This window comes from Oryctolagus cuniculus, chromosome 5 (assembly GCF_964237555.1).
Source record: "Oryctolagus cuniculus chromosome 5, mOryCun1.1, whole genome shotgun sequence".
NCBI lineage: Eukaryota > Metazoa > Chordata > Mammalia > Lagomorpha > Leporidae > Oryctolagus > Oryctolagus cuniculus.
The window spans coordinates 71,114,246-71,258,424 of NC_091436.1; the positions used below are offsets into that span (position 1 = coordinate 71,114,246).

At 41.9% G+C, this 144,179-nt stretch overlaps 1 protein-coding gene across 3 annotated transcripts; it reads left to right on the top strand.

Annotated features, from left to right (window-relative positions):
- Positions 1-22,512: 22,512 nt before the first annotated feature.
- Positions 22,513-121,084, top strand: SIM1 (SIM bHLH transcription factor 1). 3 transcript variants are annotated; one of them, XM_070074625.1, is made up of 12 exons: positions 22,513-22,710; positions 41,294-41,925; positions 51,198-51,280; positions 54,665-54,754; positions 55,648-55,756; positions 55,909-55,994; positions 57,052-57,251; positions 57,464-57,570; positions 58,169-58,316; positions 86,983-87,151; positions 112,597-112,999; positions 114,882-121,084. In XM_070074625.1, exons 2-12 carry the CDS (start codon positions 41,751-41,753, stop codon positions 115,610-115,612), a joined length of 2,301 nt encoding a protein of 766 aa, XP_069930726.1. In that variant the 5' UTR covers positions 22,513-22,710; positions 41,294-41,750; the 3' UTR covers positions 115,613-121,084. The 3 variants fall into 3 exon arrangements, with proteins under 3 accessions (XP_069930726.1, XP_069930727.1, XP_008261537.2); XM_070074626.1 differs by lacking the exon at positions 22,513-22,710 and adding an exon at positions 40,256-40,313; XM_008263315.4 differs by lacking the exon at positions 22,513-22,710 and adding an exon at positions 40,290-40,618.
- Positions 121,085-144,179: the final 23,095 nt, after the last annotated feature.

The window sequence follows — 144,179 nt, forward strand, 5'->3', positions numbered from 1 at the left end:
GCTTCGGATCAACATGGTACGCCAGCCACAGCGGTCATTGAGAGGTGAACCAATGGCAAAGGAAGACCTTTCTCTCTCTCTCTCTCTCTCTCACTGTCCACTCTGCCTGTCCAAAAAAAAAAAAAAAAATCAGAAATTCTGGGCTACAGATGGTACAGCAGATTAAGCTATCCTCATATAGTACCAGTTCAAGTCCTGACTGCTACACTTGTGATCAAGCTCCCTACTAATGTGCCTGGTAAAGCATTGGAAGATGGCTCAACTAATTGGGTCCCTGCCACCCTGTATGGAGTTCCAGGCTCCTGGCCTTTACCATTACATCCATTTGGGGAGTAAACCAGTAATGGAAGATATCTCTCTCTCTCTCTAACTCTGCCTTTAAAATAAATAAATATTTTTTAAAAATCAGGAAGCCCATACATTGTGTGACACAAGTTAAACTACCACTTGCAATGCTGGCCTCCCATCAAAGAGTGCCATTTCAAGTACTAGCAGCTCTGCTTCTGATCTGACTTCCTGTTAACGCACCTAGAGAGGCAGTGGAAGATTACCCAAGTCCTTGGATTCTTGCCATCCACATGGGAGACCCTGATAGAGCTCCTGGTTCAGCCTGGCCCAGCCCTGGATGTTGTGGCCATTTGGGGAGTCAGCCAGCAGATGGAAGATCTCTCTGTCTCTCCCTCTCTCTGTGTCTCTGTCTCTCTCTGTGTCACCCTGCCTTTCAAAAATAAATGTCTTTTTAAAAATCATAAAGGCTAATCTTCCACCTAGCGGCGCCGGCACACCGGGTTCTAGTCCCGGTCGGGGCGCCGGATTCTGTCCTGGTTGCCTCTCTTCCAGGCCAGCTCTCTGCCGTGGCCAGGGAGTGCAGTGGAGGATGGCCCAAGTACTTGAGCCCTGCACCCCATGGGAGACCAGGAGAAGCACCTGGCTCCTGCCATCAGATCAGCGCGGTGCGCAGGCCGCAGCGGCCATTGGAGGGTGAACCAACGGCAAAGGAAGACCTTTCTCTCTGTCTCTCTTTCTCACTGTCCACTCTGCCTGTCAAAAAATAAATAAATAAATAAATAAAATAGAAATCATAAAGGGACATTTGGCTAAGGGTTTTTTATTTTTTTCTTTATTTTAACAGGCACAGTTTTTAAGATAGTTAGAATGATGAAAGGCAACATTCCAGATAGAACAGAATTAGCAAGGCTCTAGGAGATGTCCATTTGGGGTGTGCTTTCAGAGATATGAAAGGGATCAACAGGTGAGAAGAATGGAAAAGTCTCTGAAGAGAACTTGAATTACAGAATAAGGAGTGGGGCAAGCATTTGGAACAATGCTTAAGTCACCATTTAGGTACCACATACCCCATATCAGAGCAGCTGGTTCAAGTTCTAGCTCCCCTGGTTCCAATCCAACTTTCTGCTGACAGAGATTACGGGAGACAGAAGATTATGCCTCAAGTACTTGGGTCCCAGCCACCCACCGAGGAGACATATTGAGTTCCAGGCTCCTGCCTTCATTCTGGCCAGCCCTAGCTGTTGAGGGCATTTGGAGAATGAACAAATGGATGGAAAATCTCTTTCTCTCTCTCTCTGTCTCTGCCTTTCAAATAAAATACATTACAAAAGTTTTTTTAATTAAGAACCATGAATCCTTATGTAGGCAGTGAAATTTCTTCACACGTCACAAGAGGTCAAGGTTTGGCTATATGGGAGTTTTATTTAGGCATGGAAAGGATATGACCAAGAAAGGAAGTGTTCCAAAAAAGGTTCAGGGGAAAAAACAACCCCAGCAAGAAGTCAAGAGGAACCAGAGGTTATGACTAGGAAAGCTAACAGCTGAGTAGAGTGGTGGATAATGAGCACTAAACCTCGAGGCAGAGAAAGAACAAAGTCAAGGGTCCTGATGTTGGGGATACTGGGTCCTTGATGATCATTAACAGAGATTTCAGTAACAAAGGAAAGGAGAAAGTAGATTGTCAGGAGGTAGGGACTTGAGTGGACAATAAATGAAGAAGTAATTCTACAGGCTTCACCCAGCAAAGAGCCAATGCTAGTGGATTCCTGTCCCCTTACACATAGGCATCCTCTTTCTTGTTACATTTAGGGCCAACTGGAATTCAACTGTCAGAAACAAAACAACTTCAACACCCCTAAAACTGCAATACAAAGCCATGGGGAACTTAGCTGTGGGGATCCTTCAAACCCAATAATAAAACTGGCAGCATTTAAAGAGAAACATAGCTATTTCATCAGCATGAATGAGTAGCCCTTGTCTTCCTGCGCTTTGATATCTCACCGGGGGCCAGCATTGTGGCACAGTGAGTTAAGCTGCCACCTGCAACACCAACACTGGCATCCTATATGGGCACCTGTTTGAATCCCAGTTGCTGCACTTCCAATGCAGCTCCCTGCTAAAGTGCCTAAGAAAGCAGCAGAAGATGGCCCAAATACTTGGGGCCCTGGATCTATGTGGAGACCCACATGAAGCTCTTGGCTTGGACCTGACCCAGTCTGAGCCACTGGGGCCATTTACAGAGGGAGCCAGTGGATAGAAAATTTCCTCTCTCTCTCTCTCTCTCTCTTTCTCTTCTCTTCTTTCTCTCTCTCTCTCTCTCTCTCTCTCTCTGTGTGTGTGTATGTATGTGTGTATCTCCCTAATCTGTAACTCTGCCTTTCAAATAAATTTTTTAAATTCCACTGGTAACTGTTGGGAAGAAGACAGAGTGACATGGAATATATAGTCACCAATAGTCATTTGGGAGATGTTTGGCTCGGTGGTTAATACATCATTTGGGACTCTCAAGTCCCATGGCAAAGTGCCTAGGTTTGAGTCCCAACTCCACTCCTGACTTATTGTTATCACCAAATGGAAGGTAGAGACCCAAATACTTGACCCATCACCACTGCCTTTCAGGATTTGTATTATCAGGAAGTTGGAGTGAGGAACCAGAGCTGAGTATCAAATCTAGGTACTCTGATGTGAGACATGGGCGTGTTAACCATGGCATCAAACACCAAACACCTGTCCCTATTCCCAAAATGTAATCATCAGTCCTTCGACTTGTTGTCATGGAGCATTCTGTACTGTTTCTGAAAAATAAGGTTGTTTGAATCTAAGATCTTAGAATGAAGTAGAATTTTATCTTGCTTGAGTCTTTTTCTCAACACTTTGTGTGCTAATGTGACAAAGATGTTGGAGCACAGTTCACATGTTATTCAGGCAGACCTAAAGTCAAGCTTTTGGCCCAAGCAATCAAATCTAAATGGCTGAAATTTTTATTATTACTCCAATTTCTCTGATATTTAGAGAACATTTAAAATGCATTTGATTTAAGTTTTGTAAGTGATATTGTACCTCTAAATAGATGTTAGCCATTCCCTGGAGACTTGCTGGAGGACATGATGAAATGTAGACCAATCCATGGTTAGCTGAGCAGAATCCACAGCACCTCCTTCTCATTAAAAGTTCTGTGAATCCCACAACCCTTTGTTTCCTTACTTGTTATGTTTATTAGTCGTGTGTCCTTATATTATCTGGACTTGTTTAACCACCTACACGCAGCTCCTGGTCATTGAAAGCAAGTCTAGCCACCTCTAAGGATTGTACCCTTTGGTTCCAAGCAATTTTTATTTATTTGAAGATTGCAGGATGGTCTAAGATGAGTTTTATTCCTGAGCTTTCAACTCAAATACAGTTGGCTCTTGGCCCCTGAATAGTGCACTTTGCAGAACTGGAGGATTGCCCTAGCCAGTTCTGGAACACCCTGTAGCTGATGACCTGTTTTTCCAAGTAGTTTCAAAGAGGCCAAATATATTCCTTTGAGAGACGAATGAAGCTTCTGAAATAACCAAATAATTCATGAGAATAAGATGGCTGTCAACACGCAGAAAGACTGAATTTCTAAATGTAAAACTTATTTTCTAATGACTTGTAAGTCAGTATTAAAGACAATCAGAAAAGAGAGGTTCCAAAAATAACATGGCAATGCATCAGTATTGGTGGAAGTTCTCCAAATGTGGTGTGACAGCCCAAATAAAAGAGCACAGATTCTTTTGATATATATATAAGTTCTAGATTTTGGACTGCTTTTTAGTAAAATTATGTAAATGCATGGGTCATTTTTTTAAAAGTCTAATCATAGTGGACAAGCGAAACATTAAGTGAATTTAAGTTACAAAAGAGAGAGGTTGAATCAGAATGAGAGGAAGAAAATGAAACTTCACTGTTATAAAATACTGAACAGAAAGGCTACCAGCAGAGATCTTCATTAATCAGATATTGTCTGCCTTGACATACCTGTCTCCACCAAACTCCAGGACTCAGTGGAAACGAGTCCTGGCATACATCTTAAAATACCTGAAATTGATACTGCATGAAGCTATCTACTAGACATTCTACAAAGAATGCCAATAACTTAAAGAGTGCTTTCAAACAAGCTCTGCTAGTTACAATACCAACATGGCCTAATTCTGGGCAGTTTCTCAGGAATGTAAATCTTTGCCTGTGTTATTACTGGAAATTATGATCTATTGCCTGTTAGAATGCTATTTCACTAGGGATCTAGAAGAAATAGGTAAAGATTAGAAAGAAATTCTTAGTCTGTGTATCAAGATACACAGTTTTTGTGTTTCTTGTTTCTTTTCTAATGAGTTTCTTTAATGCTACCTCAATCCTGTGTTGTATTTGGTGGCCCAATCACATATTGGAAGATTTAGAACAATGTATTTGATCAATTCCCTCTGTTACCATTTCCTCTTCTTTAAGAGTAGAAGTCATCCTTGTTCAGCTTCTTCTCCCAAAAGTCTGCTGTTTTGTGATAGAAAGAACAGTGAACTCCGTTGCTATACCATAGTGCCTAACACAGGGCAAATGTTTAATCACTTTGTTATAATGAATCATTTCTGTAAAAAAATGCTTAGGAAAGGATAAAATGCTGCAAAAAGTCAAATGCAAATGATTGTCTAAGGTGACAAATTGTAAAGTCATCATCTTCTGGACTAGTTCTACTCATATATACCAATTGGAATATTGGTAAGTAAAGAAATATTGGCAGTAAAGGAATAATTCACTTCACCATCCATATATACCCTCACATACACACACACACACACAAAAATTTGTGCCCATTGAGGGATTCATTTGTGTTGTGTTCCTTTGTGCTACAGGATTTGCATCTCTCAAAATGCAAATGCACTTACACTTTGCACTGCGGTTCAGCACACACGCAGGAATGTGCATTACTTCATTGGAACTTTTCTGAGTGCGCCTCCTAGGAACATATTTTAACAGAATAGTGAAGGACACCCAGAAGGCCCACACTGTGCATGGGAGGTTTGAGCGCCTTATTTCTGCCCTTCTAGATTCTGAAGACAAACTTCAACATTTCACAGTTTTATCAAGGGCTGTTTTTTTTTTTTTTTTTTTTTTTTTTTTTATTTTATTTTTGACAGGCAGAGTGGACAGTGAGAGAGAGAGACAGAGAGAGAAAGGTCTTCCTTTGCCGTTGGTTCACTCTCCAATGGCCGCCGCTGCAGCCGGCGCACCGCGCTGATCCGATGGCAGGAGCCAGGAGCCAGGTGCTTTTCCTGGTCTCCCATGGGGTGCAGGGCCCAAGCACCTGGGCCATCCTCCACTGCACTCCCTGGCCATAGCAGAGAGCTGGCCTGGAAGAGGGGCAACCGGGACAGAATCCGGTGCCCCGACCGGGACTAGAACCCGGTGTCCCGGCGCCGCAAGGTGGAGGATTAGCCTATTGAGCCACGGCGCCGGCTTGTTTTTTTTTTTTTAATTCCTTCCTTCTTTCCTTCCCTTCTCTTCCTTTCATTCTCTCTTTTTCTTGCTTTGAAAGATCAACAGAGAGTGAGAGAGAGAGAGAGAGAGAGAGAGAGAGAGAGAGACAGAGACTCTTCCATCCACTCATTCACTTTCCAAATGCCCACAACAGCCAGAGTTCGGACAGACCAAAGCCAGAAATCAGAAACTCCATCAAGGTCTCCCACCTGTATGGCAGGGACTCAAGCACTTAGGCCATCATCTGATGCCTTCCCGGGTGCATCAACAAGAAACTGGCTAGGAATCCCAGAGCAGCCAGGACTCAAACTAGCACTATAGGACAGACATCCAAATCTCAGACAGCAGCTTAAGTCCCTGTGCCACAATGCTGAGCCCACAGGGACATTCCTGATGTCCAAATCAGCAAGAGCAAGGTACACTATGGAAGCAGAAAAGAAGAGAGCAAGAGTGTGGGGCACCTCACATTTTCACCAAGTGTTTAAAGCAAGTTCGTTAATGTCCTTAAAAACATTTATATACTTTCCTTAAAATGTCAAGCAATACCCACTCTTCTCAGTCTTCCTAGGAGTCATGTTGCTCCCATGCTTGTACAAGCATGGAAATCAATTTAACTATATTCAGTAGAAGCCTAAACCCTTTCCTTTTAGAAGGAAATATTTGATTTTTGTTTCAAAAGCAACTATTTTCACACTATTTTATCCATCTTCTGAAACCTAATTCTAACCAAAGCTAAGGAGGAACAAGTTATGCCACTGGCTTCTAATATAGTGTTGTTGTTAGCAGAAGCAATGAGAATAATATAGACATCTTAGAAAAACCTCAGTCTTATTTTCTGATCCTTCAGAAAAATGCATTCCTCTAAAACACATTACCCTACAAGTGGCCTTTGGAGAAACTGAAACATTGAAGAAATCCTTGCGTTGCAGCAAAGAACATTCTCTGTGGACAATTCTAATCAATTATAGAAACATAACTATACCAAGATCATGTAATAGAACACAGTGATGATCCTGGCTTCTGTCCATCTTATAAAATGCTACAACTCATAAAAATGAGACCTGCTGCTGTTTGTAGCAATCCAACTCAGAAAGGTTTATTCTCAATTGATTGTCATTTTTCATGTTGAAAATGATTACACATCTGCATCTTCTCTCAGTTTTGTCATTTTGCTATCTTTGCCCACTGTGCTGTATTTTTGGATGCTTCATCCCATCCCCAAACAATATATTTGAAACACTCATGAGAATACATTGCATAAATATTGAATGTGTTAAAGACAGAGTCTGAGGTAATTCAGAATGAATTTAAGTAAATTGATTGGAATCAGCTTTTATTTAGGAAATCTTCTAGGGACAATCCTGACATATTTAAAATAACTAACTGTTCACAGAGATGTAATCTGAATGTGCATTCCAACAAATCCATGAATCGGCAATCAGAACAGAAATACATGCCTTTAAGGTGCTGAAAACAGCTACAAGGGTGATCAGAAAGATGTTAGCAATGATAGTAATAAAAAACCTGGAAAATTTTTCACCTCAAAAATGTTTGCATAAAAATCAGATTAAATGCAATGTAACAATGATGTGATGTTAAAATTGAAAAAGGGAAATGTAAAATGCACCCAAGCTATAATTATGAATGTGTTTTATGGATTCATTGCACAGGAAGATGAGATCTATTCCACCCTGGCCAACAGAAGAAGAGAAGTGGCAACTGTAATTAATAGTCAAATGTCTTGCATTATATGTGGAATGAATTCTTTTATATGACACCAAAGGCACAGGCAATAAAATAAAAAAATAGACAATTAGATTTCATGAAAATTGAAAACCTTTGTGCATAAAAAGATACTATTAACAGAGAAAATAAGATATTTACAAATCATGTATCTTATGAGAATATTATCCAGAATACATAGAGAACTCCTAAAACTCAACAACAAACAACCCAATTCAAGAATGGGCAAAGGACTTGAACAGACATTTCTCCAAAAACATATACAAATGTCCAATACACATATAAAAACATGCTTAGCCTCCTAATAGCATCACTAATAATTTTAAAAATGCAAATCAAGCCCACAGTAAGATACCATTTCACTCCCATTGGCATAGCCGTTATGGAAGAAAGAAGGAAGGAAGGAAGGAAGGAAGGAAGGAAGGAAGGAAGGAAGGAAGGGAGGGAGGGAAGGAGAGAAAGGGAAAGGGGAGAGGGAAAGGGAAAGGGGAGAGGGAAAGGGACAAGTGTTAACAGGGTTGGAACCTTATGCACTATTTGTAGGTATGCACTATCATAGGCATGTAAAATAGTATAGCCACTGTAGAAAACAGTATAGCAGTTCCTGAAAAAAAAATAATACTAGAATTACCATATGATCTGGCAATTCTACTTCTGGGCATATGCAAAAAAAAAATAGAAAGCAGTTCTTGAAGCAATATTTACATACCTATATTCATAGCAACATTGTTTACAATTGCTAAAACTTAGAGGCAGCCCAAATATCTATTGAAAGATGAGTAGATAAGCAAAATATTTATATATATATATATATTTATACATACATATAAGGGAATAGTACTCAACCTTAAAAAGAAGGAAATTATGAGATATGCTATAACATGGATGAAACTTCAGGATATTATGCTTTATGAACTAAGCCAGTCACAAAAGAGAAAAACACTGGGGCCAGCACTGTGGCTCAGCAGCTTAAGCTGCCACCTGCAGCACCAACATCCCATGTGGGTGCCAGTTCAAATCCCAACTGCTCCACTTCCAATCTAGCTCCCTGCTAATATGCCTGGGAAAGTGCAGAGAATGGCCCAAGTACTTGGGCCCCTGCAAGACCTGGAAGAAACTCCTGGCTCCTGGCTTCAGCCTGGCCCAGCTCTGGCCTTTACAGCCATTTTGGGAGTAAATCAGCAGATGGAAGATCTCTCTCTCTCTCTCTGTCTCTCTCTCTCTGTCTCAATTCTAACATGAATAAATAAAATAAATCTTTTTTAAAACAGAAAAATACTGCATGATTTCACTGATATGAGGTACCTAACATTATTAAATGTAAGAAACAAAATAAAATGGTGGTGCCAGGGCTTGGGGGTAGGGAAAAAGGGAGTCAGTGTTTACTGAGAACAAAGCTTCATTTTTGTGAAGTGTAAAGAGTTCAGGGTAAGGATGGTGGTGACAGCTGCTGAAAACAAAATAATGTCAATGCACTGGATGCCACTGAACTGCAATTTAAAATGGTCAAGATGTCATATTTTATGTTATGTTCATTCACCTTAATACAAAAAAAAAACCCTATCATTTAAAAAGAGTGAAATATCTTGAATAAAAAACAATAAATTATGAGAAAAAATCTAACATTTAAACATTTATTAAAAGGTTCAATTCAGGGCCTGGCACTGCAGTGTTGGCATTCCATGTGGCCACAGTTCAAGTCCCAGCTGCTCCACTTCCGATCCAGCTCTCTGCTATGATTTGGGAAAGCTGTACAAGATGGCCCAAGTCCTTGGGCCCCTGCACCCATGTGGGAGACCCAGAAGAAGCTCCTGGCTCCTGGCTCCAGATCAGCGGAGCTCCAGCCATTGTGGCCAATTGGGGAGTGAACCATTGGATGGAAGACCTCTCTCTCTCTATCTCTCTCTCCCCCTCTCTCTGCCTCTCCTCTCTCTGTGTAACTCTACTTTCAAATAAATAAAAATAAATCTTTAAAAATATATATATTCAATAATCTATGAGGGATGTTCAAATAGTTTATGGGAACTGTGAATGTGTTTCAAAACTTTTTGCACCAAAATATGTGCATCCTTTTTTTAAAAAGATTTATTTATTTATTTATTTATTTATTTATTTATTTATTTATTTAAACAGTGTGGTGGAATGAGAAGGCCATGCCAAGATGGCCACTGGCAAGCAAGCCGTCAGTTACTCAGGAATGGCTTCGAAACCCACCTGGCAATGGCGCCTGCCTGGCAACAGGCTATGATTGGTTAAGGCATAAACTGCCCCTTGACCAGATTGGCTGCCTTGGCTATTTAAGCTGCTGTACCAACTGAAATAAACGAGTCTGCCGGCTGCTCGCCTCTGGGCTGCTTTCACCCGACTCCCGGGGTCTGTGTGGTGACTCCATGCCTCTTGCTCCCACCATGCTTCTCCTCTCAGAACAAATCCATAGCAACAGAACGGCAATTGCAGAAAGAGAGAGGGAGAGAGAGACAGAGAGATCTTCCATCTGCTGGTTCACTCTCCATCCGCTGGTTCACTCCCCAAATGACTGCAAAGGCCAGAGCTGGACTGATCTGAAGCCAGGAGCCATAAACTTCCTCCAGGTCTTCCACATGGGTGCAGAGACCCAAGTCTGTGAGCCATCTCCCCTGTTCTCCCAGGCTCATCAGCAGGGAATTGGATCAAAAATGGAGCAGCTGGGACTGGAACCTTTGTGCATATGGCATGCCAACACTGCAAATGGCAGCTTTACCCTCTAAGCCACAGCACCAATAAATGTATCTTTTTTTAGACATTTTTAAAAATATTTATTTATCTATTTGAAGGCAGAGTTACAGAGAGGCAGAGGCAGAGGTAGAGAAAGAGAGAGAGAGGGAGAGAGAGGTTTTCCATCTGCCTGTTCACTTCCCAGATGGCCACAATGGCCAGAGCTGCACCCATCTGAAGCCAGGAGCTTCTTCCAGGTCTCCCACAGGGGTGCAGGGGCCCAAGGACTTCAGCCATCTTCCATTGCTTTCCCAGGCCATAGCAGAGAGCTGATTCAGAAGTGGAGCAGCTGGGACTTGAACCGGTGCCCATATGGGATGCTGGCGCTGCAGGCAGCAGCTTTACCAGCTACACCACAGTGCTGGCCCCAATACATCTATCTTTTAATTTCATTTTCCACTGGCTGTTTGAAGTACCTTCATATTAAATGCTTCATATTAAATGCTAGAATCATTGTTTCTAGATTATGGAGCAATTAATTCCCACTCACGTATCATCCTGACTATTCATTTTCCTGCGAGAATCTATACCCTAAATTAGAGTGAGGTCTCGAGGGTATGAGAATGAGTCAGCATCCCCAGCACCCAGGACAAGACTATCACTGACACGCTTATAAAGCTATTGGCTAGTTGAAGAGTGGTCCCATTGTGACTCCCAAACTTTCAACAGAGTGAAACCCAAGTGCAGCTGATAACCAAAGAGTCAGGGCTTCTCTTTCCTTCATATCCCACACTGCTATTTACCAAATACTTGAACCCAAACCCTTGAGCCCACAGGAAATGGAATGAAATGGTGGTTCTTTTTTTTCATCATGAAATATCTCAAACCTATCAAAAATGCAAAAATGAACAAAATTACCATCTTTGTGCTATCTTCCAAATTTGTTGAATTATAACTTTTTCATACTTTTTAAAAGATAACTAGAGGCCGGCGCCGTGGCTCAATAGGCTAATCCTCCACCTAGCGGCGCCGGCATACTGGGTTCTAGTCCCGGTCGGGGCGCCGGATTCTGTCCCGGTTGCCCCCCTTCCAGGCCAGCTCTCTGCTGTGGCCAGGGAGTGCAGTGGAGGATGGCCCAAGTGCTTGGGCCCTGCACCCGCATGGGAGACCAGGAGAAGCACCTGGCTCCTGCCTTCGGATCAGGGCGGTGCACCAGCCGCAGCGCGCTGGCTGCGGCAACCATTGGAGGGTGAACCAACAGCAAAAAGGAAGACCTTTCTCTCTGTCTCTCTCTCTCTCACTGTCCACTCTGCCTGTAAACAAAACAAACAAAAAAGATAACTAGAATACTAGACATGCCATTGGCGTCTGAACACCCCTTCCCAATCCTGTTCTTGTATTCCAAGAGCTTAGTCCTTAGTCTGATTATTATCTTTCATGTGCATGCGTCTGTACTATCATTTATATTAATATACAATTTTGTTACATGGTTTTATATTATTTTCATATATATCCAAAAATAACAATACAGCAGTTCTGGTAGGCAGCCTCCAAGATGGGCCTTGATGATCCCTGTGGTCCCTGCCTCCTGTTATCCACACCACTGAGAAATTCCCTCCCCTCGATTGTTAACTGGATTTAGAGAGTCAGTTCTAATGAAGAGAATACGTAATGTGATATAATTTAAAAGGTTAGGTTATAAATGACCATAACTTCCATCTTGGGTACTTTCCCATTCTGTTTTAGATCAGTTGCTTATGGGGGAAGCCAGGTGCTTTGTCACACTATGTCATGAGGCAGCCCTGTGGAAAAACCCACTTAAGCAAACTTGGAAGCAAATGTACAGAGGTCACAGATAACCATGGAAGAGAGTTTAGAAGCTACCTCACCAGAGACCCTGAACCAGAATCACCCAGCTAAACCACTTCTAGATCCCTGACTCACAGAAACTATGAGATCGTAAATGTGTATTGGTTTGAAGCCAGTACATTGGGGAGTTCTGTTACACAATAATATGTTGATAATAATATATTGATGTTGGCCATGGCTAACATGTTTTTAAACTTTTTTCACAAAATGGTATCCTTGAGGTTTATGAACACTGAAACATGCAGCTTTAGCCTATTACATTGTATGACTATACCACAATTTATTCATTTTTGAGTTGAGGTGCTTTCCATTAGTTTCTGATATGACTACTACAAATTATTGCTGCAACAAATATTCCTACTTCATATCTAATCACTTTGAATTTCATGAAAATGCACATAACTAAATATTCAAGTTCAGATTTTAGTTCTGAAATTAAAAGAAGTTAGACATAAAGAATTTATGATTTGCCTAGACTATTATGTCGAGTTAATATTTTTAAGGCAAGACTTAATCTACCAAGGTGCAACCATGGATTTCTCCACAAAAACAGGTACAGCAAGTACTACTGAAATTTTAGAATAAAAGCAGCCAGAGAACCATCATCAAGACTACACCTAAGGCACACAGGGAGCAGTTTCTCATGATTAACCCTGACTGGGTCAAAATCAGCCTCGTTAGCATACTTTTTCCTTTCATGTTGTTCTAAGCTCACATTTCACAGCAAAATTTCACAGTAGCTGCCTCTTCTGTGACTCAGTAGGAAGTTTCCTCACTGGTGGGTTCCCTGAGAATCACCTGAGGAAATACCAGGAAGCAGAGCCCCTCTTTTCCTCTCTCTCCTATGCCAGGATCCCACAAGTTCTGCCCCGAGGCTGCACCGTGCAGTTGCTGCTGAGCTGCCTGCAACCCTGTAAACCTGCTAAGAAATGGAACTATGCCCCGCGTTATCACTCCTGGCAAAGCAGGACTGGTGAAAATGTCATCGTGAATTATCAAGCGTGCCTGCATGCTTCATGGCATGACCAAGGTCTTAAAAGGTTCTCTTCTATTTTTGATTTACAGACTTCTGAAGCTGACATTAAAAATTATTTCTCCCATAGAGTATATTTGGTAAAATGGCATTACTTTTTTAAGCAAGCTTGGTTCTTCACACTAAATGTGTTTCTTTATGTTTTTATATTTCCTGTCATATATTGATAAGGAAAAATCCAGAAAATCATTACCTCCCAGTTTTAGCTCTAGTCATAGAAACAAAGCATCCCCAATACCACCACCACCCCCATTAAACATAAAAGTGCTAAACAAATGAAAGCTGGCTTTGTTTTTTTCCAGTTTTATTTTTTTAACTTTTATTTAGTAAATATAAATTTCCAAAGTACAGTTTATGGATTACAATGGCTTCCCCCCCATAACTTCCCTCCCATTCGCACCCCTCCCATCTCCCACTCCCTCTCCCATTCCATTCACATCAAGATTCATTTTCAATTATCTTTATATACAGAAGATCAATTCAGTATATATTAAGTAAAGATTTCATCAGTTTGCACCCACACAGAAACACAAAGTGTAAAATACTGTTTCAGTACTAGTTATAGCATTACTTCACATTGGACAACACATTAAGGACAGATCCCACACGAGGAGTAAGTACACAGTGACTCCTGTTGTTGACTTAACAATTTGACACTCTTGTTTATGGTGTCAGTAATCTCCCTAGGCTCTAGTCATGAGTTGCCAAGGCTATGGAAGCCTTTTGAGTTCGCCAACTTCTATCTTATTCCGACAGGATCATAGTCAAAGTGGAAGTTCTCTCCTCCCTTCAGAGAAAGGTACCTCCTTCTTTGATGGCCCCATTCTTTCCACTGGGATCTCATTCGCAGAGATCTTTCATTTAGGTTTTGTGTTTTTGTTTTTGTTTTTGTTTGCCAGAGTGTCTTGGCTTTCCATGCCTAAAATACTCTCATGGGCTCTTCAGCCAGATCGGAATGCCTTAAGGGCTGATTCTGAGGCCTGAGTGCTGTTTAGGAAAGCTGGCTTTGATGAGATACACAAACAGTAACACCCCAGGTGAATCACCCTTAATGGCTGTCATTCTGATGCACACCCAAATGGGTGATCTATTTAAAGGGATATCAGACTTGTCAAAATACCTCAGTAACCTCTTCCCCACAACTTGGGTTTTATTCAAGAAGAAACAAAAAGATCATATATAAAATTCTTTCATTATTTGAATCATTTGCATAAGCAATCCTTGTCTCTCTGAGAATAAAGACATGTCACCTCACATGCACCTAGGGGAAGAAACACACACTAAGCACAACCTGCAATCAAAACTGAGTGAGGCAGAGGTTCAGAACAGAATAGGCACGGAACATCTGCCATGGAGGATCTCCCTGTCCCTCTTGTCCTGCCCTGCTTCCACCCACCTGTCCCAGCTTCCCCCAGCCCAACAGGCTGCCTCCTCCCCGAGCCCTCCCAGGGCATAAGTTTGCCTTGTTCCCTCACCTGCACAGCACACAGCCTCTCACTTAAGAAGTGCTCAGGAGAGATCCGTGGGACAAATACAAATTTCAAATGATAGACCTAAGGATTAAAATAGACTCTCAAATGAATGGAGGACAATGAACCCAACAGAGGTTTCTGGAGCACCCATTAGGCTCCTTGCTCCATCCTCTCTTAAAATGCTCCACTGGGGCATCTCCGGTGAAGGTCAACAGAACAAAGTGAGGTTACAGAATATCCTTCCTGCTGGCAGGTCATTAGGCAGACAAATGCCTTCCTGTGGTGGGAAAGCTGATACGAAGGAGAGTGAAGGAGAAACAGAATGTAGGAAATTAAAGGTATTTTTCAGACACTGAGTTCGGTGGTAAAAGGCCCTGACGTCTAACAGACCCTGCTAGCCAGTATTTTACAGCTTCCACCCAAACTGCAGTCATTTGACAACATGCTCCCTCCTCAATGTGCATTGTCTAAAGAACCCAATGCTCTCTGTAGAATAATTCTGGAAGGCTACATAAGGAATTTATGAGCAGTGGCTTCTAAGGAGGTGCCTGGAGGGAGACACTTAATGTTTAATGTTTTGCACCATTTGTTGTTGTTGTTGTTGTTGTTTTAACCTTGTGCTTAGACAGTATTTTTCCACTGAAAATAGTTGCTTTAAAATGTTTGATAAAAGGAAGTAAATGGGGTGGGCTTTTGGTACAGTGGTTAAGATGTCACTTGTGACAATCGCATCCCATACCAGAGTGCCTGGGTTTGAGGACCGGCTCCAACTCCAGCTTCCTGCTAATGCATACCCTAGGAGGCAGCAGCTGGTGGCACGATGCTGAGGTGACTGACAATTTGGATGATGCCAATAAATTCCCGGCTCCTGTCTTCGGCCCAGTCTAGCAACAGCTGCTGTAGGCATTGGGGAGTGATTCAGTGGAGGTAAGCTTGCGTGTGTGTGTGTGTGTGTGTGTGTGTGTGTGTGTCTGTGCCTCACAAATAAATAATTCTTAAACTTTTTTAAGAAAAAATGCTAAAAATCACAAGCAACTTCAAACAAATCAAAACCAGAAGATTGTACTTTATGTTTCCTTTACAAATTGGTTCACTAGCTGATCATTTGAGCAAATGGGGCGTTCACAGAGAGTTAAGGAAAAAGCCTTAATTTTCTACTGAGGATAACTTTGATATAAAGAGGGTGATTTCCTGTTCACAGTTTTGAAGGGACCATCTTCTCAGTAAGCAGGCACTTCCAGGATGTGGGAGTGGTACATCCCGTGCCCAAAAGTAAAAAAAATAAAATAAAAAAGCTGAAATCTTATACAAAGTACCACAAGCCTCAGTTGGGAGTCCCAGGTGTGATTCTGCATTAAAGGATGATTAAAACAAGAACAGAGTCAGTGTTGTGCTTTAGGGAGAAATGTTGAAGATTTTTCTGGGAAAATGGTTTTATTTTTGCACTTCAAAAAAACTCAAGATGCTTTCTCTCTTTCATCCCTATGATGGGTTGCATTATGTCCCACTCCAAAGAAAGTGTTGTTGGGGTCCTAACCCCAGTATCTCAGAATGCGATCTTACTCAGAAAAGGCGACAGAGACTGGAGTTATGCTGCCACAAGTCAAAGAACTCAAGGGGCTACAAGAAGCTAGAGGCAAAGGAGATTCCTTCCCCTATAGGTTTCAGAGGGCATGTAGCCCCGTGCTGACACCTTAATTCCAAGCTTCTGAACTCTAGAACTGTTGAGACAACAAGCTTCTCTCATTCTAGAGCCTAAGAAGCTCTAGGCAACTAACAGCGCCCTTCAGAATCTTCTGGGATTTTGCAGGCCCTCAGAGACTCCCTCTTCATCTCAGTGCATGCAGCCTTTTGCCTCACATTTGCTGTCTCACATTTTGCCTTGTAGTTCAAAGTTCCCTATGTGGTCCATACCTCTAGGCCCTATCCCATTGACCCCTCATGGCTATAGACTTCATACTCATCCTCAAATCTCTGTCCAGAGACATCCTCCTGGGCTGGCTAAGTGGCCATTCCCTGTTCTCCCCATGCCTGGTCCATTGCTACCCCTGCCCATGACACAGAAGGCATCAGTGGGCCTACCTGGCCCAGTGGACGGGAGTCCCTGCTAGGGCAGGTGCCAGGTCTTCTTCATTTTCAACTCTCAAGACCTGGCACATAAATGCCCAATGAATCATTCCTGAGCAGAACTTCCTTCTTACTACTGTTGGTAGATCACCATCAAGGAGAAGCACATCATTTCTAACCCCCTCCAAATTAAGAGCTGAGGCTAAGCAGCCTGTGGTGAACTAGAAAGGAGAACTATGAGGACTGGAGAAACTAGGGCATCTGGTCTGTTTCTAGCACTTCTGTAACTATTGCTCTTCCCTGCTTGGAAGCCCCATGAGATAAAAGAGCCCAGAGCAGCAAATGAGACCCCAGGAGTGACATCAGACATAGGCTGTAAATCTGTACTCTCCCTGCAGTATTTTTAGCCCCATTATTCCTCACTTGTCTACATGTGCATCTGCCTTGATTTCATATGGTCCTAAGTTTCTTTGGGACTGTAGCCTCCACTCCAGAGACTCATTCAATGCCCCCTGGCAATTGAATAATGATTGCTGAATTGAAACTGCAAAACCACAAAGATTTCACAAATCAGTAGATGTGAAAGAAGACTCAGAAAGAAGTAGGTGGTCTCATTCCTCCCTCCTTTATTAGAGGACCAAAAGAACACATCTAAAGCACGAATGATTTTGAAGAAATGAAAAAAAGGAAAGTTCAACATAAAAGCTCTATTTTTCTAATGAAAGAACATTTTCTCTTGATCATCCACAAATTATAAGACTACATATATTAACATGCTATTTCATTAACAAATTATAGCCTATTCTCCACAGTGAAGGAATAAAGAAAAAGTTCACCTAATAAAAGAGGTTAGCTCCTAATTAGGATCAGGCTGCAGAATTTGCCGGGTGTAATTTTCCACTGCAAATTGTTCTCAGATTGACCTTGGTTGGTATTAAGGACATGGGTTTGAAAACATATCTTTCCTTTGGCAGCGTGTCCCATAAAGCACCAGTGCCTTTCACAGACCATTCTGTGTCTGGCTCCTCCCCTTGTCTCCTGCTCCCACATGGCTCTGCCATTGTCTCTAGGTTTAAGGAAACATCTTAAAGATAAATTAACACTTGCTGATATGCTTAGGATAGCAGAAAAAGCACAGGGCTTGGAGTCCAGCTGGGCCAGGAGGTGAATTATATCTCTACCACTTCCTACCTATGTGGCTCAGTCCTCTAAATCTGGGTTCCCGGCTGTACAATGAAACTATAACAGCTGCTTTCACGGGGGTTACACTTGAGGTTGGCATAATGGTATAAGGTGACTGCAAGCAATAGTATTTCCCTTCTGTCTTGAGTCCTGTTGGCAACCCTGTAAGACTGGCATTCCTCTTCATTTTTCACCAAGGCACCAGAGAAGCTAAGTCACTCCCTGGCCATCATGCATCTAATATGAGGAGTCTTCAGAAAGTTCATGGAAAATGGAAATTTACCCAAAAGAAATCTGCATATAGTACCCCATATTTATAGCAGCTCAATTCACAATAGCTAAGATACAGATTCAACCACAATGTCTATCAACTGATGACTGGATATAGAAATTGTGGTATATATACATGATGAAATAATAGTCATAAAAAAGAATGACTTCTGCAACAAAATGGATTTAATTGGAAACCATTATGCTTGGTGAAATAAGACAGTCCCAAGAAGACAAATATCATGTTTTTTCCCTGACTTATGGTTAATGAATATACCGTCTAGAAAAAATTGTAATGTATATGAGCAAAGTTGACGTTTTGAGATTTGATTGGTGTTTATAGCCTTTGTCTACACTCCTGAGGAACAGTGATTTTTCTACTTACGACTTATTGAATTACTTATTTAATGGAGGGTTAAGCTTGTGATTTTTAAGTAAATTGAAAGTCTGCCATTGTAAAAATTAAAAGAAAAATCAGAAAGGAAGGAGAGAGGGTAGGAGAAAGGAAGGGAGGGAGGCTAGGGTAGGAAGAATCATTATGCTCATAAAACTGTATATAGGAAATATACAAAATCTGTCCCCTTTATATAAATTTGAAAATTCTTTAAAAGGAAAAATCGCATGGTTTTCAAATGTAGGGAACCAAAATAACCTTATCTTTTAATTGCATTTTCCATGAACTTTTTTGAAGTACCCTTGCATAAGACAAAGGAAAGCTTGGAAACGTTGAAAGCATTCAATTCAGCCAGGCTGTCTAGCCCAGCACATTGGCCTTAAAGATTGACTCTTTCTTTCTTTCTTTCTTTCTTTCTTTCTTTCTTTCTTTCTTTCTTTCTTTCTTTCTTTCTTTCTTTCTTTCTTTCTTTCTTTCTTCCTTCCTTCCTTCCTTCCTTCCTTCCTTCCTTCCTTCCTTCCTTCCTTTCTTTCTTTCTTTCTTTCTTTTTTTTTTTTTTTTTTTTTGACAGGCAGAGTGGACAGTGAGAGAGAGAGAGACAGAGAGAAAGGCCTTCCTTTTTGCCGTTGGTTCACCCTCCAATGGCCGCCGTGGCCGGCGCGCTGCGGCCAACACACCGCGCTGATCCAAAGGCAGGAGCCAGGTGCTTCTCCTGGTCCCCCATGGGGTGCAGGGCCCAAGCACTTGGGCCATCCTCCACTGCACTCCCTGGCCACAGCAGAGAGCTGGCCTGGAAGAGGGGCAACCGGGACAGAATCCGGCGCCCCGACCGGGACTAGAATCCGGTGTGCCGGCGCCGCTAGGCAGAGGATTAGCCAAGTGAGCCGCGGCACCGGCTCTAAGATTGACTATTTCAAACTCCCATGTGGAAACATCATATACCTGGAAACTGGAGGTGCTAATCACAGTGATTGTCCACGCTTTCTACCCTTTGGTTCTAAAACAAGTAAATTTGGAGTCGACGATGGAGCAGCTGAGGCTGCCCTCAGTATATATCCCCTCCCTGCCTGCAACCTTCTCCCCTTCGCTTCTCTGTTTGCCTGCGTATCCCTACCCTAGTGGCTCCTAAGGAGACCTGCCATCATTTCCCAGAAACTTCCACCACCTGCCTTCCCATGGCATCCTACCTCCTCTCTCCAAAGTTGCGTGGCTGAAGGGGTCATTTCACAACGAGGCAAATTCAGAGCTTTATACAATCACTTCGTAGCGATTGTTTCACTGCTGGACCGGTAAACCCGTGGAAAAGTTCTATAAATGCACACAGAGTAATCCGGCTCCCTAAGTCAGCACTTTGGAAAACTTTAGGGCTTTGAAAACTTTCCAACAGTTCCAGAGATGTCAGCGTGACTTTCAGAGACAGCACAATGGTGGCTGGGTTGAGGATGGGGGAAAAGGAAAGAGAATGAAACTTGAGGTCAGTCATGCTCCATATCACTACAATTGATATCTGGGAAAGTCTATGAGAAAAGTTCTTGAAAATAAAATTAATAGAATCTTACAGGACTTTACATGGTTTTTGGTTCTTTTTAGTGCTTCTTACCTACATATACTCCAAATTGGCCCCATCATCCCAGCCGCTGAAAAATTATCATGAGGCAATGATTCCAAAGAAACAAACAAACAAAAAAATCGGTTATAAATCTCCAGAACTGGGCAGAGCTGTGGCATAGCAGGTAAAGCTGATGCCTGCAGTGGCAGCATCCCATATGGGTGCTGGTTCAAGATTCAGCTGCTCTATTTCCAATCCAGCTCTCTGCTATGGTCTGGGAAATTAGTAGAGGATGGCACAAGTGCTTGAGCCCCTGCACCTGTGTGGGAGGCCCACAGAAACTCCTAGCTCCTTGCTTTGGATTGGCACAGCACTGGCAGTTGCGGCCATTTGGGGAGTGAACCAGCAGATAGAAGATACCTCTCTTGCTCTCTCTCTCTCTCTCTCTCTCTCTCTCTGCTTTTCAAATAAATAAAGAGGGGGCAGCACTGTGGTGTAGTGGGTAAACCCGCTGCCTGTAGTGCTGGCATCCAATATGGGCGCCGGTTCAAGTCTTGGATGCTCCACTTCTGATCCAGCTCTCTTCTATGGCCTGAGAAAGTAATAGAAGATGCCCCAAGTCCTTGGGCCCCTGCACCACTGTGGGAGACCTGGAGGAAGCTCCTGGCTCCTGGCTTCAGATCGGCCCAGTTCCAGCTTTGCGGCCATCTGGGGAATGAACAAGTGGATGGAAGACTTCTCTCTCCGCCTTTCTGCAACTCTCTGCCTTTCAAATAAATAAATCTTTTAAAAAATGACTTTCATGAGTTTGCATATATATATATACATATATACATATGATATATACTCAAATTTACAAAGGGCGATTGTAAAGAAATCTCTTTTAGCAGATTTAAAAAATACTATTTGAATAGTACCTCCTTCAAAGCCATCATCCATGAAGTCTATTTTTATTTAAACAATGCAATTATTGCCCACATGTTTTTGAAACCTGTGAGCCATATCCCATTTCTGGATTCCTCTCAGCCCCCGAGGAGTGCTTCTCCTAAGTGAGGGAACTCATTCTTTCAGTGATAACTTAATTTTTGGGAATGGTTCCAAACTAGGTTAAAAACAGCTATAGTTAAAACCAAGATGAGACTGAAATGCTGTAGTAACTGATTTTAAACCCCACTGGAATTTTGAATCTGTCTTTTCCACAAGAACAGACGTGTTGGAATAAGAGCTCGCTTTCTGAAGATGGATGATAGTCACTTAGTTGTGCGAAGTCATTTTCTTCTCTGTTTGAGCCTAAATCAGAGTATTCTATTTTTTGCTAGGTGCTTTTCTCAGTTTTTAATTAGTTGCTTATGATTTGATGCTACTATTTCCCCTTTCACCTGGGATCATTTATTTCTTTTCTAGTGTATGAAATTAGTTCTCCTTGGGCTTACAGAGCTAATTATCTAATAGAGGGGGCATTGTGGATTTGCTCAACAGACTTATCCTTTAGTTTACAACATTTTCTGGAATCCCTAAGCTGTGAAGATTAGTACTAACTGGTAGCTTTGCCATGTTACTGATGCCAATAGCATGTGGAGGCTTGCTGGGTCTCCTTTTTAAGATAGGAGCTCATTAGGAGATTTAATTTACTTCAAAAGTGTGTTACCATCAAGGTTGTCAAGTGCAATTATTTTTTTTAAAGATTTATTTATTTATTTGAAAGAATTTACAGATACAAGGTGGGAGGAGAGAGAGAGAGAGAGAGAGAGAGAGAGAGAGAGAGAGAGAGAATCTTCTGTCTGTTGATTTACTTCCCAAGTGACTGCAATGGCTGAGGCTTGGCCAGGCTGAAACCAGAAGCCTAGAACTCCATATGGGTCTCTCACATGGATGGCAGGGCCCCAAGCACTTGGGCAATTTTCTGGTAATTTCCCAGGCAAATTTGTAAGGAGCCATATCAGAAGCAGAGCAATCAGTGGCTTAACCCACTGTCACAATGCCGGCTCCTATCAGGTGTAATTCTACCATGCCACCATAAGGGATAAGGATTAAAATATTTTGACACCCACAGTGTTTGCACAGGCTTTTGACTTGAATCTTGTAGTAATTTCTCCATATTCTGGGGAAAGATTAAGACTGTCTCACATGGGGAAAAAAGATTAAATTTGTTTCTAAATGATGTTCTCTTTCAACTCACTTGAGGTACCTATATACTTCCTGTGGTCAAGCCTGCCCCTTTTCTCCAACCAAGAAGACAGCAGGTGGACATCTTCCCTCTCTACACTGTGGCTTTTGCCACAGCAGGCTGAGATGTTTAGGAACACAGTGGAGTTACCCAGGCTACCAGGGGTTCCTGTTGTACAGTGGTCAGCTGTCATAAGCCCATCTGAAGTCAGCATCAGGCTTAAACAGAGTGTGTGTGTGTGTATGCGTGTGTGTCCCTCAGGCTATATCAGAGAAGAGAGCTTGGAGGTGGAGCCTCAGGCATCTTAGAAAACTCCAAGTTGAGACCTGCTTGCACTGAGCCTTTGGGACTTCGACTCCTAAGAGTGGGCCTAATGACCCCAGTAGAGCCTACTGACCCCACCCAATATTCTGGGACTGGGGAATGAGGTTTTCCACTCTTTGGAAAGAAGGAGGATGAAGCATTCCATGCTGGCCCACTGATACTGTGAGTGTCTACCTTTGTCATTTCTGCTAATCTAGAGATGTTTATTTGATTCATATACTTTCTTATTAATGATGTATGTAAGTTGAGTTCAAATTTTGTTTCCTTTATTTACACAAAGTTTTGTGCCTCTAGATTAGAAAATAATGTCATAGTCTTTCTTGTGGTTACTTGAAATTACTAAACATCCAGGACTGCTTTCCAAAATTCAGTTATGATTCTAAGCTAGAATCATTAATCACTTGCTCCATAAGTTGAAGAACATAAACTTAGATTCTGAGCTGAATCTGTAAATTCTCCATAATATTGCTGTGTGGTCCATTCTAATGAAAATTTTGCTGCAACTTTGAAACCTTAAAGAGTCTTCTTTGGAGAATGTTTTTTTTTTTTTTCTGGAGTGATATTTTCCTGTCAGATCATGTGACCCACAACTAGTGGTTAGCTCCCCGAGAAGTAAAGAAAGGGAAAGAACCAAGAAAAGTTAAACCTCAAAGATGGTACCCTGTGGCCCTTCCTTCCTCTGCTTCCCTGTTGTGTGGTTTCTCAATCTTTGCTTGAGGTAGTAACTTAAATATATATTTTTTATACTGTGAACTCTAATAATTTGTCACAGTGTTGTCAGCACAGAGAAAATTTTACCGAGAGAAATCTACTTGCAAAATGCCTCTCTTCTCACTCCACTCACACAGCAAAATACCCTGTGTTTTTGACACGTGTGTGCCTTTACTAAGGGAATAAAATATAGACTCACTAAGCATTCCAATTCCATTCCCTTTTCTGTGGTCCCTCAGTTTCTCTCTTTCGCCCTCTTCACTTTTTATTTTTGAGTTTCCAGATTTGTCAGGAAGGAGAAAGGGTGGCTAGGTCCTGTGTAGGGACAGCAGAGATGAAAATCCCTTACTCATGAGAGACACAGGTCAAATTTCTTTGATGCTGGCAAAGAAGCACATGGTCACTGCCAAAACCACAGAGTAAAGTCTTCTAAAACCCCCTCAGACACTGATGTTTTAGAGTTAAGCCTTTTCATTTATATTTGGACAACCACCTGTTGACTTCTACTGGTGCTTGTCAAGGGCGGATAGATGGTGGGAACCTGGAGCAGACTTAGCCCATTCAGAGGGCTTGGTATTCCCCTTTGAAGAGGTTGCCATTGTTTTTAATTGGGCCTAGTCAAGGCTCATAAGATCAAACATGAAAAACAAAAAGGAAAGTGTCTACTTGGGACACAGTCTCACTCTTCTCTTGAGATTATCACAGCATTCTCAGGCCATCCCTTTAAATCCAGCAATCGATTAGAACAGTCTTTACAATGCACTTCCTAGTCCTAAAATGCAGTGTGTGAGAGCCAGGGGGAAGACAAAGGAGAAAAATCTATGCTGGTTGTGGAGTACACAGTGGTGGGTCCTGCCAATGGCTCCTACTGGGAGCACACATTTCCCTAGGCAGGTGCTGCTTCTGCTGCAAAGTTAGAGGGATGGGATGAGGCATATATGGTCAAAAGAAAGAACAGGTGCAAAGTGAGCTTCATCTAAGAAAGTCTCATCTAAAGCAAATCTCTAATTTTTGTTGTGACATTAGGTGACATCATTGGTGAGCTGCAGACACTTGTGAGTACTGTCCAAGTTACTAGTTCATCAAGTTGGCCTAGATTATACCATTTCACCCATGTCTCAGGGCATATAATGAGCTCCTACATCTCAGGTGAATGGATCTGGGGTTAGGTGTTTAAAAGATTGAATAAAAGATGCAGATGCTCTATTGATGGTGATAGGAAACAGGAAAGAAGTCCAAGAACTAAATGAACAACTATAAATAAGTCTTTGATGGGACAAATATGCTTGAAGCCCTATGGAAATACAACAACAAATCCATCATGTATCCTGTCCAATTAAAAGTGTATCTTGTCAGTTATCCTTAAAAATTCTTCAAAGAGGTAAGAAGACAAAATTTCATACTGTATAAATATATTTCCAGAATAAACTATTATATTATCTCTCCTTTGGAAACAATCCTTGGCCAATTCAGCTGCATGAACAGTGTATGGTGTCCTTTCTTTTCCAACATCATATTTGCTACACACCTCTGCAGAGTCTGAATTATGCTAAGCACTAAGAGGCATAGAGAAAACTTGGGTGAGAAATCCAATCTTCCTCCTCCCCTGTGCACTGCAACATCTTTACAAAGGTGAACATTCAGCTCTCCTAAGTTTCTCCTGCAGCCCCCCTTCCCTCTCCGCATGCCTTTAACTTCAGAGCCATTTCTGACTCCACCTACTATGGATGCAGCTTTGCCAAAGCTTGGGATTCACTGTCCTTCCTTCTTTTTTTAAGATTTATTTATTTATTTGATAATAAGAGTTACACAGAGAGAGAAGGAAAGGCAGAGAGAGACAGAAAGAGAGAGAGAGAGAGAGAATCTTCCATCCACTGGTTAATCCCCAGTTGACCGCAACACAACTGGAGCTGCGCAAATTCGGAGCCAGGAGCCAGGATCTTCCTCTGGGTCTTCTCACACAGGTACAGGGGCCCAAGAACTTGACCATCTTCTACTGCTTTCCCAGGCCATAGCAGAGAAATGGATAGAAAGCGGAGCAGCTGGGACCTTAACCGGAACCCACATGGGATGCTGGCACTACAGGCAGCAGTTTTACCCAGCACGCCACAGCGCCAACCCACTGCCCTTTTTTCTGATCCATCCTGACTCTAGATAGTCCCTCAACCTTGACATCCAGCTGGAAATGAGGCCATAGTTAATACCTTTAGGGTAAAGGATGTCCCCAAAGGAGCTGGTCAGGAAAAGTTGAGGCCTTAAGCAGGCCCATGCAAGACCCTAGCACTGAGCGGTTCCTCATACAAAGGGAATTTTGTAAATTTTGTACTGCTAAGCCTGGCACACAAGTTCCCCCTCCTCTGGGCCCCATATACTCATATACTTTCTCACTGATTCCAGAGATAAACCTACTGTCCAATTAGACCTACCTGCCCTTCCCTGGCTCTCCTTCACTCCCCACACACCATGCCTTGACTGCCTATGCTCCACTCCTCTTCAAATACTTTGTCTTGGGTGGTGGCTCCCTTTAACTCTCAGTTCTCACATCTCCACCACACAGCACTGCTGTCTTATAGATTCTGTGTCTTTTATTCCCACCTCTTTGGAGAACTAGGTTTTCCATATGTGTCGTATATAGATAGATCAAAACTCACAAGTTGGTTCAATCACTTATTCTGAAGGTAGCCAAATGTAAGAACAACTTTTGTGTTTGATATATCTAAGAACCCACCAGTTTGGGCTAGTTTATTATATCTAAAACAGTGCTCCAAAATAGCAGTTGCAGCATTATCAGAATATGTGGGTACCTTTCAAAAGGGGCTATATGAAAAAGGACAGCACTTAGTAGGATGTACATTATATGTCTAAAGGCATAGTAGGTTTGATATTCAAATTCTGGCTCTAGTGCTTACATCCTTGTAGTTTGGGCAAGTTTCCAAAACTCTGGTTCAGTTTTCTTTTTTCCTTTTTTAAGATTTATTTATTTATTTGAATGCACAAGTTACAGAGAGAGAGGGAGAGACAGAGAGAGATAATTCATCAGCTGGTTCACGCCCCAGATGGCTGCAACAGCCAGAGTTGAGCCAGGCCAAAGCCAGGAGTTTCATCCTGGTCTCCCACATGGATGGCAGGGGCCCAAATACTCAGGCCATCCTTCACAGCTTTTTCCAGGCCATTAACAAGGAGCTGTATCAGAAGTGGAACAGCTGGGACATGAACCAGCACACATATGGGATGCCGGTGTTTTGAGAGGCGGCTTTACCTGCTGTGCCACAATGTTCGATCCTCAGTTTTCTTATGATAGTGAAATCTACATCATAGGTTTGTCAGTCAGATCAAATGTGATAGTGTTTAACCCAGGGCCCGGCAGACAATAATACCTTAGTAAATACCATTGCGATTGTAATTACCTTTAGCTCAGAGAGTCTGGCTTATAAGAGCTCGACGGAACTGCATAGAAAATTCAGCCCAGTCACTTTATTCAAAGATGAGGAACTGAATGCTCAGAGGTCAGGCCATGATCAGGTGGAGCTCTGACAGAAGACAATCCTGTGTTCTCCACTCCATTGTCCGGCATTCTTCAGTCGTGTGTATGAGAGTTTGTACCATTACAGGCCCATGCTCTCACTTGCATGATAAGCAGTAAGGCAGAATGATATACATCTGTTTTATAATCATCTGAATAAATAAATGACTTATATTGGAAAAGCCAAACTACCTTGATGAAACAGGATGATGTAATAAAATGTTTAAGGTAGATTTTCATATATCAAAAGTTTGGTTTGCAGTCACAGAAATCATTGCTGGTGATTCTATTTAATATAAATGTCTATAAGAATAATAAAGGCAAATATGTGGAGAGTAATATTGGAATAGAAACCAAAAATGTGCTTTGTGCGTGACTGGTTTTTCTGTTATTTATGCCACTCTATGTCACAAGAAAATACTTGTAATGAAAATGTCCACCTATAGGTGGCACACTTGTACTGCTGGCATTCTGTCCTTGGGCGTCCTTGCCAACAAATGTCACTGTGAAGAAGATGAGAGTGAAATTTGAAGAAGGAAAACAAGAAACCTAAATGGATACAGGAGTAATCTCTTACACAAACTCAAAATTAAAAAATATATAATAATCTCACAATATGGTCTGATTCATCTCTACAAATACCTTGCAGAATTGCACCAAATACATTTATTCAGAATATATTTACATAGTCTCCACAACTTAGTAGCCCCTGGCTTGGAGTGGGAAAGACAAATCCTGGCCTGGAGAGCCCTGACAGTCTGGGGCCCTGCATCGGCAGTAGCTGGACAATTGTTGTGGTCCCTGATGTCACAGATGAAGGAACAGTAACTCAGAGACACCAGAGGACAACTGACTGGAGCCCAGCTGTTTGGATTCTAAGTCCTGTTTCTGTCACTCCATGCTGCTCCCACATAAGGCAGAAAGTGCCAAAGTGACCCAGGAGCTGGGTGTAGGACTAATTCTTTCGGGATTTTATCACTTACAAAGAAGTCCCAGAGGTTCTCCCAGAGCTTTTTCTGTAGAACGGCCTTGTAGAACCTCTAGGGAAGATAGGAAAGAGTGTATTAACAGAAAAATTCTATCCTACTTTAAAAATATTTACATAAAGCTTTTTAAAAGATCTATTTATTTTATTTGAAAGGCAGACTTAGCTAAAGGAAGACACACACACACACACACACACAGAGGAATCTTTCATCTGCTGCTTCATTCACCAAATGACTGCACACATGGGTGGCAGGGGTTCAAGCACTTGAGCCATCTCCCATGGCTTTCCCAGGCACATTAGCAGGAAGCTGAATGGGAAGCAGAGCAGCCAGAACTCCAACAAGCGCCCTCTTCCCAGGCTGCAACTTAACCTGCTGCAGCACAATGCCAGTCCCTATAATATAATCTTTTAAAATGTTTAATTAAACAAATATTAAATGCCAGTTTGAACGTAAAAAGCAGAGAAATGACTTTATTTACCCACCCTTTGCTCCTCAGATAAGGTTTCCTATAAATCATTCCAGACCTATCTCTATATGTTTACATACATATGAATGTGCAAATGTGCACATAGAGTTTTCTTCACCCACTTCACATATTCCTGCACCGCTTGCTTTTTTTTTAAACTTAATGTACCTTGGAGAACCATATATAGATACATGTCATTCAGTTTAATGTGACATGATGGACTTACAGTTTGGATGTGTTGTATATATGTATATATGTATATATATATGTATATATGTGTATATATATATATATATGTATATAGTACATAAACCATTCCCCTTTTGCTGGATGTCTTGGTTGTTTCTGCTTCTCGATGCTGCAAACAGTTCTGTAGAGAAGTCTTTTTATATGTAACTATGCATACACTCTGAAGGAGTAATTCCTATAAAAGAAACGTTATTGGATCAAAGCATACATACATTTTAATTTAACAAATACTGTAAAATTGCTTGTCACCCTCTCACAAAGGGCAGATTATTGGTTGTCAGGGGTTAGAGGTGAGGATGGAAGGAAAAGGCCAGATGTGGCTGGAAGGAGGACTTGTGAGAGCACAGCTCTAGGCCGTAACCATGGTGGTGGTGCGCTAAACTGCACAGTATGTAGATAGACTGTGTACACACGTGTGTACAGTTAGGCACACATACACAAATACACACATGCAAGTGCAAGTGTGACTGAAGAAAGTTGAATAAGCTCTGTGCATTGTACCATCACCAATTTCCTGGCACTTACATGTACTCTAGTTATGCAAAATGTTAACATTGAGGCAGGTTGGATGTAGGGTACAGCATAACTCCATGTACATTTCTTTGCAGCTTCCTGTAAGCCTATATTTATTTTAAAATAAAAATGTAAAGGATTCAAGAAGAAAGGCCCATTAGTAAGGTCCTCTTCTTTCAGCCCAGAGATATTTCTGCTTCCTTTACTTCAGTTGGAATGATTCCCTCTTGAGGTCCTCTCTTTATTTTTAATACAACAACTTGTTCTTACTTGGTCTTTTTACTTAAAAAAAGATAACTTATCCAGTCATTTATATATTGGAAAGGGGGCATTGCAAAGAGACAGGTAGAGACACAGAGAGATCTCTCATCCGTTCACTCAGCAATTTGCATCAATAGCCAGCTCTAGGCCAAGCTGAATCCAAGAGCCTGGAACTCCACCCTGGTGTCACACATGAGTGGCAGCAGCCCAAGGACCTGGGCCATCCATCCACCACTGCTTTCCTAGGCACATTATCAGGGAGCTGGATCAGAAGTGGAGCAGCCAGGGCTTAAAACAGCACCCACGTGGGAAGCCAGGTTCCAAGGCTGCAGTTTAACCCACGGCACCACAATGCTGGCACCGCTCTTTTCATTTTTCCAGGGAAAGTTTGTGAATACTTACTTGGGTGAACGTTATTCCTATGTGATTCAGGGAAAGTCACTCAGCTCTCTTTTTTCTTCAGACTTTCCTTGGAAACTTGGGGAAGTGTCTCCTGTCCCCTTCCTTACAGGAATGTGGGGGATTACAACTTCACAGAAGCTCCAAGTAACTCCTTCCACACTGAAATCATGGAGCAAGTGGAAACTGGGGTGAGCACTCTCCTCCACTGAGCACCCCCAGAGTTCTGGTCACTGAATGGGTACTTCAAATACACAGCCTCACTGTCCAGGTTGTAGTTCATTCTACAAAGATGTTATACCCCTATACAGACCACTGCACTGCTGAGCAGAGAAGAATTTATAGCTAACAACATCATTAAATAGTATGGATCTACACTGGTTTATACTTTCCCTTGAATCTCAAATTAGTCAAAGCAAGAATAATTTTTTTAGGGGTCGGTGCTGTGGTATAGTGGGTAAAGCCACGGCCTGCAGTGCTGGCATCCCACATGGGCGCTAGTTCAGGTCCTGGCTACTCAACTTCTGTTCTAGCTCTCTGCTTTGGCCTGGGAAAACAGTAGAATATGACCCAAGTCCTTAGGCCCCTGAGCCCATGTGGGAGACCCAAAGGAAACTCCTCACTCCTGGTTTCGGACTGGCCCAGCTCCAGCTGTTGAGGCCACTTGGGGAGCGAATCAACAGATGAAAGACCTCTCACTCTCTCTCTCTGCCTTGCCTTTCTGTATTTCAGCCCTTCAAATAAATAAAGAATAAACATTAAAAAAAAGACCTGACAAACCATTTTTTAAAAAAATAATTTTTTAAAGTTACTTTTTAAAAATGGATAATGTAATCTCAAAACATCTTCAGTTATGTCTGAAGCATTTTCCCCTGAATCTAGCCAGTTGATTTTTATGCTATTATATGCAAGTGGATGTCAGCCTTTTTGTAAAACTCTCTTTAATGTTTCCCACCTCCATATGTTCATTTCTTGTTTTCATCACAGAAATATTCCTTTTTCATTCTCTTACTTTCCCCTGGAATATGCCTTCACTAAACATATTTGCTACTATTTATTATAATTATTATTTTTAAAGTCAGAATTACAGAGAGAGAGAGAGAGAATCTTCCATCTGCTGGTTCACTTCCCAGATGGCAGCATCAGCCAGTGCTGGGCCCGACTGAAGCCAGGACACAGGAACTTCTTCCTGATCTTCCACATGAGTGCAGGGGCCCAGGTACTTGGGGCATCGTCCACTGCTTTCCCAGGCCATTAGCAGGGAATTGGATCAGAAGTGGAGCAGCCAGGTCATGAATTGGTGCCCATATGTGATGCCAAGGTCACCAGGCAGTGGCCTTAACTGCTATGCCACAATGCCGAGCCCCAAACCTATTCTTACACTCAACTGGAATAAAAAGCTATTTGTTGGTCACCCATTAACTCCTGAAACTCTTACATCATTATTTATGATGCATCATAATAACCATTCCTTGATGTGTGTCATACAAGCCTTGATCAGAAAGGAGGGTAGAGTGGCAGAGCTGGCCCTAAACAATGCAGTGCCTTTGTGCAAATAGACGAAGATATCCCTTCTGAGCAGGACTGTCCTATACAAGGCTGAATTGTAGTTACCTGTGCAAATGAGGAACATTGCCAACTAGTCCCAAAAGCTGTGGAAGTAACACAATCACAGCTCACTGTCACCTTTGGACCTGACCCTAGAATTGACTTCCAAGCCTTCCAACGGCAATCACTTGACTCTGGCGACACAATTTTTTCCTGGTCATAGCAAAGAATAATAAAATACTTAGACATGAAGTTTTACAAATCTGGTACTTTTTTTTTTATAACTGTGACAGATCACTCAGCTCTGGGACAAAATCAGACAGCTTTTGGTTTTCTTTAATAAGAAAGAGGAGCACTGGCTAATTTTGTCCTTACTTAGTTTTCCCTTGGCAGGGCAGTGGTCTGAGACTCCCAAACCAGCATTCATGATCTACTCTCAGGGACCTCATGGTCTCAGTTGAGTGAGAACCTTTGATTGTTTCTGTTAGTTTACAGTGGAACACACCTCCCAGATTTTCTGCACTATGTGGCGCTAGCTCGGGACATTTGTCATTCAGTGTTCGTCCTGTCAGATAGTCTGAAAATTGGAACCAGAAATACTTGACAAATCACTGGCCACATCATGGTTACAGGTGGTGACATATCGCTGCTGCTGCTGCTTATTCATGAAACTGGAGGTTAAGACTCCGTTTGTGAGATGTAAACTAGGGAAAACCCCACATAAAGCACCAGCGTTGGGCAGAATATCAGACAGACAATTTTCAACTGAAATGCCAGTTATTAGAAGTCATGTGGAGTCAGGTGTTGCCATGGAATCCATTTGTTTCTAAACCAGCTCCTCCTGCTGGAATAGTTTCTCATTATCAGGTCTTTCTTAAGGTGGGGTAGGGGGGAATGGAGTGGAAGAAAGAAAGAAAAAGAGTGCTGTCTGATATAGAACCATATTATAATTCCAATGCACTCAGGCCCTAAAATAAATGAGAAATTAAAATTTTCAAAGGAAGTTAATATAAAAATTTAATACCCGGTTATATTGCTATCTGGATTGGAGTAAAACAATCACATTCCCACCAAGATTTCTTCTCTGTGACTTCTGATTATTTAGGGAGAGTAAACGATGGCTTGTAGTACGGCATTTACCTTTGCAAACAAGTTAGTGGGTCTCCAGGAATGAAAATAATATCAAAGCAGATCTAAACCTCGATAGGCTGCACATTTGCAGAGCACTTGTTTTCCTCTGTTTTCTCCTATATTTCATTTTTATTTAGATCCTTAACCAGACCGTTATGGCTTTTCCTCCTGTGAAACTGCTGCTAGAATAAATCTATCCCCTTGTTTCCTCCAAGTTATTTGTTCAAATCATGAGAAGTGATTGGCTGGCATATGTTAATGCTTGAGTGGTTTTTGCAGTAAAGTCCCCATGTGTTTGTAGGTAAAATACAGAAACAGGTTGATCAAATATCAACTTGGGACAACTGAATTTCCAAACATACAGAATCCAGAAATTAACCACTAGTTTAAAAGTATGTGTAGTATAATTGATTTTAATTAGTCAGGAGGTCTGTTGGATAAAGACATATTGGAAGTATATTTACATATTTATCTTATTTTATGTTCTGTATTCAAGAGTATTAAATGTTTCATATGAGAAAAAAAAGTGTTGGTACATGACACCTGCACCTTGATCCTCAGTTTATGTTTTCACTTCTGTTAGCCCTATCCCAGTGCTTCAAGAAACCTTTTTATCTATGAAAAACAGGGCCCCATCCCTTCCTTCCACTCAGAGGACATTCACCCACCTGAGAGTCAAGAGACCCCCACCCTTAAATGTTTCTGGAGTTCACAGTTCACACAAGAGGAATTCAAATGATTTGTAGCCTGAGTCTTGTTGATAAAAGAAAAACAAATCAAAAGTAGACGAATGTTTTCATCTTGCAGACCAGGGTAAAAAAAAAAAAAGGCTATAATGTGCTTAATTTTAAGGCTGTGGGCAAAGTCACCCTCTCACATTGTTGGTGGCATTGTCAATTGTCACAGCTCTTGTGGAGGGCAATTTAGCAATGTCTATTAGGAGTACAAATTCATGGACCCTTTGACCTACCAACTCTACTTTTGGGAATTTGCTATGTGGATACTTTGAACACAAGCAAAGGATAAGTGTACAGTGTTATTCGTTGCAGCATTGTTTGTGATACCAATAATGGGAAATTAACCTAAACGCCTTCAGCAATGACAAGTTAAATAAATTATACTGTTATATCCTTAAAATAGCCTGCTATGCAGATGTTTAGAAAAGAAAGGATGAGGGGCCGGCGCTGCGGCTCAATAGGCTAATCCTCCGCCTCCGGCGCTGGCACACAAGGTTCTAGTCCCGGTCTGGGCGCTGGTTTTTGTCCCGGTTACCCCTCTTCTAGGCCAGCCCTCTGCTGTGGCCCGGGAGTGCAGTAGAGGATGGCCGAAGTCCTTGGGCCCTGCACCTGCATGGGAGACCAGGAGAAGCACCTGGCTCCTGGCTTCGGATCAGCGCGGTGCGCTGGCTGCAGCGGCCGTCGGAGGATGAACCAACAGCAAAAAAGGAAGACCTTTCTCTCTGTCTCTCTCTCTCACTGTTCACTCTGCCTGTCAAAAAAAAAAAGAAAGAAAGAAAAGAAAGGATGAGGAAGATCATTGCGTACTGTCATGGAAAATGAAAAAGTCAAGCTGCAAAGTGTGTAAAATATCAATCTGATGGTTGCTTGTTCATACATAAAGAAATTCCAGAAGGACAATAAGAAGTTAAGTGTTATTAGAGCAGCAGACAATAAAGTGGCAGCCCAGAGATATATTTGCTTGGTTTGCATAGTGTTTTAAAATTGGATTTCACTTAATCAACTGAATTTCCAGGTAAGGAAAATAAAGCAACATGGGCCAGGTGTTAAAAGAAATGGTGCTGGCAACCTAATCTGTGTGGATTTTCTACCCAGCTTTGAGGAAGAGCCTCTGCAGTGGGAACACTGAGGATCTGATTGGTTTCATACCAGAAGTGGAGTTTGACTCATGGATAGGTGGCCTCACTCCAAACCTCTCCTCAGTTTTCCAAAAGAGACTTAGGTGCCATAGTTTGGAAAAGGCCTGCCCAGCACCCTCATCCTTCCACACATGCCCACACAATGCAGGACCAACATTTGGTACAACAGGCACAGTGCCTAGGGCCCATATGAAATGTTTTAAGTCTAATGTACTTTATAACCACGAGGAGAATAAATTTGAATAATGAATGAATGAATTGTATTCTTCCTCATACCAACCCAGCTGCAAAATATAGTTTTAAAATATTTTCTTCAGAAGGAAGAGGCCTACAAAATCATAACAAAAGTGCCTGTGGGCTAACAAATTATGTCATAGCTTGGTCCTGCACAGGAGGGACACTCACCTCTTGAGGGGAGGCCTAGACTTCACTGGTCTAAATGCACTCAGGTAGGGTCTCTTCCTCCAGTATCCACTCCCCTACACCAACACACACCTGTACGCTTTGATTTGAGGCCAAAAGGAGACCTAATGCCTATGTGCCACCTTTTCATCATGACAGATGCAAACTCTCTGGACTTCCTGCAGCAGAATTGAGAACATGGAAGCCTGAAGCATTCAGAGGGCACCCTGTGCACTTCTCTGCCCTTCTGAGGTTAAACTTCCCACAGAAAAGTGGTCTGCCTGGGGACCTGGATTTGTCTTTCTTATCCCGAGGTCATCCCCTCTTTTCTCAGGAGGTAGAAATGAACCATCTTCAGTGTAGAGTCTCATTTCTGGCCTCAGCTAGATAGCATCATCATCAAAGGCCCTATGCCCAATTCCTAAAGTTGCAGGCCCATCAATTCCAATCAACTCCTCCACATAATGACTGAATAAAAATCAGACTAAGGCGATGGTTCTCAAAGTGCGGTTCCCTCACCAGCGGAGGTGGCAGCAGCAGCAGCAACAGCAGCATTAGCAGTAGCATCACCTGGAAACTTGTTAGGAATCCAAACTATTGGGTTTTCCCCCCAGCTCTACTGAATTGTAAAGCCCGGGCAAGGTGCCCAGCCATCTGTTTTTAACCAGCCCTCCAGGCAATACCAGGCACATTCAAGTTCAAAACTACTCTGCACAGATGTTCAAGGTCATATAACCATGTCCTGCACCCAGAAGTGATAAGTTCAGTCTGGGATCCAGGTATGTACTCCAGAAGTCAGGCACTTGGCCTCAGGCCCACCAGAGCATGGGGGCACTTCCCAGGTCCTGCTGTGTCTCTGTGAAGACCAGCTTCTTCAAAGCTCTGGACATAGAGACCCAGTGCCATCAACTAGGTGGCATCCCCAGTGGGCTTAACCTAGGCTGCCCCAGGGTCTTGAGGCCTGTCTAATCCCCTCACTGTGCTGCTCTGGGTGGCACTTGTGCCTTTGGCTCTGAGCTCCTTCTCACTCTTTCCTCACTCAGGATTCGGAATTGCTCTAGGGTCAGGTTCTGTCCTGGCTCCCACACCTTGAGGAATGTGTATTTTCCAGTCCCACAGGGATTTCAGGGTCCTAAATCAGGGTCCATATTTAAAGGCCACCCTTCTCCTCCCCACTTAAGCCCCAGGTGACCCTGAGGCCGGCCGGATTTGGATACTGATTAAGTTTACACGTTGGAGGGACCCACTTCACCAGTATGCACAGCTGGGCAACAGCCGGCCTCAGCGTCATTGTAGCTCAGGCGTCACTGTAGCTCAGGGGTATACCGGTGTCAGAGGAGGGAGGGGACACACAGTTCATGCCCTCCAGTACCAGCCCATTGCGATGCCATTCATCCTTTTCCTTTCCACAGACCCCTCCCTTGCCTCCAGCATCCTCCACCCCACCCCCAACACCATACCAGCTTCAGCCCTCAGTTGCGCCTTTTCCTGCAGTGTGGCCAGAAACTGGGGAAACCCATTTAGGAAGCATTTTCTTTCAATCCGAAGTCGCAAATTCATGTTCATCTCCAGTTTTGGAACACCTCGGTTGTGTTCTTGAGCCCAGCTTTCCTGCATTTCATGGGTTCATCGTCCTGGGTTCCACTTATGGAACATATGCCAAGTGTCTGCTCTCACTCCCATCCACAGAAGGCAGGGATCAAAGAGCTCTTTACAGCTACCACTAATTTTTTAAAAAATAAGTATTCTTTTAAAGCTTAAACAATGATGTGCACTTTAAGAAGCACTCCTATCTCAGCGACCAATTCAAGGTTACATTTGAGACAACAATTTCAAAATCCAGCTGAAGAAACATAGTTAGAGAAACTCTCCCCAAAAATCCTTGTTTGTATTCTCCATTTTCGTTTTTCAACTTGCTGTATGTTCATTGTATGTATGTGTCAGTGTCATCCCACTGAAACGAATTGTTTTTGGGTATTTTAAGGATCAGTTTAGGCAGACAGATGCATGAAAAATAACTCTTCAGAAATGTCCCTTTTTTGCATAAAACATATTTTCCAAAACATCATGATCAGTGAAGCGATATTTACAATAACTTCTAAAATATTAAGCAAAGCCCCCCTTTTTTAAGGGGAGATTCCTCTTGTCCTTTGTTTTTAGCAGGCTCACCCCACAAGGTCAAAATTGCAAGGGGGCATCAACATTACAAGTACTTCACAGAGATGTCAACGTCCACATGTAATAAAGTGGGTCTAGAACAGAATTAACATGGACTTGCATACAGAAGAGAAGAAAACCTTAGTATTTCTTATGACATTACTATTCCCCTAGATAAATCGTCTTTCTCAGTGGTAGAAAGTGAACATCTTGTGGTAACGTGCTAAGTTTTGGGCCATCTTCAAGACTTTTGCATCTTGATAGTAAATATATACTTCATCCTGACCTTGGCCACCGAGTAAAATCAGAGTCTGTGTGCTTGTGCATGGCTGATGTGCCAGCACGTGAAAGTATGCATCTTAAGCAGGCTGTGACAGAAGGGGGAGGGGCAGAAGTCACTCTAGTTTTAATGAGACGCTCAAACACCCAGGGTCAATGAGGAGTTATTGGAAAGCAGGGTGGAGGTCTCCGCTGGAGCAGGGGTGGGCGCCTCAGTGCACCGGGTCCCCGCCACCGCGAAATCCGGCTCAACGATTTGCACCAGGATTCCATCTGTGCTTCACTCAGCGTTCAGCTTCTAGTTTGGACTTTGCTTATTGCCAGGAGGGGTCATATGGCCCTGGAAGGCCCCCTCCCCTTCTTTCCGGGCGCGGGCGGGGCGCAGGAATTCGCGCGCACAGGCGCGTTGGTTCCCGAATCCTCAGTTCGCAGCGCCCACAAGGATGGAGTCTTCGGCACTTGCAAGTCCCAGCGTCCGGGCTACCGAAGCATCCCAGGTCGCCCAGAGGTGGAAGAGCCTCTCAAGGGAGCCGTATCTCAATCACTCTAGGCTGTTTGCCGTCCTCGGTCGGGAAGGCGGAAGATGTGTGTAGATCAGCAAGCATCGCTTTCCTCCTGCAATAGGATCGCGTTCCAGGGCTGCAGAGAGAGTGGCTGAGGGCCAGCGGGCTAGATTTTAAGGCATCCGCTAATGGAGGCGGCGGCCTGGATGCGATAAGCACCCCATTGTGGTGTTGGTGGGTCGCGCGGGCCGATGCCCGGGTCTCTCCTCTCTGGGGCTTTTCTTCGTGTGCTGGCAGAGAGGTGGGTGGGATCAGCCCCTGGGCCCCAAGAAACTTACTGAAAATTCCCCGTGCTTGAGACTATAGCAGAGCCTCAGGGCACAAGGGAGGCACCTGAGTTTCCAGTTCACGGTTCACGCCCCTGGCTGGCAGGGGCGTTAGCGGGGCTAGCGGGCGGGGGCTCCGCCCGGGGTAAAACCTCGTCCCTGCGCCCGGGCGGGGCGCGTGAGGGAGCGCGTTCGGGCTCCAACCTGGGTTCAAAGATTAGAAAAACAGGTGTTAGATCGCCATACTAATTCACTCTCTCGGTAAACGCGGCTCCGACGGTTGTGTGCCCAGGACTTAGCGAGAGGCTGTCACCTCATGGCCTTGCGTTCACTGTGTTTGTTAAAGAGCTTCTACTGGGTTCATTGGCAACGGAGCTTCACCGGGAGCAGCCCGCCAGGTCCCCCAGGACGTTGGCCTGCAGGGTGAAGACTTCCCGTACTCACTTTGTCCATCTGCTTCTGACGACAAAAGACCATTTTTCTCCCCCGCATGCAAAGCCCCCTGCGAGGGAAGCATGGCACCGCCCGACACCCGTGCCGTCAGAGTCCCCGCGGGGGTTACAAGTTTCAGACCCTGGAAAAGGCACTTCCACACCTGCATATTGTTCGAAGTAGAGAGAGGATTTAGAGTCACCGCAGACTGGACTGGAATCTGCTCTCCGTCTCAGTCGGACTAGAAAACCGTTTCTTAACCCTGAGGTGTCCTTGCGTCGCCTGGAGGCTCCATCTCAGCCCTCCGATCTGTCCAGGTCGGCGGGGAGAGGAGGCTCAGGGAAGGTTCTCCCCCACTCCCCACACGGACCCGTGCCGTCTCTTTCCACGTAGCTGATGATTCTATGTGGTCTTTCTTGTTCGAAGTCTCTCTTGTTAAAAGTCCACTACTGTTGGCCAAAATCTACCCAGAGCCGGCTAAGTGGCCAGATCCCATTAGCAGGATGCCAGATTTGAAACACCTACACAATCTCTGTTTAGTTCCCCTCTCCTTTCCTCTCTATTCGAAATGCTCATCTCCTTCTCATCAGGTGTTGCCCAGATGGGTGAATACCCACCTCCCTTCACCCCAGAAAGCTCCCGCAGTCCTACGCGCTTACTGCACCGGGCGGTGAGGATGTGGCGATGTATGAATTTTTTTTTTTTTGAAAAAAAAAAAAAACAACAAAACTCTGAAAAGTTGTTCTGAATATCCGCAGAACGACACACACCCTTCCTCAGAGTACTTATTTTCTCGTAGGCAGTCAGTGCCGCAAGCGAGGGGACCCGGGAGCAGCCTGGCGGTGTGGTCACCGACTTGTACCTCAGAGAAACCCCCGCCTCCCAGCACACCCCGAGGAGCGGAGTCGCGGTCCCCCGCAGCACCGAAACCAGGCTGCTGTAAGGGAGGCTCCTGACCGGCGACAGTTATCCAGGGGCACCTCAACTTTTCCTGGTTGCTGCTGCCTGCTTTAGGAAGAGAAGGCGCTTCTTGTTAGAGGCGCTCTCTTTCGGCTATAGTTTGTCGGCAGTGGCACCTGAGGACGTTTGTTGTGCCAGCCCCTGCTGGGAAACCGTGAACGTCCCAAGTCCACGCGTGCACATGTGTCCTTTCCGCAAGGAGCATCCTATGCGCTGGGCTAGTGTTCCCCTCAACAAACCCAGCCAAGCGTTGGCTGACGTCTAAGATAACGGATCCACCATTCTCACGCTACTGTGGCCTGTAATGCCACCTCTTTCGCTGCTTCCCATAGGAAAACTCCCTCCTGCAAAGCTCTCCACAGCGAACAAAATCAGCTCCCAACCCATCTGGAGATACATCGAAAGACAGGTGTTGTGACTACTTCTTCTGGTGATCAGTTCGCTGTCATTACGGTTTCTGGGGGACGTGAAAGGGAGAAGATAAACCCAAGCCGGCCCTGCGCACGCCGTCGGCTCCGCAACTAGCGCGGGAGAGGGGCGCGGCCGCGAGGTCGGCGCTGGGGCTAACGCGCCGCGCTCTGGGTGACTGCCACCTCGCCTGCCCGACCTCTGCCGCCCGGGCCGCCGGCCGCCGCCTCCCGGGGCCTCTGGCACGGCTGGGCCCCCGCGCTGGGGTGAGTGAGAGAACGGTCAGCCTCCGACCCCACGGAGCGGGAGGAGCGCAGGTAGCGCACGGCGCCCAGAAGGCCCCAAAATCCCAGAGCAGCTGTGGCGGCGGCGGCGGCGGCAGCGGGGCATCGCCGACCCCCGCGCCCGGGGCTCATTAGGAGCGCGGCGGCCACGCTGGTGCAGGACTGCTAGGCGCAAGCTGGGGCGCGCGGTGGGCGGTGCGGGGCGTACTCGCGTCACTCAGCCCGCGAGGCCAATGAGCGCTGCGCCCCGGGGCGCGGCGGGCCAATAGGAGGCGAGCGAAGCTTGTGAGTGGCATTGAGGGAGGGCGGGAGAGAGGGAGCCCTGGAGTGAAGTTGAAGCTAAATCCCGTAAGCTATAAAGAAGTTACGGGGGGGCTCTTTCGGCTTCCAATTAGGAATAATACTGGCTTCGTAGCGACTACCGAGGAGGAAGATTCTAAAACCCCCTCACCCGTCCCAAAACCCGCATCCTCCTCCTCCTGCCACACACCCCTCCCCCGATTTTTGACCAAGAAAAAGGAGTCGAGGGGTATTCCGCTCCTCTGTGCTGGTGGGAAACCGAGAGGCCAGCAGGGTTGCTTAGTTGGACCATAGGCCTGAGTGCAATTAGGAGGCGGGCGCCTCGCACCCGTTGCCGCCCGCGGGGACTGAAGGTAGGTGAAGCTGGACCCAGCACCAGCCCGGCGGCGCCCGCAGCTGTGCGGCCGAGGGGCGAGGCTGGACACGTCCGGTGCAGCCTCCCCGTGCCCGCGAGGGGCTGTCGCGAGGGTTGCCACCTGTTAACCTGGCACTGCTGGGCCCAGCGCGTGGCCGCCCCCGCTGGACAGTGAGAGCGGCGGGTCGCCTGGGGCGTCCCGAGGGACTTGATGTGTAAGCTCTACTTTTGGAGGAATCCCTCAGACTCGAGACCCAAGTGGGAGTGGAGAGGGATCCGGCTGCAGGTCTGCCCAGGTCCGGGGGTGCGCGAAGGTGTGGAGGAGGAAGCCGGGGTTGCTGCGGAAACCCGCTGTCCTGGGCCTTGCGCCGGGCCTGGGTCTCCTGAGGGTCTCCGCAGCTTGTGCTTTGTCGCTGGGGCAACTTCCCAAGGGGCTGGACAGTGTGGCTGACAAGGGAGAGGGCATGCGAGCACTATTCTCACGGGGCTCAGTCTCACTGCTGGTGTTGTGTTTTCCTAACGTGTCTTAAAAATAAGAGCAACCCAAGCAAGAAATCGTGGAGCCGGGCGAGGAAGCTGAGGCCTTTCGCAGCCGGTTTTCAGATCTGGGGCGAGTGTGGGAGCGGTTGTGGGGCCGCACACGTCTTACGCTCCGATGCTGTTGTCTTCGCAGTGGCCTGAAAGAGCTGCCCCGGATTCCTGTCCTTCCCAGAGGGGCTCGGAGCCGCCTCGAATGCCGCGGGACTGAAGAGCACACGTCGGGTGGGTTTATCATGTCGACCTTCCGAGCGCCGCGGTTCGCAGCTCAGAATGGAAGGAAAGGCTGGCTCCTGAGGGGTCCCGCTGGTATCTGATGCCCGGAGACCCACGGGGCTGCTCGAATTGCCCTGGATCCGCAACTCCAACTTCCCCGAAGGCACATCCACATTTTCCAAGAAAATATTTTCTGTTCGCCGCATTGGCCGTGTAAGTGCCCTCCACACGCTCTCCCCGGTGCAGAGACTCAGCCTCCTTCGTTCGGTGTATGCTCTATGTTTTTGTCAAATATGATCTCCAGTTGAAAGTTTATTTATGGTTTTGGATGAATCTGTGGAGCTTACATTGTAAAAAGAAAGGGGGAACAAGACACCATGAAAGAAAAGTCCAAAAATGCTGCCCGGACTAGGAGGGAGAAGGAAAACAGTGAATTTTATGAACTGGCTAAATTACTGCCTTTGCCCTCGGCTATCACCTCGCAGCTGGACAAGGCATCCATAATCAGACTCACGACCAGCTATCTCAAAATGAGAGTGGTGTTCCCAGAAGGTAAGTGACTTTGCCCACATGGAATTTCAAAGGCAATGGGGCAGGGGGTTTTCAGGGTACAGAGCCCTTGCCAGCCAGCAGAGAAGTGCCTACATATATTTACATACACTCTCCCTGCAAAGGGTAGTTGAGCCTGGCGGCTTGACTGAGGTGCTCCACGAATTCCTGTTGCTTTCTCCAGACTCCTACTTCCCCATTAATACTTTTCTCTTCAGTCCATCAGATATGTTTGGTTGGGAGGCAGCCCAACACTGCTTTTGTCAACACTTCAGATACTGGGCTCAATTGAAAGCACTACTAATCCAAACATGACTTTCTTTTTTACTGCTCTTGTTGGAATTGCATCCAGTAGATAGAAAGGATCAACAGTGCTAAATGCTGTATTTTGGGTAGGGTATAAATAGGCCCCATATACACTGAACTAACTAAATCAGATAATAATTTCTCTATGTCTGGGGGTCTGCAAATGAGGAGCAGATATATTTGTAAACAAATATGTCTTGAATTTACATAGTCTCTTGACTCTTTATAGCGTATTTATTCTGAGTTTTCAAGATGTTTACAGATTCTGAAAGGAACGCTGGGCCTGATGATTTGCAACTCTGGCTTTGATATTATCTGTAAGATAATAGGCTGGGCTCAAAATACATAAGATTGAATTAACATAGCTAGCCTGTTCAGAAAATATCTTCTGGGAAGCAGGTTGGCAAGTGGATCCTGGGGAAAACTGTCTTATAAGGTCTAGAAATTAGAATAGCTGAGCTGTTGACATGATTTAAAACTTGTATCTAGATTATCGAGATGCACTGTGTGAGGGCAGAGCAGATGTCACAGGACATTGTTCTATATAAAAACATCTCTACCTACTAGGGAAAGGGCACTTCCCTCTTCCATTTATCCATTCTTTCACTTTATTTGCACCCAAATAGCATATACACAGATTTTCAAAAAATATCTTAGACCTGTCGAGTAGGAGGAGAGGATTTGAAAATGTAACAGGAAGGATTACTAAAAGAACAAGCAAACAAAAATTCCATAGAAAGAGCCCTGTTTATTTACACACAAGAACTTATTAGTTGACCCGTACAGGTTTGTGGTGTTGTTGATTTTGGTTGTTTGGGGTTGGTTGTTTCTTTAAAGGAAAAGGGGGAGGGAAGGAGAGTCATTAATAGGGTTGGAGTTTCACTTTGCTTGATCTTCACGTAAAAGCCTGCAAAACGCGCTCCAAATTAGTCAAGGACACTAAAAGGAAAGCTCCCAAATTATTATTCAATTCTACCTCAAAAACTGTAAGTTCGGTTAAGGTCGTTTCCTGTGAAAGTGGTTCCTCAGTTCCCGTCCTCTGACCCCGGAAGCCAGGAGAGCCGAGGAATCAAGTCCTAAAATTACCTGAAAAGTTTTTAAAAGGGGGAAAAACTGTTGAAGGGCAGACCTATACACTAAAAACCACATTTCCCATTCAAACTGTGCTGGGAATTGCTGGTGGGAAATTACCATTATGCCACACTGCCTTGTGTTTAAAAAAGAGATCTCCGTTGTCTTTTATTCTGTCAGCGCCTACTTTATAAAAATAAAGCTATTGCGAACTCCGCTGGCCGCGCTGTTCCTAACAGGATTATTAGCAGTGATTTGTCAGCCCCTGCGGTCTCAGTGGGCTCCCTTTCTGCGTGATTTCTAGCCGGTCTCGTCAATTATCGGTGCCGATGTCGCTCGCTGTTTGATCAGAAGCAGCATATGGCGCTGCTTGCGCGGCTGCGAGTAATCGCGGGGAGGAACTGCGGGTCTGCGTTCCCGGGCGGGCCCCGAGCGGGACGCGAGAGCCGGGGGAGTCGCCGGGCCGGGGACGCTGGTCGGCGTGGTGCAGACCCGGGGCAGGCGCGCCCGGGAGGCAGCGGGCTGGTTTTTGTTGTTGTTTTGTTTTTGTTTTTAGGAGAGCAAGCTTTCTTGTTTAATTAAAAGTGCCAACTTCACACATTGTAAATTGCGTTATAAATAAATAGAAGCAACAAAAAGTAAACTTTCGTGGCCAACTGGCCGTTTTTGAAGATAGCACCGGTGAAGACTCCGGCTGGAGTTCCCTTGGTGGCCAGGCCGGTCCCCTCTGGCTTACTGTAACTGGGACTGTGCTTCCTCACGAGCCCCGGCCCCTCCCTCACCTCCCTTCTTCTGTGGGTAAGTGTGAGTTTATGGGAAGGAGGGGATGGGCGATGTGTGAACTCCGGGCACATCATTTATTTCTCCAGCTACTGTTGAGCTCATAACTCAAGCGCAGCCTTCATCCGATGACTTAGATAGGGTCATTCCAACAGCTGATTCCTAGGAATGAGGTTCTAATTTTGACCTTGTAGAACTTCAAAGGCCCAAAACCCAAACACTTAACTTCATAATGTTAAAGAATAACAACAAACAACAACAACAACAAAAACAACAACAAACAGCTTTCAAAGGAGTGCAATAGTTACATGCTGCAACACCAGGCATAACCTGCAGGGGGTGCCAAATTTGGGTTCAGAGGTGACTGAAGGCAGAGGGTGGACCAGAGGGGGTTCCTAGGCAGTGGGGCAAAGGGAGAGCTTTATTTGGGTGTCATCTTTTTTAGTGCTGATAAATGGAATTTCAAGATGAAATTTAACTTTACATCTTGAATCCATCCTAGCACATAATAGGTCCTCAAATTCAAAAAGTGGAATAAAGGTGGCTGTTAGATTGTGATCAACATCCTATCATATGCATCATATGAACTTTGCAAGATATATAGTTTCAAGTAATTATAAATCTGCTGACATAGCTGTAGACATATAGGCTATATAAAACTTCACTGCTATTGTCGGAATTTCACCTGTGATACCCTGTTAATGTCAAAAGGTTGTAAATTAAAGGAGCAAGCAAATATATTTCCACATTATTTTGGAAAAGGAAAAAAGTTTTTAAAATATAAGTATCCTCCCACCCTCCTTTGCTATATAGTTTTCTTTCCAGGGTCTAGTAGCTTTTGTTTGCTGTTGCTGGCAAGTTTCAGTTTTTATTTAACTGAGTAGATAATATTAAAGAGTTGGATGAATGACACGATGACCCTCCCCTTACACACACACATGGGTGGGGGAGAAAGAGGGAGGGAAGGAAGGGGGGTGGAGAGAGAGATGGGCTATAGATACCTGGAATAATTAAAGCATTCAATCAGAGATTTCACAGTAAAAAAAAAAAATCAGGGAAGGGTATTGTGAAATCATTAAAACTTCCTTCTCCCAGTTGGTAACGTATCCAATTTTAAAATAGCTTTTCAAAGGAAAAATTGAAATATGTAGAAATGTATGGATCCTTGGTGTTATCAAAGCCAGAAAGGCAGGGTAAAAACAAAAGTGGCATGATTTGTGTGTGTGTGTGCAAATAAGACAAATTCAACTGCAAAGAAATTCATGTATGTTATCCAACTATAATGCAGTTTTGGCTGAGAGTGTAGTAGTTTGCAGAATGAACTTTGAAAGGATCAGACATGTTTCTAAATCTGTAGCAATTCAGAATCTTAGTAACATCACCCCACCAGCCCATTGTCAAGATGCCTTCTGAAAATAAAAATAATCACAGAGTTGAAATTAATAACTGCTCAGAAAGAGAGTCTCTACAAAAGACAAGAATGATTGGAAAAAACAAAAAAACAAAAAACCTTGCACCATGGATCCTTGCTATCATGTGCATCTCAAGACTGAAATCTGTAATCGTGGTTTTTTTTTTTTTTTTTTTTTTTTTTTTTTTTTTTTTTTTTTTGAGGCTGAGAACTGAAAAAGAAAAAGAGGCCCCATTTCCCACGTGGATCGGTGATTTAAGGCTGTTTTCCTCGCTGCTCAGGGAAATGATTGAGCATTAGGTTTCCATGTTTATTTTCTTACAGAAGTTTTTCTCATTTAAAAGCCTTCAAGCGCAGTTTACGCTCCACGCTGGTTTTCTCTGTTTAATTCCAGTTTTGATGTTGACTTAAAATGTGGAGTGCAGAACTAAACTCCATGCAGAGCGTTTGCAAGGCAGATTTATGTGCTAGAAATTGTAGATCAGATCAATGAAAACAAATACTTTTTTCTTTAAAGGAAGGGATCATGAATAAAAACAATAACAATAATAACAACAAGGTATCATGAACTATGGTGGGATTATTTCAAGTATGGTCACCCACCTGAAGCTAAAACCAGGCTAAATCTGCAGAAGGCAACCATAATTTCTAGGGGAATTATTTTTCATTTCTGGGACATCTAGGCAGCCTTAAGCTTTTAGAGACACAAATGTGGGTACAAAATGTGAGCTCAGGGGTTTCGGATGCTTTTCTCGGTTGGGCCAGGTATTTCTCAAGAAAAAAAGTTTGGACCTAACGATTTGAGTGAGCCACCCATTGCCAGTCTTTGATCCATGGATTTTTAAATGCTGTGTAGAACCCCAAGTATTCAGGAATGGCTAAAACAGTGTCTGTAGTGGAGCAAATTTTCTCTGCAGGTAGTTCTACACTGGGTGGCTTCCTCCCGGAGTTGCCCGACCCTGGTGGCTCCGGCAAGACCCGGGAGACTCAGGGCCTTCACCGCCCCTTCTGCACCGCCTGAAGCAGGCGGCCGGCTAGGTCGGCTCCCCGTGTCCCCTCCTCTCTCCGTGGCGACCGAGGTCTCCGCGTGGCCTCCTCCACTCCTCAAGCTGGGGGAGTCTGCCCTGCAGTATGGGAGAGTCTGCCCTCCAGAAGGGAGGTCAGGGACAACTCTGACCCCAGCCCGGAGCAAAGGCCGCGCCGGTCGCCGGCCGCCATTCGCGCTGCCCCAAGGACAGGCGGTTGGCTAAACCGTAAGCCCAGATCCGTGTCGATTTGGGCTTTCCCGGGGAGCAGACTTCGCGCCAAGGGCTCTCGAAGCTGGATCCCCAGCTCCTAGGCTGACCTGGCCAGCGCGGGCCTGTGGGGAGTTGGCCTTGCCAAGTCCTGGCCGTGCTCGAATGCCTGAAGTCCTAGGGAGACACCGCTTGAGGCTTTTCAGTCGCCGCGTGGGACACTCTCCTGCGCATTTTCGTCCCCACTTGTGGCCCTGATTCTGCCTTCCCATCGCTTCTGCAGTTCTAGTTCATCAACGTAGGCGGGCCTGGGGACTTGCGGCCACTTTGGCCGGTGGGACCGCTCCGGGCGGGGCCGGAAGCCTAAACTCTGCGCACGGCGAGCGAGCACAGAGAAAGGGTCTGCGCTGTGACCACCGATCTGCACCCCGGATTTACACCGATATTAGAGGATTCTTTGGTCGCGGCTGCGGAGTCTCTGGCTTTCGAGCTGCAGGCCGGGGAAGGCAGTGTAGACACGCACTGCAGAGGGCGGGCGCACGCCATGGGGTCCTGGCTGCGTGGCCCCGCACTGCCCCTGACGCGTTCGGGAGCTCAGCCACACCCGCCCCGTGGCCTGAGAGCGCCGCGGGCGGGGCTGGCCCCAGCGCCGGAGGTGGGAGCGGGTGTGGTCGGTGCAGGAAGCAACCTCCTGCCCAGTTACTGCTCCGAGTTTTTGGGAGCGCCCATTCTCCGTCCCTGTCTTCCCCAGAGAGCCCAGCTGCGGGAGTTCCCGGAGCTCTAACACCAAGAAGACTTGAACTACTCAGGCATCAAGAACCCGTAGGCCCTGCAGGATGCAAGGGACTGGGGGCTTTCAAGCTGGCAGCCCGAGCGGCCAGGACAAGCAGCTCTGGGACCTGAACTGAGAAGTTCCACCTCGGAGGGCTTTCCCAGCCTCAGTCGCCACGGTCAGGTCATGGGACAGCTCCTAGTGGTTGCCTAAAAGGCAATATAAGGCAATCCTTCGCGGACGACACGTTTCTATTGAGATGTAGTGTGTTTATTTATTAAGAGAAAGGAAGAAAAACAGAACAGTAGAACAAGCTCTTGTCTTCCTCCTCTTCCTGAGTGAAGGGGGTGATGATGCCGGGTCTGTAATCTGTATTTTGTCAAGGGTATGAAATTCATTCCGAAGGAATGGCTCGATCAATTTATTTTTGCTGCCTGCAATAACACAGCTGGATGATGCTTTGAGCTCACGCTAGACTGGGGCTCATCATTCATTCGCCAAGAACGGGCCTAAATGGTGCCTGTGGGATTAGGTCAATTTTAGTGGATCTACTTCGCCTCATTTGGTTACTAATTGGTTTCTTGTTTTATAAATCGAAATCTCATTTTCAGGAAATTACAAAACCCGTGCAGTCAGTCCATTGAGGTAATCCTTGGGTCAGGGGGTATTTAAATGGAAATGGCTCAACCGAGCACCAAGGGTAACGCAACAGTCAGAGTTGCCGGGGTTTTCACATGAAATGTGAGCTAGCCCCTTAGATCCATAATAGATACATCCCTTCTAATGCTACTTATGTAAATATGATAAAACAGACTTTAAGGGAAGGGGGGAGGATTCTAGGAGAAGCAAAATTTATCTGCTAAGGTTAATATGGCATATCTTGGAAATCTTCCAAAATAGATTATGTTTTCCTTTGTCTTCGGCCACTTTAGCTGGGGGAAAATCCTTTTGTCTAAAACCCGATTTAGTTATCGCCTCCCTCACAGAGCTGCTTTTCTCCTTTGCAAAAACCCCATTCCCTCGGCCTCACCGAATTACAAGAGAATCTTTAGATCTTGTTCCCACTGTAATCCTGCCGCAAAGGGAGCTGGTTTCCTCCTCATTTTAAACAGACAATCAAAGGATTTGCGAATTTTCTGCGGTAGGTCAAGTGCAGAAACGAAATCTCAGCTTACCCCCCGCGCCAACCGAAATTGGGTGCCTGAGCGCGTCAGATGAGGCAAGCGGAGAGGGGGTCCTGGGGGAAGGCAGGAGGGGAGAAGGGTCTCCCGCCCACCTGAAGACTTTCGGGAACAGGGGGACCTCTGGCCCTGTCTTGGGGGAATTGTCCGCGGCACCTCAAAGGGCGAGCTCAGCCCCGGCATTCAATCAGGACAGGTAGACGAGGGCAACCAGCCCCTTATAAAACATTAACCCAGACCCAACCGTGTGACGGGGATTTCGATGGGGGACACAAGGAGAAGGCAACGCTCCGTGAAAGGAAAATGTCCCGTAAAGCGGTGTGCGCAAGAGAGGTCGAGGGAGGCCCCTGTTAACTTGCGCCGCAGGGACGGGCTGTTTATTAACCAGTGGGGAAGTCTTATGTTCCTTCGTAGGCCCACACTAATGAGCCGCAACCCCCAGAAGACGCACAGGCTCACAGTGGAGGCTGGCGCTGCCGGTTTGGAACCAGTACTTAACCCCGAGTCCAGCCCCGGGGCTTTCTCGGACCCCTGCGATCGGGAGGCCGCCTCCGGGCGTCTTCTAGGTGCTCGAAGAGTCCCTCAAAATTGTGCATGAAGGGTATTTGTTTGTCCCACGCATCCTTTCGGGAGACGCGTCGGCGGTGGCCGATTCCGGCCGGGGGCCGGCGCTCTGCCCTTAGCTCCAGGGAAGTCTTGGGGTTTCAGGACTCCTCTGGGCGCCAGGGCCGGCGCCACCCGCTTGCTTGGCACTCCTGAGAGGTTCCTTTCCCCTTTCCCAGGGCGGTCTCTGCAGTCGATCCCTCCTGCTGCTCTTTCTGGGTTGGGTATGTCTGAACCGGGCTTATAAAAATGAACCTGTAGTGGCGGAAAACTAGCGGGATAAGTTGGCTGAGACTGGAGCAGCGACGGATAGGTGACCCGGCGCGAAGGGGTGTGTACAGGTGGTTGTGACGGGGCCCAGAGGACAGCTGGGACTTGGGCCCGAGAGTCACTCGGGCGAGGGAGGTTGGGGCGGGGAAAAGAGTCAGGTGGGGTTGACCTGGCGCGAGGGAGGGAGAGGAGTCCTGGCGCAGGCGGGGAGCACCAGTGTTTGCAGAGCGGTGGGGAAATCGTTAGATTTATTTAGATGTGCAAACACCCAGAAAGACCCGATTGGAGCTTAAGGGGCACTGCCTGTTAGTCGTTGCTGGGGGTGGGGGTGGGGGTTGTGTTTCTTTGCTTGCTTAGGAAGCAGCTCCTCGCCAATACCGTTAAAATGTCCAATTCGGTGTTTTATTCTAAAAGATCCATTATAACCCCATGTTACAATGCGAGTGTGTTTCTCGTTGTGTACTTCATGATGACTTATCCCTGAACAATAAATCGCCTTAAAAAAAAAAAAGGTCGATTTAAACCGTGTTGAACGGTGTGAGAACGAAAGGATTTAAATACCTAGTGAAAATAATTTTGGCAGCAGCACTGCTTGTTAGAAGATATTGCCCATAAATACTTTCACATAGGTCCAGACAGATTTCTTTTGATTGGTCTTTCTTTTTATAAAAAGGTACTAGAGAAGACTTCATGTTAATTTTTAAAAAATCAGCAGGAGGGTCCTGAGCCTGTTGTTTTGGGGACGTCCCCAGATAAATGGTTTGTGGCAAAATCTCTAAAGATCTTAACGTGGTAGCATCCAGGAAAAGAAGAAACCAGCTTTGTTCATAGAAGATGGTGCCTGGAAAGCAGAGATATGGAATGATTCTTTATGTCCAAAAATGGACTGAAAATATTGCTAAAAAGTCGGTAGCATCGCAAAGTAGTAGCTGCCTTCGAAAGAGCATGAGCGTGTTTTTTTTTCCCCCAATTGATTTTTTTCTTTATTTTTCCGGGGTGCGAAAAAGCAGGAAGAGATGAGATGCAAGTGCTGCCGAAGCCAGGAAAGGAAAAAAAGAGGAGAAAGGTTGTGAAGGGAATGCTAGTGAGCCTCTAGCTGGAAGTCATCCGCACGGAAACGGATTTTTCCGAGGGGGATTGAAGTCGCGGGCTGAGGGAGGAGACTGACGGGGGAAACCCCGCAGCCAATCAGAAAGCCAGCCCCGGACCGGATGGCCCTGGCCGGCCACCTCGGGTCGCTCCGGGGGATGGCGGCTTTCGTTGGGTAAGGGAACGTCCTCGGGCTATGCAGAAGGACGGTGAGGAGAGCTCTGGGCAGAAACGTGTTTCTCAACTCCATAAACACACCCAGTGTTACCGTTAGAGTGCGTTGCAAGGGGCTCCTCCAGGAACCCTCGGGCCACTTGAGGTCCTGCCAGCGGGGTGCTTTGGCGAGGTCGCTGCAGCCCCAGATAAACTGGTCCGCGGGAGGGTGTCTGATGACGGCTTAGAGACCCGTGTGTGTGGAGGGGGAGCATCGCGAACAGAATTTACATGCTTCAGTCTTAGGCTGTACGCGTGTCAGTGCAGGGAATGGGGTGGGGAAGCCCGGGGATATTCGGTCTCTTCGTGTTCCGTCCCCAAAGGATGTGTCTGTGTCTCCGCAGGGCTCGGCGAGGCATGGGGCCACTCGAGTCGGACCAGCCCCCTGGACAATGTTGGCCGAGAACTGGGCTCCCATCTGCTCCAGGTACAGGCATTGGTCTCCCCGCGGCGCATTCACTGGCCCGGAGGCGGGCTTCTAGTTTCTGAGTTGAAAAGAGAGAAAGAGAGAAAAGGGTGGTGGTGGGGGGGGGGTGTGGAGGAGGGAGAGAGAAATGCAACCTGGACATGGCCCTCTCTGAACCCAGCAGCTTCTCCCAAGTCAGAACTCAAGCTCTCAAGTTTGCTGGGTGCCTACAGCATGAGAGGCTGACAGGGAGACAAGGTGGCAAAGGAGACTTCGTACTAGGAATGCAGCCCCAGGGACCCACCAGGACCTCCAGACCAGGGGAGGGGTGCTATTTGTCACCACTGGGCTGAGGGAACTGGAGCGGCCCAGGCGAGTGTCCGAGGCTGTGTGGCAGAGCAGTCCGAAATGAAGGGTTTACGGAGGAAATAACGAGTCTGGTAGAAATGTCCGATGGTGCTCCAAGCCCCCCACATTCTGGATCCAGCTGTGTGTGCAGCTCACATCCTCTGATCCCCATAGCGCCCCCCTCTTCCTGCTTCACCCCAGGGCACCCTGGTCACCTACTGACCCCAGAGTCCATCCTCCCCCAGTAATGAGATCATCAATGTGAGGTGCCCAGTACTTTGTTTACAGTGCTTACCATTTGAAATTGACCGTCACCTGCTTATATCGAAGAACAAATATTTTAAATACAAAACTCACAGTGCCATTTTTAGGTTTGACTGTCGTCCCACACCCTACACCATTTTTATTATTAAACACTACTGGGGCTTCTTGCATAGGAGTCTTGAACATGGGAGAATCCCAGCCAGTTGTCCCTCCTGGTTGGGTGTGAGTGGCATCTCTTGGCAGGAGGCCACAGCTTTTCTTGTCCAATTGCTACCCAGTTCCTTTCTCCCTCCTAGAGATCAAAGAAACATAAGTTTCACAGAACAAAGAAAGGGCTTGAGCAAGCATTCGGTCACTGACCTGGCCTCCACGCCTCTGAGTTTATCTAGTAGGGCAACTGTAACTCTATAACTCCCTTGTCTGACACACTGTTCATCAGAAGTCCCAGGGCCACCACATCTGTCCATATTCCCAAATAATTTCTCTTAGCAATATAAACAAGAAAATAAAATTCATATAATCCCTCACCCCTTCTAGCTCTTGCCCAGTCTCCTTCCTCTTCTTTAACCCAAACTTCTGGTGCGACTTACACCTCCAATTTCCTTGGTTCATCTTCCCACTCTTCACTTCCACACCCTGGCAATTGGGTGTCTCTCTCCCCCCCCCCACTGTGCTCTGCACAGACTCCACCACACATTGACAATGAGGATTAGATACTCATCTCTTCTACCTGAACTCCTTCCACAAACAGAGGAGGCTCAACTGCATGCCAGAAGGAGAGCCCTGCCTTGTGGAGTACATATTCTAAGGAGAGTAGCCTTACAAACCCACACAGGTCTCCTGCATTAGTATATCAGGTGGTGTAGGTGGTATGGGGAAAAATAAGGAGAAGGAGGAGGGCTGTGTTTGAGTCATGTTTGCTATGTAAAATACAGATGGTTTCAGAGGATCTGAGCATAAATGCCACTGAGAAGGCGACATTTGAGTAAAGACATGAATGAGAAGACATGGATGACTTGACATTCTCTCCTTTCTTCTATTTCTAAAGGATATTTCCTTGTTTATTTTCTCTTCGTGTCTCCTCCTTTGATTTTCCCACAATTGACTGGTATGCAAGTTCGGTAATTTCTGAAAGATTCAGTCTCTATTTTCCCTCTCATGGCTTCAAGGCCTCTGGGATAATCTCAGCAATACCACCACCTCAATTCCTTTCTCCGCATGACCTCAGCCTATATCTGTAGTGCAGACACCCTATCCTGAGCTCCACAACTTTATTTCCTATTGCCAACTGCATGCATACATCTAAGGGAAGTCTTCATGCACCTGAAGTTTAGTATCTCCAAGAGAAGAATCTAATATCTCCCTCCTCCAGACTTCCATTCATACAGGATCTCACTATGTTCCCATAAATATTCAATCTTGCTCAATACCCTTAGAACAACCTTGCAGTCAACCTCAACTCCTCTGTGGTACTAGTCAGCAGGAATTAGATGCTTTCCCTTCTTTACCCTGTGACCACCTAGTTTCAGGGTTGACTATCTGTGCTACAGCTTGCCATTCTGTTCCCATCCTCCCTCTATTCTCCTGTAGGTCACTGTCCACAATCTGCCAGAAAAAAAAATTTTTAAAAGCACATCTAGGTTTGTTATTCTCCCCCTTTGAAACCTCTGTTGGAACCCAAATATATAGGGACAACTTTGGATACCTCATATTGACATTGAAACTCTAAAAATTCTCTAAAAATTAGTCCATTGCAGGTGTACTTTCTTAGCTTCACCTCCAGTACACAAAACTCATCACTTCAGAATACACCAGATCTGTCCTCCCCCCAGGTCCCTGTGCTTGCCACATCATTCCTTCCACTTACCACATCTTTTCTCCAGTCCAAGCTTCCTTGTCAAGGTTCTGCTCCTCCAAGGCCTCTTTGATTCTCCCCTTTGCCTCTAGGCAATGAGACCCTGTGCCCCCTGCCTACTTAAACTCTTTCTATTCAGTGTTGTTGTTATTATCACTATCTTCAGGCCAGTCACCCCTGCTGGACTCCTAGAGCAGGGTCTGACTCATCCCCTGTCTCCACTGCCTGGAATGAGGCCTCATTCACAGAGATAAAGGAACAGTGAAAGTCGAAGACTTTCCTTCATTGAGAGCCTGTCAGTTTGATGCCTCAATGTAAACACCCACACATACACACTATAGCACTGCTCTATGGACTTGCTGCTTGTAGAGCCTCTCATCTCCTAAATCCCCCTCTCCTGGACTCTTTCCAGAGCCACTGGCCAGCTTCCTTCTGTCTACAAACTTCAGACTGCCAGCCCTTCCATGTCAACTAGTGACTCCTGCAGCCAATCTTTCCCAACCCTGCACTTACTCTTTCACTGCTCACTCTCACACCGCCTTACCGAGCCTTTCAGCTCTGTTGCAGGAACCTCTCATTCTTGCAGTGACAATCATCCCAAGACCTTAACCAATGTTTATCATAGGCTGTGATTCCCTGCCACTCCAGAACTTCCCTCTGTGTTACAGAGGTGTGTCTTTGTCCATTTGGATGGATCCTCAGTCTGTGAGGTGTTAGCCTTGTTCACCACATTCTCGGGTTATCTCTGCCAGTGTACTGCATGCCCCCACTACTTACACCTTTGGAATGGACGAAAGAGGGGGGCTCTTATGGCTGGTTTCATGTCCCTCTCTGAGTCCCTGCACTTCTGGCTGAATGTCTCCAAGCTCTGTCCTTCCTGCTTCCATTTCTCCAGATAGCCTAGAGGACTCTCTATTTACTCTATTTTTCCTCCCCAGACCCTGGATGGCTTCATCTTCGTGGTGGCCCCAGATGGGAAGATCATGTACATTTCAGAGACAGCCTCAGTCCACTTGGGTCTTTCTCAGGTAGGTGAGTGGTCCACACTTCCAGCCTGCAGTGTTTACAGCCAGAGCTGGAAGCAGGTGGGAGGGGCTTCCTCCAAACCTTTTATATCTGTATTTCTGGAAAGCAGTCAGCTGACAGAAGGACTCTTTCAACAGTCTCCATCTCACTATTCTTCTTTTTCCTTTAGCTTCTGCCTTAGGCCCCAAAATGGTTACTTTTTTGAGTTCCTACCATAAACCAGACACCCTGGGAAGGAGTTGCACACTTACCTGATGATGTATTCACCAGAACATTGCTAAGGAGCTACTATGCTACTATTATCACTACAACTATTATTATCATTATTTTTAAAAATGATTTATTTGAAAAGCAGAGTTACACACACACACACACACACACACAGAGAGAGAGAGAAAGAGAGAGAGAGAGAGAGAGAGAGAGAGAGAGAGAGAGAGAGAGAGATCACACTTCTATCTTCTGGTTCACTTCCCAAATAGCAGCAATGGTTGTGTCTGAGCCAGGAGCCTCTTCCAAGTCTCCCACATAGGTTCAGCAGCCCAAGCACTTGGGCCATCTTCTGCTGCTTTCCCAGGTACATTAGCAGGGTGCTGGATTGGAAATGGAGCAGCCAGGATTCGAACTGGCACCCATATGGGATCCTGACAGTGCAGTTGGCAGCTTTACCCTGCTATGCCACAGCTCCAGCTCCAACTATAATTATCTCAAGAGAAAGAATCTGAGGCTTAGGTAGACTGCAATAGGTAGCTAGCAGTGGAGATGGCATTAGAACTCGGGACTGACTCCAGAGTTTCTGTCCTGTCTCCATGCTCCTGCAGGCCTCCTTGAGCAGTCTTTCAGGCCCTTCGCAGGGCATTCTACCAGCATGGAGATGGTGATACTCTCCTCTTTACAGGTAGAGCTGACTGGAAACAGCATTTACGAGTACATCCATCCAGCTGACCACGACGAAATGACTGCGGTGCTTACCGCCCACCAGCCCTACCACTCTCACTTCGTGCAGGGTAAGGTGGACATGTGTCTGCGACACTCGGGCCCATCCTCCCATCCTTCGCAGACTGCTTGTGGTTTGCTTTCCATATTAGTCGTGGCAGGGACTGGCGCCAGCCTGCCTGCCTGCCTCCCGTCCTGAGCACCCCTCCGCTCCTCTCTCCAGAGTACGAGATCGAGCGCTCCTTCTTCCTGAGGATGAAGTGCGTCTTGGCCAAGCGGAACGCCGGCCTCACCTGCGGCGGCTACAAGGTGCATGGCTTTGAGCTGAAAGATGGACACCGGACACCGCCTGGTGGCCTGGTGTAGGCGGATGAGGCAGGACACTGGCGTGTCCAGTGTGCGAGGGACGTCCCTAAAGCAGGACCGCCCCGCGTGCACCCACAGCATGCGTCAGAGTGCAGCGCTCCACCAAGGGTCTCAGACCTTTACCAACTCCCGGGGGCTATGCTTAAAGATTAAGCCTGACTGGGTCCAGATGCTGCACAGCCGCGGGATGGGGGTGGGCCAGAGTGGGAATTGTCACCTGTGTTCCATAGAGAAGGGCCCCAAGGGTCCGTAGGTTTTTGAAGTGGGGGTGGGGGGTGGGTGGAACTATGGCTTCGCGTTAGGACTCCTGAAGAGGTTAAGGACCAGAGCTTTAGCTCGGAAATTGTAGTTCTCAGGTTGAATGAACTGAACGTCAGGGGAAAGCGGGGTCCAGGGACCCAGTTCGCGATTTGGAAGTGTTAGGGTCAGTGGTGGCCTGGGCTTGTGCAGCTTTTACTAGTTCCCAGGTGAGTTCAGGGTGGCGGAGAAGTTACTTTTTCTTTTTTTGTTTTTAAAGATTTATTTATTTGAAGGGCAGAGTTAGAGAGAGAGAGAGAGAGAGAGAGGTATCTTCCAATTGCTGGTTCACTTCTCAAATGGCTGCAATGGTCATGGCTGACACAGGTCCAAGCCAGGAGCCTGGAGCTTCTTCTGGGTCTCCCATGTGGGTTCAGGGGCTCAAGCACTTGGGCTGTCTGCCGTTTTCCTAGGCCATTAGCTGGGAGCTGGATCTGAAGAGTTGCAGCCCTGCAGCCAGGACTCCAACCGGTGCCCATGTGGGATCTGGAGTGGTAGGCAGAGGTTTTAGCTGTTGCAGCTCAGCCAGCCCGTCACTCTGAGACATCTTAGAGCACCCATACATCTGGACCCCTTAGTGTAAGGGCGTGGCCCACACCTCGTTTGTGGCTGAATAGAGCCTCCAGGTGTTTTAACTCCTGGCTTATCTTTTTGAGGCTCTTCCTGGCTGTAGCGGAATCTCGCCCCTCCCCCTGTGCTGCAGGTCATTCACTGCAGCGGCTACCTGAAGATCCGCCAGTACAGCCTGGACATGTCCCCCTTTGACGGTTGCTACCAGAACGTAGGCCTGGTGGCGGTGGGCCACTCGCTGCCTCCCAGCGCCGTCACGGAAATCAAGCTGCACAGCAACATGTTCATGTTCCGCGCCAGCCTGGACATGAAGCTCATTTTCCTGGACTCCAGGTGGGTGGGCAGGGCCGAAACCCGCGTCCCCAAGCGTGAGGGCGGCTGAGCTTTCTGCCCAAACTGTGAGCCCATTTTGTAGATGAGGCAACTAACCCCGGCCCTGCAAAATGAGGGCGGACATCCAGATTTGAGACTGCTGTCCCGGATGTGTATGTGAGGGGATGTACCCTGCATGTGCATACTCATCTCGCCGGGACTGTTCTCCGCAGGGTGGCGGAGCTGACGGGCTACGAACCTCAGGACCTGATCGAGAAGACGCTATACCATCACGTGCACGGCTGCGATACCTTCCACCTGCGCTGCGCGCACCACCTGCGTAAGACACCACCCTACCCATCTCCCTCTCTCAGGGGCTGGCGGGGAGCGCGATTTAAGCCCCCGCAAGCGGACAGATGGGAGCCCTAGTCGCCTGGCGATGGTGGTGGGTGAATCTCACGCTGTGCCTTGCCACAGCATGTTCGGACGTTGGGCCCTACCTGGTTTTTTTGACGTCCACGGGCCGCTCACACAGGTGGAGGGGGTTGTTTCTGGGCGAAATCCTTCCCTTCCCGGAGGAGTTGTCTCATTCTCCTATTGACGTGCTCCCGGACCCGCAGCCTCGCTACAGACGCTTTGCGGTGAGCTTTGTCTCCCGGAACTGGGAACCTGCGCGTCAGAGTTCAGTCGCCCCCACCCTTCCTTCAGCTGCTCCTGCTTTTGTTAATAGCGGCCACCCCTTATAAGGGAGACCGGAAGGCTCAATGCAATTTAACAGGACAATCAATTCAATTGGGAATTTGACTGCTGCCTCTCCCTCCTGCCTGGCACAGTTATTGAGGCCCACAGGGGGTCCGCACTCCCTCCACTTGGGGTTGCATTTGGGACCAGTCGGGGGCAGGCTGGTTCAGCGCCGTGTGCGTCTGTCTCTCCATCAGTGCTGGTGAAGGGGCAGGTGACCACCAAGTACTACCGGTTCCTGGCGAAGCACGGCGGCTGGGTGTGGGTGCAGAGCTACGCGACCATCGTACACAACAGTCGCTCTTCCAGGCCACACTGCATAGTCAGCGTCAACTACGTCCTCACGTGAGTGCCAGTCCGGGGGCCCCTTCGCCCGCGGCCGGCGACCTTGCACTCCGCCGCTTCTGCCCTCGCTAGGGTGCTGGCTGAGCTGGCAGGAGGCAGATGGAGCGCTTTCATGTTTTGGAAGAGGCTTCCTGGGCTGTTTTCTGAAGAAAGATTTAGGACTTCCCCCGGCACATTCCATTTCTCTCAAACTTTTAAGCGAATTCTGCATTAAATAAAACTTAATGCGGCAGAAAGAAGAGGGAAGGAGGGAAGAGAGTGAGAGGGAAAGAGGAGAGGGAGAGAGAGAGAGAAGAAGAGGAAGGGATCTGACGTACGGAGCCATTTATGGGTAACAAACAGGACATCTGTTTCACTTTTTCAGATCTGGGGTTTGAAGTTCTTAATTTTAACCAGAGTCTCCAATCAAAGTTAAGAGTTCTGAGGCGGTGATTCTTGCCCTGAACCTCAAAGAAGGTTTAAGGGACCAGGAGCCTCTGACTTTAGCCCCAGAAAGCAAAGGGACCCGAGCTAATGTTGGAAATCCTGGCCGGCGCCCAGACCCCGCAAAGCATAACTGCTTCTCTGGGAGGAGGACTGAGCTCCGGGTGCCACCCGCGGGCGCAACTCCCTGGGCGGCTGCAAGGGCCGCATCGGAGCCTTATTCTTTGATCATTACTAGTTGCCCGCGTGGTCCTGGACGCCGATCACGTGGCCTGGTCTGTGACTGGTGCAGAAGACACGTTCTGTATCATGTTTGTGAAAGTTGCTTAGGGTTGAAGCTTTTATGAAGAACCCTTTTGTGTGCGTAGACGCTGTGTTTTGGGGAGTTGAAATGCTTGTGATTTCAGGGTACCTCAGGAATTATTTACTTTGTAAGCGTTGACACATGAAGCACTTAGTAGAAATACTGCTTTGACATTAGGAAATTGGTTAAGGGGTGCTCTTTGGGATAGATTACATTATAGGCAGTAGGAGTAGATGCATTCCACATTGTTTTAAATTATCAAATTAAAAATGTAGTAGTTGGAAATATTATGCTTGGCAATAAGACTATTTGCACTGCGCACTGTTTAATAAGAAAATTTAATTCAATAGACTTAGAAAATGAATTTAGTTTAGATGAGGATTCAGTATTCAGGACTACTAGCTGGTTATTAAGAATCATTTAATTTCCTTCATTTTAATAGAGTGTTAAAATAAACACTATCAGATTTTAGTTAAAGCAAGAAAATCATGTATTTTAGTACAGAATAGAAAATATACCAATATTTTATCATAAAATGAAACCGTCTATTTTATGAATGCAGTTTTTTATATTGTTAAAATAAACATAAGAAAAAATGGCAAAGGCATAATTCATAAAATAAGTCACTTTGTGAAGCAGAAGTATTAAAGGGTGAAAAATTATGTCTGCTCACCATGGAAAGGAAGCGGAATTCTTTAAGAAGGTGCTTTGTATGTCTGACACATCACAGGCAGTTGTACCTACACTCTGTTGTCTGGTGGGTGCCTGTGGTTAGTAATCATTTTTTATCAAACAGCAGGGTACATAGTCACACAGACCCATATAAATGATCTGAATGAAGTTAGACCTCCCAATGGGCAAAGTTAATTTATGTTTGGAGTCATTTTGAAATATTCTGTTTTGTTTTCCAGTGGTTAAGTACACTTTTTTCTTCTGTTGACTATGTCATTCTTCACTCTATATACTTCTTCAGAGCTGCAGAATTAGATGATCAACTTTACATCAGATTAAAAAGATGTAATGAGGATGAATATATGATTTACAGAAGGAAAGATAGCATGGCACAGTTTTTTGAACATTTTACACCTCTGAATGAAAGTAGAAGTAAACAGAGAGAAGCACAAAACACAAGTACACAGATGAAAAGCTGTAATTGATTACCTTTTTATGAGTCTCAGTTCCAATTCCTTGTATAAAAATTCTTAGAGAAATTTTTATAGCTGCAAATGTGGAAACTGCTTTAAATAAAATGTCATTAAGTGGCTCTGTGAGTGTTGACAGGATTTTCATAATGAACAGGTTGCAGTTTATTTGATGTGTATATCACACATCTGGCTGGAAGTTACTAATTTACATTGTCTTAGCAAATTAAATAGATGGCTATTGATTCTCTGTGGTAGCTGTGAACTACCACATACGTTTGTTTTTAGGGCTGCTTCTCTATGGAGTCTGAGAATGATAAGTGAATTCTTTCCAAATGCACCACCTTAAGCATTAAAACCACAAACTACCAAATAATTTGACTTGCCAGGTGATTTCCAAATTTAGACATTTGAACAGCAAACATTTTGAAGGGATTTTCACACCATGAAAGTAGAGGGGATTTTAAAGAAGCACTGATCAAATGAAGAAGGTGTGAAGTTTTGTGACAGCTATGTTCATGAACAGCTGATTGTTCTCATTTCCTGATTTTAAGTTCATTGTTGAAGTTAAAATGTACTTAAAAATTAGTTATCAGCTAAAAAAAAGCAGTGATTAGTAGAAATATTCAGTAATTTTGTTCAAGTAAGTAGTTACAACAAAACATATAGGAAAACTGTATTATTTTAGAGGCAGATGTTGTTATGGCCTGTTTTTTACTGGCTTTTGTATGACCACTATTTGTTCTGAAAATCTGGAGGAGGGAATAAGGAGTTGTTTGAGTTAATTAAAATTGTCTTAGTTTCTGTGCTTCAGTGAAACTTTTATCTCTTCATTAACTTCCCCAACAAAACAAAACAAAAACCTGATCAGTTTATGTTCTCCTATAATATATACATACTCTGGTAGCTTTGCCTTGTACATTAAACATTTTTTTTTTTTTTTTTTTTGACAGGCAGAGTGGATAGTGAGAGAGAGAGACAGAGAGAAAGGTCTTCCTTTTGCCGTTGGTTCACCCTCCAATGGCCGCCGCGGCTGGTGCGCTGCAGCCAGTGCATCACGCTGATCCAAAGGCAGGAGCCAGGTGCTTCTCCTGGTCTCCTATGGGGTGCAGGGCCCAAGCACTTGGGCCATCCTCCACTGCCTTCCCGGGCCACAGCAGAGAGCTGGCCTGGAAGAGGGGCAACCGGGACAGAATCCGGCACCCCGACCGGGACTAGAACCCAGTGTGCCGGCGCCGCTAGGCAGAAGATTAGCCTAGGGAGCTGCGGCGCCGGCCCATTAAATATTATTTATAAATTATGAGGGCTCATGGCTTTGAATTGAGCATTAAGTGGAATAGGCCTTGCTCTCTGATTAGTTTCAAGAAGATATGTGAATGGAGATAGTGCCTAGAAACAGTGAATGTTGGGGAAAGTCAAGAAAGTGTGGAGAGTAAAAGGAAACTATCCTATGTAAAGGCCAAAGTGATTTCCTTGATTTCACATTTGCTTGAGTTTGTTTAATTGGTAGTGTTAATTATTTATAGTCAATTCAGAAGGAAAACATTAGTACTTAATGTGAAAAAAAATTGAGGCTTTGGAACATCTAATAAATCAGGGAAAATAATTTCTAGGGCATTGGAAAGTCTTGGTTCCTTTTATCTTTTTAAAACATTGTATATTTTAAAAATAAGATACATTCTGTCATGTGTACAGATACAACAATGAAGTATAAAACACCTAGATTTCCAAAAAATTTATTTCTTTATTTGAAAGACAGAGCTATAGAAAGACAGGAAGAGAGATCTTCCACCTGTTAGTTCACTCCCCAAATGGCAACATTAGCCAGGACTGGACCAGGCCAATGCCAGGAGCCGGGAGCTCCATCCAGGTCTTCCAGATGTGTGGCAGAGACCCAAGTATTTAGTCTATCTGTTGCTTTCCCATGCACATTAGCAGGAAGCTAGATCAGAAGCAGAGAAGCTGGAACTCAAACCAGCAGTTTGATATGGGATGTTGGCATCTCAAATAGCCACTTAACCCATTGTACAATGACACTGGCCCTTAGAATCCCTTAAAATTTAAATTTATATATATACACATATATATATAAATTTAAGATTTATTTTATTTATTAGAAAGGCAGAGAGACAGGGAGAGAGAGGTCTTTCATCTGCTGCTTCACTCCCCAAATGGCCTCAATGATCAGGGCTGAAGCCAGGAACCAGGACCTTCTTCTGGATCTCCTATTTGGGTGGCTGGGGCCCAAGCACCTGACACATTTTCTGTTTCCCAGGCACTTTAGCAGGGAGCCGGATCGGAAGTGGAGTAGCCAGGACTTGAAATGGGGCCCATTTGGGATGTCAGCATTGCAGGTGGCAATTTTATCCACTGTGCCACAATGCTGGCCCCCTATTTTAAAATATTTACAAAACTAACTTTCAAATAAAAATTTGAGATTAGTACAATGAATATCCATATACACATCATTTAGATTCAACAGCTGTTAATGTTTTCTTCATTTGCTTTATATATATCTCTCTCTCTTTGTGTAGTTTTCCCTACTAAATAACTTCAACATAAGTTACAGACATCATGATACTTCATTCTAAAGTAGCATTCTCCTACCTAGCCATGGTACCATTCATGGTGACACATTTAAAGTATTCAAAATTACTATATGCTTGCAAAAATATTGATAGTGCTAGTGTACTGATGCCATTTAAAACAATCTGCTGCTCATATTCATTAAATACTCATTGGTATATAACCTCAGTCCAATTGACAGATGATATTTTTATGAGAGGATTTCTATAGGGTACAGTTCTAAATGTTGCTGAATTCCCAACTAGATTTCTAAGGAAAATTGTAAGCTAATGTAGTTCTGCTATTGTTCTAAGTAAAAGAAATTGGAGTGAGTGAATGATTTGGTAATTTTGGAATCAGATTTAATATTTTCAACCATTTTTTTTTTGTGTGTGGTTGGTAAAGAGGATTTCTTGGCTTATTTCATTCCTAAGTTTGGGATGGAACACTGCTTTAGTGGAAAATCTCACATAGGGTTTTAACGTTATTCAATGCGCATATAGGAGGAAGTAGTATTCTGTGTTAAAATTTTTATTGTTGTGTTACTAAAATAACAAATGAGAGACCATTCACATTGGTGGTATGTATAACATTTGCTATCTACAAAATAACCCTTTCAAGTTTGTAGAAAAGTTGGGACAAATATTAAAAGAGGGGGCCAGTGCCTTGGCGCACTAGGTTAATCCTTCGCCTGCAGCACTGGCATCCCATATGGCTGCTCCTTTTCCAGTCCAGTTCTCTGCTGTGGCCGGGGAAGGCAGTGGAGGATGGCCCAAGTCTTTGGGCTCCTGCACCCACATGGGAGACCAGGAGGAGGAGGCACCTGGCTCCTGGCTTCAGATTGGTGTAGCTCCTGCCGTTGTGGCCATTTGGGGAGTGAACCAATGGACAGAAGACCTTTCTCTCTGTCTCTCCCTCTCACTGTCTGTAACTCTACCTGTCAAATAAATAAATAAGAATCTTAAAAAAACCCCAAATATCAAAAGAGACATATTTCCTTTGTGTAAAAGAAAAGATAAAAACTGTCTGCATGCTAATTTTACAGGCTTAGTGCTTTTTGTTTGTTTGCATATCATTGTATGCTCTCACAATTAACCATTGTAAGAACTATTGCAGTTTTCATAATTAAAAGAGATTTTTAATTGTTAATGACTTTTGTGAATGTAAAATCTTATTTTGACCATAAAGTAGCAAATGTTAAAATATGATAATATTGGTTTGCTCTTTCAAGTATAATAATGGTGCTGAGTTAATTTAGGTGTTGAAGATAAAAAAAGTTTTTATTTAAATAAATACCAGGGATATTACTCATATTATTATTTGGAAATTTTTGAAAATGAATTTTAAAGACTTGATCAATAAAATGTTCAGTTATCAAAATAGATTTTATTGCCAGGTTAGCAAAATCATTCTTTTATATTATAAATAATGTCAAATGAAAGCACCTTTTGACTTAAGTTACAGCAAATATAAAATAATTTGTTCTAGTGCTTCATTTCTGTTGGAACACTTGTATAAATTTAATCTATTTGAAGTAATCATTATGCATGAATGTATACCCATACATTAGATAAGATCCTTAATTGTATTTATTTATAAAATTTATAAAATTTATTTACTTGTGTAGATTTAATCTATTTGAAGTAATCATTTATTTATTTATAAAATTTATTTATTTGTATAGATTTAATCTATTTGAAGTAATCATTATGCATGAATATATACCCATACATTAGATAAGATCCTTAATGGTATTTATTTCTTTATAAAATTTATTTATAAAAATGTATTTATTATTATTATATGGAACATCAAAGTCCCAGTTGTCTTTTTCAGGTGATATTTTATGTAATTTAATGATTGTAAAAACAAATTGAAGACACATTTCTATTAATAGTAATTTATAACTACCAAAACATTTCTTTTTTTGACAGGCAGAGTTAGTGAGAGAGAGAGACAGAGAGAAAGGTCTTCCTTCCGTTGGTTCACTGCCCCCAAATGGCCACTGCGGCCAGCGCACTGCACTGATCCAAAGCCAGGAGCCAGGTGCTACCTTCTGGTCTGCCATGCGGGTGCAGGGACCCAAGCACTTGGGCCATCCTCCACTGACTCCCGGGCCACAGCAGAGAGCTGGATTGGAAGAGGAGCAACCAGGACAGAATCCGGTGCCCCATCTGGGACTAGAACCGCGGGGTGCTGGCGTTGCAGGCAGAGGATTAGCCTAGTGAGCCATGGTGCCGGCCAACATTTTATTAAAAGGAAGAGCTGGGTGACTTAGTCTCCTTTGAAATAAATAAAAGTACTCACTTAAATAATCTTATAGTTCATACACTGTTTAATTTTATTTTTATCAAAATATTCTGTAGTTATAGATTCATGTTTTATGAACTTATAAACTTTATATTTCTTACACAAATGCTGAGTGTAATATTTCTTTCTTTTTTTTAAGATTTATTTATTTATTTGAAAGTCAGAGTTACACAGAAAAAGAGGAAAGGCAGAGAGAGAGAGAGAGAGAAAGAGAGAGGTCTTTCATCTGCTGGTTCACCCTCCCAATTGGCCACAACGACCGGAGCTGTGCTGATCTGAAGCCAGGAGCCAGTTAGGTCTCCTATGCGGGTGCAGGGGCCCAAAGACTTGGGCCATCTTCTGTTGCTTTCCCAGGCCATAGCAAAGAGCTGGATCGGAAGTGGAGCAGCCAGGACTCGAACCAGCACCCACATGGGATGCTGGCACTGCAGGCAGCAGCTTTACCTGCTATGCCACAGTGCCGGCCCCTGAATGCAATATTTCTTAAAGTGTTATCACTTTAGTCACCTGTTTGACATCTTTTCAAGGTGATTGGGCCAGAGACTGCACTTTCCGTTTTCCAGGTAGGGAGACAGAGGCTCAGATCAGTGGAGTAGGGAGTACAGCCAGGAGTTTAGGGGTTGCTATGTTGACTCCTACTGCATCTGCTGCTCTCTGTGTATTGGGGTGGGAGTTGGCATTGTTTTGAAGAAGAAAATGTCTAAGAGAAGGGGATTTAAATGAGTGAGGCCTGTAGTATTCAGCCTACCCAACTTGAAGATAGGTTTTTTTTTTTTAATTTAATGAATGCATTTTTACATAGATACAACTTTAGGAGATAGGTTTTGATTTGGGCCATCTTCCACTGCTTTTTCAGGCCATAACAGAGAGCTGGATTGGAAGTGGAGCAGTTGGGACTTGAACTGGTGCCCTTACAGGATGCTGGCCCTGTAGGTGACAGCTTTATGCACTATGCCACAGCGCTGGCCCCAGATACTGAGATTAGCCGTGCTCGTTTCTCAGTGACATCAATTAATATATAATTTTTTTTCCTGTGAGTCTCATGAAGGACCTTTGCATTTTATAATAAAAAATGTGGCCCGCAGACATTTAGTTTTTTACTGAATTGCTTGTTTTTAGATAACACAGATAACATTACTGCCATCACTAATTTCTACATTTCTGTAATTCTACAGCCTTAGCATTTTATGTTCTTGTTAAAAAAAAACATTAAACTAAATGTCAGCCAAGTAATCCTTTTTATCAGACTTGACACAAATTGCCTCTTGTGGCCATGGTGTACTCCTTAGATGGTGTGTGTGCCCTTATATATGTGTGTGAGGGGAGAATGGAGGAGATCTGAATGCAGCAGCAGATGTCCCCTGGGGTTCTGTCAGAGACTGCGATGGGAACTTCCCAGCATGCTTTGGGCTGCTGTGCCATCCACTGGCCCCTTGGCACTGCTGCTGCCCATCTGCTTCTCCCCTAACCAGGACTCCGTGGCTTTCATCCCTTCTCTTGTTATTGCTCTGACCTGAAGGGCGCTGACTCACAGAACCTTTCCTTTAGTTCCTAAGTAGAGGCCACTTGGTGTGTGCTAAGTGATCAACCAGGCTGATAACTTTCCTTTGGCTTTCTCTTAGTCTGGCTATTGAGAGGGAAGGGTTCTGAGTAACATCATGGAAAAAACATGAATCATTGCCTTATTTGTAGCTGGGGACAAGGGATCTTGAAAAATTTCATGGAAAATACATGTTATAAAAAAACTGCATGGATTTAAAAATGTTTTTGCATCAAAGTAAATGACTCTTTTAGTTTATTTTTTAAACAAGTAGCCTAAGATTTAGCTCACTTCACCTCAGTTGTTTTATTTTTATTTTATTTTTTAAAGATTTTATATTTTATTTGAGAGTTAGAGTTACAGACAGTGAGAGGGAGAGACAGAGAAAAAAGTCTTCTTTCCATTGGCTCACTCCCCAAATGGCCCCAATGGCCAGAGCTGCTGTGGCAATCCGAAGCCAGGAGCCAGGTGCTTCCTCCTGGTCTCCCACGTGGGTGCAGGGGCCCAAGGACTTGAGCCATCTTCTATTGCTTTCCCAGGCCATAGCAGAGAGGTTGATTGGAAGAGGAGCAGCCAGGATTAGAACTGGCGCCCATATGGGATGCTGGTGCCGCAGACAGAGGATTAACCTACTGTGCCACGGCACCGGCCCAACTGTTTTATTTTAAAAAAATTATTTTTAAAGATTTATTTTATTTATTTGAAAGGAAGATTTACAGAGATGGAAGGAGGTGGGGGGAAGATATCTTCCATCTGCTGGTTCACTCCCCTAATGGCTGCAGTGGCCAAGGCTGGGCCAGACCAAAGGCAGGAGTTAAGAGCTTCATCTGAATCTCCCATATGGATGCAGGGGCCCAAGGAGTTGGACTATCTTCTACTGCTTTCCCAGGTGTATTAGCAGGTAACTGGATTGGAAGTCGAGCAGCTGAGACTTGAACCACCACTCATATGGGATGCTGGCATTGCAAGCAGTGGTTTACCTCATTATGCCACAACACCAGCTCCTCAATTCTTTTATTTATTTTTTTAATATATTTTATTTATTTATTTGAAAGTTAGAGTTACAGACAGTGAGAGGGAGAGACAGAGAGAAAGGTCTTCTGTCTTTTGGTTCACTCCCCAAATGGCCACAACGGCTGGAGCTGTGCTGATCTGAAGCCAGGAGCCAGGAGCTTCTTCCAGGTCTCCCACATGGGTGCAGGGGCCCAAGGACTTGAGCCATCTTCTACTGCTTTCCCAGGCCATAGCAGAGAGCTTAATTGGAAGAGGAGCAGCCGGGACTAGAACTGACGCCCATATGGGATGCTGGTGCTGCAGGTGGAGGATTAACCTACTGTGCCACTACGCTGGCCCCTCCTCAATTCTTTTAAAAGATTTATTTTATTTATTTGAAAAGCAGAGTGACAGAGAGTGAGGGAGAGACACAAACCTTCCATCATCTGGTTCACTCCCTAAATGTCCCTGACAGGTAGGGCTGTGTCAGGCCAAAACCAGTAGTCTCATCTGGGTCTGCCACATGGGCAGCAGGGGTCCAAGTAGTTGGGCCATCTTCTGCTGGTTTCCCAGGCACCTTAGCTGGATTGGAAGTGGAGCAGTCAGGACTGGAACTGGTACTCTGATACGGGATGCCAGGTGATAGCTTAATTTTCTGTGGCACTTTGCTGGCCCCTAAAGTTGTCTTTTGATTTCCTTTTTCTGTGAATGTTTTAAAGTACTCTTGTAGATGTTATCATGAATAGATAGAGGAATTCAAATGAGGCTTTTCTTGAATTCCAGGAAAGTATGTTTTTGTCTCCTGACTTAGTCTACTAATTTGGGGTACATTGTTATATCTGGGATAAGATGACTGTGTCCTGGCGAGGAAGTGTGGGGGGATAAGGAGCTATGAATACCTACATAATTTAGTAAAAGGCTGCTCCTGTTTTCCCCTTCCCTAGTCTTGTTCTTGTTGTCTTCTGATGTCTTTCCAGATGAGCAGGTGGTGATAAAAAATTCATGTGTTCAAGTGCTGCTGTCTGTGCTTAAGACATCATACAAAAAGGATTGGTTGGAGTTTGGATGCAACCTGGAATACATTCTGCCTTGCCTGAGGGATTAATTTCCCCCATCCAACTCCCTTTCTCAGACATTCCAAGGTCCAGGAGGCTGGCAGGGGAGAGAGTGATCCTTGGTGATGGCAGAGCTGAGAGGGATGAGAAGAGAACTGATTTTTGTAGAGCATTAACAATACTTAAGGTCTTGGTGAGCCTGGACCATCTGTTTACCATTTGTGACTTTTGCTAAAGGAAGGGATATTGCAGTAGGATAGTGATTTTTTTTTTTTTAAATAAAGACCATGGTATCTTACTAAGCAACTTATGAGGGAAGGCATGGGCCTTGGTGTCAAGATTCTACTGTGTAATACTAGGGTAGTTCAAAGAGTTTGTGGAAAAATGAAATTAAAAGATAAGTTTACTTTGTTGCAAACATTTTTGAATCCATATGTGTTTTTTCATTATGTGTATTTCCCAGAACTTTTTGAAGATTCTTTGTAGCTGTGAGATCTTGAGTAGATAATTCTATCTCTTCAATCCTATGTTTTCTTATCTGTGAAATGGGGACATTTGGATCCACCTTGAAGGGATTTAAGGAGGATTAAATGAGGCAATGCTGAGTGGAGTACCCAGCAGAAACTAGGTGCTCAAAATGTTTTAGGTGTAGCTCTTGCTAACTATGTTATTTCAACTAATTCTCTCTTTAACTTACATTTCCGTATCCTCAAATCCACAAATTTGGGCTTGTTTTCTCCTTCCTTTCCAGTCCCTCAACACACAAATCTTCAAGCTTGGTGCTCTTTGTGTGTGGTGATTCCTGCAGTTTAGTTGGGTTCACCATTATCAAAAGATAAGTTTTTGGTGCAAAAATATTTTGAAATATATGCCTAGTTTTTCATGGGTGTTTTGAAGACCTTCTTATACTATAAGTAAAACAGCAGTTTCTGCCTGGAGAGGGAGTAAGCCGGAATTTACCAAGTGCCTTCTTTGTGCCAGAGATGGCGAAATGTGCTTTACAGAGGTTGCTTTCCTAGGGAAAAGGTCGAGTCTAAGAAACTAAGCTTTTACCAAATCTCTAAAGTTAATGTAGATGGTGCCACTATTTTGTCAACTTTACCAATGATAGTAATTTTAATGTAAAACATATAAACCATGAAGTCTTGGCATTTTTGATGGTGTTTTGCAGAGCCTTTTGTATAGACTGGGCATGGCTGGGTCACCAGTTTTGCAGAGTATGGCAGATCACATTGGCTGATTACATGAACACATGAAGCAGAAATCTTGGCATTATTCGAGCAGTTTATAATTTAATTGGCAAAATAGAGGAGTCCTATTTAAATATTTAAGAACTCAGTCCAGTTTTATACTGGTCTTAACACTATTTGCTGAAGGCACAGAATTTAAAGGAACTCAAAGTGAGTGTGGACCCAACAGAGTAGGGATGGGATCTTAGGAGTAAGAAGCAGAAATAGGGTCTTTTGACATGGGCCAGTGACCTACATATATTTGTCACCCTGTTGTTTCTCAGTACATATTCCATGAATACAATTACTATCATTCTTTGAATTACATGCAAACTAATTATTTCACTGCTCTCATCTAAACTGAGGGTTCTTTCCTTCTTTACCATAAACTTTATCTGTTGGAACTGAGCATGTCCCAATTTGGTACTTTTCCAAATTAGTACTGGTGTGTCTTCAACAGGGTCATTCAATTTTTTTTTTGACAGGCAAAGTTAGACAGTGAGAGAGAGAGACATAGAGAAAGGTCTTCCTTCCATTGGTTCACCCCCCAAATGGCTGCTACGGCTGGCACACTGCGCTGATGTGAAGCCAGGAGCCAGGTGCTTTCTCCTGGTCTCCCATGCGGGTGCAGGGCCCAAGCACTTGGGCCATCCTTCACTGCCTTCCTGGGACACAGCAGAGAGCTGGACTGGAAGAGGAGCAACCGGGACAGAACTGGCGCCCCAACCGGGTCTAGAACCCGGGGTGCCAGCGCCGCAGGCAGAGGATTAGCCTAGTGAGCCACGGCGCTGGCCAGGGTCATTCAATTTTAATAATAGTTTTTTTTTCTTAGCATGTAGGCATAGGACACAGTTTTTTTTTTTTTTTAAAAAGTTTTCAGAACTATTAGTGTTTGAATTAAAGATAAATCTTATTGAAATGAATACACACTTCTACATGTGTAATAATTGTATTTTGAACATTATTTTCAGAAAGAAATGTAAGATATATATTAGGATGGTGAACAACAGCAGATTGGAGGAGAGGGAAGAGCAGATTTCCTGTGTAGCTGGTCCCAATTCCAGAATTGCAGGGTCAGAGGGTTGGCTGACATAATAATCCTGGTGCTATTAGAATGTGTTGTGGTCTAACCCCTAGACTTCTTACAGGGATATTTTGAACTCTGAAACACAGGGATGCATTACAAGGTATTTGGAATCCATGCTATAAAATGAGACATCACTTCATGTTAGTTTCTACTTCTTAGAGTCATTGTGAACATTAAATGAGATAGTGTATAATGTTCTTGGTCCTCTGCATGACACAAGGTAACACTGAATGAATTTGAGTTGTCAAGGTGTTTATTTTAGTAAAATTAGATAAAATAGCTTTTGGCCTGCCAATAAAACAGAAACATGAATCTTAGGAAGGCAGAGTGTTGTTCAACAATAAGAAATCAGTAATCCTTGCAGTGCGTCTGGAAAGTGTATCTGAAAAGATTCTCCTGTGGTTGGTTAGGACTAATAGGTCTGTAAGCACTCATAAGAGATTGTGAGGGCCTGTTGTATGCTCAGTGTGGGGACCATCAAAATGAATAAGACCGTATCTATAGAGAAAATGACCACAAGCATGTGTCCTAGCTTGATTTCCCTATAGGCTTGCTGATGAGCGAAATATGTTCATTGAAGGAAGTTTTTGCATCCATCCTTAGAAAGAAGATAACCCAGAGTTCCTTGGCATTGTTTGGGTAGCTCTCAGAGAATGAGCTCACAGATGCAGTGAGATTCTTCTTTGCCTACGGTAGGGAGGAAGTAAAAGCAGTGGAAGGAATTGGGCCCTTGAGGGGGGTGGGAGGGTGGAGAGAGAGAGTGTGTTAAGGGAGTTTACAACTGGGAGCAAAATAACTGGCTGCAGCCTAAGTAGTGCAACTTTAACCTTCACAAGGACATTGCCTAGGGTGGCCTTGAACATCTCACTACTTCTCCCAGAGAAAGAGCAGTTGTGCCTAGTTTTTTTTTTTTTTTTTTGGCCTGATTTGGATGGGATTTTTCAAATTTTGGGAGTCAGTTTCTGATAGTATTGTGAATCTCAGTGAATTGTTAAGTTGAAGAATCACTCTAGATCCAAAATAGTCTTTGCAGATTTATTTGACTTGTAAAAATGTTGCTAATAACTGTAAGTTTTAGTACTTCTTTAGTACTTCCCTTTAATAGGGATAATTTCCAGGCATTATTCTCTATCTGGGAGAGACTAGAAGATGATTGCTGGCTCTAAGCAGGAGGAGGGCAAGTTGCTCTGTTCCTTACCCTGCTTTAAGAGGCTGAGGAATAAGGAGGGTTCGCATCTGAGGGGGTGCATCTTTGTGAGAGAGGCTCGGAGATGCTCAGTGACTTAGCTAATGCAACACAGCTAGTGAGTGGTCCTGTGGACATACCAACCCAGGCCCTGGACTGCAGGGCCCTCTTGAGCTCCTCTCTGATGTGGTTTCTTTAAGATAGTGATATTCTACCAGGGGTATTATGGAATTTTCACTTCTGTACAGTAAAACATTCCAATATTTGCAATTTCATATGGTTCCACTAGTAGTTATAAGGATTATGATGGTTTTTGCTGATATTTGGTAAAGAATTATGGGTAGTTTACTAACTTCTTTAATATAGAGCTTCTATAAAGTGACTCGATTTTTTTACAGTTTGGGTATGAAAGGTCTTCACAAGTAAATGGAAAACGCATATTATGAAGAAAACTATATTTGGGGGGATGTGTATTGTGGTGCAGTGCTTAAGCCATTGCTTGTTTTACCTACAATCCATGCTGGTTTGAGTTAGGGTACTCTGTTTCCAATCCAACTTCTTGCTAATGCATTTTGAGAACAGCAGAATATGACTCAGTGCTTGGGCCCCTGTCACCCATGTAGAACTGGATTGCATTCTGGGCTCCTGGCATCAGCTTAGCCCAGCCCCAGTTGTTGTGGGTTTTAGAGAGGGATGAACGATCTCTCTCTCTCTCTCTCTCTATCTCTCTATCTCTTCCTCCCTCCCTCCATCTCTCCCTCCCTGCCTCCTTTGTTGTCACTCTACCTTTCAAATAGATGAGAATAAATCAATAAACAGTTTCAAAAAACAGCACATGGATTTCAAATTTTTCACACCAAAATAAACTTACCTCTTTCAATTCTATTTTCCATGAACCTTTTGAAGCATCCTTATATTTGACACCTAGTTATTTGTTAAGCAAAACTCTCACCTCTTAGACCTAACTCCTCTCCTTTACATCAATGTAAGCATTAGTAGTAATGATGTTTTTGTAAAAGAGTGATTGTTAAGGTCACTAGTAAAATATTATTTTATTTAGACCATTTAGTGTTTTATCAGGATTCAGACAGGAGCTGCTGGCTTTACGAGAAGGATATTTTTCCTTTGATTGATTGCTAAATGGATAGGGCTTGTGAAAGGATCTTTTTTTCCCAGGGATTTCTTGTTCAAACAAAATTTGTTGTATCCACATCACTAAAGCCTTGCTAATATGGGCTGCTGGCCAGATTGTGGAAATAGCCTCATTATGTTGAACTGGATGTCATAATGGTGCCCATTAAGGTGGGATTCTCTCTGTGTTTGTACTTTTAAAACCAAGTCCCTTGCCACTTTTTACATCTCTCCAAGAATAGCAACATTCTCCAGTAATGCAATCTTAGAATGTGCTGTCTATCACCTCTGCCTACTGAAAACCATTTTAAAGGTGGCATCCTAGGATTCAGGCTTTCTTAGGGGTTTGTGACTTACTGCCGCTCCTAAGTCATTCATTTTGCTCTTTGTGCTTGTGATGACTGTAATGTGTTCTGGTGTCAGAAGGTAAGAATCCATTAGATTCACTTCTTTCAACACCTCTCATTAACTGATACTGGTGTCCAAATATTCAACAAGCAAAGAGCTGCTGTTTTTTCAGATGTAACTAAATGCAGCACAAAGCTCTTTACTGTAATTTTTACCAGCCGTTAAGAGGCTGAGAGTGTTGGAAGTCATGGCATTTATATTTGCTGTTGAACTCTAACTCCAGTCCTGGCAAAGTGAAATATTTGTTGTGCTGGATTTGGGTAATGGACCCCCACAGGGTTCCAGCTTAGGAAAGCTGGAAGAATGAAACCCACAAAGGGGAGAGTAGAGGAGGTGTCAATTTCATTCCTCCAATTAAAGTAGTTAAAGGAATAGCTAGGTGCAGGGTAATGTTTTATTGTGAAAGCTAATTGAAAACTGGGGGGAAATATTTAGAGTCGTTACATGGAATTTTATAGTAGAATCTCTTTTCTATTTGTTTATCTTCTCAGTTGACTCAATAGGGCTTTCATTATAAACAAATTTCTGTCATTAGATTCAGTTTAATTTCTGTTGCTATAATTAATGGGATGATAAGGAATGTTTTAAAGTGTAGTCCTCTCTCTGGTAAACTGGGGCTGGTTTATGCAGTAACTCAGCAAGTATTCCCCTGTGCCTACTGTCTGCCAGGCTCTGTGATAGTGCTACTGAGTGACTAGGAGAGACAGTCTCTATCCACCTGGAGCATACATTTTAATGAGAAGAAAAAGATTATTACTTAGAAACAAATAAAGTGTCATACAATATCAAAATGTTATAGGAAAAAAAATCAGAGATGGGAGTAGTCAAGAAAGGCCTCTGAGGACTCCTTGAAGGAAGGAACGAAGGAAGCCTTCCAGACTCAGATCTCCAGGGAGAGCATTCCTGGGAGAGGGAAGGAAGTGCAAAACCTCTGTGGAAAGCAGTTTGGCGTGTTGAGGAGCAGAGGTCACTATGGCTGCCCAGGTGAAGGAGGGGGAAGATTGGGAGGAGAGGATGTAGAATGACAGTCAGATCATGTTGGTTCTTGAAGGCTTTGGGAAGTCATTGGAGAGTCCTGAACACAGATCTGGTATGATATAGTTTGTGATATGAAAAGATCATTCTCATTGGTGTACAGAATAGTATAGGAGGAGGAGGAAGTAGCAGTAGAGAAAAGAGCTGGAAATGATTTTAATTGTCTAGGTGAGGGAAGAGAGAGGTAGTGGGGAAGGGTCAAATTTAGGATACATTTTGAAGGTAGACCTGATAAAGTTTGCAAATGGATTGGATGTGAGATGTGAGAAATTGAGAGGAGTCTTGGACAGATCCTGAGGAATTTGGATGAATGGGAGGAAAGAGCAGCTTTGCAGGCAAGGATATCAACAGACAGCAGGGCAGGGAAATGCCCAGGTTGCTGTGTCAAAACAGTGGGTAGGTCTCTGTGTCTATGAAATATTGGTAAAGAGACTTTGGCTGCCACTAGACAAGGTAGGGGAAAAAGATAGAAGAAAGCTAGGCATGGTGTGTTCTTCAGAGCAAATTTGCTCAGGGCTTGCCACTGTGCTTGTGTTTTTTTCTTGTCTAGCTTTGCCAAATATATTACTAGAGATGGCTGAAATAGAGATTTTAGTCTTTGTGCAAGAAAGAATTTAGATGTGTGTGAGAGAGAGTAGAAGTGAGAAAGCCAGGCTTAATGGGGTATGGCATCTGTCAGAGCAGATGGGCACTCCTCAGGGTGGAGATGGAGATTGGAGGATGGAGATGCAGAGAAAGCGAGACTCCAGTCATTTAAACTGGGGTAAGTAATGCTACATAGTTTGATGGAAAGAATACACCTGATAGGCCAGGTGGTTGTTTCAGTAGAGGGCTGACAGTAACAGCGACACAGGTTAACTGCTTCACAGACAGGAAAAATGGGGATGGGTGGAGGGGAGTAAACAGCTGGGGTGGATGTTGAGAGTACAAACAGGTCATGGGGATGTGAGAAGGAGGGTGAGCAAGAAGAGAGGGATTGAGAAGAAATTTTGGCATGTGAGGAAGATTTTGTAGTTGGGAGCCAAAGCAGCCTAAGGAGTCCAAGTAGGTGGAGAGGACTGGTTGGTAGGATCAAAGTCAAGCTGGGGCTTTAGACTCAGGAGTTAGAATTCCTGACTTTTTTTCCTAAGGAGGAGAATCAGATATGTGAGAGAATGAAGGGCAGATATGGAGAAAGGGAAATGCCTGGAGATGGGGAACCTCAGACTATCTTGCATTGCAGATGAGGTTGTGTTGGTCCTAGAGAATCTGGAGATATTGTGGTCAAACCAAATTACAGAAACAGATGTGGAGGAGACACCAAGGGGCGAATCCTTAGGCAGTCATGAGTGTGAGTTTTCCATGTGGAAAGGGAGTGCAGGTGAATTATTTAGAGTCAAAAATAAGAGGAGGAGGAAGAGAGATGAGCATCCTTGAAATCTCTGCCTTAAAAATGGGAGACAAACTCATAACCTCAAGCATCCTTGAAGTTAGAGAAACTCAGGTCAGAAAGGACAGTTCCCAAGGCTGGGGAGGGACCCTGACTTACCACTAGGATTTCCAGACCCAGTGAGCATTAACTATGGCAAGGTCCTCTGGATGGGACTTGAAAGAACTTGTCTTGCTTCCCAAGTTTGTGACTGATATAGCGTGTCAAAGGAACAATTTTTCTTCATCTTGGGTTTCAGAACCAAATGTTAGAGTTTAGGATTTTAGGGTTCAAAGAAGGTGAAGAAGCAGTTAAAGTGGAGAAGACATCATTTTAGGGGGGACAAAGAAGAGGGTGAACAGAGTGGAGCTGAGCCTGCCCAGACAGAGGGCAGGGGGTTTGAAGCCAGACTTCATTCCATCTGAACAGTAGGCAGAGTCCTTTCTTAAGCTGCTTGTTGGGGGAGGTGCAGAGTGCTACATGGACCCTGTTAAGGTGTGTGGGGTCCATGCAGAAAGGCTCCTTGGTGAAACTTATAATGCATTGTCTTAGCAGTTTGGAATGTCCCAGGGACCTAAGAGGTTCTATCAGGCCTCAGTGGCCTAATAGGTTCTAACAGGGGTTGTTTATGGATATTCTTAGCTTCGAAATGCTTGTTTTCCAGAGTGGAAACGTCACATAGATAATTGATTTTGGGTGTCTGTGGAGTAGGAAAGTCTGGGCTAGAGACTGGATATCAGTATCTGGAATTTCAACCCAGTGGAGTGAATAACACCAGAGAGTAGCTGTTAATAGAAAATAGAAGCGACCTGAAGATAGAACCAAGTGACTCTGTAATGTTTTAGGGTCTGCAGGAATAGGAGTGCCTAAAAGGAAGCTGAGAGAAAGCAAACAGCTGTGGTGGGGGGGATAATTCAGTGGAAGATAATACTGTGAGGTTAGCTATCAGGGCAAGTGTGAAGCTTGAGTTCTGTCTTTTGAATATTCCTTCCCTTTTCAATGGTTTCCAAAGTTCTTTGTGGGCCCCTTTCACCTGACTCCTTTAGTTTTTCTCATCCCACAGAATAACTGCTCTAATCTTTAAAGTATGGCTCATGACTGCAGCATCAGAATCACCTAGAAGCTTGTTTGAAGCTACATGTTGGAGTGTTTGTAGTGATTAAATGGTCACTTGCTGTATCCTCATCCCATGTTGGAATCTCTGAGTTGGATTCCTGCCTGGCCTGTTTCTGATTCTAGGTTCCAGCCAATGTGTACCCTGGCAGGTGACGGTGATGGCTCAAGTGCTTGAATCCATGCCACCCACTTGGGAAACCTGGATTGAGTTCTCAGATCCTGGCTTTGGCCTGGCCCAGCTCCGCTGTTGTGGGCATTTAGGGGAATGAATCAGTGAATAAGGGATTTTTCTCTATCAGTTTGTCTCTGTCTCTCTGTATTTCAAGTAATTAAAAGTAAATGAATTTTAAAAAATCCAAAGTGCTGGGTTCTACCCTAGACCACAAGTGAGAAACTATGAAGGGTGGAGCTAAGCAGGCTATGTTTTAAAAATTGTGCTTTAACAAAGGGTGTCTGATGCTGAAGTTTGAGAACCACTGCTTTAGGGAATGCAGTTGATAAACTGAATCAATGAAAGTTAACAAATGAGTTATAGACTATTATCTTTTTCTGGGCCATCTGTCTAAAGTCAACTAAATAAGTAGATTTTCAGCATCAGCCAGAAGATGCTGTTGAGCCATCTTCATGAGGTCCAGGGAAGATTCTCTAGCGCTAGAAAACATGAAAGCAGATGTTGTCTATTCTGTTTTTAGGCTCCATTGATAACTATATAGTCTACATAGTATTATATAAGCTCTCTGACTCCAAAGATAGAGACAATGAAAATTACGGCATTTCAGTGGGCAATCCAAAGTCTCTTGCAAGAATTCAGAACTTATGTTGTTTAAGCACAACTTATCTACTGGGATATTTAAAATAATGTCTGAATACAGAGGAAAATGAGGATGATGATGATGATAGAAATTTTAATAAATTGTGAATTTTCATTACTAAAATATATCTCAAATTTATTTTTTTCACTTAAATAATAGAGTTTAATGTATATTTAGTCAAACACTACAGTTGTAAGGGCCTAAGGAGATTAGAAATAAATGAATCTAATTAAAGAACATGTCTCTGAAATTTCATATGTCATAAGTATGAATGAACTGTTTGCACAGCAAAAATAAAGAAACCATTAATGATTAACTATCTAGAAGAGGTTTAATCAGGAATAAATGTTACAGGACAACTTTAACAATATTTAAATTAAACAAATGAAGATTTGTGTATTTGAAAACATTGCATCATATCATCATTTTTGCTGTGTCCTTTTTTGAGTGTTTAAAGTCTGAGGTTCTACTTTTCTATAATCTACAATACCTTAATATTGTGCAGAAAAGCACATAGCTTCCAACAGTGCCATGAGGTTTGGTCATTTGGGGTCTTCCCACATGAGGCCCTGTGAGGCATTTGGAGAGCCTTTCGTGTTGAATATGGAGTCTAAATTGCCCAGTTACAGAGATCTTCCCTCTTCCTAGAGTTTGTGTGGAACTGAAATTAGGAAGTGTACTCCTTTCCCCTACTCTAGCAGAGGACATTTTAAGGGTAGCAGTCAGCTTTGTTGAAGATCAAAATAACCAGGTGAGAAAGCTGTTCCTATGAGACTGAAGTGTCAACCAAATATGAGATGCTAGAATATGAGGTGCTAGAATCCCCCATTACTTATCTATTTTATGTATAGGAAGTGTTCTCTTTAAAATTTTATTTATCTGAAAGGCAGAGAGACCAAGGAGAGGCCAAAGGGGAGGGGAGGAAGAAGGAGAGATCTTGGCTGTGGTGTTGTAGGTTAATCCTCTGGCTGTATCCCATGTGGATGCCAGTTCTAGTCCCAGCTGCTCCTCTTCCGATCCAGCTCTCTGCTATGGCCTGGGAAAGCAGTAGAAGATGGCCCAAGTGCTTGGGCCCCTGTACCCATGTGGGAGACCCAGAAGAAGCTCCTGGCTTCAAATCTCCCAGCTCTGGCCGCAATGGCCATCTGGGGAATGAACCAGGAGATAGAAGATCTTTCTCTCTGTCTCTCCCTCTCACTGTCTGTAAATCTATCTCTCAAATAAATAAATAAAATCTTAAAAAAAGAGGGAGAGATCCCTCATTCACTGATTCACTCCGCAAATGCCTGCAACAGCAGTCTGGTCCAAATTGAAGCCAGGATCCAGGAATTAAAAATCTTTCATATTGGGGCATACATAGTGGTGCAGCTGGTTAGGTGGCTGCCTGCAATGCTGGCATCCCATATGGGCACAAGTTTGAGTTCCAGCTACTCTACTTCCAATCAAGCTCCCTGCTAATGTGCCTGGGAAAACAGCAGAAGATGCCCCAAGTGCTTGGAGCCCTGCACCCATGTGGGAGTCTGGAATAGAGTTCTGGGCTCCTGGTTTTGGCTTGGCCTGGACCTGGCCATTGTGGCCATTTGGGAAGTGAACCAGTAGATGGAAGATCTCTCTCTTTCTCTATTTCCCTTTCAAGTAAGTAAGTAAATCTTAAAAAAAATCTGTCATGTAAACTTGCTTACTTAGCAGGTACCTGTTTCTCATTTACCTGAAATGATTTGCCAGTTTTGTGAAATTTTGATCACTTGGATTTGAGATGAGTGAAAATTTATTGTAATGAAAATTATTTGTTAATTACATTCAAATGAATGCCAGTTCTATGCAAGATACTCTTATGAGAACATAGATAAAGGCTGTTCTAAGAAACGGAATTTAGGAGGTGTTTGTCAAGATATGCCATTTGTTTACCACACTGTGAGACAGCAAATTGGAAGTGTCAAATGAATGTAAGGGTAGTGAGTGGTATACGGTTGGGGAAAATCACTGGCTTGTAGGGTGTGGAAGCAAATTCAGATGCGTTGCAGTGGCAGGCCTGGAATTAGCTATTTTCCAACATGCTTCACAGATTGGTATGAAGATACTATACAATCTCTGCTATGAGAATGGCTGACATGGCATAGCTTATCAGCGTGTTGCAGTTTCTTGCCTTATTTTTTTGTAATTTCTATTTGCCTCTTGATTACATCTGTGTCTTTCCTTCCTGAAATCCCAGTGTGATAGTAAATTTTGTGCCTAAGCTATTCTTTACCCTTGTGGTGCCATCCTGCCATAGCATGTGATCTGAAACCTTCCAAATGGAGAAAGATGGTTTCTAGGCAGAGGTAATGTTTATGTATGTTTATGTAAAAATCAAAGACTTTTGGTGAACCCACTAAATTTGCCAAATCAAATGGAGAAAACTATAAGGAGCACACAGAAATCTACTTATTAGTGTGAGACTATTACATTTCCAAGGGCGCCTTAGCCTAATTTCCCAGCAGATTGTTTTAGTCTGTGAGCCCCTCACAGTGTGGAATCCTCCTTATCAGCTCTCTCTGCTGGGCTCCCTAGGAGCCAGAAAATGAAACATAAAGCAGGTCTCTGTGATGTGGAGGTTTACCCAATGGCCAGGCAGTAACTCTGCCAGAATATAAAGAAGGTCATGCACTTCGTGTAACAGTGACTCTAGAATCCAATTAAAAAGTTTAGTGTAAGGCACAGTCATTCCCACTTAATCCGATCACGGTTTAATGCAATCCTCTGCTTATTTCAATCAGCGCCTTTGGAGCCAAATCAATTGTATGTCTTTGTTTCCACGTTTTTCTGGGTAATTTGATCACCTTCAGCTGTTTGAAAAAAACTCAATTGGGAAATCTGGCAACATCTTTTAAGAATTGCCACATAGCATAAAGTTAACAAAAGGGCTCCAGAATGGCCAATAGATTCAAAATTGACATGATAGAAGCAAAAATTCAGTTTAAAATGAGAGTGGAAATTGCTGTAGTGCAATTGAAGGAATAAATTCTTTCAAAGAATTTTGACCCAACTGATAAAATACTGTTGATTGCTTTTCTTACACTCATTCCAGTTCATTTGAAGATTGTAAATATGTTAGTGCAGCTATTGGAATTATGGAGACCACTCTCCCAGCTGAAATAATAGAAATACTATCAGTGTTTTTCTATGAGGCTGATAGTACCTTCTACTGGTGAAGGCACCTTCCATCAGCTTTGCAAGAATATTACACTTGGCTTCCCATATAGGAAGTTGGTATTGACCTAATGAGTGCTTGTGGCATATTGCTTAAGAGAAGGGCAATGATGCAAAAATGGCCCCAATTTTTCTATTGAAATTTGAGTTATTCCAAATATGTACATGACTATTATAAAGTTTAAAGTAGACTCAGATGGTTAATTCTGCAAATTGAATGATTTCTGACTGTCCTTAATGAAATAAGAGGATTACTTTGGTCTGTGCAAATATGAGTGAGATTGACAAGCTGCAAGTCCTAGTGATTGCAAATTGCCCATTTCACTTTGCTTTTAGGGCTGAGGTGCCTGAGGATGCCTGAAGCTCTTGTACAAATCATTAAAAGGAAAAAAAATACTCAAATGTAAATTGTTCTCAATAGCCTTTTGAAGAACATGCCAAATGACACATGCCACACATCCCCTTTCGATATGCCAATCATGTCTGGAAGATCAGCATGACTGCCTAGGATAGGGTTATCTATGGAGCCCCAAACAAGGTCTGTGGGCTATAGCTGTAGAGGAGTGCTATGTCCTTCATTTATTAAAGTCAGCTAAATAAAAATCCTTACCACACTCATGTTAAAGTCTATGTTCTTTGCAAATGAGTATTTTGTCTTGCTCTAAGGTGAAGCATTAAACAAATGGCTTTATTAAACATACACTTAACTTTGAGAACATGCATGATACCAGAATGAGCTTCACCCATGGAAAGAGAGAAGCAGGGCCAGATTCTTCTTTGTGTCTGAGTTTGGAGGAGGGAAATGGAACTCATAATGTGATTCCCATCAGCGTCCAGCCCTTTAAACTATACAAATGAAATGCTCAACTTAATAGAATTCTAAAAGTAAAACAAATGCTTTGTTCCTAGTGAATCTGCCATTCAGAGCTGCTCTTGGCAGCACATCAACCGTACTTGAAATGTCTTTAAGTGGGCATTTTTATTGTGCTTTTCATCCTAACGTATCTTTTGAGCTATTCGAATTTTGAGCTAAGAAACAAGAGGACTGATTTCTTTTCAGAGTGACTGTGTTGCTGTAAGACCCTCATTTGCTGATTTAATAAGGAACTTACTTTAATAAGTATTTTGGCCATACTGCAATAAGAGTTTAGAGACTAAAAAGTAACAGAAAATTAAAAGGGTACAAAGATATACAGTGTAAGTATGACTTGTAACAGCATAAGCAGACTGTACAAGTGCCTCAGAGTTTGGAAGTTATGAAATAATATTATATTTTGAGCATTTACTATGTTCTGGGTACTGTGCTGTCAGTTTTTCATATAATATGAGGCCCAGATGTGCTGTTACACAGTAAGAGGCAGAGATTTTCTTTTTTAAATTTTATTTAAATTATAAAACTTGCATATATTTCATATATACAGATTTAGGAACATAGTGACATTCCCCCCCCTCCACACCTTCCCTTCCACCCACGCTCCAACCCTTCCTTCTCCCTCTCACACAGTCTTAATTTTTACAAAGATCTATTTTCAGTTTACTTAATGATTGTATAGTTAATCCTATACTGGGTAAAAGAGTTCAACAAAGAGTATGAAGAACAGAGATTGTCTTAAACTCTGGTTTACTAGACTTCATGGTCTTCTATTAAATTTTGATGAATTGGAGCCAGTGCTGTGGCACTGTGGGCTAAGCCTCTGCCTGCAGCACTGGCACCCCATATGGGCGCTGGTTTCAGTCACGCTGCTCCTCCTCCAATCCAGCTTTCTGCTATGGGATGGGAAAGCAGTAGAACTTTGCCCCAGTGCATGGATTCCTGCACCCATGTGGGAAATCTGGAAGAAGCTTCTGGCTCCTGGCTTTGGATTGGCCCAGCTCTGGCCATTGTGGCTATCAGGGAGTGAACCAGCGAATGGAAAATCTTTGTCTCTTCCTCTCTCTCTCTGTAACTCTACCTTTCAAAATAAACAAAATCTTTAAACAATTTTTTGGTGAATTATATAAATATATATCCTATATATATGTATATTTACTTATTTTATCCATTTGAAAGGCAGACAGAGATCTCATGTTCCTTGGTTCTCTCCTGAAATCCTTGCAATAGCCAAGGTAAGGCAAAGTTGAAGCTGAGCATCAAGAACTCAGTCTGGGTCTCCCGTGTGGTTGGGACCTAAATACTTGAGACATTGCCTGCTGCCTCTGAGGGGCTGCATTAGCAGGAAGCTGGAATGAGGAATGGAATTGGAACTTAAACTCAGGGACTCTGATATGGGTGTGGGTGCCCTAAGCAGCATTTTAACAACTAAGCCAAATATCTGCCTACATTTTTTTGTTAGATACAACAGCATCATTATTTTTATTAATTTATCAAGAGTATTTGTAGAACTCTTCTTATATTTATTATGACTTTTGTGTAAATTTGTAGAATTTTAAGCCATTTATTGGTTTTAAAATTTTACTTTAGCCTGTTTAATTTGGAGTATTTTTGTCATTGGAAGCTTTGTCAAGTTTTTGGTAAGACTTTTTCAATAGTTGGATTGTAAACCATCAGGGAACTGAAAGTGTGCAAGAGAAAAATGAGTCCTTGTTTACTCCCTGCTTATAGCCATGAAATCCCTGTGCTGAAATGTTTCATTAGGAATGGGATTACAAAATTGTTCAGCCGCATTTTCAGGAGTGCATGATTTTGATTCTTAGACTAGGTTCTGCCAGGCAGTGATTGAATGAATGCTCTGCTGTATAGTGAGAAAAAGTGTATTTGACACAGGAGATGCCCAAGGGTAGAGGCTTGCCCACCTGTCAGGATACAGTGCTTGGCTACTCACTGTTGTCTAAGGGCTAGAGGATCAGAGGACTCACAGACCATTAAAGTCTTTTCCAATAGAGAAAGGCGATTGGGTTGCAAGTTATTTTTATTCTTTGGGGAAAATAATACTTTAATTGCATCCTTGTTATATTACATGAATACCATGCAAATAGCCTTGGGAATATAATAACATCATCTTGACTCTCATTCTCTAAAAACTTAGAACCCACTAGGACAAGACATAGTCACTTGAAAAAGATTAGAGGAGAAAAAAAGATAGTTTCTGGATCCCTCCCAACTACTCTCAGTAACTGGCCCTGGTACCTTTATGGGAGGTAAAGACTTGATCCTTCTATTCATTGATGTTTTCTGCAGCCCCTAGAACAAGGCCTCACACAGAGGAGACACTCAACAAATAGGAATTGAATGTATGAATGAATGACTTGAGTAGTCAAGAAGGGCTTCATAGAGCTGTGAGTGGGCTTTAAGATGTTTCTTTACAAAAAAAATTTTATAGACCTATTTTGAGGGAGGAGAGAGAGTCAACAAAGTGAGTTCTGTTTGGGGAGAACTATTTGGATGAAGTAAGGGGCTGATGGACAATTTTGAGATACTGTCACAAAAATTAATGGGAGCCACATTCTAGAGGACACTGAATTTCTGACTGAGAAGTGTTTAAGACTATATTGTTATTAGAAGGAGCTGCTAGAGATGTGAAGAGACTAGCGATGCAACCAGCTGAAAAACAAATTGCGTGTCCAGCTGCTAAGTTCTTAACTCAAGAAGATTTTTAAAAAAATTTCATTGAGTGAATAGATTATAGTCATCCCTCAGGACCCACTGTGGGTATCAAAATCTGAGGATGCTGAAGTCTCTTATCTAAATGATATATATTTACTCGGTGCACATCCTCCTGTATACTTTGAACTACCTCTAGGTAATTTAAATTATTAATTATTAATTGTATTAATTATTAATTGTATAAATTAAATAAAAAATAACCAATACATTTTAAATGGTATGTAAAAGTTCTTGAATTGTTTAGGGAATAATGAAAGGAAAAAGGCTGTATGTGTTAAGTGGAGGTGCAATATCTTTTCCCGAGTATTTTCGAGTATTTTTGATCTGTAATTGGTTGAATCTGCTGATGTGAAACCTGTGGGTAAAGGGAGCCAACTATTTTATGCAAAGTCATTGTCATTTGGGGATATATATATCACTGCAGGATAGCTTGTGAAAGTGACATTATTTGGACCATTTTAGCTGGTTATTTCTCCTACTCAGTTGAGGGACTTCTTTCCTGAATTATATTGTTTTCCTTTTTTAGTTTGTTAAGTGAAAATTAGTATGTTTATGGTATACAACATGATATTTTGATGTACATATACATTGGGAAATGGCTAAATCAAACTTCTTAGCATTTGTATTACCTTACATATTTATCATTATTTTTATAGTAAGAACACTTAAAGTCTACTCTTTTTGTAGTTTCCAAATACTGAATTATACTTTTCCTTTTGCATATTCTTGTAATGAAAAACAAAAAGGGTGAAAGTATAAGAAGATAAATGAATATGTGTTGATTCATGGAATGTGCCAATCACATAGACACACCATACATATATACATACATATAATTTCATTAATTTGTTAAATTCTACATACCGGTCTTAATCCAAAGAATTTCAAAAATGTATGTAAATTATTCCAAAAAATAGAAGCTATTTGAGAATTTCAAGAAAGGAAAAATAAAAGTCAGTGAAGTTAGTTTTATAAAAACATCTGTCATGAGGGCTTGGTACATTTGCTAGAGATGATTACAAATCAGACTCAAGGCTCAGAGCTTTTTGACTTCTCATACAAAGGTAACATGATGAGTTATATGATTTAGTGTTCATGAGATAAAAATAAATCAATTACCCAAGAGCAACTCAGCTGGTTTTGGAACCTTAGAGAAAATTCTTCCTTGAGTCTTCATAAAGAAGACTCTGAAACATTTTTTTTTTGACTGTCCAGGAAGGGTTGATGTCCTCTCATGAAAACAGAGTCAAACAAGATTTATAACTGCCTGGAAGTGGGCAGAGATTATATCTGTGAGCAGAGGCAAGACTCTTATCTTAGCCCCTAAATATCTCAAGTAAATTCTTTGAAATGAACTTCCAAAGATGGACTTGTTATCCCTTTCACATCACTGAATGCAATTGCTATGTTCCTTTATTTGTTTATTGTTTATTTACTCCCAAATATACTCTGTGCAAGAGCAGGGGTTATGGATGTCTTATATATTCTCACATCTCCACATAGCATAAAATGTGGTATATATTAGGAGTTCAATAAATGTTTATTGAATGAAGGGAGGAATGGAAAGAACTGGTGGTTAAATCTATCTCCCCTAAGGGGATAGAATTAGCCTGTTGAAAGGGATTTTTAACTATTTGTAAGTCTTGTTTCACTAGTTAGACAGCTATAAGAATGTTTAGAAAGTTTACCAGAATGACTGATCTCAGATCAGCTGATAGAAGACATCCTGCTTAATAGAGGTCAGCATCAGCTGGCCACTGTCTGCTGGATTCACCCCCTGTAGGACCCCTTTTGAATAAGTTTTGTAATTCATATCTCACCAGTGAGGACATAAAAACTGAGAAATTGAATGATTGAATTATGGGTTCATTTTTCTACTCACAATAAAGGTAATTAAAATACATTTTAAATAAAGACATGAGTGTATCATATAATTTGATAACTGTGGCAGCTGCATTCACACAAATTAATTAAAAATTAGGCAATTGTGGAATAACTGAAACCAGTTATATGTCTAACTTTTGCTTGCTTCCCTTTCAAATCTGGGTTACTATCATACCTGATGAGAGGATGCATGGATCCATTTTTCTGTGGTGGCTGATTAAGGGTTTTGTCATCCTATCCTGCAGAGATACGGAATACAAAGGGCTGCAGCTATCCCTGGATCAGATCTCAGCCTCCAAACCAGCCTTCTCCTATGCCAGCAGCTCCACACCCACCATGCCTGATAACAGGAAGGGGGCCAAATCCCGGCTCTCCAGCTCAAAGTCAAAATCTAGGACTTCCCCCTACCCTCAGGTAAGTGCACTTATGTTTTGCAACTTTTTTTATTTGGGACTTGGTTTGATCTGAAGGTTGAGGAAGTATTAAAACTGGAAGTAATTATCTGCTTTTAATAAATTTAAAATTTCTATACATCTGGAAGGTTTTCTAAAACTATCTTCTTTCTCCTCCTCTTCCTTTAAAATAACTGTGCTAATAAAAATTTGAAATGATATTATGGTTTACTGAGTTTATGTAAAGGTCATGAGATTGTAGTTGCTGTTGGAACCATAAGTATCTTTTTTTCCCCCAAGTAGAGGGTTGCTGTTGGAATCATAAGTATCTTTTTTCCCCCAAGGAGGTTAATCCTAAATTCTCTTTTCTCCAGGAATTATTAATTAGCTAGAATGATGGATGTGGTCAGATAACAATGTATGGTAAATGAGAGCTTGATTCAGGACAATTGAATCTTAGGACAGCAACTGAAGAAGAAGAAAATTACGGGTAGAGGCAAAACATCAAGGATGCATTTCACCATGAGTTTTCAGCACTGATTGATTATTTATGAGGAGGAATGAAGTAGAGAGGGCTTTCCAGATGGCAGAAATGGTAGGAAAAGCAACTCTCTTCTCATGTTGGCAAGGTGGTGAGATATGAGATCAAAAGGAGGTATTCTAGAAATACTGCGAAGTATAAAGAGGAATCCTGATTCTTGAAAGGAAAATATGTATTTTTTCTGACCAGTCACTAAGATATAGAGGCTAGAATGTGTCAAGGTGTGTGCATGACTCTCCTGGCCTGAAAGAAGTAGAGTAGGACTGGGGACCTCACTCCCATATCCTGTGGCCCCTTCCCCTCATACCCCTTTTTCTTTGAAAAGCACCATGTTAAAATTCTTGCAGTTCACTGCTGCAAATAAAGAGATGATTCCTGGGCTAGTATCAAACCCACCTAGCTTCTGAGTCATTTATTTTGATCAAATTGGTATTTATCATTTATATTTTAAATGTATTTTTAAAGTAAAAATGGCAATCCAGTGGATACACAAACCCTTATTTAATTATTTTTTTAAGTATTTTTTTTAAACTTTTATTTAATGAATGTAAATTTCCAAAGTACCACTGAGCTGCGCTATTCTGTTGGTTTACAAGTGTATACTGTTTGAAGAATGTTGTTCATTGAGTCAGTGATCACTTACAAGCTACTATTTGATAGATTATTTTAGTGGTTTTTTTTTTTTTTTTTTTTTTTTAGTGGGTTTTTATAAAAAGAAGGACATGGCCTCTGCCTCCAAGAGACTGAGGTCACATGTTTTGAAATCTTCCATAGAAAACCAAATTGTTTTTCACTGTGACAAAAGGGAGGAGAATAGATGTTTGATGCCTAGATGTCTTCAATGTTTGTTTTGAGGACTGAGTCAGGGTCACTGTGGAGTTGGAAATGCTTCTTTTTATTGAACATCTAATGAAAAGCTTTTCTTATGTCTTGGGAAAATATTTTACTGGCTGTTTTTACTGTTTGGAATGCTGATGTAATATGCCTTTGGGTAGTTATCTCCTTAAATATGTAGGAGTGATGGACACATAGATGACAAAAGAAATTAAATCAGGCAATACTAAGTTAAGGAGGAATTTTTCCAATGTTATACAAAAATCGAGCCACAAAAACAAAATTTCTCTGTTAGATCTCAAACTACATTGTTTAGTCTCCATATTCTTTTATGATCTATTATTAACATATAAAATATCTATTAGGTGACTCTAATAGTAGACTATTCTTGGGCCGGTGCCGCGGCTCACTAGGCTAATCCTCCACCTTGCGGCGCCAGCACACCGGGTTCTAGTCCCGGTCGGGGCGCCGGATTCTGTCCCGGTTGCCCCTCTTCCAGGCCAGCTCTCTGCTGTGGCCAGGGAGTGCAGTGGAGGATGGCCCAAGTGCTTGGGCCCTGCACCCCATGGGAGACCAGGAGAAGTACCTGGCTCCTGCCATCGGATCAGCGCACTGGCCGCGGTGGCCATTGGAGGGTGAACCAACGGCAAAAGGAAGACCTTTCTCTCTGTCTCTCTCTCTCACTGTCCACTCTGCCTGTCAAAAAAAAAAAAAAAAAAAAATTAAAAAAAAATAGTAGACTATTCTTTTTTTAAAAAATGTTTTAAATGTCATTACACTACTCCTGGTATATGTGTCAGTGTGGAGGAGTTAATTTGGAAGTTATATGTGATCATAGTTGAAAAAAAATAAAAAGCAATATAGATGAGTGGACAGTAGAAAAATCTGTCTTTATTTCATTTTCCTCTCCAAAATTGTGCTTTCTTCAAGAAATGTCTATGATATATAAAAATCATGTATACGTGTATATCCACATAGGATTTCTCTTGAAGTTTGTGTACTTATTATTCAACTAATACTTGTTTAAATGTGGTCCCTAGAATTTTAACCATATGTTCTATTTGAAATCACACAGTCATAAATTAAGTTTACTTAACACTTACTTACCTCATAAAGGTTTTCTTTAATTGTGTTTACTTTAGATAATCATGGTGCTAAATCAGTTGTTGACTGAGTTTCTACTATGTTGGCTATGTATGCATAGAACTCAGAAATGGAACATATTCACTTGGTTTTGAGAAGCCACTAACATAGACAGACAATGTACAGGTATTTGCAATAAATTGTCATGGGTGAGAGTATCCTCTGGGGGCACATTGGAAAAGCATTATATCTATGGTATTTTCTTCATTGTATTTGCAGGAAGAACATCACTAACAAACTCATCCATCTTGGATTCTAAATCCTCAGAAATTTTAAGGGAAAAATTAGCTTCTCAATCTTTTTTGGTCAAAATCAATTATTAAGAAATAATTAACTTTTAATTTTCATGCTTCATTGCTATTAAGTTCTTTTGACTTAGCAGATGCTCACTGAGTACCTACAGTGGAAAGATGCTAATCTGGCCATGTAGTTACTGGATAAAAGGTCTTAGTATAGAAATAAGTGGTATATGAAATGTTCTTAAGGCTTGCAGTGTAGCTGAAGTGATAAAATATACAGAAGAATAAATGCTGTATAGGAGGTATCTGTGGTGGGCACTCTGGCCTGGCTGACTAAGGTTTTGTGGCTGGCCTGGCCTTGAAGGTAGGATTCAGGTATGAGGATACTGAGGGGTGGAGAGAGGACTTAAGGAAGACAGATTATGAGGAAAGACAGGAACACCTTGTTACTGTGCGTGGGAGGGTATATCTACTTGAATGAGTACTAGGAGTGATATTTGGAGACAGACTGTTGACAAAGCACTGGTGATGAATACTTGCTAGCCCAGCAAGTTTCAAGTTTATTTCATGGAGAACTACTAAGTGTTTTGAACAGGAAATGAGAGTATGAATGTTGTTGAAGAAAGGAAAGTGAGGGGACTAGTAGTCTTGGTGTGATACTATGAAGATTAAAGTTTTCTAGTAAAGAAAAAGGCAAGTAGATTAAGAATTTATAAGATTGTTTTATTCTTGGTTGCTTGTACCATTTTTTAGCTTTTATTTAATAAATACAAATTTCATAGGTATAGCATTAGGAATATAGTGGTTCTTCTCCCCATACTTGCCTTCCCACCCCCCACTCCCATCCTACCTCCTACTCCCTCTCCCATCCCATTCTTCATCAAGATTCATTTTCAATTATCTTTATATACAGAAGATTAATTTAGTATATACTAAGTAAAGATTTCAACAGTTTGCACCCACACAGAAACACAAAGTGTAAAGTACTGTTTGAGTACTAGTTATACCATTAAATCTCCATGTACAGCACACTAAGGACAAAGATCCTACATGAGGAGTAAGTGTACAGTGACTCCTATTGTTGATTTAATAATTGACACTCTTATTTATGATGGCAGTGATCACTCAAGGCTCTCATCATGAGCTGCCAAGGCTATGGAAACCTTTTGAGTCTACAAACTCTGTCCATATTTAGACAGGGCCATAAGCAAGTGGAAGTTCTCTCCTCCATTCAGAGAAAAGTTGTAGCTCTTCTTATTATCAGTATATTTTGCTCATTACAGATTTTTTGAAATTAAACTTTAAAGGCATACTTTCAGTAGTTAATGACATATTAGCAGTGAATTCTTTCTTATATGTTAATCTACATATAATACATTCTTTTTACTGACTGAATAATGAAGCTTTCAATTGCATTTAATTTTAGTTACTTTTGCCCCTTTTTTCTCAAAAGTAAAAATATAATCATTTTGCTGTTTCCATACTAGCATATTTTAAACATGTAAATTCCTATCAAATTTTGAATAGGCAATTTCCAGAGAAAAATTGAGCTCATTGGGTAGCATCTTTTATCTCTTATTAGTTAAATGGTGATTTAATGACTTTATCAATATTATTTATTAGGCGCTTTGTTCTGACTTTCATGTAATAGGCATATCTAAAAGTTCTAGCAGGTGTCTGATGAATGGCAAGCAGCAACACTACTTTTGGGATTATTTAGTTACCCTTATATGAGCATTTGCAACATGCATAATTTGTTTTAAAAATATATTTATTTTTATTTGAAAGTCAGAGTTACACAGAGAGAGAAGGAGAGGCAGAGAGAGAGGTCTTCGATCCACTGGTTCATTCCCTAGTTGGCTGCAACAGCCGGAGCTGCAACGATCTGAAGCCAGGATCCAGGAGTTTCCTCCAGGTCCCACATGTGGGTGCAGGGGCCCAAGGACTTGGGCCATCTTTTACTGCTTTTCCAGGCCATAGCAGAGAGCGAGATTGGAAGAGGGGCAGCCAGGTCTTGAACTGATGCCCATATGGGATGCTGGCACTGCAGGTTGTGGCTTTACCCACTACACCACAGCGCCTGCACCAACATGCATAATTTTTACTTCACTACCATCACCTAGTTTGTCTATAGTAGTAGATGAGCACTTCCTGGTATGAAATATCCTTGGGAGTGTTTTAGACTTGATTAGATTAGATTATAGCTGCTCAATGAATGGTCAGTCACTTTTAAATCACTATGTATTACTTGGGACAGGAGAGGTCAAATAGAATTGTTTTGAAAAAAATTGTAAAGAGATTCTGTAGTTAATTTTCAAAGATTCTGCACATGACTACTCTGCTGCAGTATAGTGGCAATCTTATTAGGCTTATCTTCATTGAATAAATACTAAATTTATATAATTTATTTTCAGACTTCACTAGAAAATACCATAACATTTTATATCTACTTTAATAGAACTAGTCCTGGCTACTCTGATACAAGTTGAAGTTATTTTGCTACTATTTAGTCATGCCAATCACTAATAAATTGCCTCCTGATTCTGTGGTTTCCTTTTGAGCATCTTATCTTGGCATATTTATAGTTATGTTTCTTGCAGGCAGTACACACCATCCTGTTTATTATATATCATCCTGCCCTCCTCTTGCCTTTTCCCTAATCTGTAATAATCAATACACTATGTAATTCCATAATAACAGAGCATAAATTATATTTGCTTCTAAAATCTGAAGGTATTTAATTACTTACTATAGATACACTGTAACAATTGCACATTTTATTCCACATCTGTTACCTTTAATAATCCCACAGAACCTTTTAATTTTCATTACCAGCAATCTGGTTTCCTTTTGGTAAAGGGAGAGACTCTTCTGCAAAAGTTCTTTTTGGTTCAAAAATATACCAGTGACTACTGTTCTGAGAGCCTATCTTTCCAAGTTTCAGTAAAAAGAAAGATCTATAATTTCTCAAGTGATCCTTTTATATACAGTGTTTTTATCATTACTACTCTAGCTATCCCTTCATTTCATGTTTTACATGTTGTCGCTCCCCGTCTTCGTGGAGGAACGACACAGGACCCTGCGCTGTTCTTTTGTCTGCTCGGCCCTCCCCGGGTTTGCTGCTGGTTCTTCCCGGGTTGGCTACTATCCCTTCCACCTCCGTGGAAGGGCGGTTCCCCCTGCCACATTCCCCACTTCCGCAGGGGAGCGGCACACCGCCGGCCGGCTCTCTCGGGGGCTGCACAGGTGTTCCCTTAGATGTTCCCCTTAGATGTTCCTGGTGCATGCCGTCTCTCTCCTCCTTTATAGTCCTCCTCCGCCAATCCCAACTCAGCTGCCCACACGCCGAGCACGCTGCTCTCCTCCAATCAGGAGCAAGTCCTACAGTTTATTGGCTGAACTGGAGGCAGCTGTGTAGAAGCTGTTTTCTTCTCTCCCAGCGCCATATTGTGGGAGAGCAGATGCATAGAATAAGTCTTAATTCCAGTAACAGTATAGTCCGAGTTGCTCCCCACACATGTAATATTAGAACTTGTGATCTTTTGCTATTAATAAATATTTTTAGTGAATTTTATAAAAAATAGGCTATCTTCAGAAAGTCTTGTTTTTATATTTTGGACATATATAAATTTGGAATTTGTCTTTCCTATAGAAATATCAGGAGATTATTATAGTGAACTTTCTGACCTTTTTAGATTCTCTTCCTAAAAAACCTCTGAGTATTATTTTAGAAAACATTTTTTTTCAGTGAAATGAGACTTCTGTGCTTTGGATTATGCTCTGGTTTTTACTAACTCTGTCATTTAGTTAAATGCCTAGTATATACAACAAAGTGCTAAAATTGAATCCTTAGGGAACCATGTCCAGGGTCTAGTTGGGGAAGCAAAACCAGCCCTTTAGAGAGGAATTGTAAGATATGAGACCTCAAGGCCACAACATCTACTTTTTAATTTATTTTTTTATTCCTTGGTACAAGGTAGGGTGAGGGGATGGATGGTGATAACCAGAGGTTGTTGGCTTCTCCTCATCCTACCCTTAATAAATTCAAGAAGGTTGGAATCATATCAAGTACCTTTCCTGACCACAATAGTATGACACTGAAAAATCAGTAACATGAATAAAATTGGAAAATTCACAAATATGTGGATATCAAATAACACACTCCTGGACAACCAGTGGGTCAAAGGAAAAAATCAAAAGTACAATCAAAAATATTTTGAAATGAATGAAAATAGAAACACTATGTACCAAAACTTATGGGGTGCTGTAGAAGCAATCTTGAGAGTAAATTTTATAAGCACTTACCTTAAGAGAAAAGCACCTCAAATAAGTATAAGGTAAAGAAAACATTAAGCTCAAAGATTGCAGAAAGAAGGCAATAATAAATACTGGTACAGAAATAAATGAACCTAAATTTAAAAAAAGTAAAGATCAATGAAAGTCATGGTTGACTTTTTGAAATGACCACAAAATTGGTAAACCTTTAGCTAGTAACCAAGGCAGAAAGAAAAAGGACACAAATAAAATTATAAATGAAAGAGGAGAAATTACAACTGGTATGACAAAATGACAAAGGATCATAGGAAGTGACTATTATCAATTAAATGCTAACAAATTGGATAACTTAGAAGAAGTGGGTAAATTTCTAGGACATAAACCTAAAAGACTGAATAATTAAGAAACAGGAACTCTGAACAGACCAAAAATGAGTTAGGAGACTGAATCTATAGTCAGACAAGAAATGTTTAGGATCTGATGTCTTCCCTGGTGAATTCTTCCAAACTTTTAAGTAAGAAATAATGTCAGTTGTTTTCAAACTGTTCCAAAAAATTGAAGAGAGGACATTTCCAAACTCATTTAAGGGGCTAGCATTACCTTCATTCCAAAGCCAGATAAGGACACTATGAGAAGAGAAAATTATAAGCCAGTATCTTTGATGAACATAGATGCAAACATTCTCAACCAAATACTAGCAATCCAAATTGAACAGCAAATTAAAAGGATCACATAACACAATTAAGTGGGATTTATCTCTGGGATTCAAGAATGGTTCAGCATGCACAAATCAGTAAGTGTGATATGCCATGTTAAGAGAATGAAGAATAAAAATGACACTGTCTTCTTAATATATGCTGAAAAAAGTATTGGGCACAATTTAACATCCTTTCATGATTAAACTCTCAACAAACTGGTTATAGAACAAATTATGCCAACTTAATAAAGGCCATAAATGACAGGCCCACAAAATCATACTTGATGGTGAGGAGCTGGGAGCTTTTCCATTTAGAACAGGAACAAGTCAAACCAAAAATATAACAGTCTTTGTATAGAATCATGGAATTCCTTGAATAGTCAAAGCAAACTTGAGAAAAAAGAAAAAACTGGAGGCATCACACGCCCTGATTTCAAACTATATTACAAAGCTATAGTAATCAAAATAATGTGGTACTAGAATAAAGTCAGAGGGAAGGGGAGGGAGGGAGAGAGAGAGACCGATCCCACCTGCTGGTTCACTCCCCAAATGCCCTTATTACCCAGGGCCTGGGAAGAAGGGATCCAGAAACTCAATCTGGGTCTCTCACATGGGTGGTAGGGACCCAAGTACTTGAGCCATTACCTGCTGCTTCCTAGAGTATGATTAGCAATGGTAGCAGAGCCCAGATACCAGTCCAGACACTCTAGAATGGGATATGGACATCCCAAGAGGTATCTTAATTACTAGGCCAAATGCCTGCCCCCAAAAGTTCTTTAAGAAATTGAAAAATAGAAGTGTAATATGATCCAGTGATCCTACTTCTGGGTATATACTTGAAGGAGATGAAATCTTACCACAAAGAGATGTCTGCACTCTCATGTTTATCTCAGTGTTATATTTACAATAAAAAGCACACATGGAAACAACCTAAATATACAACGATGGATGAAAAGATAGATAATATGTGATAAACACACACATACACAATAGAATATTATTCAGCCATAAAAGGAAGGAAATCCTGCCATTTTTAATAAAGTAGATGAACATGGAAAGCATTATGCTAAGTGAAATAAGTCAGAAAAGCGAACACTGTATGATTTCATTTACATGTGGAATTTAAAACGTTTAAACTCCTAGAAACAGGGTACAGTAATGGTTTCCAGGGACTGATAGAGGAAATGGGGAGATGTTGGTCAAAGGGAAAGCATTTTCTGTTATAAAATTAATAGATTTTGAAATCTAATGTAGACCAAGATGACTATAGTTAATAATACTGTTTTGTGTACTTAACATTTGCTGAGAGGGTAAAGGTTTTACTGCCCCCTCCTCCACCCCCACACAAGATATTCTGTAAAGTGATGGATGTGTTAACTAACCTGATTGTGCTAGTCATTTCACAGTGTGTTCATATATGAAATCATCATGCGGCACACCTTAAATATATACAATTTTATTTGTTAATTATACTTTAAGAAAGCTAAGGGGGAAAAGTCCTGATGTATATTGTATAATGAACTTTAGTTTACCTCATTTTTACTGTGCTTGGTGTAGGAGAATAAAAGGTATATCCATCCTTTCATTTACAGTCACCAGTTTGAAATTGATTAACCCAGTGGAGAGCCTTTGCTCTTCAATTTCTTTTCACAAAATCACAAATCTGGTAGACCTCTTCTTTCAACATGCAGAAGGCTGATAATATGTCTACCAATTTGTTGGCCCAGTTTGAGGACACTACCAAGAGCAGCTTCAGCAGCCCATCCTTGGTCCAGACCCAGAATAAAGCAGTAAAGCCCAAACAAAGCTGGAATAAGGGGCTGGAGCAGGTGGCACCACCTGTACCCATCTAATTCAAGCCCATCTAATCTGCCACTTACATGTGGAAAATCAGAGTCAGTCAGAGCATCAGTGAAAGGATCGAAGTGGTTCTGGCTCATGCCTGAAGCCCATCAAGGAAGAGGATTACCATTAAAATGAGTGCTACTGGTCCTGGAAACCCAGGAGTTACCCAATGGGGTAGAGCTGTTTCTGTATTCAAGTTGAGATTTTCTTGATCATTTACTGCTGTGGATGCTAGACATAATGGATTTAATTAGATGTTTATTCTGTTTGTTATTATCTACTTAAAATTGCCAGGGCAATGAGAATGCTTGCAAATCTTTAGGACTTCACCTTTGGATTTACGGAAGGGATGGATTGTGGATTTCATGGTTTGGGAACAGCTCTCTCCATATGGAACCCTATAGGAGATTCCTTATAGAATTACGTTAGAGGAAACCAGCCCGTGGCCTGGCGTGCTGATTCCCTTCCAGCTGCACATCACTCTGACAGCTAATGAGATGTCGACTATGGTTACTTTTCTGTGAGAAAAATGAGAGAACCGAATCCCAGGAACATTTTTGTAACTGTGGGGGGTGGATTAAGAGAAGCCCTATGACATTTCAAACCACATTTGAGGCACATTAAAACACTTCCCATGTCTTTACTTTATGACATATATCAAGAAATTTACAGGTAGGAAAGATTTCTTGCTAGAACATTTTTTTGAGCTAAAAATGAAGAAAGTTGAAAGCAATATCACAATAAATAATAGTCTATATTGTAAGTAGATTGCATCACAAAAATAATGAGTAAAAATACTGGGAATATGTTCTTAAAAATTGACTTTGGGAAGCTGATAATTTAAGTAGGCAAAATATTTAAAATTTCTAATAATTGAATTTTGACTTGGCATTTTCTTCATAATTCCTTATAGTATAAATAGAATATTTACTGTTCTGTTCCTCTTGTGCAATTATCCTTAGCCCTGGAATGTGACTCAGCATTGATATATATTTTTTATTTAGAATACATTCTCTGATCTTAAAGTTTTTTTAAGTGTAAATCTTTTGGAACTATATATAATTAAACTGCATATCATTAAAAGAACTCAGGATGGGTCTTTTTGAATGCTAAGTAATTATGAGACTCATGTAGAAATCATATTATACTTAGCCTTTTTCCATGTGCTTTGTATACAGAAATATTCTTGCTGTTTACTAATAAGACAAATTAGAAATGAGGCAGCAGCAAAGACTGTAGAACATAACTTATTCTCTTGGTAGTTTCAGTTAGTTTTTCTAGGTACAAAAAATTTTCAAGCTAGAAATGTACTTTGTTATTTGACTGCTAATCAGTTACATTATCACAGGCACATGGTTTCAGTTAGCCTTTCAAATTAGCAAAATATTTGCATTTTTTAATTTAAAAATGCATTTGATTCTGACATTAGTTTTCTCTTACAACTTCTGGCAATTTCCAGTGTGTGTAAGCTGAAGTCATTCTTTGTAATAAACACGACTCCTGTTTGGGAGAAGCATCTCCAGCAGTGGGGGTTATTTTAATGGACATGCTGTATTACTTTAATCTAACTCTTTCACCATCTGTTCTTCCCATAACAGTGAATGAAAAAAGGACATATTTTATGTTTCAGGGTTACATTAGTAAAAAGTAAGATAAAAGTGATTTAAAAGCATGCATATGTTCTTAGTACAATGCACTCTGCATCTGTGATGTTTTTTCTCATGGTTCAGACACAAATCATGAGGAAAGCTGCTCATGCATGATCGAGTGAAAGTTTTTCATGAAAAACAGGACTTTACCATAAGAGGGTCTCTTTATATATTTTACAGCTAAAAATGATAAAAACCTCAATGAGCTGCCAGAATAAAAATAGATAACGGTAACATCTATTGTTGGAACATCTGGCATCTTTCTTGAGCTGGCTTGTTGCTGCCACATCCAGATGAATGCAGAGCACCTGTCTGCAGCATGCTGTTGAACAGGAATGAACCTCGGGACTGGTGATCACCCGAGGGTGTGTGGGGATGGTTGACTGGGATTTAGAGATTGAGATAGTTCCATTTGTGCGGACCTAGGATCTTTACTGCTTAGAGAAGAGGGCACTGTTGTCTTTACCTAAGCACATCTAAGTATGGGATAGTGGAAGGACAACGGCTCTGGAACTGTATCTCTCCTCTTAAACTTTATAGTCATGTGACTCTGGGCAACATGTTTGCTATGTTTGTGAAGGGATTAATACTTTCAAGGTGTTGTTAGTATTTAATAAAATAATGTCTGAAATCTTAGCTTAGTGACAAATGCATGGCAAGTATTTAAAAATGATAACAGTTATGGGTATTAGTAATCATATGCAAATAATATGGTAAGTAGCATCTGAATCATCAGACTTCATTTCCTCTTCCTAAACAACTTACAGTCTTGCAGGAGAAAGTAATGGCTCCTTCTTTGAATTCCTGTATTAAATTATTTTTCTTTCTATTCAGGTTCTTGCCATTTTCTAGTTTATTTTAAGATTGTGTTCTGTGCATTATTTATAAACTTCTCATGTAAACATATTGGAGGTGGGGCTGTATTTTTCATATCACTTAGCATATTGCCTTGTAGATGGTAGGTGCTCAGTAAGTATTAGAATGAATTATTAGTATAAATGATAGTAAACGGTTCCTATTGGATGCACGGTAAGCCCCAGCTGATGGCCTGGATCTTTAACTGGTAAGATGCCATTCCCCATGTTCGAGCTGGGAAACTTTGGATATATATGCTGCTATCCATTTCTGGCAGTCATTTAAGCTCCTCACTTGCCAACCTCAGCCCATCTTTAGTAGTAGTAGTTTAGGGTAGTTTTTGGCTTCATGTTTCATGAGAACAAGAATATCCTTCATCTGACTCATTTTATAACTTGCAAACATGAATGTTTGTTTTGAAAATTAAACATGAGGTGAGAAATTGGGATACATTAATGCATAGAGTATTCAGAATGACAATAAATTTTCTAAGAAAAACAGGATGTTCAGTAAAATTAACTAAAAATTACTTTTCAGTGAACTTTATTTGATTGTTGCAACATAATTAAAACAGGGGCTGGTGTTGTGGCATAGCAGGTAAAGCCACTGCCTGCGATGCCGACATCCCATGTAGGTGTCAGTTCAAGTCCCAGTTGCTCCACTTCCAATCTAACTCCCTGCTAATGTCCTGAGAAAGCAGTGGAAGAGGCCCAAGTGCTTGGGCCCCTTCACCCACATGGAAAACCTGGATGAACTTCCTGGCTCCTGGCTTCGACCTTGTCCAGTCCTGGCCATTGCAGCTATCTGGGGAGTATACCAGTGATGGAAGATCTCTCTGTCCCGCTCTCTCTGTAACTCTGATTTTCAAGCAAATAAATATATCTTTAGAAAATTAAAATAGGGAATTAAATAATTTAGCATCCCAACTTTAAATAACTCATACAGGAGAAAGTGTTAACTTTCCAAAGGCAGAAGAGCAGGTACTCTATACCTTTTTGTTTAACTTGAAATAGTGTAGATACCAAGAGTGGCTACAAGAACCATCCACAGACTTGTGTATCACCTAATCAGTGAGGATTCTTCCTCTTCTTCACCCTTAAGATAAATATAAGTGTAAGTGATAAGAACCATTGGTACCAAGTACCTGGCAGCTTTGCAAATTGGAATCTTTGGAAAAAAGCCCTAGTATTTAGATGACTGGCTAATGACCTAATTTTTTTTTTAACTTGAGGATATGGATTTCTTTATCCTTTATCACGCATTTTTATTTTTATCGCTTACATTGTCTGTAAGATGGGATTGAAAATATGGCCTGTAGAGAATACACAGTATAGGAAAAAAACATCATTTTCACAAGATTGTAGTATGGTAATGATTCCTGCTCACTAAAGTGAAAGTGATTATTCAAGGACCTTTACTTGATATGTGCATATGTGTCACATGCTTGCTTTTTAAAATGCTGTGATAATTGTGGGTATTGTGGCACAGCAGATTGTCACTGATAGGGATGCCTGTATCCCATATCAGAGTCCCAGTTTGATACCCACTGCTCTGCTTTAGATCCAGCTTCCTGCTAATGCATCCTGGGAGGTAGTGGATGATGGCCCAGGTGCTTGGGTCACTGCCATCCACATGGGAGACCCAAATGGAATTCTGGGCTCTTGACTTGGCTTAGCCCAGCCTTTGTTGTTGTGGGTGTTTAGGGAGTGAACCAGCAGATGGAGGCTTCTCTCTGTGTCTCTGTTTTTATGCCTTTTTAGTAGATAAAAATAAATAAATAACATTTAAAAACACTATTAAAAAAAGGGTGGTGATACCTATTATTTAATGAATTGTCACTGCAGTGCTGTAAGGTTCCTGTTCTGCAAATGGAAAAAAACAAGAATAAGAGGGAAGTGATCTTTATGTAAGTAACATCAAATGACAGTAGGGCAGGGTCATCCTCAGTCTGAGTCCAGTGCTTGCTTCTGGTGGAACCCATACTTGGTAACGTTAAATTATATTTTTATGTGCAAAATGTTGATAATCAGTAACAAGAACAATGATTTTAAATAATTAAGTTATAACCTTATTAGAACAAGTTTGTTTCTTCAGAAAAATACTGTTTTTTAATTTTTGAAAAAACTAATTTATATATATATTTTGAAAGGTAGAGAGAGGGAGAGAGAGAGAGAGAAAGAGAGCAAGCTTCCATTCTCTGGTTCACTTCCCAAATGTCAGGTGGGGCTGGGAAAGGGTGAAGCCAGGAGCCAGAAACTCCAGGTCTCTCACCTGGGTGCCAGGGATTCAAGTATTTTACTCATCATTGCTGTCTCTTAAGACGTGCATTAGCAGGAAGCGGGATTAGAAGTGGAAGTGGGAATTGTTTCTAGGCATGCATATATAAGATGCAGGTGTCCCAAGTGGCAGGTTAACCTTCTATGCCACAATGCGGTTCCCTGTTATTGTTTATAAAAAATGGCTCTATCCAAAATTACCTTGAAAATGAGACATAAGTGTATAGGAATTTTTATTTTCACATATTTATTTTGAAATGATGGTGTACTTGCAGAAAAGTTGCAAGAATGGTACAGAATATTCCTGTATACCCTATGTAGGTTCTTCAGTGCTTAACATTTTACGTATTTATCACCTATCCATATTTTCCTCTCCGTTTTCTCCTATTATTATTAACTTTTTCTAAACCATTTCAAAGTAAGATACAGATGAAGGTACTTCAAAAAGTTTGTGAAAACTGGAAACACAAGAAATTCATTTTGGTACTAAAATGTTTTTAAAAGATTTATTTATTTGATGGGAGAGAGAAGGAGAGATTGATTTTCTATTATCTGGTTTACTCTCCAAATGGCTATAATGGCCAGGACTGCTCCAGGCCAAAGCCAGGAGTACAGAGCTCCATCTGAGTCTCCCACATGGGTAGCAGTGGCCCAAACACTTGGGCCATCCTCCATTGTTTTCCAGGTACATTAGCAAGAAGCTTGATCAGGAACAGTACAGCCAGACTTGAACCGGCACTCTGATGGGAGATGCCAGCCTTGTAGGCTTGCTCTGCCACAATGCTGGCCCCAGTGTAAACATTTTTGAAATCTACTTACACATGGGATTTTCAAAATGTTCATGAAAGATGCATTTTATAAAAAAAACTTTGCAATGAATAAATTTTTTGCACCAAAATTAATTTTATTTTTCCTCATAAATAATGCTAAGATAAAGCTAAACATTGGTACTTTAGTGTGTATTTCCTGAAAACAGAGATATTCTGCTACACAGCCACAGCACAATTATCAAATCCTCTAGTACAGCAGTAATACTTCCCCAGTAATGTCCACCATGTCATTTGTTGTTTCCCCTCTACTACAGGATGCAGCCCAAATTCTATGTTGCATTTAGTTGTCATGTATCTTTAGTCTCTTTTACTCTGAATAGTTCTTTAGCCTGGCTTTTTCTTTCATGTCATTGATACTTTTGAAGAGTACGGCTCAGTTATTTTTTTTTTTTTAAGATTTATTTATGGGCCTGGCACTGTGGTATAGTGGGTAAAGTCGCTGCCTGCAGTGCCAGCATCCCATATGGGCGCTGGTTCGAGTCCCAGCTGCTCCACTTCAGATCCAGCTCTCTGCTATGGCCGGGGAAAGCAGTAGAAGATGGCTCAGGTCACCCATGTGGGAGACCCGGAGGAAGCTTCTGGCTCCTGGCTTCAGATTGGTGCAGCTCCAGCCATTGCAGCCAACTGGGGAGTGGACCAGTGGATGGAAGACCTCTCTCTCTCTCTCTCTCTGCCTCTCCGTGTAACTCTGCCTTTCAAATAAATGAATAAATCTTTTCAGAATTACAGAGAGAGGTAGAGCCAGAGAGAGAGAGAGATCTTCCATTCTGCTGGTTCACTCCCCAAATGACCACAATAGTCAGAGCTGAGCTGATCCAAAGCCAGGAGTCAGGAGCTTCCTCCAGGTTTCCCACGTGGGTACAGGGGCCAAGGACTCGGGCCATCTTTCACTGTTCTCCCAGGCCACAGCAGACAGTTGGATTGGAAGAGGAGCTGCTGGGACTCGTACCGGCGCCTATATGGGATGCCAGCGCTGCAGGTTGGGGCTTTAACCCACTGCGCCACAGTGCCGGCCTAAGGAGTGCCTCTTTCTTAGCACCTTGCCAAACAGCATATTGTCAAGCTTTAGAGGTTTTGGTCATCTGATGGCTGAGAAATGATATCTCAGTTGTATTTTAATTTGCATTTATCTTTTAAAGAAGATATACATCTTTTCATATGTTTTAGGGTTACTTTTATGTTTTGTGATGGTCCGTTTATATCTTTTGACCATTTTTCATTGTGATTTCCTTTGATTTCTTTTTCTAACTTTTTGAATTAAGAACTGAGTTTATATTTTTTCATTTTTGTGTACTTAGATGTCTAATGCTGTGTATTCTATAGGTCAGATTTATAGTGTTTTCACTATCCTTTTTCTAAAAATTCTATAATATATATTTTAATATTTTCTTATTACCTCAAGAATTATTTAGTAGGTTTTTTTAGATAGAAGGAACTTTAAAATTTTGTTTTTGATTTCTGTTTTTATTCATTGTGATCAGAAAACATTGCTTATAGTATTTGTATTTCATAAATTTAACTGAAATTTTCTTTTTAATCTAATATTAGATAAATTTTGATGATGAAATGTATACACTGAGAATTATCAATATGTAAAGTCTGAAAGGTTGCCATGAAATTTAATTGAGTTTTTTATTAAAAATGTCTTAGTGGTTAAGATCTCTGTTCTTCATGTGCAAATGCCTGGGTGCAGTTCCCTAATCCAGCTCCTGATTCCAGCTTCCCACGTGTGCAGCCCCTGAGAGGCAGTGGTAATGACTTAAATAATCGGGTTTCTGTCATCCATGTTGGAGACCTGGATTACGATCCTGACTGCTGGCTCCAGACCCACAGCTGTACATTTGCAAAGTGAACTAGCAGATGAGAGCTCCTCTTACCTCTTCTTAATAAGCTATTTTTTTAAAAGATTTATTTATTTATTTGAAAGTCAGAGTTTCACAAAAAGAGGAAAGAGGAGAGAGAGAGAGAGAGAGAGAGAGAGAGAGAGGTCTTCCATCCACTGGTTCAGTCCCTAATTGGCCGCAACGGCTGGAGCTGCACCAATCTGAATCCAGGAGCCAGGAGCTTCTTCTGGGTCTCCCACTTGGGTGCAGGGGCCCAAGGACTTGGGCCATCTTCTACTGCTTTCCCAGGCCATAGCAGAGAGCTGGATCGGAAGTGGAGCAGTCAGGTCTTGAACCAGCGCCCCTATGGGATGCTGGTACTTTAGGCGAGGGCATTAACCCACTGCGCCACAGTGCCGGCTCCAAGCTATTTTTATTTATTTAAATATTTATTTATTTTGAAAGTCAGAGTTACAGAGGGAGATGCAGAGAAGAGAGAAAGAGAGAGACAGAGATCTTCCAAGTGCTGGTTCACTCCCCAGATGGACACAATTGCCAGCCTGAGCCAGGCTGGAACAAGGGCCAGGAGCTTCTTCCAGGTCTCCCATGTGGGTGACAGGGGTCCAAACACTCTTCTGTTGCTTTTCCCAGGCCATTAGCAGAGAGCTGGATTGGAAGTGGAGCAGATGGGACTCAAACCGGTGCCCATATGGGAGGCTGGTGCTGCAGATAACCTGCTACACCACAACATCGGCCCCACATTTAGATTCTTTTTTTATATTTATATTTTATTTTATTTAATGAACATAAATTTCCAAAGTACAGCTTATGGATTACAATATCTCCCCCACCATAACTTCCCTCCCACCCACAACACTCCCCTCTCCCACTCCCTCTCCTCTTCCATTCACATCAAGATTAATTTTCAATTATCTTTATATACAGAAGATCAGTTTAGCATATATTAAGTAAAGATTTTAACAGTTTGCACCCACACAGAAATGCAAAGTGTAAAATACTATTTGAGTACTAGTTATAGCATTAATTAAACACCTAAGAGTAATTGTGTATTAATTACAGAGTTCAACCAATAGTTTTAAGTAGAACATAAAAAATACTAAAAGGGTAAAGTATTAAGTTCTTTTTTTTCTGTTTCTTTTTGTTTGTTTGTTATATAGTTATTTTTTTTTATTTAATAAATGTGAATTTACAAAGTGCAGCTTTTGTATTGTTGTGGCTCCCCCCCACCAACCTCCCTCCCTCCTGTGGCCCTCCCCTCTCCTACTCCCTCTTCCATCCCACCCTTCATCGAGTTTCATTTTCAATTACCTTCATATACTGAAGATCAACTTAATATATACTAAGCAAGGATTTCAACAGGCTGCACTCACACAACCTCACAAGGTATAGGTATTGTTAGACTAGTAGTGTTGTTTATAAGTTTCATAGTAAAACACATTAAGGACAGAGATCCTACGTGGGGAGCATGTACCCAGTGACTCCTGTTGTTGATTTAACAATTGGCACTCTTATTTATGACGTCAGCAATCACCCGAGACTCTTGCTATGAGCTGTCTAGGCTATGGAAGCCCCTTGAGTTCACTGACTCTGAACTTGTTTAGTCAAGGCCGTATCACAGTGGAGGTTCCTTCCTCCCTTCAGAGAAAGGCGCCTCTCTCCTTGATGGCCTGTTCCTTCTGCTGGGGTCTTGTTCACCAAGATCTTTCATTTAGATTGTTTTTTGCCACCGTGTCATGGCTTTCCATGCCTGTGAGACTCTCATGGACCTTTTAGCCAGATCCAAATGTCCCAAGGGTTGATTCTGAGGCAGGAGTGCTGTTTTGGGCATTTGCCATTCTATGAGTCTGCTGTGTGTCCTGTTTCCCCCGCAGGATCATTCTCTCCCTTTTAATTCTATCCTTCATTATTTGCTTACACTGGTCTTATTTGTGAAATCTCATCGACATATACCCTATCTTTTTGATTGGTTGTGTATTTATACTTATCACTTTACCAAGTGCGCTGGCATTGGTACCTGCCTCCTTGGTAAGATTGAGTTGAAATCCCTGGCACATTTCTAGTTCCACCATTGGAGGTAAGTCCGAGTGAGCATGTGCCAACCTATATATCTCCTCCCTCTCTTATTCCCACTCCTATGTTTAACAGATTCTTACAGAAGCTGCCAAATCATTTCTCAAAATGTCTGGACAGTACTTTCTCACTGACACTGTAAAGTGATGCAATCCCCCTGTGTCTTTGCTAGCTCTTGGTATTGTCACTTTTTAAAAATTTTAGCCAGCCTATTAGGGGTGTTGTGATATTTCATTAATATTTCATTGTGATTTTACTTTGCAAATCCATAGTCACAAATGATGTTGGAAATTTTTTTAGGTAATTATTGGCCATCTGTGTGATGGTCTTCAAAAATTCATGGAAAATATATATTACAAAAAGACTAAATGTGAATTGTGTATATTTTGGCACCAGAATAAATTCAATTTTTCATTCCATTTATCCATGAACTTTTTGAAGTACAGTTCTATATCCAATTTTGTGAAATGTCAATTCACGTATTTTGCCCATTTTTTTAATTTGGTGAGTTTTGGCAGTTCGTCATGTATTCCAAATACTGGTCTTTTGTAGGATACATAGTTTATAAGTATTTTCTCCTGGCTTGTAGCTTGTTTTGTCATCATCTGAACAGAGTCTTTTGTGGAGCAAAATTTTACAATTTCAATCAAATCCAATTTATCATTTTTTAAAAGATTTGTTTTATCTACTTTAAATATTGAGTTACAGAGAGAGGTCAAGATAGGAGAGAGAGAGAGGTCTTTCATCTGCTGGTTTACTCTCAAAAATGCATTAAATGTCCAGGGCTGGGCCAGGCTAAAGCCAGGAGCTGAACAGATCCAAAGCCAGGAGCCAGAAGCTTCCTCTGGGCCTCCTATGCAGGTGCAGGGGCCCAAGGACTTCAGGTATCTTCTACTGCCCTCCCAGGTGCATTAACAAGGAGTTGGATTGGAAATAGAGCAGCCGGGACTTGAACCAGTGCCCATGTGGGATGCCGGTTCTACAGACTAGGGCTTTAACCTGCTGTGTCACAGCACTGGCCATCACTATTTTCCTTTATGGATTGTGGTTTTGTTGTCAAGTCTTACAACTCTTTACCAGCGTAGATCTTTAACATTTTATTCTGTTACTTTCTAAAAGTTTTGTAATTTTATGTGTAACATTTGTTATTTATTTTTAAAGATTTTATTTATTTATTTGAAAGAATTAGAGAGAGAGAGAGAGAGAGAGAGAGAAAGAAATCTTCTACTCACTGTTTCACTCCCAAATGGATGAGGAGACTTAAGTTTAGAGTGCTATCTACAATTTTCTTTTTCAAAGTTTATAATCTTATGAGAATTTTTAACAGCTGAGATTTTTGTATTTCCATTTTCATATTTTCTTCCTACAGCAGTTTTATATGAAGTTTAATTTTTCCTATTACTTGGAGCTTCATGGGCTGCAATATTATTTCAAGAATATTTATTCCTTTTGGTTTTATGAAATAGTGTATTTTTTTTAAGATTTATTTATTTACTTGAAAGTCAGAGTTACACAGAGAAGGAGTACCAGAGAAAAAGAGAGAGAGAGAGAGAGGTCTTCCATCTGCTGGTTCACTCTCCAATTGGCTGTAATGGCTGGAGCTGCGCCAATCTGAAGCCAGGAGCTAGGAGCTTCTTCTGGGTCTCCCAAGAGGGTGCAGGAGCCCAAGAACTTGGGCCTGTTCTATTGCTTTCCCAGGTCATAGCAGAGAGTGGGATCGGAACTGGAGCAACCGGGATTCGAACTGGCACCCATGCTGGGACTGCAGGCGGTGGGAAATATAGTATTTTAAACAAATGATAGTGATAGTAGAGAGGAAAGGTGAAAAAATAGGATTAATCTGTGTTTTTTTTTTTTTTTTTTTGAGTGTGTGTCTACTGGATCTTTAGTTTTACCTGTTTCTTCTTTTTCTTTCATTGCTATGTCTGAGGAACACAACCTATTTTCAATTTATATTCTTCTCTTTTTCAAATGACACTTTTCTAATGCCACTTTGGATGTTGCTTTCTTTTGAGTCCCTTCTGTGTGGCCATTGTTGAGAATCAACAAATACCAACTTGTATTCATATTTGGTCACTTAGCATTGTACTTTTTCCTTCTAGGAAAAAAAAGTCTGTTAACCTTCTCCTCTCCCTACTCTCTATATCCTCAGGCTTATTGTAACCACAATCAAATCCAAATTGGACTTTTAACTTATTATGTAAGGCTTATTGTAACCACAATCAAATCCAAATTGGACTTTTAACTTATTATGTATTTTTTTGTTTATAAGTAATTTGAAGTTTGTCATATTCTTTCTCTGTTATGTTGACAATGTGGGTCATGTATAATTTACCTTGTGTTTCTTTTTTTTAATATATAATTTGAGAAACAGCAACTCTCAGGTTTAAGCTGCCTTTTTTAAAGATTTATTTATTTAGTTGAAAGACAGAGTTAGAGAGGCAGAGGCAGAGAGAGAAAGAGAGATCTTCCATCTGCTTGTTTACTCCCCAAATGGCTTAAATGGGTGGAGCTAGGCTGATCTGAAGCCAGGAGCAAGGAGTTTCTTCTGTGTCTCCCACGTGGATGCAGGGGCCTAAGGACCTGAACCATCTTTTACTGCTTTCCTGGGTCATAGCAGAGAGCTGGATTGGAAGTGGAGCAGCTGGGTCTTGAACCTGCACCCATATGGGATACCGGTACTGCGGGCAGTGGCTTTACCTGCTATGCCTCAGCACTAGCCCCTACTTTGTGTTGCTTAATAACCTTATAGGCTTTGAGGGTAGGATATATGACAAGATTCATATTCATATGGCTACCATTATCCTTCATAGTGGTAGAAGCCTGTAGATTGTAAGAATTTTTATGCACCAAAATGTGTCATGCAATTCTAATAAATTTGTATCATAATTGGACAAATGGGAAAAATTTGCATGAGAGTAAAATAGTAACCTATATGGCAACTTTCTTATAACTGTGACAAAAATTTTTGGGCTTGGATTATGGCTTTGATAACTGTTTTCCTTACATAGGTAAAACTGGGGCCAGTGCTGTGGTGTAGCTGGCCTGCAGCGCCAACATCCCATATGGGCTCCAGTTGGAGTCCTGTCTGCTGTACTTCCAATCCAGCTCCCTGCTAATGTGCTTGGGAAAGCAATGGAGGATGGTCCAAGTGCTTGGGCCCCTGAACCCACATGGGAGGTCCGGAAGAAGCTCCCAGTCCTGGCCATTGTGGCCATTTGGGGAGAGAATCGTCCGATGGAGTATCTCTCTCTCTCTCTCTCTCTCTCTCTCTCTCTCTCTCTCTCTCTCTCTCTCCTTCTCTTTGTCTCTCCCTCTCTCTCTGTAACTCTGCTTTTTAAATAAATAAAATAAATCTTAAAAATAATTAAATGAATAAATAAGTGAAATATAGGGACAGGTGTAGGAATTATATATATCAAACCTAGAAAGGATACCAAATAATTATCGTATCCTATAGAATATTAGAGCTGAAAAAAAAAGTTGGAGAAAGTCTAATTTAATTCAGAATATCATTCTACAGATAAGGCTGAGAAAGATGGTGTCATTTGCCCAAAATTACCCTGAGAGTTATTACTAGGGATAGAACTAGAAACCAATTCTCTTGGCTGCCTGTCCCTGGCACTTCTTCCATTAACTGATCCCAATCAGATTCAGCCTTTGGGGGTTAAGTATATCATGAACATTTTCCTGTTAAGTGAAATCATTTGCCTAAGATTTCACATGCAGAGGTCGGCACTGTGGTGTAGCCAGTAAAGCCGTCACCTGCAGTGCCGGCATCCCATATGGGCGCTGGTTCGACTGCTGGCTATTCCACTTCCAATCCAGCTCTCTCCTATGGCCTGGGAAAGCAGTAGAAGATGGCTTAATTCCTTTGTGCCCCTGCACCCATGTGGGAAGACCCAGAGGAAGCTCCTGGCTCCTGGCTTCAGATTGGCACAGCTCCGGCCCTTGCGGCTATCTGGGGAGTGAACCAGTGGGTGGAAGACCTCTCTCTCTCTCTCTCTCTCTCCCTGCCACTTCCTCTCTGTAACTCTGCCTTTCAAATAAATGAATAATTTTTTTTTAAAGATTTCATGTGCAGAGGGTGGTGAAAGTAGGTGGTGGAAGACCAGGAGCCTTCTCACACAGTGTTCATTCACTGTGCAGCACAGGCTGTGTATTGGCGGCTGCCTTCCTCTCTTCCTGCCCTCTCTCTTTTTCAGATACTTATGAGTATCTGAAATGTTCCAGAGTGAATGTTGGGGTTTTAGTGTCCACAATGGGGTTTTCATCTAGTACAGTTCATTTTAAGGGGATAAATATGGCTCAGAGTTTTGATGATGCATGGTGACCACTGGTACACATTTATAGATCTTCTCAAGAAACAAAAGTTCATTGCTAGATGATTCGTCATTACCATCAAACCAGCATCAGGCCTTGATCTAAATGAAATACTCAACTCTGTCCACTTGAGTATCTCAGGGCAGCGTACTAGCTGTTGCAGTTTCCTACCTATGGGCAAGAGGCTTATCCTTCAAATTTTTCTATGGGTGCTCTTGAAATGTGCACCTCCTGTATGCCAGGGTTGTTTTGTGTTGAATTTTCCTTGTGAGTGAAGGGCAGAATATTCTCTGCTGCGCCAACAGTGCTTTCCCATATACACTCAGGGAAAGCTTTCTCCTCCCTCAACAGGGCTCGAAAAGTCTTGACTGGAGTGCTTCAGAAATAGGCCTGGTTTGTACTTTTATAAAAATAAGTGGAATCTGGATATTTCCTGCCTTGGAATAGCATTGATGTTCTAAGTTTCCTTGAGGCAAGAACATGGATGGGGTCAGCAATGGACACTAGTATTTGAATCCCCACTCAGTAAGGCAAGGACTTGCTATCCTTTGTTTTGGTGAAACTGAAAGTGATGCTTTGTAGAAAGAGAGGCTGATGTTCAGTGGGAGACAAGGCTCAGGGCATGTGGAAGTTGTGAGATAGTGAACTAAACCTTAAGATGTCTTGATGTCATCCATTCTATGGTCCTGTAAAAAGAAAATGTGGATTTTCTTATTTTTTCCCCTTGATGTAATATGATGATAGTGATATGTACATCTACACAATAATTATAAATTTTAATGGAAGAATCTTGAGCCTGGAATTTGCACAGACCCCTCTCCTGAGTGTGCTGCGTTTATTAGCATATTTTGGAGTTTCTTGAGGGGAACTTGTGTATCTCATCTCTCTGATGAGGTACAGGAGCTTCCTTGTTTACACTGATGTGGGAAGAGTCCAGATTCTTCCTTTTGCTGAAGGTGGACCAAGAGTGAAAGGGAGTTTGTCATGTCCCGATGATCTCACACATAACTGAAAGGCAAAGCACATCCCAGTGAATAGGTGTAACTGATCTAGGGTAACACTTTTCAAAAGTTGTATTGCCTTGGAGTTAGGTAAGTGTTTATTAACCATTCTTTAGTATATACACTTTGGCCTTCAGGAGGCTAACAGCCTAGTATGAAAGACTGGCTTTCACCACATTAGTGCCTTGAACCTTAGTTTTGCTTTGTTTTTCTGATTAAATAGAAATGAAATATGTGGTTTTTCTGGTCTCTCTTTGATAATACATTTGGTCAGTGATAAAGAATTTGGGTTTGATTCTTTGTTTTTATCACTTGCTAATAATTCTGCATGTAGCCTTGGGCAAACCACTTTCTATTGTTAAGTCCTAGCTTCCCTGTTTAAAGATTTATTTATTTATTTGGATGTCAGAGTTACACAGAGAGAGAAGGAGAGGCAGAGAGAGAGAAAGAGGTCTTTCAGTTGCTGGTTCACTCCCCAATTTGCTGCAATGGCTGGAGCTGTGCCTATCCGAAGCCAGGAGCTTCTACTGGGTCTGGTGCAGGGGTCCAAGAACTTGGGCCATCTTCTATTGCTTTCCCAGGCCATAGCAGAGAGCTGGATCGGAAGTGGAGCAGCTGGACCTTGAACCGGCACCCACATGGGATGCTGGTGCTGCAGGCGATGGCTTTACCTGCTACCCCACAGTGCTAGCCCCTAGCTTCCCTGTTTATAGGATGGGGACACTAATGTCACCACTGAAGGGTTACTGCAAGAAACAGCCAGTATAATTCACATAAAGCACTTCATTCCACGCCTAGTACTTCAGTCAGTGTTCAATGTTATTTTTATCTCCTCCTTTCAGCAGACTAAAGAGTTTTCTTTTAATTCATTGTGATTAATTAGGGGACTCCAAGTTAGGGTACCAGCTCTGATACTAGAGCAGTCTTGGTTTGGCTGCCTAAGGTGAGTATGACTTTACGGTTGCATGTACAGTAGTTTGTTTCTCATTTATTGTTTTGTTGATCGACTTTTTGAAATGGGCCTTTTTTCTCCTCCCGGTCCCAGTACTCGGGGTTTCACACGGAACGGTCGGAATCAGATCACGACAGCCAGTGGGGCGGAAGTCCCATGACCGACTCAGCCTCTCCGCAGCTCCTGGACCCCGGCGATCGGCCGGGCTCCCAGCACGACGCGTCCTGTGCCTACAGACAGTTCTCAGACCGCAGCTCCCTCTGCTACGGCTTCGCGCTTGACCATTCCAGGCTGGTGGAGGAGAGGCATTTCCATACCCAGGCTTGCGAGGGAGGCCGGTGTGAGGCAGGCAGGTACTTCCTGGGAACGCCGCAGGCGGGGAGGGAGCCCTGGTGGAGCTCTCGCGCAGCCTTGCCCCTGACCAAGGCCTCCCCGGAAAGCAGAGACGCCTTCGAAAACAGCATGCCTCACATCGCTTCGGTGCACAGGATCCATGGTAAGAGCAGGTGAACCGGCACGGCCCCCGGGTAGATTTCTAACATTCCAAGGTGTGCCACCGGAGGGACTGCTTCTCCTTTGCTTTATGAATCAGAAACTTAAACCCTGAGATTTTCAAAATCCAACTTCATCCATATAAATGTATTAGTTTTGGTAATGTTTGCCAAGTATATTTATTTTTGACAGGCAAGTAAAAATGATTTCCATTTCAGCATCAAAAAGTACCAAAATTGAGTTAGATTATTGAATATGTTTATTGAACTTGTAGTATGCATGTATTTAAATTTCTTGTGATTATTTTCTTCTGTGCTCTCATGTTTCAGATGTGAATTTGAGTAGCTTGGGATGGTTTGGTTATAGATTACAGGAGTGATTCTCAATGAGGGTGCAAGTGATGGGTGGAAGAGGGAGTGTCACTCATATCACAAATGTTTAGCCTCTCTAGGTCTGAAATGCCAGTGATCCCCTACCCCCAACTTTGCCCATCCTTAAGACAAACCACAATGCCCCCGTGAGGAAAGGATGGAGCAATACACAGATTTTTTTGCCTTGGGATTCTTATATGGCTTTGCAAGCATATGGAAATGGGCACTGCAGTTAAAGCCCTTTGTTGGTAATGCTTTTCTGTGTTAGTTTCCTGGTACACTGGTTAAAGAGAGCCCATTCTATCCACTCCAGGCTTGGATCCAGGCAGACTTTGGAAACTTTGCCTATTTCATTAAAAGTCAGTGACATTAGGATTGATCTGAAGGCCCTGATATTACTGTTCCTGTCTTTAGGATGAGAAATGTGCTATACTATATTGTCCTCATCATAAAGCTATCCTGCCAGATATCACCCAGCCACTGAGTGCCTTCTATGAGTAATTTTAATGTGTTCCCATTCTTGCTTTTTATTTTTCTGCTTTTACTTTGAGTAAACAGCCTGTTCTGAGCCGAGGAACAGTTCAGTAGATGGGTAATGGAAACCCAGGGCAAAGGGCAATTGCTTGCCAAAGAAAGGAGTGAAGCGAAAATCCTGGCTTAACCTACATGGTCTGGGAGAAAATATTAGAAATAAAATAAGAAGGAAACAGAAAAGGAAAGCAATGACTAGTGTGATCCAGGGCTTCTCTGCTGCATGAAGCAGCCTTCATAAGTCCTTACCTGTTTTTATTCTTGCCTTTTGTATTGATTTCAGACTGCCATGAGCAAAATGTATTTATTGGATGTATTTTGAATACACTATCCCTCCATACTAGATCTTCCATTACAGTTCAGAATAGGTATTATTTAATTTGTTTATATTAATTTAGTCTTTACCTATTTCAGAAACCATTTAGGATATGTGAATGTTATTACCTGCTTATATATTTACTCCTAGATTTGATAAAAATTCAGGGCAATATATATGTTTATCCATTCATATATAAATGTACATATATTTTTTAGCCCTCAATTACTCTAAAAGCTAACATTGGAACTTTGGCCCTACTTTAAACACATTAAGTGATATTTACATTTTAAGTGATGTTTTTGCAATTGAGAGAATAGTTCAGCCTGTACATCAATGTCTTCCTCAAACCCCATTGGAAGCATTTTATAATCATCAATCTAAAATAATAATGCTCTATAAAATAACATAAGCCAAATTCTGCATATTTTCCTTCATTATTTGCAGTTGGACAGGTCCAATAATGTGTATGCAGAAAAGTATGAGCTTACTTTACCATTTCACTAAAATTGACATGGAATGGAAGCCTGTGTCTGTTTCAAATAGGAGCATATATTAAAAATGAAAGACCCAAGGTTTCTTCAAATATAAAAAGAAATATGTATAACTTTTTTTTTTTTTTTGGTGAACGTTAAGACTATTTACTTTTTACTTCTTCTAATTTCTAGGACGAGGTCATTGGGATGAAGACAGTGTGGTCAGTTCTCCGGACCCTGGATCAGCTAGCGAATCAGGTGACCGATACCGCACTGAACAATATCAAAGTAGCCCACATGAACCTAGCAAAATTGAAACTTTGATTCGAGCCACCCAGCAAATGATTAAAGAAGAAGAGAACAGGTTGCAGTTAAGGAAAGCTCCCCCAGACCAACTGGCATCCATTAATGGAGCTGGGAAAAAACACTCCCTCTGTTTTGCAAACTACCAACAGCCCCCACCGACAGGCGAAGTCTGCCATGGCTCTGCTCTTGCCAGCACTTCACCGTGTGACCACATCCAGCAGAGAGAGGGAAAGATGCTGAGCCCCCATGAAAATGACTATGACAATAGTCCCACTGCACTGTCTCGGATAAGTAGTCCCAACTCGGATCGCATTTCAAAATCCAGTTTGATCCTAGCTAAAGACTATCTACATTCGGATATGTCTCCTCATCAGACAGCAGGAGACCATCCTGCTGTCTCTCCAAACTGCTTTGGCTCTCACCGGCAGTATTTTGATAAGCATGCTTATACATTAACTGGATATGCCCTGGAGCACTTATATGACACTGAAACCATTAGAAACTATTCCTTGGGCTGTAATGGCTCACACTTTGATGTAACTTCCCATCTAAGGATGCAGCCAGACCCAGCACAAGGACACAAGGGAACATCTGTTATTATAACCAATGGAAGCTGATGTTTTTCTAAAATGTTTTGTTCTGTTAGGGTCTCTGAAACATATTTATAGTTTAATGCCCCATTACCAGCATTTACAATGCCACAGATTGTTAGAGAGGATAATTTAAATTTCTGGGTATTTGACATGTGTTCCTATGAAATGAAAGGAAACATAGCACTAGCATTCAGGGTTATACACAGATAATGGAGCTAAAGCAAATGCACAAATTGTCTCTGTAGTTATATGAGAACCAGCATAGATAAATTTGTATTGAAAAATACTCATGTAGATGGAGTGAGTATACACAGTGACAACATTAGATTGTGGTGATCCAGTGAAACTCAACCACACAGAGGATTATTCACAGGCTTCTCTGTATACTTTACATGCAGAAGTATAAAAAATTAGCCATAAACACACCAAAAATGTGTAATTTTCTTTAGTTCATTGAACTCTTCAATAAATTTCCACTCCCAAAATAACTGAGAAAGAGAGAGACACATCTTGTAAACTGATTTTTTTTTCCCTTTGTGGTTTCCCTCCAACCAGTTCATTTGATTCAGGCATAAATTAGAGAAATGGTTCTGGATATAGTGCAAGAATGACTTTTCACCTGGTATCCATTAGAAGCAATCAGGAAGTGGTGATTTTTCACCTTACTTTTGAGTTAGACAAGGACCAGGATTGCACTGACATAGAAGTAAGGGTTTTTCTAAGTGAAAGCATTGAGATGTTGGGAGACACATCAAAAACCTGGTGTGCTCAATTGAAAGTAGTTCAGTGAAGATGGAGAGGCCAGAGAAAGAATGGAATGAACCGCTATCTCCCCAAAAAACAATTTAAGGCTCAGAATAGGTAAAGAACATATTTGAGGCTTGCTTATAAACCAGCCAAATAAAAAATTCAAACCAATTCACCAAGAAAAAAGTGCAAAAAATAATGAAGGAAAATCAGTGAAGTGCTACATGACAGCAGTTTAAGTGTTTGAGAACATTTCAAAGCACAGATGTGCCAGTGTGACAACATGTGGAAAGCCTCAGGAGAGCATCTAAGATAAAAGCAGAGGCTGCCAGACAAGTGGTTAAAAGGACGAGAGGAATACTGTGACTGAGGAGCAGGCTAAGCGTTTGTTTTCCTTATTGTTTGTAAACAATGTCAACAGCAAACTTGGTCTTACAATCTGTGTGTTGTACGAGAAAGGGTGGTGCACTGGATGCTGAGATTTCTGGGTTCTGGTTCTGACCCTACCTGTGACTTGACTTTGTGCCTGTAGATGTAGGCAATCACCACACCCAGAGCCCCAGTTTCCTGGTTTGTAAGGCAGCTCTAGTGTTCATGGTGTGTGGTTCACTGGTGCAGCAGAACTGAGCTAGTTAACTGTTTAACTCTCTGCTATGGGTTATCAAGAGTGGCTCTGAATTTTCTACCCACATACAGAAGTATAGATGCTTTGTAACTCAAGCAGGAATGTGAGCTCTTTTAGGCATGTGTAGTACAGTCACTTTTCTAAGATCAACCAAAATGTAGGTGGTAGGAACTGATAATGAAGAAGAAAAATAGTAGGATTTATTTAATGTACTATTCTCTAGAAATCAAAACAAAGTGAAGTGATTAGAGATATTTCACATATCAGAGTCCCATGCCTGAAACTCTTGGTATATACAAGGAAGGGAATGTACTGGAAGAACTTGACTTATAATTTAAAAAACAGAACATGACATTGGACACTCAGGGATTAGTACTGTATTTTCATTCTTTAACACAGTTATGTGGCAGTTCATATGTAGGTGACAATCTGAATGATAATCAGAGATGACTATTGGGTTGTTTATGCGAGGAAAGAGGCTACATAAAATTAAATAACTATTTCATGGGTATGACAGAGCAACATTGGTGCTGTACATGCAAAAAAAGTGCAAGTACATGACAAAGTCACTGATTATCATGTATAGCTTCAAAAATGTTCAAAGTACAATAAAAACTAAATTTTAAGTTATATAAGCACAGTATTCAGCAATTTTTGAGAAAATTATCTATGAGAAACTCCTGGAACACTTAAAATGGATTTTTGATCAATTTGCAACATGCAGTAAAGTTTTAGAAATACCTGAAAGGTTTTGCAGAATTCTGTAGATGGATAATATGAAGTATTTTGGAAAGGGAATCCATGCAGATGCATTTTACTGATAGATAAACATTCTACCAAATGTGTCAGGCACAGATCCTTTAGGAGAAAATGAAGACTTCAGACCCATGGAAAATAAGACGATACTAAAGAAAAGACTGTTATTAAAGGATTTCAGTGGAGTTATTTTTTTTTTTTTTGACAGGCAGAGTTAGACAGTGAGAGAGAGAGACAGAGAGAAAGGTTTTCCTTCCATTGGTTCACCCCCTAAATGGCCGCTACGGCCAGCGCACTGCACCGATCTGAAGCCAGGAGCTAGGTGCTTTCTCCTGGTCTCCCATGCGGGTGCAGGGCCCAAGCACTTGGGTCATCCTCCACTGCACTCTCGGGACACAGCAGAGAGCTGGACTGGAAGAGGAGCAACCAGGACAGAACCGGCGCCCCAGCTGGGACTAGAACCTGGAGTACTGGCGCCGCAGGCGGAGGATTAGCCTAGTGAGCCATGGCTCCGGCTCAGTGGAGTTTTTTAAGGGAGGATAATTCATTGGTAGAAGGAATAGATTATGAACTCTGTAAAAAGGAAGTAATCAGAATATGGTGTGGCCAATATTTTTAAGGGGAAACAGAATTAACTAATTTACATCGTGATTAAAACTTAAGGTAGTTTAACCCTATTTAAATATGGAATAATTTTTAAAATTTAATACATGTCAATAATTTTATAGTAGCAGCTTTCTTACATATAATGCTCACAGTATTATATAGTTTACATTTTTTGCAACATAGCATGATTATTATAAAATGACTCAAAATAAGTTAACATTTTATGACAAGGCACCTTCTTAATACACACATGGATGTGTAAAAATATTTTTACAATCTACATTATTCTGTGCAGGAACATATCTTCTCATAATGAAAATATCATCTGTGCTTTTTGAAAACATGGGATATAAAATAAATTATAAATTCCTGATAATTCAATCACTTAAATTAAACTACAATTTGCTTTAGTTTTAATCTTTTATTTCTGTAACTTTGCTACTAAAATATTGAGAACCACGAAACTTGACCGAAATTGAGAGAGAAGTATGTTTTTTATACCACTTTGGGGACTCATAAAAATGTGCTATGTTATGTCAGTAATACTGGTACAATATGGATCAGTTTGTTAGATGGTATAAAATTCATGCTTTTTAGTAATAGTAAGAATATTTTATTTATCATTTTACTTGCTGTACCCAGTTAAAAAATCTGGATGACCAAAGAAATAAAAAGTCCCCCAATCATCTTTGGGAAAATTCTGTGAACTTGCATGTTGAGAATATACCGATTTGATTTATTTTTTTTGGATGCAGAGTGTTAAACTTCACATGCACTACAGGCCAGGTGTTTTGGTGTGCTTCAGCTGCACAAGTCTTTTGACATAACTCTGCCTAATACAATGTTCTAGCTTTTCTAAACCGTAATTGCCTGATAAAAGATAAATAAGAGTGCTGATTGTGACATTCAAAATGAGACAGGATACAATAAATGATTTGCCTCGAGTGTTTATACAGAAAGCCCACTTATTTCCTGATTATATTTTATAGGGCTTGAATATTTCCACTGGGTACTGTTCTTAATTCTCTCTGCATTCTGCTGCCACATGCTGCCTCTGGGCAAAGAATCCCAGTTAAAATAAGCTTTAATGGGATCTTCTAGAAAAGGTTAATATGGTCCATTTTGTTTTTTCTTTTTTTTCCCCTCTCTCCCTTCTTCCCTCCCTCCTTCCCTCCCCCTCTCCCTTCCTCCGCCTCTCCTTTCCTCCCTCCTTCCCTCTCTCCCTTCCTTGGATGATTAATTCCAAAACAAGATCATGTTGAAAATATGCATAGATAGTTTGAAATAAATTGAGAGACTTTTTTTGCCTAAAGATCCAGACCAAATAAGTTTGATTAGAAGACAGTACAGCAAAGCAGATTCTAAATCTAGGTTTGATATTTTATAGTTCTCTCTCTCTCTTTAAAGAATAAAACATTACTAAAATATTCAATGTAATTCTATTAGTTGTATTTGGGAGTGACAGTGCTAATATTTGGAAAACCGAATATTTGACCATTTGGAGGTCACTCACCTTACCTAGTGGAAAAACTTACACTTTAATATAGTCTTTCTGATTTAAGAAGTTTGAATGCTCAGATTGGGTTCCCTGGTTCACTCATATCGTGGATGTGGAAATATGTCCTATTTTCTGAATAACTTAATAAAGAATGTAAATCCTACAGTCCTCAAATAAGTGACTCAACTTTCATGTAAATGTCAAGTTTTTGTGAATAGGGATTCAAGTCTGACATAGCAAAACCTATTGGCTGGTTCCTACTGTGAAACAGATTATGTATAAAACGATCATTATTATTCTAAGTTTTAAATGAGTAACAGAACAGCTATGGACACATGCAAAAGGTACCATACCTTCAGAAAGTTTTCTAGGTGAAAATTTCCTTGTGGTGCTCATTTCTTGTGCACAGGGTTGTACGGGTAGTGCTTAACTCAAAAGGTGAGATTGTACTCGTTTCTGAATAGGAGTTTGTTCAGAGTTCCTTCTCTAGGGCTGTATGCAGAAAGGACACAAACAGAAAAGCATGATTTTTATATTGCCTTGAGGGTTCATGAAAACGTGCCATATCCAACTTTATATATGTGTGTGTGTATATATATATATATATGATGGTTTACATATATATATAAATATGATGGTTCACACAAGAAATCCTAATTAATAATTTTAAACCAAACATTTGTAGTTTTATTTATTGCAATTTTGCTGCATGGGACTTTGCTTTCATAAACTTAAATGGGGGAAGTTTGTCCCAATTTGCTGATTTGGAACACATTTATTCACAGTTGAATTTACACCCAACAACCCTGGTGTGTTTACATTTCAGAAGAAATGAAATCAGCATGGAAAAAATTTTAGAAGTACTGTAACTTTTTTTTCCATTTTTTCCAAAGGGAAATATTTCAAAAAATGAAACATATGTGTAGGCACTTCATAAAGATAAAATATTTTATGTTTGTTTTTTGACTGACATGCTATAAAAAGGACTATATTTGTGAAAGAAGATATTGATTGCCAATATTTCAAATACCATCTTGCAATGTATAGTTTTTAGTAACATTGTAGTATAAAACTGTACTTTGAACTTTACTTTGGAATGTAAAGTAGAAGATATTAGCTATGTCAATGATATCTTGCAAAGTGTTCCCATTTATAATTATTTATATTGTAAATAGCTTTCTGAAGTAAATTCAAAGTTAATGTGCATAAAATGTATTTATTATGTGAGGGATTTTTTGGTTTAAAATATAGTTATCAATATGCAGTTTGAGTCTGAATTATTCATTGGGAGAAAATCTATATGGGATAAAAGACTGTCAGCTAAAAGACTAGTATTATAAAGAGGCAAGGGCCATTTGAATCCTTGATTCTGTTGTAATTAGTAACAAACACAAATGCACACATGCTTAAGACTTAGGCATAGAAACTTATACACATATGCACCATAATAATTAAGAAATTGGTTTGATTTTTATCCAACACTGGAAATTGGCTTTTCAATGTTTCCTTAGGACATCTCAAACAGGATTTCCTCATTACTCACTTTGCTAAATAAAGTAAAAATTTGAAAGTATAGATTACATTTTTAATGCCAAAGGAAAAAAAATATGTTGAGGTTGCTTAGTTTGCTGTAATTCAAAAACACTTCCTGAAGAAATTTCATTTTGAAATCCCCATTTTTTTTTAAAGAATTATTTTATTTATTTGAAAGAGTTACAAAGAGAGAGAGCCAGAGAGAGAGGTCTTCCATTCTGCTGGTTTACGCCCCAAATGACCGTAACGGCCAGAGCTGAGCTGATTCAAAGCCAGAAGCCAGGAGCCTCCTCCGGGTCTCCCACGTGGGTGCAGAGTCCCAAGAACTTGGGCCACGTTGTACTACTTTCCCAGGCCATAGCAGAGAGCTGGATAGGAAGAGGAGCAGCTGGGTCTCGAACTGGTGCCCATGTGGGATGCTGGCGCTGCAGGCTGGGGCTTTAACCCACTGTGCCACAGCGCCAGTCCCCAGTGTTTTTAAAATTCACAAAAATAGATTTCTGGGGTGTTCTCTCTCTCGAGCGTTTTCATAGTGCCTGATGGCATTTTTCTTTTTTTCCTCCAGAAATTTTTATTTACACTGATGTGTTCCAGGAATTGTGTACCATCGGCCAGCTCAACCTATAAAATATCTTTTTAATTCTTTGGAAATGTTTGAATTTCATTAAGCTGTGTTGTTGATTTTTTTTCCACAAAGCTGAACAAACTATCATTGTTATTGTTATTTACAGTATTTTTCAGATGTTTTATAACATGATTCTTTGTCACAGTGCTTTTGTATCTGAAAGCAATTTTTTCACCTACTTTTTTCTCTAAAGTAACTGTTTCTCTAATTTACTTCAAAACATTTTTTGAATATTTACTATGTGTCCCAAACAGGATAGGCACAAAGAATATTTCTCATGGTAGGGCATTACAAGGAAACACATAAAATGGGTCCTTGATTTTTCCTTATGTACTTTGGAAGTGTAAATTCTTTATATAAGCATATAAATGACAAGCATTTATGGAACAATCATGTGCCAGGCACTGAACTAAACTCAGATCCTCATAGAAGTCTGAGACCATCATAGAGAAGGTGCCAATATGTCCTATTTTATTAATGAGAAAACAGACTTAGAGTGGTTAAATAACTTAAGTCACAAAACCAGCAAGCAGTGGAGATGAAATTTGGATCTAGGGAGGTTTCCTCTAAAGCTGTACTTTACTTCATTCTACTTTCCTCATATAATTTGAAAAAAAAAGGCCGGCGCCGCGGCTCACTAGGCTAATCCTCCGCCTAGCGGCGCCGGCACACCGGGTTCTAATCCCGGTCGGGGTGCCGGATTCTGTCCCGGTTGCCCCTCTTCCAGGCCAGCTCTCTGCTGTGGCCCGGGAGTGCAGTGGAGGATGGCCCAGGTGCTTGGGCCCTGCACCCCATGGGAGACCAGGAAAAGCACCTGGCTCCTGGCTCCTGCCATCGGATCAGCGCGGTGCGCCAGCCACAGCGCACCGGCCGCGGCCATTGGAGGGTGAACCAACGGCAAAGGAAGACCTTTCTCTCTGTCTCTCTCTCTCTCACTGTCCACTCTGCCTGTCAAAAAAAAAAAAAAAAAAAAAAAAAAAAAAAAAAAGCTGTGTGAAAGGAAACATTGTTCAAATGGTGGTTGTATAAAAACAGATTACTCAGTGAAATTGTGACTCCAAAAGCCCCAAGTATGGTCTGAGAGCTGGGGTTATTTCACCAATATTACACAATGACCTGCCTTGAGAGACGGATACTCCTACTGCCCCTAACACACATCTTTCTGTTGAATGAGTGTTCTGTTGTTTTTTATGGACCTGATCCCAAGTAACATAGTTGACACAATAAGCTTAAAGCAAGGTGTCCTAATGGGCTGTCCATAATAACTGGCTTGTTTTTGAAGCTTTGTCAATTAACAAAATACAAATGGCTTAAACAGTAATTAGAAATGGTATCCATTTCCGCCCAAGCAAAATTATTCCTTTTTCATGATAGTCATTAAATAATGTTTTGGTTCATGGAAAACTCCGTCCTCCTTGGAAGAAAACCAACTAAGTCTCACTCAACCAAGAACCAATGACTGTGTGTTATTTAAGGGCTTGTTTTGAGTGTGCTCCACAGACATATCCTAAGGGGCTGTTGCAACTACTACATTCTGTATTCTCCTTATTTGCATAAAGGTACATTGCCTATAGGTTATCTCACAGAAGGCTGCCCTTCAGAACACAGATGGTTCTTAAACTATGTCTTTAAGTAATGCATCCACCTGCTGGGATCAGTCTGTCTCTGACTGCCCTGATGAGCCTGGCACCCCATGGATGGATGCCAGAAAGTGAAGCATCATTCCAGGTTTGCTCAGACAGCCACATCTACTGGCCTTGACCTTTCAGTGTCAGAAAAGTCAACCTTTTGTGCTACTTCTTGGCCTTTTAATAATTATGCTTTATAACTTAATATGTGCTATATTTACCAATGGAATTAGATCCAGGGTGGGAGAAATATAAAACAGCCCCCTGCTTTGGGAGTTTGTAAATAGTCTACTTTGTTCAGCTTCTCCCAGGTCAGGCTCCTGTGTGGGGAATAATTCCATATGGGAATCTTACTTGAGTGCCATCTAAGTAAATCTTAAAGGGAACTTGACAGTATCTCCTGAGCCATAAGGAAATCATTCTCAGTTTCTGGTGAGGATTTTCTGATAGCTTTGTTTGGTATCTGTACTCGCACGCACACTCACACACACATACATATGCATATATTTTCAACAAAACAAAAATGGAACCCAAAGAGTGTTTAATGAATAAGGTCTTCAAGGCTCACCTGGGAATGGGTAATTGGAATCTAATGTGAGAAGAAATCATCCAGACAATAATTGAAGCTCATTAATCAGGGAACTTCTACATTTCTAATTTCTGATTTCAGCCTATGTTCGTTACACGCCCTATTAGGCTAACCAGGGCTTGTCTGTGGTGCCATGCTAAATTTATTTCTTAATTTAAAAGGTCAGAGACACATTCTTAATGCACATTTGCAATTCTGTTACATAATTTTAGACTGTCAATAGCTAAGAAACTCCATGGTGGGAGGAAAAGAGGTGAGAGGGTTAGGTTTCTACATTACTGACGTCATCTCTCAGTCACACATGTTCCTTGTTTAAATACTCACATCTGCTATATAATTAAGCTTGATGGTTTTCCTGCATAAAATTAAAATATGTAGAAGTATCTTTTAATATAACATAGAATGTCTGATTTTTAAAATTCATTTCTCTTTCATGGACCCTGCTATTACTTCTCCTAATGTCTCCCAAAGAAAATTGGGTGGCTTAAAAATTCTACTACTCTTTCACACTCCCTTTGCTTGACTTATGCTTAGGTTTCTTTCTTTGGAGATTGTATGCCTCACTATGTTGCTCCAAATGATCACCTTTTTCCCCAGCTTACATCATGACGTCATTTTACGTCAGGGACCATCTCAAATGATAAAGGACTTTTAAAGGACTTTAAAAACATGTGAAGATTCTTCAAAAAGTTCATGGAAATTAAGAATTATTAAAAAAAAACCTTATGCATGGATTTCAAATTTCTTTTGCACCCAAATAAACTTACCTTTTTACTCGCTAGTTTTTGGCATGCTTGCGCACATGTACACATATTGCAGACAAGCCCAGACCTGGAGACACTGGGGCTGTGTGGTTGCTGAGCTGCTCTTGACTCAATACACATAGCAGCTGTTTTTAAACTCTGAGAGCAGCCTGAATCCAAATCTGAGTTGGAGATTGTGTGCTGTATAGTCCTTGCCTTCCTGATATTTCAATAGCCCTCCTGAACATTTCAAAATAGATCTGTATCTTCTCCCTTCTTTCCTGCCTACTCGTCTCATGAAGCAGGTGTCTTTCCTTTCCAAGCATAACTTCTTTTCCTGTGATATTGATCAAGGACACTGTTTATTGTCCCCTTTTCTTTTTGGCTCTTTTGTCTCTGCTTCTAGATATGCTTCAGTCTCTGGATTTTTAAAAAATATTTATTTATTTATTTGAGGAGTAGAGTTACAGACAGAGGGAGAGACAGAGAGAAAGGTCTTCCATCTGCTTGTTCACTCCCCAAATGACTCCAACAGTCAGAGCTAGGCCAATCCTAAGCCAAGAGCCAGGAACTTTTACTGGGTCAGCCACGCAGGTGCAGGGGCCCAAGCACTCGGGCCATCTTCCACTGTTTTCCCAGGCCACAAAAAGAGAACTGGATGGGAAGAGGAGCAGCCAGGATGGGAGCTGGAGCCCATATGGGATGTTGGCACCACAGGCAGAAGCTTAGCCTACTGTGCCCCAGTGCTGGCCACTCAGTCTCTGAATCTTTAAAAGAAATGCAGATGAACAAAAAAATGCAAGCAGCCCCCTGGCCAGCCTCCTCTTTCTTCCTATGATCAACAAAAAAGTTGTGTGTGTGTGTGTGTGTGTGTGTGTGTGTATGTGTGTGATATGTTACACTCCTAACCCCTCTTTTTCACCCCTTCCCAACCTTTTAAGGTATAGTGTTTCTAAAGTATTCCTTTAATCCTGCTGTTTTCTTATTCACAAGTCATCATCAACTACTCATTGACTTTCTTTGTTTTATTTTTTTAAATTTTTTTGACAGGGAGATTTAGTGAGAGAGAGAGAGAGAGAGAGAGAGAGAGAGAGAGAAAGAGAGAGAGAGAGAAAGAGAGACTTTCCTTCTGTTGGTTCACCCCCCAAATGGCCGCTACAGTCGGCGCGCTTTGTGGATCGGAAGCCAGGAGCCAGGTGTTTCCTCCTGGTCTCCCATGCGGGTGCAGGGCCCAAGGACCTGGGCCATCCTCCACTGCCATCCCGGGACACAGCAGAGACCTGGACTGGAAAACGAGCAACCGGGACAGAATCCAACCTGGGGTGCCGGCGCCGCAGGTGGAGGATTAGCCTAATGAGCCACAGCACCGGCCTTACTCATTGACTTTCAAAAAGCATCTCAAATTCATTTTTTCTTGACATTTAAATATTCCTATAATCTGTTTTCTACTGTCATTTTCAAAATTGTTTCTTGCTCCTATCTTACAGAGTTAGTGTACATCCAGGACACAGACACAGGTGCATTCAGTAGTCCCTGATTACAGGGTTTGTCTGGGAGAACCAGTATAGCCAGCATGGTACCCCTAAGATGTGACTCTAACCTGGATCTGAATCCCAGCTCTGCTTACTAGTGATGCGACTTTGGACACATGGGCATGGCTCTTCTTCTGTAAAATATGGATGCTAAGGATTCATGCCTCAAAAAAGCTGATATGTGAACATTTAGTGAGGCAATGCTTGTGGGGCCCTCAGTACATAGCAGGTGCACAGTAGATGGTGACTGTTAGTGTTATGGGCGTCCAAGTGTATAGTCATCGGCTTTCCATTTCCCATTCGCTCATCATCCAGTCAGCGCCCAACTAACCCTTACCAAGCACCTCCATATTCCAACATCCAGTGAATACAGGCAAAACTCTAAAGCAAACAGCTGGGGAGAACCCTAGCTACCCTCACTCCTCCTCTAACTTCCAAGATTCTGCCTTGCTTGAAGCCCACCTCTCATGGCCTCTTTTTGACTGATCCCTACTCACTGACACCCAGACTCACTTTTTTTCTGAAGCCCGTTATTGTTAGGCATCTCGGTAGCTGCTCCCTCATGCTCTCTCAAGCATGTGGGCTTTTTTCTTGAGCAGCAAGGAGCTAATGAAACCCTCAACACAGAGACTGTTCCCTGTGCTCTGTGCTGTCTCCAGCTCCAGTCTGCAAAACAAGGGCTAGCACACGATGGAGTGTCATAAATGTGTGTTGGATGGGAGATGCAATGCTCTCTTATAAATGGTGATGTAGTTCAGGCTAGCTCATCTTGGTCTACAGTCAGCATTATAAAATGTCCTGTGGCTTGTGCTGCCCCAAATAGTACTCCAGATTTTGTTAGCATTATTATGGCTTACTCATGTTTTATTTTTTGGGGGTAGAGGCAGGGTCATGACATTTTTAGCCTGCTGATTTTAAGACTTAGGTAGTAACCATTCTGAGTCTCATCTGTGTTAATGATGGTTTAACCTATTTGTGTATAAAGGAGCTGATATATGTGTGATACCTTGGTCCAGTGCCTGGCTAATGTTGGATACACATGCCTTTGTGTTCCACCCCCCTCTCCTCTAAAATCCACCTTTCCCCCAACTTTTTCCTTAAATCTCTGCATGTATGATGCATATTCTGTGTTTCTGCATGTTGTATTATATGACATAGATCCATTTAAAGAATATTTTCCCAAATCTTACCATTATTGCATGAGATACCGTCACAAATTCCACTTCCTTTCTGCCTCAAATTTTCCCCTCAAAGTTTCCCCTGCTGTTCCACATAACACATCCCGCATACTGTCGACAGGGCCTTCTTTCTAAAAAATTTATGTCATTCACCTGCTTAAAAATCCCTTTCATATCCCAACTGCAGCTGAGTGAAATTTAAACGCCTCAGCTTGTCACATCAGGTGCTTCACAGTTGCATCTCAAACTAGGTCTTCAGCCCTGTACACTCTACATTTCTGCTGCACTGAGTTTTGTACTGTTTCTGGAATGTGCCATTCCTTTCACTATCCTGGGTATTGGCACAGACGTTTCTCTGTTTGGAATGCTCCGCAGGCATTCTTTGTTGGGAAAAATTCCACTTTACCCTTCAGGGCACACAGTTCTCATGTGATTCCAGAAGCTGAGCCTGAGTCCCTCTGGGAAAGTTTAAGACTTCCTTTCTAGGCTCTCACAGTACGTGGCTCATATTTCTGTTATTATATCTGAGTGTATTGTCAGTTATAGAATTAAAAAAAATTACAAAAACACTAGACTAGTTAAAATGGATATAATTACACTAATACATTCATTAATAAGGAGAACGCATACAATTTTGCTCACTTTTTTTTTATTCAACCACATATCATGGCACATTTTTCTATCAGTTCATATAGCTCTACTTCATTCTCTTTAGAGTATTGTGAAAAGAAGTATTTTATATGAGACACACACCCACACACACCTACACATCCATGAGAGAGAGAAAAAGAGAGAGATACTGAAAGAGACAGACATATCCAGCTCTTAATAGTTCACTTGTAAAATGCCCACAGTGGCTAGGGCTAGGCTGGACTAAAGCCAAGAGCTGGGAGTGTATTCAAGGTCTCCCATATAGGTAGCAGGCACCTGACTACTTGAGCCATAACAAGCTACCCCCAGGGTGTGCATTAGCAGGAAGCTGGAATCCTGAGTGAGGCTGGAACTGGAAGCCAGTCATTCTAGTATGTGATGCAGGTGTCTTAAGAAGCATTTTAACCACTAGGGCCAAATGCCCACCCCTCTTATCTATGACTAAATTTCAGTAGAATAGAGTCTGAGAAGTAAAATTTCTGAGTCAAAAAGTATTTTCAAGTTTGTTAACTAATAATAAGATATCTTTTTTTTAAAGATTTATCTTTATTTATTTGAAATCCGGAGTTACAGAGAGAGGTAGAGACAAGAGAGAGGTCTTCCATCCCCTGGTTCACTCCCCAAAGGGCCACAATGGCCGGAGCTGAGCTGATCCAAAATCAGGAGCCAGGAGTTTCCTCCAGGTCTCCCATGTGGGTGCAGGAGCCCAAGGACCTGGTTCATCTTCCACTGCCTTCCCAGGCCATAGCAGAGAGCTGGATGGGAAGAGGAGCGGCCGAGACTAGAACTGGTGCCCATATGGGATACTGGCACTTCAGGCCGGAGCTTTAACCCAATGCACCACAGTGTCGACCTCCAAAGATATCTTAAAAGTAGGTGCTTCTGGCCTCAGAATCAGCCCTAAAGGCATTCGGATCCGGCTGAAAAGCCCATGAGAGTATTTCAGGCATGGAAAGCCAAGACACTCTGGGAAAAAAAAAAAAAAAAGACCTAAATGAAAGATTTCTGTGAGTGAGATCCCAGTGGAAAGAACAGGTCTTCAAAGAAGGAGGTACCTTTCTCTGAAGGAAGGAGAGAACTTCCACTTTGACTATGACCTTGTCTAAATAAGATAAGAGTCGGTGAACTCAAAAGGCTTCCATAGCCTTGGAAACTCATGACTGGAGCATAGGGAGATTCCTGATGCCATAAACAGGAGTGTCAATTTGTAAAGTCAACAACAGGAGTCACTGTGCACTTACTCCTCATGTAGGATCTCTGTCCTTAATGTGCTGTACATTGAGATTTAATGCTATAACGAGTACTCAAACAGTATTTTTCACTTTGTATTTCTGTGTGGGTGCAAACTGATGAAATCTTTACTTAATGTATACTAAACTGATCTTCTGTATATAAAGAAAATTGAAAATGAATCTTGATAAGGATGGAAGGGGAGAGAGAGCGGGAAAGGGGAGGGTTGTGGGTGGGAGGGAAGTCATTGTGGGGGGGAGCCAATGTAATCCATAAGCTGTGCTTTGGAAATCTATATTCATTAAATAAAAGTTAAAAAAAAGTAGGTGCTTCCCACACTTGTATATAAATCCATTTCCTTGTCCATAAAATATAGTTTCCTAGCCCTTGTGTATTTCTTAACTGTATTCTTGGGTATTCAATAATTTTGTGAACTCTTTTTTTTTCTTTTATTTGACAGATAGAGTTAGACAGTGAGAGAGAGAGAGACAGAGAGAAAGGTCTTCCTTCTGCTGGTTCAACCCCAAAATGGCTGCTAAGGCTGGAGCTACGCTGATCCGAAGCCAGGAGCCAGGTGCTTCCTCCTGGTCTCCCATGTGGGTGCAGGGGCCTAAGCACTTGGGCCATCCTCCACTACCTTCCTGGGCCACAGCAGTGAGCTGGACTGGAAGAGGAGCAACTGGGACTAGGGACTAGAACCCGGCGCCCACATGGGATGCCAGTGCCGCAGGTAGAGGATTAATCAAGTGAGCCAGGATGCTGGCCCCCTAATTTTGTGAACTCTTAAGACATGGATCTTCTTCTACAACTATTTTCCACTTTGGATTCAGTAGCATTTATGGAAGTACTTGATTTTATTTTTGCATGTTTATCCTATATTAATCATCTTTTATTAAACTCATATTTTCTATTAACTTCTTGTTAATTCCTTTACATGTCCTTGGTAGATAATATTTTTTCTTGATACATAACATTTATTTTCCAATATAAAATTGTTTTGTATATTTTTGAGGTAGTAAATTTGAAAAAAATCATTAATAGATACCTAGTTTTATCAAATGGTTTGACATTCAAAAATATGATTTTTCTCCTAATTTCTTTTTTAAAACTTTTATTTAGTAAATATAAATTTCCAAAGTACAGTTTATGGATTACAATGGCTCCCCCCCAATAACTTCCCTCACACTCGCACCCCTCCCATCTCACGCTCCCTCTCCCATTTCATTCACATCAAGATTCATTTTCAATTATCTTTATATACAGAAGATCAATTTAGTATATATTAAGTAAAGATTTCATCAGTTTGCACCCACACAGAAACACAAAGTATAAAATACTGCTTCAGTACTAGTTATAGCATTGCTTCACATTGGACAACATATTAAGGACAGATCCCACATGAGGAGTAAGTGCACAGTGACTCCTGTTGTTGACTTAACAATTTGACACTCTTGTTTATGGCGTCAGTAATCTCCCTAGGCTCTAGTCATGAGTTTCCAAGGCTATGGAGCCTTTTGAGTTCAGCGACTTTGATCTTATTCTGACAGGGTTATAGTCAAAATGGAAGTTCTCTCCTTCCTTCAGAGAAAGGTACCTCCTTTGATGGCCCTGTTCTTTCCACTGGGATCTCACTCACAGAGATCTTTCATTTAGGTTTTTTTTTTTTTTTTTTTCTTTCCAGAGTGTCTTGGCTTTCCATGCCTAAAATACTCTCATGGGCTCTTCAGCCAGATCTGAATGCCTTAAGGGCTGATTCTGAGGCAAGAGTGCTATTTAGGACATCTGCCATTCTATGAGTCTACTGTGTATCCTGCTTTCCATGTTGGATTGTTCTCTCCCTTTTTTATTCTATCAGTTAGTATTAGCAGACACTACTCTTGTCCTTGTCTACGGCCATACCACCCTGAACGCGCCCTATCTTGTCTCCTAATTTCTTAATTTGCAACATTTTTTTTTCCCAAATAGCTAAAACCTATTTGATCATCTTAGTCAAAATCTGCTTTGTGAAGTTGTTCTTTTAATGTACTTCTGTATTCTCTGTGGTAATGCTTAACCTCAGATCTTTTCTTCCATATTTTCAATTATAATTTATTTTCTTATTTTTTCCTCTATTGGAAGATAGAAATCATACTCTGCTAAGCAGTAAATACCCCACATCACACATAACAGCAGGGGAATAGTACACAATCAGGCTATGCCTGTATTTTTTCTCTGAAGACTTGGATTCAAATCTCAGCTTTGAGTCTTAAACAAAATGTGGAAAAGTCACTTAATCTGATGTTTGTTTCTTAAAACATACAAAGTGATATTACCTCTTCAAAGGGCCTATGTAAGATTAAATGGAAGGATATATGTAAAGCATCTAATACAATGTGTAAAGCATAGAAAGTAATTAAGTTTAGCTCTTTTCCCTTTGAAATAGAAAAATAACTGAATTTATCTGTCACAGCAGAATTATTAGATCAACAAGAATTGTTTTTCTTTTTAAAAATTTTAGTTTTTAATAGATTTGATATAGTTTGTAGACACAATTGTAAGAATATAATAATGTTCCTTTCCTTCTCCCTCCCTTGTTCCCTCTCTTCTCTGTTTCTTTCCTTCATTTTTGAGATAACATATTTTAAATTTACATTACAGTAAAAAAGCTTCACCAAATAAGAAGTTTAACACATTTAAAGTAAAAAGACCCTAGTTTCAGGACTGGCCCTGTGGGTTAAGCTGCCGTCTGCCTTGCTGACATCCTGTATAGGTGCCTGTTTGTGTCCAGGCTGCTCCACTTCCAATCCAACTCTCTGTTAATGCTTTTGGGAAAGCAGCAGAAGATAGTGCAAGTTCTTGGGCCTCTGTATGCATGTGGGAGACCTGGAAGAAGCTCTTGGCAGCTGACTTCAGATTCGCCCAGCTCTGGCCGTTGCCGTCATATGGAGAGTGAACCAGTGGAAAGAAGATCTCTCTCTCTGTCCCTCTCTTTCTCTCCTCTCTCTCTTCCTCTTTCAAATAAATGAATCAGTGCATGGAAGATCTCTCTCTCTTTCCTTTTCTCTCCTCTCTCTCTAACTCTGACTTTCAAATAAATAAATAAAGTAAATTTTAAATAAAAAAGACCCTAGTTTAGTGGGAATATAGGCAATGACTATAAACAGTAACTGAATGGGAAAAAATGGCCATTTCACTCATATACAGAAAACTTTAAAGTGGTCACAGATCATTAAAACTATAGTAGTAGGGGCCGGCGCTGTGGTACAGTAGGTTAATTCTCTGCCTGTGGTGCTGACATCCCGTATGGGTGCCAGTTCTAGTCCCATCTGCTCCTCTTCTGATCCAGCTCTCTGCTGTGACCTGGGGAAGCAGTAGAGGATGGCCCAAGACCTTGGACCCCTGCATCTTCATGGGAGACTGGAAGAAAGTCCTGGTTCTGCCTTCGGATTAGCCCAGTTCTGGCCGTTACTGCCATTTTGGGGATGAACCAGTGAATGGAAAACCTCTCTCTCTGTCTCTCCCTCTCACCATTTGTAATTCTACCTTTCAAATAAATAAATAAAATCTTAAAAAGAAAACTATAGTAGTGTAACATTCTTAATCATTGGTTTGACAACATATAAAAAATGTTTTACAAAACCAGGTAAGTCGTAGACGACTCTGAACCTCCACATTCTCGCTGCAACTGTACTGAAGGATGTTAGCCATTTTTTGATCAATGCTATCAAATAAATATTTGTCCAGCAGCTTATAATTACAACTTCAGAAACACTGAATAAAGTACAGATGCCAAAGGCAATTGGTACGAAATTTACATTGAAATGATAGGTTGTCATTTCATGTACCCTGCTTTAGCCACGTGCTGCACACACGCACAGAGACACACACACATCTTTGTGACTTTTCCCCCCAGACTATCTTTATCTGTCCCCAAAGAGCAGAACTGATGCTGATTTGTCGTAGCCAATTCAAGCAGTAAGCTTGAGAATTTTATGAGTGGTATAATTCGGACTTTTTCTTTTTACAAGAAGACAAAAAAATAGGCCTGTTTAAACCTGAAAGCTCCCTCCACCTAACTTACATATTAATGTTTTCTCACATACAGGAGAATACATTCTATTACCTATGTATGAAGCTGAATCAATGCCTCAAAACCCTCTGGTGTCATCGCGTTGAACAGTTTCAAATAGGAATACAAAGCCCAGATAAAACTCAGATGAGATAGTAGAAATTGTGACAGGGCTATTTTTGAAATGATGCTCTTAGGAAAAGCTGCTGATTGAAATCAATACCTCAAGACCTGGAATTTGAAAAGACCATTTCTGAGACCTGAGAGGGTCACTGAATAGAAGTGTCAGTTGATGGTATTCAGACCATGCAATTGCTTTCACCAAGGTGCCTCTGTGTTTACTTAAGTGACTTGTGGTAGCTGGTGGCTGAGCATACATTGAGAGAGTCTCCCTCGATTCAGGCTCAGGGGAGGAGGAGACTAGAGGGGACATAGTCTGTGGTTTAAATGACCAAGTCCTAGTGTGAAATATTGGAGGAAATGAATGGAACTGGATTTGCTTTTGCATTTATTCCCGGAAAAAACAACTTTGAAGGGTGTGAAGATATAAACCTTTTACATATTAAAAAAATTAGTATACCTAAACCTTGTAATTTTCACTTCAGACCAAGTCCTGTTTAGTTAAGTTATAATTGATCAGTGAAATTTCATTTGCACAGACCTCTGCTAATGTTTCCAATTTTCTCCAAGGCACATGGAGTCATTTTCTTGGTAAGTATGAGATGTTGTATGTGGTGATGTCCTGGGGTGTGGGGTAACACAGAGTCCATCCATGCAATTCTAAGTTGCCTTATATAGAAGTTGCCAGATCAATTAATTATACTGAGTTGAAACTATTTTTTTTGTGTGTGTACGTGTGTGTGAGAGAGAAATATAGTTTTAATGAAGCTGTTAGCTTTTCAATTTTTTTAAAGCACAAGATTTTAAGATTTAAGTTGTAGTGAAATTTGATTTGTCTTTTTGTGTATGTCAAGAAGTAAATTACATTTCAGCATCCCTAGGCTGTGTGATATATCTTAATTATTAATTTTGTTCTCTATGTTTAGAATTGTTCATTTGAATGGAATTGAATCCCTTTATTTCAAGTACTCTGAGCTCAGCACTACACTTTTCTGGTCAATTCGTGAAACTATTTCAAACTCAGGTACATGCCACAGGTATAAGTGATCGTCCCATCTCCAGAGGAATAACAATCCCATCCCCCACTCCCACTTTCTGTCATGTGCTGTGGGTCTAGACATGTTCTTCAGAACTGTAAACTTGGCCAAACTAGATGTTAATTAAGCTTTGGAAATGGAGTCGTGGTTTTTAAGTGTCAGAAGAACAATTTGGAAGGGAAGCTGTCCTGTCAGTTGCCATAGTATGTAAGACTGTGTTGTAAAGCGTGTACTTTGGTGGTGCTGCCATCATTTTGGGAGACTTCCAGTGGGGAAGCTGTGAACACCGTGACAGAGTGTGAATTAACGTGGGGCTGAGTGGTCAGGACCATTTGGGACCATGAGGAAGAAAGCCACCACAAAGGTTCTTGTAGGTCATCCAATTACGTGTGTGTACCAACACACCTGACGTTGAATCACAGCCTGATTCTTAGACATTTACATTATGACATTACTGTAGTCTTGACTACTCTGCTCACAAGACCCCCAAAAGCCTGCCTGCAAAGTCTTTCAAATTTACATACATGTGTACAAAAAAGGAGTTGATGGGACAGGCTAGAAATGCACCTAGAGAAATTTTCTGCCTTTGGAATTTTTGGAATATGAGAAGTCACAAAACCACATAACCTGAATGTGATCTCAAGGTCAAGATCTTTTAATTCACTCCATCACACCTTAAGCAGCGTGACCTTAAGCAAAGTATTTGAACTCTCTCAGTATCCACAACTATAAAATGAGGCAGAGTTTATTTTAAAAGATTGATGAGAGGATTATAAAAGTAATGTCTTCAAAGCATGAAAACACAATGCCATAATAAGTTCATCACTCAATAAATATTTATTATAGTTATAACTATGGTTATTACAATTATTATTTTAACACTATTCTTTGCTCTAAATTCTATTAATTCTGTTTCAGTGGCTGAATTGAAGACAGAACTAATATTTATAGGTATTTTTAGTTTGAGAGTTTTAGAGGACATTGTATCTCATCAAAATCATTCTCTGTGAAAAGAAAAAAACTGAAATGTATGTGATAGTTTTATTTTTATTGCAGTTCTTTAGTGGAATTCCAATATTATTCAGCATGTTTTATGTTTACAGAATTATTTAGAGTATAATCAAGAATACCATAATACTGTCTTCATAAATGGGCACTGTTTTAAAAACTAAGCATAATTAGCAGGAAGATATTCATAGTGTGGGTCTGACATTATTATGACTGCAGTATAAATTCTGAAAGGTGGAGAAGACTCAGAGAGAGAGGGCTACAGATTTATCATGGTAGGATGCATTTGCAATATGGATTGTACTTATCTTTTTATTTGGCACAGACAATGTAAATTAGGAACATCTGAAGGAAGATTCAAATCATTTAGCATCTGTAGTCCACCGTAAAATGTGCTGTTCTAGTACCCAGAGAAGAAACAGATTGAATGTTTTCTATCTCTACTGATATGATTTAGCTTGGAGTCTCTCCTACCAACATTGGATGGACAAGGAGTCATGCTGAAGGAAAAATAGGGAAACGGAAGCAGATCACTGCATTATTTCCCCCTCCTCTCCTTAAAGGAGGGCTCTGAAGGACCCATTGTTCTTTGGTCAAGATGTCACCCATGAATAAAACCCTTTAGCAGGGGTGAAGTTCAGGGTATTGATGCCTTTAATCCATTTTCCACCTTCGTGTTTCTTATTCCTCTCTTGCCAAAATTATAAGCTTTAAGAAATTTAATTGAATATTTGAGTTCATATAAATATCTGAGAATTAGTGAGGTGTCCCTAATGGCTCTAAGCATTCTGGTTGGATATCTTTCTGAGCCTGTACAAAGAACTCCATTGTGCTCAAAGCTTGGAGTTAATCACCATGGCAATAGACAAAGAGAAGAAGCTTTGCAACAAGCCTGGAAACTCACTATGTATTATCGTGTTTGCTCTTCCCCTAAAGCTATTATTCTCATCAACTCAATGAAGAAACTGAGGCCTGGATATTCTTGAATGATTTACTCTAGACCACTTGGATCATGAGTCAGACTTTTCACTTTCTAATAAAGACAAACTCTAATAATTTGGTTAAGGGTACAGCTGTGGTCATATATGAGGAAAATGGGCCTCTGCTTCCTGTGTGTGCTCTGAAAACCTGGGCTGGCGCAGCAGCCCTGAGACACTGGCTGTGAGACTGACACGATGGGAATATCAACATTGGGAGGGTGGGGCAAAGGCCAGAGAGATGTGGGGAGAGAGGAGAGGTGGGTGAGAACCGAAAGAGCGCATGTCTCTTTGCAGAACTTAACCTGCACAGCCAAGCAAGGAAAAATCCTTAGCTCTCAGGTGTGATGGCAAGGAAAACCGATGAAAGCTGTCATTTTCTGGCTGGCTACATTTTAGAAGTGGCCTTCCGAGTTTTCTCACTATGTAACAATCGGGAAACTTTGAGTGAAATCTGTGGACTCTCTAAAGCCTGATAGTTCACCTCACTGGAGTACAATCTGCAGTCTGATGGAGGTATTTCCCCTCTCTCTGATAGTCCCACTGGGGACAAAAGGGGCTTCTCCTTGCTCCACCCATTTAGCAACAAACAACAGCTGGGTAGAGTTGATCCAATTATAGCTACTAATTTGCAAGTGGCTCTCAGCAGACCTGAAGAATCCCACGACATTCTCTTAGCTGTGTGTTGGCTTCAGAAAGTGGAAACACGAAGTCCCTCTGGCCTCCCAGGCTACCATGAGAGCCTTGGCTTAATGCGGAACTGATTTCTTTCTTTGAGCAATAATAGCAAAGCAAGCACTTCAAAAAGACCAATCCATCTCCTCTCCATAAAACGTTAATACCCTTCAGTGTACAAAAAAGAGAACAAGCTTCTCACCCTTTGCGTGGCAAACACCAACTGAGAAAAGTATAAAGGACCACGAACATTTGAATATCCTTTCTCGCAATCCCCCCGTTATCCATTTATCCCAGACTGCAAGAAAGTACATACTCTCTGCGGCTTGCCTGTAAGCTTGAGCTTTGCTTACACTTGGGGTGGGGGTGGGGGTGGGGGTGGGGGAGAGCTGGCGTCCTCCGCAGAGTGGCCCCCAGCCCTCTCCAGCAGACTGGCTGCATGGGCTCTTGCTTCTGGCTGCAGGCTGTGCTCCTTCACATCAAAGCCAGCTCCCCCAAGTGGAACTGGGATCAGACATTTGGGAATGGAGATGCTGTTTTCAGGATGCACAGGAGTATGAAGTTCTGAAGTGCGGCGACACCGTCGTCCTGTTCCGCTGAATCCCCTTCTGGGAGATAACATCACTGGGCTGTTAGTTTCTCTTTGGCTTCATTGATTTTCTCAACTGCTCAGGGTCCGGCTGATGCTCAAAGCATCAGTCTTTTCTTTAGAAAAGCTTCCTAGTTTATTACACAAAAGTTGAAAATGTAATACACGACTTCCGGTGAAGGGAGCGGTCAGAAAAGAATTAGTGAATGGTGCCTTTGGTTTCATCCCTCTTTCGCTGCTTTTCTATGATGTGACAGAATTCGGGATACATTCTTTCATCATGCTTGGTGTTGCAGCAAAGGCAGGGAGGAAGGAAATCTAGGGGCCTCAGCAGAATGGGCAAAAGAAACTCAAATTGCATATTCCGAATAAAACATTTGAAATAAGTTCCAGTTTTTAGGGAGAAATCACATTGACATATCACCTTAATTTCTTTTTTTAAAATTTTTAAAACTTTTATTTAATAAATATAAATTTCCAAAGTAGCTTTTGGATTACAGCGGCTTTCCCCTCCCCATAACTTCCCTCCCACCCGCACCCCTCCCATTTCCCGCTCCCTCTCCCATTCCATTCACATCAAGATTCATTTTCAATTATCTTTATATACAGAAGATCAATTTAGTATATATTAAGTAAAGATTTCAACAGTTTGCACCCACACAGAAACACAAAGTGTAAAGTACTGTTTGAGTACTAGTTTTGGCTTTAATTCACATTGTACAACACATTAAGGACAGAGACACGTCACCTTAACTTCATCATGCAATCCCAGTGCAAGAAGGAGTGTGGGTGTTCCAGCCTAATCTGCTCCTTGGAATACTGATTAACAAAATGATTACTACGTAGCAGACCTTTTGCCGGGGACTTTGTATGCAGTATCTTCTTGGATCCTCGCTAAACTCCTATGAATTAAGTCCTATTATTATCTCCATTGTGCAGACCAAACAAACTGAGGGTTTGGGAGGTTAAATATTTGCTCAGGTTCTCGCTGTCAGTGATGAGGCTGCGGCTTAAGCAGGCTCTGACTCCAGAGCCAAATGGTCTGAAGCGCCACATTACAGAAACCAAGGCACAAGGCTCCTGGGTCCACAATCAAATCCCTGCAAAAGTAGCACACTCCATTGCCACCTGTTCCCCAGAATGTATGGTAAATGGGAGAGTTTGTTGATAATATCAAATAATATTGGTCATGCCGTCTACCATAGAACAGTTGATTTGAATGGAAAAGTTCTTGCGAGAATGTGCCTCATCTATCGTCAGTCACTTAAACATTAAAATTTGTTTGGAAACATAACTACGATTATCAACACGTGTGTGTGTGTGTGTGTGTGTGTGTGAGAGAGAGAGAGAGAGAGAGAGAGAGAGATGGGGGAAGGGAAATATGGGGGTTGCAAAGCTGGGAGACAGACAATTTTAGAGTGCTAGGACTTTGATATGGTTGCTGGAGCTGAGAAGTAAGACTGGGCCGGTGCACTAAGATTTCAAGGCCCAGAAAGGCCGAGGACTCTTCCCTCTGTGGGGCCTGAAACTAATCAGCAGTTCACCCTTGCCAGGCTGTGAGAGTGGGAAACCATTGTCCATTTGTTGCTCAGTGAGACCTAATTCACCTTTTCTTTTTCACTGAACAATTTAGTGAAGCATGGAAGTAGACAAATATGCTAGAAACAGTAAGCGAAAGAGTGGCTGAGGGGAAATATCGAGAAAAGCACATATTTGGGGACATTGCAGTTTGCCCCAGAGCAAACTTCCGTTTCTTTGAAACGTCTGGGTTTCTGGAGTTAGATTCCTTCACAGAACCTGAGCTAGTCTTTAGGTTATTTTTGCGACAATAGAAAATATTCACCCATAATCCTGTTTAACTTACTTGACACCAAGGACATACTTTGAATAGTTGAGCCTATAATTTTTTCATAAGGACAATCCATAAAGGAAAGAAAGAAATGAGGGGTTTTTGAAAAAGTTTCTGAATGATGGGAAAATATTTTACAACCTTGGTGACAGGAATGATGAAATCACTATTCACAAGGCAGTTCTGGAAAGAGGGGTGTTAACAACAATAAAAATCAATCACAATCTTCTAGTATGTACATAATAATAAATAAAACAACATCTTCTAATATCTACATAGTAATCTGTAGCTTGCAAATCTATTTTATGCAAATTTCATTGATCTTCTTGAGAACTCCTATGAGATAGACTGGATAGATGAATCATCTGTATTTAAATCTATTTTAGCTTTTAACAATTTATTTATTTATTTAAAAATCAGAGTGACAGAGAGAGACAGGGAGAGACAGAGACAGAGAGAGATTTTCCATCCACCAGTTCACTACCCAAACGCTTGCAACAGCTAGGGCTGAGCCAAGCCAAAGCCTGGAACTTGGAATTCTAACCAAGTTTTTCATGTGAATGGTAGGAACCCAAGCCTGTGGGCCATCTTCTGCAGCCTTTCAGGTACATTAGCAGGATAAGAAGCAGAGTACTTGGGACTGGAACCAGAACTCCGAAACTGGAAACGGGTATCCCCAGCAGTGGCTTAACCCACTGTGCCACAACGTTGTATGTTATAAGTGAGAAAATGAGAGTAAAGTGAGGTGATTTTCTTAAGGCTCCACATCTAAGTGGCAAGTTCAGGACTTGAATTTCTAGTTCAACTCAATGGGTCATCTATATACTAGTTAGGGTAGTACAAATTTAAAACAAACTCTATCATTGCAAGAAAACCTAATTCAAACCTTTTTTTCCTCCAAGTAAAGGTTTCCAAGCTCATCAATAACTTTTTTTTATATATTTCCTCTTTTAAAAATAATAATGATTTACTTCCAATATAGAAATGCACGTTCATTGTAGAAGAGTAGATGCCATCATCTAGAATTTAGAGACTGCTGTTGTTACAATTTTGGCCTGTTTCCTTTTGAGATCTAGCTATCTATCAATCATCTATGTTCTACCTATCTATCTACCTACCTATCTGTCCATTCACTCATTTGTATGCATATAGTGTTTGGTATCCTGTTCTTAGTAACAGAGAATGTGATAAAGAGGCATCTCTGGCTGAGTCAATTAATGCTATCAATAAATCTTCCAGAGGGAAATGTGGAATGCATATGCAACCTGTAACCTGGAAAGTAAGATGAGTGCATGAAGATTCTGCTGAATCAAGCCAGCTTCTACTCATGTGACTCATAAGGGAAGAGAAAGATTTTCTTTTTCTAGTCAAAAATTGAGAAGTGTAACACTGGGCACACAGCCCTGTGACACACAGCAGGGGGCTGTAAAACCTTCCTGTGCTCTGATGAGGTTCTTTTCTCTACAGACTGAATCTCAGAGTGTATAGCTGCCTTTTTTCTTTTCTAAAAAATTGTCACCTAGGGCTGGAAGTTGCTCAGTGAAAGCCTCTGTTTTAATCAATTTGGGCTGCTTTAAAAGAATAGCATAGACCAGGTGGCTTATAAACAGCAGACATTTATTTCTCACATTTCTGGAAACTGGGAAGTCCAAGATCAAGGTGCAAGTGGATGCAGTGTCTGGTGGAGGCCCTTTCCTGATTCACAGGTGGCTGTCTTGTCACTGTACCTTCACAGAGCAGAATGGGCAGGGAGCTCTCCAAAGCCTCTATTTCTCATATATGGGTATTGGTTCCATCTATGGGAGCCTCATCATAATGATGTAATCATCCCAAGGCCCCCTGCTCCAAATATTCTCACACTGAAAATTACCTTTCAATATAGGAATTTTGGGAGGATGCAAAGTTTCACTATATGACAGCCATTTAATGCCATTAAAACCTCAAATGAAGATTTTTTTTCAAAGTTGTTGAAGTTATGAAGGTATTAAGAATTGCTGAGGGCATTATGGTGCAGTGGGTTGAGCCACCACGTATAGTACCAGCATCCCATGTGGGCACCAATTTGAATGCCGGCTGCTCCACTTCCAATCCAGCTCCCTGTTAAAGCACCTGGGAAAACAGCAGAAGATGGCCCAAGTGCTTGGGCCCCTGCACCCACGTGGGAGACCCATAAAAATCTAGCTCCTGGCTTTGGCCTGGCTGAGAGCACCGACTCTTGCGGCCATTGGGGGAGTGAACCAGAGGATGTAAGACCTCTTTCTGTCTCTCCCTCTCTCTCTCTGTAACTGTGCCTTTCAAATAAAAATAAATAAATAAATTTAATAGAACTGCTGAGATTAAGAGATTTTTAAGTAAGGGTTGTAGTAAAGAGTTGGGGAAGAGGTGTTCCTTTTCTTTTGCTGTATAACAAACTGTTAGAAATTTCAAAGCCTAAAACTTTGTATGCATTAGCTCACAGGTCTGTAGGTCAGAAATCTGGAAGGCCTAACTGAGTTCCCTGCTCAGGGCTGCAAAAACCATGCTAAGGTATTGGCCGTGCTGGGCCCTTTATCTGGAGGTACAGGGAAAACCCTGCTTGTAAGTTCAGTCAGCTTATTGGTCAAATAACTGAGATCCTATTTCTTAGTACAGGCTAGGGGTGGAGACCTTTATCTGCTTCTGGTATCTGTCTCCACTTCCTGGTATGAAGTTCCTTCCATGTTTAAACCAGCAATGGCTCATAAAAGTTTCCTCATGCTTTGAATCTCAGATTTCCTTTTCTGCTGTCAGCCAGAGAAAACTACCTTTAAAGCGTTCATCTCGTTATATCAGGCCCACCCAAATCTCCCTATCTTAAAGACACGTGACTTGAGACTTTAATTACATCTAGGAAATCTGCCATGGAGACTGCGGTATGTAGATCAGTGTGTTTGAATAATCAGTGGATGGAAATCTTGGGGGGCAGAGGCATCTTTAATTCTGCTTATCACAAGGAGGTTAAAACACCACTGTTTTAATAATCTACTGAATTGGGCTTTTCATCTCTTTTGCACTTCCACTCAGAGATATTGAAAAATGTTATTGGCTTAGAAAACTTGACAGAGTAGATATTCTTACTATCATATTAAAGTAACTGGTCATACAGGCTGCAGATCTGTCTGTCTCCCTGTGGAGGGTGACCTCTCAGACTCCCAAAGTCATGCCTCAGTGTTGTCTTTTCCTGGGAAGCTTTGCTGAAATACAGGTCTCCGATACTGCGTAAGGATGGTTGAATAAAAGTCATCTGCTATGTTTTCCATGTTTTATCATCTGACTCATGCTTGAGTAACTATGTCTTGAGCCACCTGAGGGGAGCTGAGTGTCTTAGGACAGTGTTGTGCAAAAACCCCAGTTCCTGTTTAGGAAGGATTTTCACGTTCAAGTCAGGGTGCCCCCTATTGGCTTTTAGTACCAAGTGATCATTCTTCTACACATAAGTGGCATGAGAAATAGTCAATGCATTTTTATCAGGCATTGATTTCAGATAGTCTGCCACCTCCTAGTTATTAAAGACCAATAGCATCTGAGAACTTGCATTCCTGAGCCTGGTTCTCTCTAAATAAATTCCAGTTTTGTCACAAGCTAGCACCATGACCTTACACAAGTCACTTGATTTCTTTGAATCTCCATTTTCTCATTTGTAAAACAGGAATAATAATAATAATAGAGACTACTTCAAAGGATCCAAAAGTAGGTCCTAGATTCTACCTATGGCACACAGCAAGGACTCAGAATGGTTAGCCAATATTTTCTTATCAGAAAGTATAGAAAATTTCATTGTTTTATTTTTGGGATCCATTTTCATCAACATTAACACCAGTAGATTATTCTTGCCAGAAAGTGAATGAAACAAAGTATTTTAGACACACACAAAATAGTAAAAACCTGGGGCCAGTGCTGTGGCATACCTAGTTAAGCTGCCACCTGCAGTGCTGGTGTCCCAGATAGCGCTGTTGGAGTCCCAGTGGCTCCGCTTCTGATTTAGTTCCCTGCTAATGCACCAGAAACAGCGGAAGATGGCCCAAGTGGGTGTGTCCCTATACCTGTGTGGAGACCCAGACTGAATTCTAAAAACCTAACTTTGGCCTGGCCCAGCCCCAATTGCTGTGGCTATTTTGGGGGAGTGAACCACTATTTCTCTCTCTCTCTTTCTCTCTCTCCATCTAACCCTCTCTGTCACTCTGCCTTTTAAATAAATAAAGTGAATCTTTAAGAACAAGTAAAATTTCTACAAAGAGCAATTTCTGCTCTTTTTAGGAGGGCAATTTTTCTTTCATGGCGAATACTATAGTTTCTGTAGAAAAACATAATCTCTGAGTTAACTTTTAT

Excerpts from the sequence above, each read along its gene's own strand:
- SIM1 (XM_070074625.1), top strand. The coding sequence starts at position 41,751 with ATGAAAGAAAAGTCCAAAAATGCTGCCCGGACTAGGAGGGAGAAGGAA. Across the intron at positions 57,571-58,168 it reads GCGCTGCGCGCACCACCTGC|TGCTGGTGAAGGGGCAGGTG; the intron begins GTAAGACACCAC and ends TCTCTCCATCAG. Across the intron at positions 87,152-112,596 it reads GGACTTCCCCCTACCCTCAG|TACTCGGGGTTTCACACGGA; the intron begins GTAAGTGCACTT and ends TCCCGGTCCCAG.